General features: G+C 40.8%; 1 protein-coding gene across 2 annotated transcripts; it reads right to left on the bottom strand.

The window, feature by feature from the left end:
* Positions 1-24,377: 24,377 nt before the first annotated feature.
* nova2 (NOVA alternative splicing regulator 2) lies at positions 24,378-103,922 on the bottom strand. 2 transcript variants are annotated; one of them, XM_026193129.1, is made up of 5 exons: positions 102,428-103,921; positions 99,722-99,790; positions 81,579-81,722; positions 45,413-45,579; positions 24,378-27,623 (listed from the first exon to the last, which is right to left on the bottom strand). In XM_026193129.1, the coding sequence occupies exons 1-5, from the start codon at positions 102,582-102,584 to the stop codon at positions 26,601-26,603; spliced, it is 1,560 nt and encodes a 519-aa protein (XP_026048914.1). In that variant the 5' UTR covers positions 102,585-103,921; the 3' UTR covers positions 24,378-26,600. The 2 variants fall into 2 exon arrangements, with proteins under 2 accessions (XP_026048914.1, XP_026048915.1); XM_026193130.1 differs by lacking the exon at positions 99,722-99,790 and having other exon boundaries at positions 102,428-103,922.
* Between the last annotated feature and the right edge of the window lie 22,648 nt (positions 103,923-126,570).

The following is a 126,570-nucleotide window of genomic DNA, read 5'->3' on the forward strand; positions in this document are numbered from 1 at the left end:
CTGATCAGACTCTTCAAGACTGGGAGTTTGGTAAAGTAGGACTGCCCGTTTGAAACTGTTACGACAGCAAAAGTGGATTAACGTGTCATTCTCCTCATGTAGTCTTACTGTACCAATGAATTTCAGACAATTGAAAGTTAAGTCAGCCGTTTAGCTCTGGAGTGTTGAGGGGTCCACTTTGTTCTGTCTGTGTTTTCTTGTTGAATTGTTGTTTGTTTTTAGTTGATGTGCAGCAGTTTTGGTAAAGACTCGGTGATATTGTGCACTTTAAGATCTAAAACAATATTTCTTGTGATTTTCTTATTGTGGAAACCAAATATTATTCTGCCGGGGAGAGGAATTGCTCTCCTTTAAGTTGCTGATCTGCTTTATTCTCCATTAGTTAGCATCCTCCTTTATGTTATGATTAAATATTCATGATTGAGTACTTTAATCATTGAATTGGCCATTACTTAATCCACTGTACACACTTGTTTACTTTTGTTCAGGCTGCAACAATCAATATTTTAAAGTTAACAATGGCTCAAATAACTATGTGTCATGTGAAAGGTGTTGTTTGTTGGCTCAAATACAAGCAATTATTGCCTGAGTGCCCTTAGATGTGGGTAAGCTAAGAGCGCATCAGTCTGACTGATGAGCTCCACTATGATGTGATGTCTGCAGTCCAACCCTGCAAGGTTTTGTGGTTCAGGTTACGTTAGATAGCTTAAAAGCGATGCTTTGCCTTGTAAAACAAAGCGTTTTTGTGGGCTGGATATGACAGATGAAATGCAAACCCTCATTTTCCTGCAAATCTGCAGTGTGACAATCAAACACTAAAACCTCACTGCTCAGCGCACACTGTTAAATGTACTGCAGCATTTTATTTTTACAATATGTCAGTATAACACTGTAACATACAGCATGTTAAAACATAGCTTTTTTTTTATTGTACTCCAAAAGGTCTAGTCAGTTTTGCGATGTAAAATACAGCAAGAGCTGGATAATAAGTTACTCGCAATTTGACAATAAACATTTTGCAGTGTAACATCAAGCATAGGAAAAAACCATGACATTTAAAATTTTGCTCTAAAATTTCACAACTTCTTCATAAAAAGCCAGATTGTGGCGTTAGTAGCAAAGAAATGTTTTATCAGTCTGGTGGTCAGGATCCCCATAATGACCCCAGACATAAAGATAAAAAAATGAAATATACAAACGCATCTTAATCATCTATTAAAACTAAAAGCACTCAAGATTCAATAGTGAATATGAGTTTTTCCTGAAAAATAAACCCTTTCACTATAATTTATCTCACTAATGATAAATCTATATTCCCAACATCCTGAGTACAATAGAAAGATACATGCATCAAGGGAAAAAGTGCAATAAATTCCTCTAATGTGAGAAAAAAGGAGACTCAGTGAGACTTGCAGAACCATGACACTGTACAGTTACCAGCTCGCTTTTACTACATTACAAAATGAGCAATGTGAAATGAAAGTCTGAGGTATACCAACTTCACACACTTATAATATAAAAATCCTGCTGTTCACAGTCCTCCAAAAGGGGACTGTGCTCTATATGTTATATAACTCACAGAAATAGGTCAGTGCAATAGTAATGGAGTTGCTTCCATAGTGTTGTTCCCCCTCTCCCGTTGTGTCGAGTTTCAACATGACATAATGTGATATAATTTTAAAATATGTTTCCGTTAAAATTTAATATGGTTGACTTTAATAACAGATTCTGTTGTCAGACACGTGGCAGTGAATTATTGTACTGACAGTTTACTCCGACTGAACCTTTCCTGTTTTCAGACAGTCTGTTGCTCCATAAGCTGACTTATGTAAAGGAGATTTAGCTGGCACTGAGTGTGTTGCATAAATAGTCCCTTTGTATTCCAAATGTCCATCCAGAAAACTGCCTCCACTTTCACAGAGCAAAGTACATCCACTTCACCCCTAACCTCAGCAACAAGTGACTCAGTCTGAATTTACATGATTTCATTTTCCTTGAGCCCAATGTCCATGTTCCAGGACTCTGCAAGGGGTATTTTTTACCAGACAGAAGCTCAAAACGAGACAAAGGAGGCACTGGAAGTCTTAAGATTAAGATTAAAGAAGTGGGCTGTAATAAACATCGGACACAGAGGTAAAGACAGCATTGATTGCATGCACAAGCTGCCAAAAAGCAGTTTGTGTGTTTCATTTGGGGGCTCAAATGCAAAGGCTGTGGTAAAATAATAAAGGAGAGTTTGGAAAAAATAGAAAATAGTAAACTTGCTCATCTATTTCTGCTCTCCATTGTGATTGCTGCAGCAACAGGCTGTGCTGGCTGGTTAAAGGTAGAAATGCACATTCAAGACAGTTTTTAATTGTGGTTAAGAATGAGGTGACTGAAACCATGACAACTGTACAAGAAACTCACTTAAAGCTATAACAATACAAGCATTATTTGTTGTCTTATAAATATTGACCCTTACTGATATGTTTCTCCAGTTGCACTGACTTCTTACATCTTGGCATCCTATATAAGGTCACCTGCCTCCGTTTAGGATGTAACTAGGTGTGATCATAGAGTGTATATAAAGAATAAACCTACCCAACATGACATTTGTCCAACACTGTGTGGATTATTCTGGAGCCACCTGCAGCATATTTGGACAAGAAGATGGAGAGTGAATACTGGGTAGCTCGGTTAGGAATCTGCACCCAGACTATAAGCTTAGCTGCCACACAGAGATAGATACCCCCTCAGGCAGGAGGCTCCGGTCCATTCGCACCAGAACCTCTCGCCATAAGAACAGTTTCTTCCCCTCTGCTGTCGGACACATGAACAATAACCGTATGACTGTTCCCACCACTAACACATGACCCTACGCTGTGTTCACTGCATCATTCCATGTTTGGCACTGATCACCACCTGCACTCATGTATATATCATGTATATATCTATCCACTTAGCACTTTTAATTCTTATTCTTATTTTTATATTTTTATGACAGTATGTTTGCACTGAAGCACCGCAGCAATTTCCTAATGTTGTAAACCTGCTCAACATTTGGCAATAAAACCCTTTCTGATTCTGATTCTGATTCTAATTAGTGCTAAGTACAAATAGCACTGTTGGTTAGCACTGTTGCCTCACAGCAAGAAGGTCCTGAGTTCAGTTCTTTCTGTGTGGAGCATGTTCTCCCTGTGTTTGCATGGGTTCTCTCTGGGTACTCCAGCTTCCTCCCACAGTCCAAAGACATGCAGTTAGTGGGGATAGTTTAATTGAAAACTCTAAATGGCCAGTAGGTGTGAATGTGGGAGTGAATTTGAGGACAAATGGCTGTCTGTGTCTATGTGTTAGCCCTGTGACAGACTGGCGGCCTGTCCAGGGTGAACCTGTCTCTCACCCTAAGACAGCTGGGATAGGCTTCAGCAGAAGTGAATGGATGAAGGGGCAAATAAAAGGGAATTTCCCTCACCAAAACTGCAGCACAACCTTCTTGGATGGTCTGCTAGTACAATGAACCATGCAATGATTTCAGGCGTGCACTACCTACACCAAAACTAACTAACCCAAATTTTTTTGGGTGGCATTTTCTCTAAGCCTTGGGGAACATAGCACCTAAGTTGGCGTAGCATTGGACTTTGACCTTTCTTGTTTTTTTCAAGGTCAAGATCTTATTGTGTGATATGTCACATAAAAAGGCACAGATGTCCCATGATGACGCAAAGATGCCATAACAGGCTGACGTTCTCTGAGGGCTCGTGTTTAGCCACTGCGTTCTACAGTTTTTTCCTTAAGGTGGAAAGTTTAACACTGCTGAATAACTTTGATTTTTTTGCTGTTTAAATATATCCTATAGATAGATTTTTATTTCTTGTTCTAACATCAATGATTTTTCCAATGAAATCTGCTTCATTGCATTTTGGATTGAAACCTTGGGATCTCATCCGTCTGACTGGAGGAATAAAGAAAGCTTCATTTCATCCTCTTTATTTCCGAGCACTTAGCCTGATCAGATTATCATTCAGTTATTAAATGACCCGCAACAGTAATAACTTAAAAGCAGAGCAGAGGAATGCAAAGACTGAAGGTTAGTTCAAGTTCACCAATCCGCTAAGTCTGTCTTGAATCTCACTTAGTCCTGACATTTATTTTTTTCCGACTGCTGTCTTCCAATGTCTCTTGTTCAAATGAGGAAAGAGGAAGGGATGGAGAAAAGCAGGGATGGAAAGCCCGAGGCAAAGAAGACTGAAGGGAGGAAACAAGTAAAAGGGGTTAAGGAGTGAGGCTACACTGAAACAGATAGAAAAGGCAAGGAAAGGCTGGAGTAGGAGTGTTTATGTATTTTTAAAGGTGGAGAAAAGCAAAAGCCTTTTATGGAGAGTAGTAGGCAGAACCCTGAAGTCGTGTCAGCATTTGCCTCAGCTGCCTCAATCATCTTTAGTTATCACTGACTCATTCATCAGCTTCTTGATTACCAGCTGACTAATAATAATCAAACAATGTCTCAAAGTAGAAATAATACATGTCTCAGATATTAATTCATATTTAAAACTGCCTTTCACCACAGCCCTGATCATATCGAGGTATTTGGCATCCCAATTTTAACGTCAAACTTCTCACTGTTGCTTTTCTGATACACTCTCAAGCCGTGTTATCAGTCTCCTCCCTGTGCGCTGTGCTCTCTGGCACACATACAGACTTTTCCCTAAGATAATGTTCATGTATTGTCATATAGAGGCTCAGATTCTTAGAAAGAATGTCCAAACAGCAAATATTTTGCTGCTATATATAAACCTTATAAGTCATTGAGGACTTATGTTTGTCATTCCCTATTTTAATGCATTTTATTGGGACCGATGTGATGGGTTTTGACAGAATATTCACCAACGATTTACATTTTTACAAGATTACAAGAACATACAGCTCTCTTTGTTAAAATTTGATTTGGCGTGTGACTCAGTTATGCAGTAGTGACCACTGGGTCGGTAAAGAGATGTTACCTGTAACGGACAGACAGGTAAATGATCATGCGTGATACCTGCAGATCATAAAATAAAGCAAAAACAACCACGAGAGAACGAAGGAGCTTACATTGTGTGTTTTTGTTGCTCCGCTGTGACTGTAATGTGTAGCAGCCTCAGGCAGTCAGAGCAGCCTGATGTGGTTTCAGCACTCTCTGGCTCACTTCCATACATCACGGAAAGTCTAATGTCTCCCGACAGGGTTCGCGTGATGGTTTGGGGGTCTCAAAGACAGGTGGATAGTCGAACCCGCTGGGCAGAGCCAAACGTGTCGAGAGGCTGCTACACTGTGATTAAAAATGACTCTGTAAGATACCTGCAGGCGGCTCTTCTGGTTTCCAGAGGAATACTTTGGCCAAAAAAACAGGAGTGTCTTTGTTTTTCACAGATTTGATCACAGTCTTGTAATTAATGAATGTCACATGTGGGTACACTAATGAAGTATGGCTGTATTGCTTATATTTTCATACATGATATTGGTAAGTCTAACCCTCCTAAAGTCTTTTCCTGCACCATCTAAGAGAAGGAATTTCCTGTTTGGCTTCCTTACAGATATTCCCACCCCCTGCGTGGCATGTATTTTAATACAAAGGTGGCGTATTAGTGACGTAATAGTGGGAATTAGGAGCCACCAACGTTAAACTGTTATGGTCTTGGTCACGACCAAAGCACCATTTTGGACCTTTGAAGAACTGTCTTGTTTTCAGAGTGCAGTCTGAGTGCAGAGGGCTGCTGGCTTCTCATAAACTGTGGAAAGACTAATGTGTCCTTGTGGGTTTGTGTGATTTGCAGGGCCGGGAGGCGAGGGAACGTTATTACAGTAAAAATAGAACAACAACGGCAGTAATAAGCTCTGTTTCTATGCATGTCTTCAAACTTGTGCCAAAAATAGAGTCAAATTTGGACTATGGCTGTATTATGTTGCAACACTGGATGTGTTACATTTTTCTGATTGGAACAACCAAATGTGTAACACGTGTATTATGTCTGTGTTAAAACAACAGCACAATCCTGTAAATGTAGCCAACACTTGACAACACTCTGTATATCCAGTCAGGTCTTTTGCACGGTAGACACACAACAGATAAAAAAAACTTATTTTAATCCTGCTCCTTTAAAAAATAATGCAAATAAAATAATGCAATAGCCTTTATCAGTTAATTATACAATACGCTGCATTACATATACTTAATGTAATACACGCATGTTAAGCCATGCTTTTCTGTCTGTGCTGTAAGAGCTTTGTTGGCATGACTGCATGTTTCACACATCCTATTAGAGGAGAGCTTACACTGTCTAACCCTGCTCAAGATTTCACTATTTTTACTTCCAAGCATTGCTGCCGAATCTATTCTTGATCCCTCATAATGCAAAAAGATAAATTGTATAATTCTACCCAAAAAATTGCTAAAATCCAGTAAAAAAAAATCACCTTTTGGCAATTAATTTCTCTAATCATGCCATTTTAATGGGGTAATGCAATAAAAATGAGCATAACTGTTAGCCGGGCGGTGGCTCTTTGACTACTCTTGTACTTAGCTGCACTTGCAGGCTCACAAATTTAGCCTTAATTACATATTTCTTTCATTGCATGTCTTGGTCTTTCTCTGAAATGAGCTAAATATAAATCTGAAAACATGCATTGCCTGAATAGCATTTAATGTTTAATAATTAGTTTGAGGTGAAAACCTTTAAGGTGACTATTTCCCAGCAACATATAATTTCTTATTCATTTCCTAATAAAGTAATGAAGACATGTCGCCTTTTATAATCTATCCATTTGTTTATTCATTTTTATTTATTTCTTTGGTTTATTGTCATTTATAAAGTGTAAATCTGTATTATGGAACATAAACTGCGTAAAGGCCCACCACTCTAAAAATGCCGCCTCTCTCTCACACGCATCGACACCGTCTCTCGCTGCTGCCTCCTAAAGATGCTCACACAAATTTAGACTCCATTGCTGATTCCTCTTTGTCATCTTCCTCATGCATACTTGCGAACACACTGTTCACACTTTTTGTTATGTTTAGAAGATTACCCAAAGATTCTGCCTATATCCTCATTATGCTAATCTGTCCTCGTCAGCCCACGCAGCAGCTCTGGATGCTTCTGTGCTTCAGCCGCAGCTCAACACAATTTCTTAGTCTTATTCAAATCAGAGTTCACCCTGCACAGCTGCTCCGGAGGATTTGGTGAATTCAGGTCAAAGTAAAACAAAAATCTGCATGCTGGAAAGAGTGGGCTGAAAACATGCCCTGACACTTGCAGAGCTAATGGAATAAAGCATTAGCTCACTGTGTTGGAACATAATAACAAATATATATCATGCTGCACTTTCCTAAACGTTCCTCGTAATAGTCTCTTTAATTATACTGCAGGCCTATATAGTAGCAAAACGACTTTGGCACCATGGATAGCTTGAAATGCTGGGATATGATTCCTGCTGGCTGAGTTGTGGAGCTTTTTGATGAAAACAGCTGCCTGCTACAGCTGGAAATGAGCACTAAGACGTTCTGCAGAGCTGACGGGAAGTGCAGCATCAGGTGATAATTCTCTGCAAACCTTTTAGATGCCACATGCAATCCTTTATTATACTGCAAACGGAGATTAGAGCAATGTAGAGCATTAACAGCCGTCCAGATGTGTCTTACCTTCAACGCAACAAGTTCCATTTGCTTGCCTGAAAATGTTCCAAGGAGAAATAAATCCAAGAAGAAAAGAAGTAGAGCAGTAAAATAGTGCTTTATGTACTAAAAGAAGAGGCAGAGAGCATTTGGGCAAATTGCATTTTTATGTTGTTCACAAATGAAAAAAATAAACACCAGGGAGAGAAGGGAGCAGGACTTCTTTGCGTTCTGGTTCTGCCGCCACCCACAGCAACATCGGCTAGACACATCAAGCACTGCGTAGGTTTCCCTTTTGTGCCGTAGAAAAATGTATTTATTAAAGCATCGACTCCAGAACAAAAACAAAAGAAAACGAACAACAGCTGCAGGATTGCAGAACATATTAGGTACCATAAAATTGATAAAGCAATCACTGTACATACTACAGTGTTCTTTTTTTTAAGTCACAGCTTTTGTAATGCAGTTATGGTTGATGTAAATATTTTTTACACATATTATACATTCAATAAAACTGAAATATGTTTGAGAAAGAAATGTACATCTGAATTATAGCACTTATGATGGTGCTGTAGGAAAATAATATGGATTAAAGACGGTGACGAGCAATTTAAATTGATAAGCACTCTTTTTAACACAAAACTATAAATATATATTAATATCATTAGTGCAACAAGTTGAGTTACTTATGTTAGACATATGTTAGGTGTGTGTGTGTGAGGTCACTTGAAACACTTGATGAAGGCAGGAGAATGTGTTGTTCGGCTTACAGCTGCTGTAAGATTAGTTGCTTTTAGATGAAAGAGCAGACGGACTATCAGCTCATTTTCACTCCTAAATATTCTCCTTATGGTTCAGTGACTTTATGTGAGACAAATCTGCTGTATGTGGTTAAGATACTTTCATAATGCGAGATTTGAAGCTTTCCGTGTAAGTACAAAGCATTTTAGGTTCCAAAATTATTCAAGTTAATTTAAAATGAAGTCAGATTAGAAATCATATCTTTAATTATTAAACTTTTTATTACACTCTAAATTTCATATAAAATAGGTTGTATCAAAAACCTGCAAAGGGACTGCGCTGTTGTCTTCTTTATATCACTTAAAGGGTTTCCTTTCAAAAAGGTAAATGCTGATTTTTTAAATCTGTTATCTGTGAATCTGCTGGTGGTTGATATATTTTCATTTCTTATCAAAAGAAGAAAAAATTCTATAGTGAAACACTTTAAATAATTCAGCAGTCCACATCCCAAGGAAGGAAAAGTGAGAAGATAAAATTTGAGAGCACTGACAGATGAATCATTTCATGTTTCTGCTCCATCTTCAGCATTTCATTCGGGGGCGAAGCACATACACTGCCTCAAAGCCGCAATTTAGATTTAAGGTGATATTATTAAAGATCCAATAATGCCCGCAATTTTACCTACTGAATTACATTTTTCAGATCTGTTTTTTAATTTGCTTCATCCCCTCGAATTAAATATAGCCCTATGGAATGAAACCCTTTGAGCCAACCTCCCTCCTCACTGTGGATCCAGTTAAACGGTGTTGCTCAGAATGTGAATTGCAAAGGATTAAGTGATTGTGTATCTTTTAGATTCAAAACATCTGCTGCTTAGTTTGGCAAAGGCTCACATGCCCTCAGACTGGGATGGAAAGCAGGCAGCTGGAGGGAGTGGTGATTATTATTTGGTTGTTTGCTGTAATTTATTTTTAAGACAGTCATTGCTTCTCTGTAGGAACAGTGGTGCGGTCATCTCCATCTTCACCATGAAAAAGTAGAAGATTATAGGTTTAGTCCAAAAACCTTCTTTTCCCTAACCTGTGCTAATAAAAACAAAAATGCTGTATATTCACCCCCTTTAGGAACCATGGAAACTCTTTGGGATCGATTGCCTTACTTATTTATAACAGCTACTAAAAGTTAACAGTTTCAGTGGGGTGTGGATATGTCACAGCTTAATGCCTATGGTTGTATGTAAACATGGTTAGGTCAGAGAGAAAGAGCACAGAGAGGCATCCAGTACCGAATCCAACACTATAAATAATTTGCTGTAATACTCTAAATATTTGCATGTCCCTTTATGCCTTCCTGAATTGTGAAACTAAAGGATGCATCTGTGGGTTGTTTTTTTTATTAATGCTGTGAAGATGCACTGCCAGCACCGGGGCAGTGTAGTGTGATTCTGCTTGTTGCTTACTTTGGTTTAGTTCAGATATCTACATCTGCAGATGGACAACTTAGACATTTGGCACAGACCTACTTACAAAATGTGATCATATGAACCTCCATCTAATCCTCAGAGATAAGGCAAAAACAAAAAACAAGAGCTGCAACCCAAGGCTCGTAAAAGCTGAGCATTGTTGCAGAAATATACACTCCATGAGGAAAGAAATGTTGCAGTAAGCGAGCACATGCGATTTATCTTCATCCCTACTTCCACCAAACCTCACTGGAACAAGTTGGACATTCCTGTGAAAACTCCTTTGGGGTTCAGTGGGATCTATTCTTAGAGTTCAGATGAATGAGGGAGCGTGTAAAGCAGTGAAAGGAACACATGAAGAAGGAGGAAAATCAATATGCAGCTTCTAAGAGGAAAGGTGAGCTAATAGCAATCGTAGGTGCTTTGTTAAAACTGACAAAGATGGATGGCAAGCTAGCACTGGCTACAATTAGATAAAGAGTTACAATTAAGAATCAGAGGAATTTCCTGGGAAAGATGCTTCATTTCATAGTTTATTAAATTACTTTTAAGGTCTGTGGTGGTATTTAAACTCTGGATTTTCAACTTATTTATAATTGCTTGATTGGTTGACAGAAAATCGCAGCTGCATGAACAACACCTGAGCAGCCTCATTTCAATGAAGTCGGTGATCTATGTGTTAGCACCAGGCTTAGTTTATTAACCTAGCTTCATCGCAAGGTCCTCTATAGAAAAGCAGGGCAGTGGTGACTGAAACACTGAAAAATGACATGCCATATAAAAGCAACTACACTTCCAGTTTGGATTAGTTTAAAAATGTCTTTCATAATAATGTTGTTTATGTATTATGTGGCTAAAATAATCGTCAGAAGACATTTCTCAAGCTTTCAAATGAAATGCTTAACTGACAGCATGAAGTTTCAACAGAAACGAGTTTTTAACTGTATATTTTAATGCAGGTTGTAGCAGTGATGTGAGGGGATTTATTGCTTTCTTTGTCTTTATTCTTCTACAGAGCTGTGACTTTGAAAATGTACTGTCTCTGCAGAGGAAGAACCAAGCTTTAATCACTCCCTGCACAATGCACAGGACCTTGGAAAAATGAAACTACTATATATATTTATAAACCATGTGTTCCTAGCTATACACAGGTAGAGAGTTTGCATTCATCTTCTTACACAAAATTATCCTTTAACCTCTCTCAAGCCACTAATCCACTTACCTTCTGTCTCCTCAAAGCACTCTGTGGTTCTGACACAACCTACAGCACCTTTGGGAGCTGATCTAAGGCACAGTGTAATTCATCTTAAAACTGGAGTACATCCCAGTGGTCAATTTTCAAGCCATTGTACAGATGAGGAGAAAGGACGAGAACACATTCAAAGTAACTGTCAGAAAGATGTTGTTTTGTTTCTAAAAGCATCTGAGTGAATATGTTTTGTCACAAAAATGTTTATTGGAGGAAGAAGTGCCCTGGAGCCAGAAATAATCCTTTCTGTTAAGTAAGAGAAGCCAAACAGTGGAGGCTATTTCGTGTTAACTATGAAGCCAAATGCCACCTTTTATTGATATATTGTGAATATATTATAAATGACAACAGCATGGAAAGATATTGGGGGTGGTAACTATTTGAATCAACATTTAGCTCATTGAGCCATAATCAAACAAGTTTTGCTTTGAAGTAAAAGCAAAAACCTTACCTGATTAAAATTTGGCCTCTTCCACTAGTATGAGATTATTATCCTGAGAGCTGGCACCATTTGCATTGCTGCATTCAAAAGTCCCAACAGCAAGGCAAAGCATCCCTGTATATACTGTCTTGGGTTCATATGTTGGATTTTCATGCTGCTGTTCAGCACAAAAAAATAGACTTGTGTGAGTATTTGTTCTTAATGGCTCAACAAGGTTTCACTGCAAAATGCCAAAGGGTTGTTCAGTGACAGTGGTAATTCAATTCAAACCCCAATCACAGAGGCCTAGAGACCAGTTAACATGGGGAAAATGTATATCTGCTAATGGGTTGGCAAAGCGATGAAGGGCCCAAGACTGACAGGCACACTACAAATCAGTGAAACCTGGTATTCTCCCCCAAGATCCTTGAAGTCTGCAGACCAAATGCGCTTGGTTGTCCCAAGGTCCAGATTAATACACAGAAGAGACCGGGCCATGACTGCTCCTAAATTATGGAACACATTGCCCCTGCATATGAGGATCTTCCCAACACTGGATACTTTTAAAACCCGTCTAAAGACCCACTTTTATTCTCTGGCCTTTAAATCAAAATGTGTCTGTTACTATTGTTCTTTCTGTGATTCTATTTTCTCTTAATTTACATTCTATGTTATTTGATAAGTCTTCTGATTTGACTATTTTATTGCAGAGTACTTTGGTCAACAGTTGTTGTTTTTAAAAGTGCTATATAAATAAATAAACTTGAAATAAACTTAAACTTGAAACAGTTAATTAGTCTTTTTTTTAAATGAAAATAATGAACCTATCACCATAAAATAATGTTTACTTAACAGGTACTTTTAGCTCCTAGTTGACACTGAGCGGTACAGATGTAAGACGATGGGGTGGTTAAAATCAAAGTCTGGGTCTCAAACCAGAAAAGAGGGACAGCTGGAAATTAAACTCATAGTGAATTCAGAATTAAAGATGCTGCTTGCCTCTCCAAGTGTAACCAAGTGTTGGTTAGCGCACTTCATTTCTAAGAGACAATAATGTGTTTGTGGTTTTTGGTTTAGCCAACATGAAATCTCTGCAGGCAGACCATCTGTACATATACCGACCTGCTGACAGACCAAACACACCTGGATCAGGCCAACCCCACCTCCCCATACCCACACTCCTAACACTGAACCTACCACCCTGATATCTGAAGAAGCAGGTCGGTTCTCGCATGTCTGATTACAGGATGCCTGCTGGGAAATGTATTTTTTCCTACATACTATTTATCTTGTAATAATAATACATTATCATTATAACCCAAATAAAACCCAAATGAAAAGAGCATTTTGAAGAAGTGCGTATTGCTCTGGACAGAGAGCTATGTTAGTTGGCTATACTTTGAAAATTAATATGCAAGAGAGTATTTAAGTTATATTTGTCAATACTTTATATTATAAATCAAATGTTTAAGCACATTTACATACAAAAAGCATTTGCATGTGGTGTATCAATGTAAAATAAATAAAGAACACTATCATTAAAACTATTAATTTTTGAAACAATGGCTTCCACTTTGGGGGCACAAAGTGATATATTATTTTCCTGGGCCCTAAATCCCTGGATCCACCCCTGCTGGTAATCACTGTAAAATAAATTGCTCATGCCCCGTTCATTTAGGCTTTAAATCTGATCATTGACACCCCGTCACCTGCTGGTTGCTAGGGAAATTCATGTATTCCAAGACTGACTTGTAAGTGGTTCGTAATGTGAAAGATGGTAGTTGGAAACAGGTTGCAAATACGGATACGATACTGCACCAGAACCTCCTAGCAGTTGCTTTGGTTGCTGGCAGGTTGCTGCGGTCACCAGAGGTTCGCATGGAAGTTGTCTGCAAACAACAGCAAACTACTCATCAAGTGGTAGTGAAACATTGTAATGTGTGATGAAAACCAGAAATAGAGATTTTTCAAAGTAAAGGTTTCAGCCTTTGAAAACGGTTCGTTCCAGCAATAAGGCTTTTACTTTGAAAGCAAACCATCACCATTTCTGGTGTGTGACTCAATTTTTCAAGTTTCACTGCAGGCATACTGCAGGTATTTGCAGGCAAGTCAGCGTCTTTCATACAAACTACAAGCAAACGTGGCACTCAGTCTGCCCGCAACCAAAAGAATCACATTACGGTTTTTCCTGCACGCTGTTTGTGACCAGTTATACCTGGTGACAGGGAGGTGGTGTCTAGGTCTCTGTGACTGATGCTTTTGTCAGTAAGTTCAGTTTGAACTGATTTGTCGGAGAGCCTGGCACGCATATTTGTGGTATTTGGTCATAATAGTCAGAAATAATGTTATAATATAGTGATCAATTTGGTTGAGTTGCATCATTTAGAATTAATTAAGTCAAATGTATTTTTTATATGTCACATCCTGCGCAGGAAATGCCGTTAAGAAGATGCTGTTAGCTGTACAGACAGTTAAGTCATGTACTTCTAAAGGAGTTTTGACTTGTTTGTATCTACAGCTTCATTTTAGAGCCACATCAGGTCAGGTCGAGTTCTATAGTAGTGCAACAGTGTGATTGGACCCTAAAGTTAATAGTTTAAACCCTGAATATCGGTTGTAATTTTTTATATGACCGGTAAATCACTGTACTTGAGGTATAGTTTCTGAAATGTGCCCTATTATTTTGAGCCTGTGACTGAACTTTTTTGCCAACCCCACTGTTTTTCAGCGTTTCCACGTTTGAGGTTAAAGTCTACCAATAAAGTAGTCGCTGCTCCAACAGCACTTCTAGCTTCATAAACAACAAAAAAAGTAAAGTTTCACATAGCATTTATAGTGCAAAGTGTAGCGATGAACATCTCAGTGGTTAGATCTTAATACTGAATGTATTATGTAAGAATTGACTGTAAAAAGTCACTTTTACCCATTTTTTCCATATTGTATTTTTAGCTGCCCGGAAAGCCCGTATATGTTCTTGTTTGTGGCGACCTAACCCATCAGGAACAAAATGGCATGACCTTCTCGCTGGAAGCCGGAGGAACTTCTTTAGTGGCGTATGGAGAAAGGTGTGTGGGAGGAGAGTGACAAGAGGTTGGTCAGACCATGCTGTGAATTGTTTGTGACTCCATTTCCCAGGAGGCTTTGCAACAACAGCTCAAAAAGCCACTAGCCACTTAGCCGATGGCATGGAGAGGGCTGAGACGATTTGGCCAGAGGTCACAGGAGCTGACATGGTGGATGCGGGGGTGCAGGTGTTTGTTGATCGGATGACTCTGGTGCACAGGAGGATTGTGGGTAGATGGATATGTCAGAGAGTTGAAGCTCACCCCTTCTTGATTGTGATGCCTGTCGTAGGGAGGATGGTGATGTGTGGAAGTGGATCGAACCCTGATTTTCTTTCGTTCTTGACCCTCTCTAACACTTTGACACAACTACATCGAGCCCTCCGAGTGTTTGAATGGAAGCACATCACCAGCTTTAACTGTTGAAACTTACCTCGACTGCATTATCCAAAGTACCTTTCTCGGCACTGACTTTACAAATAAACGTGTGAGGGCTTACTCCTTAAGACTAAAGATGTTAATTTGCTTCAATGGTTTATTTTACCCATAACCATGTACAAATAAACAAAACCTTTACAGCTTTGTATGGTCACACATTTAGCATTCATTGGTCCATAAGCACTCCTCACGGCGACATGAAAACACTTAGTAGACACCGGCTGACTTCTAGCGTCGGTGTCTGAACGTTGCACTGACGTCACAAATGTACCATCCATTCTAACAGTTTCATTGCAAATAAAAATAGTCACATGCAATGACTGAAAAAAATTACATTACCTCATGTCACATAGAAAGTAAGCGAAAAGTTCCATCATTTAGAAATAAGTACTCTTCAGAGATTTGTCTCTCTTTTTTTCTTTTTTTTCCCTTTTTTTTTAAGTCCTAGACATTCTTTCAACAGCGTTGTTGGTCTCATTTGGGTTGTAAACATTAGTTACAGTGCTGAGCTCCTTTCAGCTCAAGCTCTCAAGAGAATTGGTCAATCAATACTATCAATCAACTGATGGAGAGGAATTAGTCAGTAGTCAATCAAACAAGGACTTTATCAGAGGAGGACATGATCGTCTTTGGGCTCAGTTAGGGGCAACAGGACACCAGTGAGAGACTGGAGAACAGACTAAACAGTAGATCTATATAAGACACCCTGAGAATCACAACTACATCTCTTTCATCTGTCATCCCTTCTTCCTATCCTCTCTCTTCCTCTATCTCTTCTTCTACGGAGCGATCATAGTCAGGTGGGCGTGGCCTCATCAGTTGAGAAAGATGGCTGGTTGGTAGGTTGTTTTGTTGTGGCGGAAGCCGGTTGCCATGCAACTGGCTCCTCTGTGGTTGGCATGGAGACAGGTTAAGGTGGATTCTGACCTGGTAAGGTAGTATGCAGCACGTACAGTAGTATGAACAGTAGAAATGTAATATGCAGTTCTGGGGAAAACAAACTAAATTTCATTAAATGACGCTGAAGAAATTAAACAGAACAAGTCCACCTCAGGCTGATTAACGGGTCAGTTCATCCAAGCTATCCAAGAAATAGTTTCTTACTTAGAGGTACAGTTCTTCTCAAAATCAAATTGACATTTTGGGCCATAGAGTTATTTATCCATCTCGATTTATTTGGTGTAAGCTGCCCAATTTTGGAGATACCAGCTTTTCGGTGTAATAAAACTATGCGGGACCCGGGCTGTGGTGATCAAGGAACCAAAAAACATGATTGGATGACACCACAGCAGTAACTACTGAAGCCTGTTTAAGTTGCTGATTTATTTATTTTTGTAAGGCTGGGTTATCATCTCAACATTTCAAGTTATGTACCTCAAAATTTCAATGTTATAAATCCAAATTTGTACTTGTCGAGTGCTATTTTCTTAGAGTTTGAAAAGATTACTAAAAAACAAACAAAAAATTATCTTTATTATCTTTGATGTAATTTTTATTTCGCTTCTATGGAACTATATCTGCCACTTAAAGGAAACATGTAGCTAACCATCATCACAGCTCAGCTGTCTTGTCACAGGTAGATGCACGTTTCCTTCCACAGTTAGCAGGTGTAGTTTGGCAGAGAGAAAATACTTTCTACATAAAATTATTCACAAGGAGTTTCTTATATAACAGAGAAGGGCATTGCTGTTATTTGGTAAATGTAGCCTATCTCCTTCATTATTATTTAAGAGAAATCTGACTTCTGTACAGCTAAAATCTCCCAAACTGTTCAAGTCACATTCAAATTTTTTTAGATGGTTAGACAGCACCTGTCTTTTTGACTCACGTGGTGTTTTGACTTATCAGTCCCAGAAACTACAGCAAAGCTGTTTGCAGCGAGGGCTGTGGTTTCCTCAGAAATATATGCACACAAATGTGAATTAAATTTACATATGCATTTTTAATGCTGTGAGCACCACCACGGACTTAACTCCATTCACCTCCAGCGTTTTGGAGCATAAATTATTGACAGATATTGCACTTGTTGGGAAAACATTAAATATGGGTGAACTGATCCTTTAAAAGTCAAACAACCTGAGGGACACTTGCCTTGATTTAAGGAGCGCTTAGTAATAATCTCAAAGGTGAAAACACCTCGAATGAACGAAAGCAAGCGTATTTATCCCCAGATCTGTCAGCATGTAACAGTAGATTGTGACAGTAGTATGTTATCAATGGAGAACATCACATGGGGCTGACGTGGTGTGCAGCAAAGGATGGCGCAGGGGGAAGGCGGTAGTGGTGGACAGTGATTGGTTGATTTGGTTGGTCAGGTGACTGAAGGGGTTATGGACAGTCGAGTTGAGTCAGATCACATGATGAGGGTTTGCAGCTATAACGTCAGGAGGTTCCATCAGGAAGTATGGAAGCCTGACAAGTTTTAGCTTTTGGTGGACACTGGACACAACACCCACCCCGAACCCCCCCTCACAGACCCAACAATCGCACACACACACACATCCACGCAGACGCACGCAGATTCGCACGTGTGAGCAGACAGACACGCAAGATACAAGCACATGTGCACCATATTTTGCATAGACACACAAATAAACACAGGTTCGTTAACTAACGCACATTCACGACACACGCTGCTCACACACACCCTCGCGCGCGCACCTCGATTCGCCCAAACACACATTCGGTCCCCACCCTCAGACTTGCGATGTGTTACTGTGATGATGCAGAGTGTGGTGGAAGGTGAAGAATAAGACAACGGAAGACAGGTGATGCTAAAATGAACATTTATAATGACTGCTGTTGCTGTCGCAAAATAAGAATCCTTAAAAAAAGACCTCATATATATTAGCACTAGATTGCCCACTTCACTGGTAATCCACAAGTCAAGAAACACAACTCACTAGGTTTTTTTCTCTTTACAAACACAATGCTACAATTACATTAAATATTCAGTAATCTTTAAGTCAGTTAATGAATGTTGTTAAAAGCAACCACTAAATACTAAAAATAAAAACAAAACAATTATAATATTAATTCACCTTTTTCCAGTCGTTCCCTTTTTCTCGTTGTGTTGTTATTTATTAATAGTATAATAATAGTCTGAGAAATAAATAGCTCATGTGGTGTTCTCAAGGCAATGGGGCAGGCAGCATAAATCAAGAGTGGAGCTCAGAGCAATGCAATGAAATGGTGGAGTCTAATCTCACACAGTCACTTTAATAGTTTCAACATGTCTTTGATGTGGAGGCGAAATATGGAGATATGATACAAGTTTGGTTCTGCAGGCAGCGGAGTGGTTGAGCGGCACCTGCAGAGGTTAATCATCTCTAAACTATCCTTCTATGTTATGTAAACTAGGACTGTATTGCACAAAAGTTAGCAGCTCATCTTCCTCATTTTGTAGCCCGGGAGAAGCTTAATTTCTTCTTCTTTTGTTTTTCAATTTTCCGCCTCCGCCTCCCTGTTTTTGTTTTTCTTTCTCCGACTTGGAGGAGCTGAGTCGAGCCGTCTTCCACGATGATATGTCTCTAACATGACCAAGCGTTTTCAATCACTATGGCTTGATGATTAAAAAGATACTAGTGCCACTACAACTCACTGTTAAGAAACATCAACAAATGTACAAAAGCAAGCCTACGTTGAGAATGGCTCGGACTATTTCTCAAGATTAGTATTATTATTTGATGAGCACACTTATCTAAAAAGTTGGCTAGCCGACATGAACGCTAAACAGCGAATACAGTAGGTAAATCAACACTAATAACAACAGCACAGGTTAACACAGTAGAACTAGCATAGCCGATTATACAGGCAGACCTAAGTATCGGATACAGAGGATGAAAAGTGTTACGATCGTCTACCGCGTCCACTAGTTTCTCTTTATGCTGCCCGCCCCTTTCTGCTCAACACTTCTCTCTTTACACCTCGGCAAAAAATCTGACAAAAATATTTACAATGAGAGAGAAAAAAAATGAAATTGTGGAGAAACAATTGTTTAGTGTTTTATCCTTTTTTTGTTTGTCTGCATTTTTTAAAATATTTTTTTCTTCCTTTCATATGTTTTTTTTTGTTCTTTTTTGACTTATAGCTCCGAGAACTGTCCCCAATGGTGAGCAACAAACAAACAAACAAAAAAATCCAATCATATCAGCTAGCATTGCACAGTCTCAGAGAGGTTTTGGGGATGGAATGGAGAGTTATCGTCCAAACAGTTGGATGAACACAGAAGGGGGGTAGGAGGAGGAGGAAGAAGGTCAATAAAGTTCATGAGGGGGTGAAAGTTCAAAAAGTTCAAGAAGACAGAGGATGGCTGCGCAGCTGACGGTGCGTAAACACTCCCCACACCACTGCACTGGGGGCGGTGCATGTGTCGGCGTGCGTGGTTTGGATGTTAAACAACAACAAAAAAAATCATCATTAGAAAATGGAGGTTTTTTTTTAATCTTTCCCATCGAGAAAAATCAAATGGAGCGAGAGCGAGAGGGGTTATAGAGAGAGAGAGAGAGAGAAAGGTGGGGTGGGGGTATAGAAAGAAGGGGGAGGTGAGGAGAGTGAAAGGTGCCCCCAACACTATGGCACACAATCAATGAAGTCCCACAGGCTGAAGAAATGACAGAATTAGGAAAGCAGCTGGCATGAGCGGTAGGGCTTTTTTTTTAAGGTAGGTTGAGAGGCAGGACAGTAGGTAGGTAGCCAACCTGCAGAAGGGTTAATCCTTGTCGGGTTTAGCTCTGTGGGGGTGGTGAGGAGGAGGAGGAGGAGGAGGAGGAGGTGGTGGTGGTGGGGGGCAAGGTGCTGTTCAGTTGAGGCGTCATGAGCGACATCATGTTATGAGGGCGGAGCATGCTGGCTTCATGGGTGCTTCCAGGATGGATGTCCGACACACAAGAACAACTCAAAGAAACGCTTGGAATGGTAGTAGTAGTTGTTGTTGTTGTCTTTTTTTTTGTTTTGTTTTGCTTTTTTTCCCTCTCTGTTCTATTTTGGCACTCGAGAGAAGAGACTCGTGGGAGGCGGAGGAGGAAAGTGTGTGTATGTTTGGGCGAGGAGGAGGAGTGGGCAGTGAAAGTGCAAAAAAAGAGGGCATGGAGGATATTGTGTTTGTGTGTGTGTGTGTGTGTGTGTAGGGGGGGGGGGGGGTGGAGTAGGGTAAACAGGCTACATACAGAAAATGGCATTTTGTTAAAACTGGTTTGGGTTAGAGCATACAGTACAAATCAAAACCAGGAAAAAAATAAACAGAGAAACGAGAGAAGGAACAGAAAAACAGTGATATGACAAATGCAGTCTACCGTTGCTGGTGCTTCGATGGGGCCCGAGTTGGGGGAGGAAGAAGGGTGGAAAAGGGGGTGGGGAGCGGGGTCCCAAAAGATGTCTTAGATGTTGTTTTGAAAAGGTGGTGGGTGTGGGTGAGAGTGGGTTTGTGGAGGTAGGCGTGGCGGTGGAGGGTAGGCGGGGGGCAGAGAACAAGAGCTGGGGACTATGTCGGAGAGCCACACACCCACTGAGAAGCAATGAGGTCACCTGGCGAGCAGGTTAGAATTGAGTTTGCATTCCTCTACACGTTACAGTAAAAACAAAAGCCAACAAAAATAAGACATGAATAAAACATGGCTAGCCAGCTACGCCGCAACACAGACACCACGGAGCGGGCCTAAAGCAGACAAACTCAGAGGGCGGGAGAGAGAGAGGAGCATGCACATCTAAATACAATGCTGAATGAACACCTACAGTAAGGCTACCATCTACAGTAGTCTCGCACACTGACCCCCACCTCAGCTCGGCGTGCCGTGCACTGTAACAGCAGAAGGTTTAGTGCAAACGTGTCACTGAGGAGCAATAATGGAAATCCCGATCGTTTCCCCATCTCAGTTAGTTTTGTGAACAGCGGGCCACTTCCCATGACAACATCTGTCAGTATACGAAGCATGACCGCACTGCAAATCCGGAGAGAGACTTTGGCAAAAAAACAAAAAAATTTGACACCGAAGCCAATAGCATCTAATTAAACTGAACTGGGAAACTTAGGACAGAGAGAGACAGAGAGAGAGGGGAGGAGGGGGATCAGGATTCAAAACCCACACTGGCAATGTTCAGTGCTGTTTTTTCTCTCTCTCCCCGAGATCAGAGCCTTGGATTGCATGTTAAGGGAGTGAAAACACAATCTGTCCCAAATTCTGCAGCGAGTCACCCAAGGGAGGCAGGCGGTGCAGCACACAGCATAGTGTGTCTGTGCGTTATTTTGGATTTAAAAGTAAGGGAGGGGATCTTTCACCTCTTTCTCACACACTGTCTCTCTTTACGAGTCACTTGTGACCACGAGGGGCGGGACCAGAGATGCTCCATGTCATATTTGAGGTCAATAAGGTGCAATTCAATGACAAGACAAGCCAGAGCTCAGAGCGTGGGGGCTCAAAGGACAGACAACATATTAATACTGAGAGCCTGACAGAGTGCGTCGAGGGGTTAGTAAGGTTAGATTACAGAGACACACTAAAACACATGTAAGCCTCTACTGCACGCCAGTGGTCAGAAGAGTGATATGCAAACTTATGGAGAGGTGAGTACATTCATGGACAATCTCAGTCTATTATTTGAAAATAAATCCAGATTTTTTTTTTCTTCAAAAAATTGTTCGAAAGTTAAGTAGGAACTGAGAAGCGTTTAGTCCAAGCTCGCTCAACAAGTAGCAAAATAGTCTTAGGTTTGTTCGAGAGTTTTGTTCGTATCCCTCTGAGGAAGGTTAGACAGCTTAGCGACAAAATACTCACTCGGTCGTGACATCGAAATCAAACATCGTCTTCACCTGCAGCAGGTGGACCGGGACTTGACACGACTGCATCGAAAAACAACGAACATCTGAACGCGTGTAAAACAATACCAAAATGCTCTACCCTTATCGGCATGCAAAGATTTGTCTCCGAAAAATGAACAACACACACTTCCTAAATGGTTTTTCTTTTTTTGTTTCTTTGATTTTTTTTTTTTGTCCACGCTTCACTTTGATATCATGCAATATAGACGTGCAAAAAAGATAACATCTATTTCCACAAAATACATCTTCATCGTAACTATAAAAGGCTGTGTTTAAGAATGCTATCTAGTCACATTTTTTTTTTAGCATTATTATGCTAACCTATCACTATATTGATACTCTAGCCCCAGAGTCATAGTGCTGTTGCATCCTGGGAAGAGTAGTTCCCAGAGGACAGGCTAACACTTGGCTAACATGGCGGTCCCTCGTCTTGTGGCAGGAGTGAAGAGGGATTGAACAAACTGCTATACTGAAGCGCTTTGTCTGTTAGTGTACCTAGTTCTCAAAAACTGACCCCCTATGTATTGATTTATAAATATGGTTCATTTGGCACTTTTCACATTTTCTTAATATAAAAGTATGTCTCCTCTTACCTAATGTGATTTAAATCAACACATTTACAGTTCTGTTTTGGCACAGGTTTTACTTGTTCAGGTTAAAATTATGCTCTTATTAACTTATTGTCAGCTTATAACAGAGCGTGTATTACACTGCTTGCAACTAGCCTCTCCAGCTAAAGGACAGATTTCGATATGTTTTTACCTTGTATTTTTTTCTTGTTATTATTATTAAATAGCAGCATCTTCCACAAATTGAAAAAAAAATTACTCGTGTAAACCTATCCAACATCTACGGGTAAATCCAAAAGCTCCTACGGCACACAGAGGATAAGGGACGGGACGACACAACATGTATTGCTTCTAGTACTTGTCACATTTTATCTCAATCCCCTAACGTTATGATAACTAAAGAGATTAGCTGCTGTGTAAAAGACAGTCATCCTAAGGTTTAATTAATAAGATAAAAAAGAATTAAAGTATTAAATCAAATGGCACCTATATAAGAAATTTCAGTGCAGTTTTGCCACTGTAAACATACTGTGCTGCATGCACGCTTTCCAAAGCAGGGGGAGGAAACACGGCCACATGACTTTCAATTAATTAGCATTCAAAATCTTTAAATTACCTGAGTAATTATTGTTTCCGCTAAACAACTACATGTGACAAATTGCTTGTTTTGTCTGACCAACAAACCTAAAATTATTTTCCAAAATTGCTCAATAGATATTAAGTCCATAAATGAGTCTACCTGCAGAAAAAAGGCAAATCTTACTCTAAATGAAATGGAAATCAGCCTACTGAATGCATTCAGCACAGTATATTTCCATAGCAGAGCAAAAGCACACTGGCTTCCTGTGATCTTTTATGAGGTTTTGCAATAAAATCCAGTCAAACCCTATCAAAGAGAAATTATTCCCTCGAAATATGTGTGTGTTTGTGCAATGTTTTCCAAGCTAGTAATGTATCTCGTCACTGTTATGAAGTACAAACTACAAATAAGAGTGTTTATGCACTGTGCCCTGCCAGCTATGACTTCCTCTTCGGGCGTGGTTATTTTCTGATAGTGTCGCATTTGGTGGCCCGAGCCTCAGCTGCCCGAGGAGGCAAAGAGAGAAGAGGCTCAATCTGTGGCATTTGTCGGGGCAAGCAGCAGACATGCATTGATCGTAACACCAGACATAGTCACCCATGGAGCGATGTGGTAGGAGGAGAGGGGGTGTCAGGATGGGAGTGCACTGGAAAACTGAGGACGGGTGGGAGGGTGAGGAGAGTGTGGATGGTGTTAGATGGGAGTAAAGAAGCCTCCTTACCAAGCTGTGGAGATAAACCCTCACTGGCGCTCCAACAGAGAGTGACACATTCAAAAGCACAGTGGAGGATTTTGGGTCGGATTGGTTTCAAAAGAATCAAAAGGTCTGTTTGTTTAGTCTTAGAGGTGTTCCCTCCCCTCACCAGGCTTTTAGGTCAATAAATCAAATGCACCCCCTCCTCATTTTTGGCCTTTTACATTCCGTCATACTTCAGCTACTGTTAGAATTAAATCTCTGTCCAGGGACTTGCCTGTTGGATGTGCAGTACGTGAGAAAGACACAGCTGCGATAGGATATTGAATTTAGAATTTGTTCCAGTCTCTTTGATCTACTACTGGACACCTAACACTCCCCAACATCCTGCCCCCTAATTACGAAACACTTTTCCAAGATAACAGGTAAGTAGGATCTAATTGACCTCAATTGATTGATCCTCTTCATCGACCTAGTCTCTTTCACCTCCGTCAATATTCAGATATGATGTGCATTTCCGGTGAAGTTCTTCATATGCATTCTACATATATTTCATATATGTGTGTTTTTTTCCCTGCCATACAAAAAACCATCCAGTCAACGATGCCATCTATAGCACACATCCCTGACCTCATAGGTCGAGAGAAACTCTCCCTCGCTTCACAGTGCATTAAGACAAAAAAAATTCAGTGTACTCCGATTGTTAAAAAAAACAGACAAAAATAACACGACACAAACAAAAAAAACTCAACAACAGAAGAAACAACAGCATCTTCAGCAGCCTCCTGGGTCTACAGTGGGCAGTAAATCCGTTTCCGAGGGAGACCTACAGCTTGCCAGAGGCAGAAATGAGCTCAGCTCCCAGGACATATGTTAAAAATCTCTCATCTGCCCTTCATCTCATTGGCAGTTGGACGGATGCGTGATAAGAGCAAAGGTCAGTGAGCCTATTTATCTCCATTACTGATATGCACGCTGCCGTAAAAAAGCAAATCTACTAGCGAGGCTTGCAGATTCAGCAGTGGACCCCAGATAAACGACGTTCCTTTGTCACGTTTCAGTGTTACCTCCGACTAAATGTTTGCATTTCTCAGTAGTATCTTGTTAGTCTTAATTGCTCTCACTCTATCTAGTCTGTGGTTTGGGTTAATCCGAAGGGTTCGGGTGTCCACAGGCCGAGCAGCAGTTTATCCGAGAATTAGTTTCAGTTCAACTGGATTATTCATTTTAGTTACAACTTTACAATGCAGGCAAACTGCAACAGGGCATATAAACAGCAGTGATCTTTTGCAGCATGAGCTAGGAGCTAAGCATGATAACCAGGTAGGTTAATTCAGCTGCACTGCAGCCTGTGGTACGAGAGGTTTAGAGCTTTTCTTGCTAATCTAGAAGTCTTACTGCAGTCTGCATCATAGATATGGTGATTTCCCTTTTCTAGCACCAAATATGGCATCATAATGTTCTGTTTCAGTGTGAAAACGTGTGCGTGTCTGTGTGTGTTCCCTGTTCTTTTCTTTGACTGGATATATAAGGTGATCCTTCACTGTAATGATCCTAATGCCTGGGGTGGCTTTCTTACTGGACTTAAATAAGACATATATTACACTATGTGACATTACTATTCATCTTCAATCCACTTAAATTAAAACAAAAGAATCAAATCAAAAATAGTCTCATTTACATTCATGTCAACCTGAATTCACAGATTAAAAAAAAAAACACAACTGAGCCTTATATGGGTGAACTCATTAATAAATAATGACGAAGGTAATGATTCCTATATCGACAATATAGTTAATAGAATTATCACAGCAGACTGCAAAAAATGCCATAGATCCTGTGTGTTTGCCGCAGCCTGCGCTGTATCGCTCTTGTCGTTTATGGGTTTTTCACTATGTGAGGTCATCGGCGTGCGCTTCGCCTTTCTATCTGAGACGTTAGAGCCACACGTGGGGGTGGGCGTCACATGCTGTAACACCCCTGCAGCGCTGCACTGCTTGTGGGATACATCACAGGTATGGGAAGGTGTGCAAAAGAAAAAAAAGTGCCCGGTTGATTCTCTTTCCCCGCACCTCTGCCCAATTTCACCTCACCCTTCATCTCCCAGACGAGGGGACGAGGAGGGAGGTACGATCATATGCGGGTGAAGTAATAGAAGGTGTCGGCGGTGGGGGAGGAGTCAAGGGCATTTCTTCTCTCGCACACCAGGCTGAGGTTTGCAGTCTTGTTTGTTATAAAACCCTTGTAAAAGGGAGAGGGGCGGGTCAGGGGAGCAAAAAGTGAGAGGGGCATTCAAGGGAGGTGGGGCGAGGGGTTTGGGGTAAATCTCCTAGAAGAAAAAACAAAAACCCTACTGGAGGGTGATGGGTGTGGCCTGCAGGGGGAAGGAGGGCTAAGGGTTGTTTCCGTATTGGGTTCGGGGGCGGTGGAGGGCTGAACCCTGCAAAACCCCAACCCTCCGCCTTGCCGCACCCATGCCCTTCCCTCCATCCCCCCACTTCCTGTAGCCTCTCAGGCAGTCGGCCTGTCTACATGGCATTCAGCTCTGTCCACACAATACACAAACAAACAGACAGCTTAATTTACTAAACGAAACAAAACAATAAAACAATAAACAAAACAATAAAAAATCCCAAAAGGTCAAGACGTTAAGTAATAAAACCTTATTTACATTTTGCACATTTTTTTCTTGGTTTTTCAGCGTAATAACTCGCTCCTCTCCCTCCTCGTCTTCTCAGCACATTTTTGCTTTGCGTCAAAAAAATTTTTTTTAATAGAGAATACTGAAAACACGCAGAAGAAAACGGTGCGAACGATTCCTTCCGACATTCTTGCTCTCCTCTCCTTTTTCCATTCTCACTTTTTTTATACTCCTCCCCCAAGCCCCCACTCTTTTTTTTTCCTCTTTTCCTCCTCGTTTCTCATCGGCTGTCAGGTTTAGCCCACCTTCTGTGGGTTGGTGGCGCGTACCCCCTGCTCGTAGGTGATTCGCTGGCTGATCAGGTACTGTGCAGCCTGTGTGGCGGCCTGGGAACCTGTGATGGTCACCTTCCTGTTCCGAGTTCCAGGAATGAACTCGCCCTTCTTGGAGATCTGGATCCTGGCGCCGGTCAGCTCCTGGTACTCCACTAGCGTCTTCCCTCCTTTCCCCAGAATGGCTCCCACTAGGTTTTCTGGCACAGCGATCTCAACCACTTCCTTTGCTCCTTCTGCTAGCTTCTCTGTGGCCAGTAGAGATGATGCCACAAGTGGTGAAGCAGCGCTTAAGTAACCATTGGTGGCCCCTGTAGCAGCAGCTAGGGATCCCAGAGAGAAGCCTCCAAGACTGGCTGCAGGGTGAGCAGCGCTGGTGGATGCATCGCTGGCATAGGATGCTAACAAATTAGCTGCAGCAGCTGCTGCTGGATTTGCATTAGCCGCTACTGCGGCTAGAACCCCTGAAGCAGCAGCAGGGTTGAGCCCCAGGCCCAGAGAGTTGGTGTTGTAACCATAGCTGGCCAGAGTGTTGAGGGCAGAAGTGATGGCGAGCAAGTCGTTGCCTGATAGGCTGGACATAGTGGTTGGGAAGGCTCCAACCCCAGCCAGGCCTGCCTGGCCGAGCAGAGAAGAAGCCGTAGCCGCGGCAGCGGCTGCGGCAGCTGGCATGACCTCGGTTGAGTTGGCGTACGGTGAGCCGGTGGGGTTGGAGTTGGCGACTGGCCCTGTGATGTTGGAGTAGGAGATGTTGAGGCACGAGGAGCTCTGTGGGTCCTCCTGGATCTTCTGGACAATGATCTCCACTGCTTTCCGGTTCTGTTCGGGCTCGCCGCTGATGGTGACCACACGCTCCTGCAGGTTGATACCTTCTGGCTTCTGGGATAGCTGGACCCACGCCCCAGACTGTTCCATCACTGCCTTGACTGTAGCTCCGCCTTTACCAATGATCAATCCTGCTGTACTGTTGGGGACGATCAGCTTGGCCTGGTGGGAGGTTGGGCAAAAAAAGAGATAGGTTATTACTTAGTTATCGACGTTTTAAAGTACATTTACCCAGCAGAAATATAAGTGATAGATTTGTTTCTTTATTGATCAGGCAATTAATTCCACTACAATCCCAAAGAGAAGTATAAAGTCAGTCTTTCTACACAAATGTGTTTATCAGTGTTACAGAGAGATGTTCCTGATGTTTTACACTGTTCATGTTCAGCAGAGAGGGAAACGAGGCGATGTCTCACCTGTGAAGTTACGATTACACATGCATGATAACATCTCATCTTGAATTCAGTGGAATTATAAAATGAAGACGACATTATACAACGGACGATGAAGGCTCCTGTTTGCGAGATGCAAAACAGTGGGAGCTGTCTTTAGAGGTGTCCTTATAAAGGACGGGAGACAAAGAGATCCAAAGAAGAGATGAACTGAGACTGAACGATGTCTGAATACAGAGAGGAAGAAGGAGAGTTTCTGATGCGCTGTGTTTGTGCGTGAATGTGTGTCAACAGTGTAAAGATGTCCTGAAAGGAGAAAGAGCTGACACAGCCACTGAATAAAATGGACTGTGCAGGAGCAGATAATGAGTAAAGAGTGTTTTTTTCTTTATTACTTTGGTACACAATAGCAAAAGAAGAGAGAGACGCAATGCGAGTTGGTGAGAGAACAGGAGATGAAGAGTGGGAGGGAAGGATGGATGAGAGAGAGGGAGAGAGAGAGAGGGATTGCAAAGAGGCTACTTGTGTGGAAAAAAAATAACATTGACTCCCAGGGGTCAGCGTTGCCATGGAAACACAGCTCCAGCATTCAAAGGGTAGTGAAAGGGAGTGAGACACACATATGTACACACTCTCCTCACACCCAAACACGGCGCAGCATATTTAACTTATATGCATACAGAAATGAACAGAACAGTAATGCTTGCCAGTCGATGAATGAACTTAACGCACTTCATTTAGCCTTTCACAGTTAAAAGAGAATTGATTCACAGTGCATTTCTTAACAGCTGGAGACCATTTCAGCCAGGACCACTATAGCCAAAAGATGATTGATTATTTTCATCTGCAGTACTTCATATCTGGCATTACGGCTTTGCTCTGGGACCTCCCTGTGTGTCCACAATCATAAAAAGAGAGCCAGAGGAGGAAAAAGCAGCAGCAAACCCCTTACTCACAGGCTGGAGCAGGAGTTAGTGATGACAGACACCACACTGAAGTGGGTTTCAAAGCAGCATGCAGGGTGCAATAACTGTAGGCTAACTAAAGTAATTTAATAGCCGCCTTGCATGTGAGAGTTGCAAACTGGAAGCAAAATATCAGCTGAAGCCACCAGCTGATATGGGCCATCATTGAGATCTGTTGATCTGCTGGAATTGCATCTTCCCTCTTCTTCATGTTTTGCTGAATGAACAGATTAAAATAGTCGTAAGTGTTAATGTGAAATTTACGGGAGGCGCAGTCGTGGCAATTGCTCCACCCCTTCCACAAAAAACATTTAACTATGTGGCTGAAAGTTAGAACTGGTGGCAATTCTAACACCTATTCTTTATCTTCGTAAACATGTAGCTAATTGTATCTGATTTGGAATGGAACTTGTTCAAGTGCTCTGCTGGGAGGAGCCAGAGACGCTGAACATGTGGACAGTGCAGACTGAGCCACTAATGAAGCCGTTAATGCCTTATAGAGTTGAACAGCTGTAATAGGAGTCTAGCTTGCTGGGAGAAATCTGTTTTTAAATGTTATTTTGAGACAAAAGCAACACATTCTTTTTTTTAAGTTTCTATCTGCTGATTCGCTGCATAGTTTTTTTTTCTAGCTTTTTTATGCCGCTCTCTTGATATTACAGGTATGACCTTTTAAGTTGGACATAGAGATTTAGTCTTGTAAACCTAAAATAACTCTCTTATGGTGTTACAGAGAAGCTTGCCAAGTAGTCAGACTAAAAGTGAACACATTTCACTGAATTTGCCCTCTGTGATTTCTCTGGGTTTGCTCTAAGGTTAAATTCTGTTTATGGCAAGGACATTATGCAGTTAGCTATAAAGTTTGCCGTTTCCACTTTTCAGGGACAGGTGATTGAAGTGATTCATGTTCATTTTGTAAAACAAGCTTACTTGTTCTGCTTTATATACACTGTTGGTTGTTCATATCGGTGGTAAGTGCAAAATGACATTAACCCTCAAAAAGATAAAATTATCAATTTGTTTTTGCCCTCAGTTTACTGGTGGATAATCTACAATAACCCTTTTGTATGAAAAGGTTTACACGAGGGCTGTCTGCCACAAACAGATCTGATGTCTGCAGGGAGCTAAAGTCTGAATGAACTGCGTATATGAAGGGTTCACTGCTGCTCCACTGACGCAGGCAGTGAGTGACGCATCCCACTCTGCCGCAGCGCTGACCTCCGTGCACAATAAAAGCGTCACTTTGCTGACTGAGAACAGACCAGAGGAAAGTGTGAGACTCGTGCCAGCATTCAACAGCAATAATGGAAAAAGCCCTCTGCTGCAACTTGTTGCAATATGTGATCCTTTTCTCTTTTTGTGCACACAAGACAACAGAAATAGAAACAAACAACCTGCAGCAGATGTTGTGGACTTCTGCTGCACATCAGCCACCTAGCAAATAAATGAATGCCCTGCCTGGACTGCTATCTGTGGTCTGTCTGAGTGAGAAAAATGCTTATTAAGTGCAGAAAGAGAGACGTTAGGTCGGAGAAATGGGAGGACAGCGAGCGGAAAACATCACTGAGTTGGCATTGATGAAGACAGGGGAGTAAAATAGGAGAAAGAGATGGTGGAAGGGGATTATTGATTCAACAATCTGAGATAAAACATGAGCAGAGCCACAATTTTTTTGTTTTCTGGCTTTCCATGTAGAGCACGATGGGAAAAAAAGAGCAGGAAGACAAGGTAAAGAAGAATGTAAAGGCCATTTCATTATTTTCCCTGTCTGACACTTCTCCTTTAACCCCCAGCCCCCATTTGCTGCAGTTTTAAGCCGTGCAACATTGTGTGGAGGCAGCCTCGATTACAGAGGCTTGCTGCCACGCCGAATCCCGTGTGCTCTGCACTGCAGCTTTCTGTCAGGCGGGAGATGAATTTACATAGAAATAGAAAATTAGTGAGAAGCATGAAGGAGGGAGCGGATAACAAGAGCAAATTCAAACCTGCAGACGGCGTCACATTTTTGCTTCTCACTGCTTCAACTTGAATATTAGCAAATTATCTTTTGCCTGACCGTGTTTGTTTGTGAGACGTTTCTTTGGGATTAACAGGTTTTTTTTTTTCTTTTGTCGGTTCGTCATTCCTCTCAGACAGAATGGAAATTTGTAGCTAGTTTCTATTGATTAGCAAGCTGTTACGGCGAGGCACAACACAGCGATGCTCCTTCAACATGTCTCTTAGCGTCCTGCTGCTAACGGAGGCTTCGCTACAATCTGCCGTCCTGTGTAGATTCAGGAGAAGAGCAAAATGCTAACAAAGTGTGAACACTGCTGAGGCAGAGCGATTTTAAGGATTCCTTCCTAACACAATATAGTTTTAATACTATAAAGCACTGAAAGAGAATGGGGGTGAAATCATTCATGAAATATTTTCCTTTATTGATTTGAATAATATTACAGTGAAGTCACAATAAATGTGCTGTGCTAACATAGCGTTTTATGTGCTTTATGTTGTTGTTGCATCATCCACCCACTCACACCCACATCACTGGTGACTGAGCTGCAATATAAGGTGCTGGCCTGCCATTTGGAGCGTCAGCGTCTTCCCTGTGGACACTTCAACATGTGGCGCGTCTGGGGACAGAACTGCCACATTTAGTAGAAAACCTGCTCTACCACCTGAGCCACAGCAGCCCGTGATATAAAATAATCAACCTGATCTGTAGTACAGCGCACCCAACTGTTCTACATTTAATAACTCACGCACCTCATTCATTTGGAGAGAAGTTAAGTGCTTTGGTTATGTCACAACAGATAATCTACAAACTCTCAGAGGTCACACAAATGTGTGCAATTTTCAGTATTTGTTATTTTTTAATGACTGAAAGTGTTTTGAAATTATAATGTGTCATAATTCAGTCCAGATGTGTGTGTGATGGGAAATGATGAAAGTTTGAAAATCATTAGAAAGACTAAACATGCAGGGATACTGTGCACAACTCATGAAGACCTCACAAATCTTGAACATGAATTTGAATCTTTTTTTGTTTTGTTTTTGTTTACCAATAACTGATTGTAATTGACTATCAAGGCCTTTCTAAATGTCTCTTAAATGAGCCCTTGGGCAATCTTTTCACATGCGTTTAGACATTATGTTTAACAGTATTTACTTGGCTGCCGTTTGGTCAAACTGTTTATGGTAACCTTGATTTAAAATGTTCCTTTAGTCTAATCCAGGGATGTCAAACTCATTTTAGTTCATTAACCACATCCGGCCCAATTTGATATAAAAGGGAGCTCGACAAAATGCAAACCATAACATAATAAGCTATTGCAAGTACATTCTGAGCATGAAAGAAGAAAGTTTAAGGAATCACCCATTTACGAAACTGATGATTCACAGCCTGCAAAATCTTGAGAAAAACAAGCACAATTTTAACAATATGCCTAAGTTTTTCCACACTGACTCAGTTCACTGTCATTACACAGAAATGCTACTGTTGTAAATCAAAGAAGCACCCTGGCGCTGCGCCTTGGCTACGCCATCCTCCTTCGGTGTGGTGTGGCAGGCCGTGGGTAATGTCTTTTTCAGTAAGACGGCTGTTAGAGATGATTCTGCAGCCTCTGGTTAGGATGAGATTAGCAAACGCACTCGTGATCTGATCCTTTCTTAACACGATGCAGGAAAAATCTTCATGGTGTAAAATACTGTCAAAACTCTGCAAACACTCATTCTAATCTGAACAGATGATTATGCTAATATCTACTGCTAATAAGTTAAGTAACAGTCAAATTTTGGATGTAAACATTTGTACAGATATCCTCTAAGCTGCCAGATTTGTGAAAAATTTGAAAAAATAAAATAAGATACCACTATTTGGCACTGCCTTAGATTTCATACAGCGGTCTAACCGTACATCCAAAATTCTGTTCAGGGGCAACGTTCTCCGGATGGTTGCTTTGCAGTGAGCAGATGAACCGGGTGGGGGTGAAAGTAAAGATGAGGGATAAAATAATGAAGCGACAACCAGCAGGAGAACTGCAGAGAGGAAGGAGCTGAAAAGATTTTACTCATGAGCCCTTTCATCCTCTGCACTCTGCACTGTAACATTCACACACACATCCACAGAGTGTCGGTGTAGAAGTGGGAGGATAAACAGTGGTGTACAGTGATGTCTGCATCCCTCCTGGTGCTACCGATCACATCTACCATCTTTATAGCCGACTGATTCTCTGCTAATGAGGTTCTAGATTTGTCTCCACTCCTCCTCCGCTTGCTTCACTTTCTTTTCTCGCATTTATTTCTTTCCATATTGTTGATGCTTTTTCCTTTTTAAGGTTTCATAAACGTTAAAACATCTGTCAGTCCCTTAAAGCTGTGTAGCTGTGTACTCTTTGCGTCTTTCCTTATGCTGTGCTGTACTGTTGTAATTTTCCACTGTTCATTTCTTTCAATTTTCTGTGTTCAGTAAAGCAAAGCTCTTCTTGCAAGGTCAAACACAACTCACTCCCACTCCCACACACACACAAACACACACAGTTTTAATATGAAATCATCAACTTCATCCTGCTTTTATTTAGCTGACGCTGTTGCTTTGACTCGCTCCAATGACCGACTCAGCCAGGCAGCTCCTACCTACCCACAATCCCATGCTCCCAGCACCTTTCTGCAGAGCTGCCACAAAGAAGATTATGTGACAGTTGGCAGCATGCAGGCAATCTCTCCTACAGTGACAACTCTTTCATTATTTCCCCCCGTTAGCTGCTCAGGTTTAAAGCTTTTTGTTAAGGTTTCAGTTTTTTCTACGTTTTCTGATCTCAGGTGTCTCCTGTTTTCATTTGATTTTTTTTCCCCTTCTCTTTGAAGAGTTTTATATCTGCTGGGAGAAACTTTCTTCCACAGAGCAGAGGAAGGTCTGGCTTCTATCCAGCTGCTGACAAGAACGCCCTACGGCTGCAGCTGCTGGGCTGAGGTCAAAGGTCAAAACCAATCTCCTGCTCGTGAATACACTCATGCAAATAGTTTGAAGGAGCAGGGATGTGAAGTGTTGACTTCAGCAGGGATGCCAGCTTAACAGATAAGTCCAAATCGATATTGGGATGATTGGATTCAGGAACAACTTGGAGCGTGTTCAGGGTCTGACTGTTGGGACTCTCAAATAAAAAGTTCAATTACCACAGTTCAAAACAACAACACGAGAGATGTTTGGGTATTTTTCTGGAACTGATTAGTTTGTCACACTGGGTCAAATCCTAACTCGACAAGTCATAGACATTAATTGCTCTCATTAATCTCCTTCCACCAGTTCATGCTTTTAAGCAATAAACTCCAATAAACCTTATACATTACTCACTGGATGTTCAATGGATATCTGTTACAGGAAATAAGTCTCCAACCTAATGTACAAATAACCAAATAACTGTACAATTAAAAATAAATTATAAAGTAGAAGACATAGAAGAAAACACTAAACTGAATCCTTCAGTATTTTGTATCTGCTGATGGTGCTGCAGAAAACATCAGCGGTGAATGACACTGAATGAAGAGCTCGCAAACATTTGCCATTTAATATATGGACAAATAATTACTAAGATCTGTCATAAAACATATTATATTACTGTGATCCAGAAGGAACCTTTGTAGCTACTAGGTGCTTTAATAAATTTGTTAAAATGTAGAAGATTAATGAAACGTTGACAGACTATAATTAAACGCCCTAAAAAGATGTTCTTGCTTGCTGCGATATGGTCCACTTGTCTCCACGTCCTTGTGTTTAAGCAGGCAGGCTGAAGGAGACAAACGCTTTGCTCTGCTTCATCAATCAAAACGTGTCACTTCACTTTGTGTATCAACAAATGTGTGTACGTATTTGTTTTTTGTCTCGCATAGACAAGTCAAAGTGATAAGCTAACAGGGGTGCCGGGATCACCGAAGCGTAACGATCCAAGAGAGCGATGCTTCATTTCACGAGCAACCTTAACGACTAGCGCAGACACATGTACGCTCACAGACACTGCACGTTGCAGTAGCTTGTTAGGGCTTGACCTTGATGTGCAGACATATTAACACGCAGCTTTTACGGCCAGCTGCCTTTCTCGAGTCATTCCCTCCTGTGTGTGTTCAAATTTCATGAAACACCAAATCTGCAAAATGGTTTCTCTGGAATCTCCTGAGGTGTAAGAGGCTCCTGTTCCCATTCTGATTAGCCGAAAACAAAGTCTGTGCAAGTTTATTTAGAAAAATCAGGGTTGTATTGTTTATTTGAGACTTTTACTTGAGCACCAACACAACTCGGGGAACAAAAAAATCAACTGAGGATTAAGAAACATCTAATAGCACGCCTGCTTTTCACATGTACATTTATCCAAATCCCTGCAAGAATTCACTTGCATTTATCCTTTCTGTTTACTTCTGACTGAAAATATCCAAATGGCATTTATGAATGCAACACAACCTCTACCTGATTTTAGCACGCTGTTCCTTATTAAAATTTAGGATTGTCATGATGTAATGATGACATTGTGTTACAAACGTTGTGTTGCAATCCATCCAGGTCACAAGGCCATTTGTCAGTGTCATCAGTGGATGCTAACATGAACACACACACACACACGGCTGCTCACACACATCATCATGCACCGATTCACAGTTTCATCCATATCCATGTGAGAAAAACAAGGACAGGCAAGCACACACAAACAAAACAAAACACGCATGTTCTCGGCGATCTCCCATGAGCGCACGCGCACAAACATGCAATGTGAGCGGACGGCGAACAACTGTTGAGGCTGCTGCAGTTTGAACTTTGAAGTCTTAAGCAGGGGACTTTAGTTTAATCTGCCTCCTACTGATCCACAGGCTTAGTCACCTCTCTCTCCCTGTGTCATCCCTCTTTTTCCACCGCTCTCACCGGCTTTCTTCTTTCATTCTCTGGCTCGCCCAAAAGCACAGAAACCCCCTTAGAGGTTAAAAATACCAGAATGACAGAAGAGCTGGGCTACAATGACCAACAGCAAGAGAACATGATGTTAACTTGGACGCATATACAGAACAGACTCCTATACATACCCACGCACATGAATTTATAGCTCGTATACCACATCATCTAACTTTCAAAGACCTCAGGTCTTGTTCTTGGTCCATGATGAGGGTTTCTCTCCCGAGAAACTGCCGTCACAAGTGCAAGCGCAGAGGGAATATGTGCGCAACGTAAAATTACATTACATTTCCTTGCTTTTAGAAAAATAAAGCTGCTTCAAGGACATTAAGCGTTTTTGGGGGTTAGTTTTAAGCATCATTTTTTCTTTATTCGCCTAAACCCCCTGCATGTTAGGTCACCAAATTGAAAATATTTCCATTTGCTTACATTTAAATGCAACGCGTTAAAAAACGTAGATACAAAATGTACAGATGTGGTCTTTTTAATTTGTTTTTAAGCTTTTCGGGTGGGTGTCATGACAAGGGAGCTTTTGACTTATTTCAGGGGATTTAAAGGGAGTGTCTGAGCAGCAGGAGGATTATTCCTGGCTGTCATCCTGTCCTTCAAAACAGGTATAATGCAGAATTACTGATGTGCAGTTTTTCATATATTTCAAAATGTTTTATTTAATTCTAGCACATGAGTTTGCAATATGCTCTCCACCTGTGTTATTTTTTCCAAGAGTATGATATTTCTAAAGTTCATGTTGGAGAATTAAAGCCTCTTGTTTACATTTTGCATGCGTCTTGATCACAGATGAACAATAAAAACACCAACCTGATCATAATAAAGATTTGGCAGCAGTCATCTATCGCTGAACAGAAAGTGAGCTAAACCTAACTGAACAGAATCTGAATAAGATGGTGTTATGCATTCAGGAATCATTAGACATGAGGAATGGTAAGTTTGCAAATATTCATTAAATCCCCCTCAGAAGCATTACAAGACCATACCCAGAGATAGGTTTTTTCTTCCTCCACACCAGCTTCAGTCTGCTGTTATATGAACCGCTTCTTGGCTGGGGGAATATTAACTCAGAAGCATATACACTCAGAGACGCCGTTAGCTTGCTACACTGGAGATGAAGACGAAGGATTAACTGCAACTACTTACAGATAATGTAGAAAATTAAAAACATTGTTTTAAATGGGGAGAAACCATAAGTCTGTTTGTGTGCGGACCAATCAGATGGCAAAACATGAGACGGGGAGATCAAACTCATTACGAAGCCTCCTTCTCTTCTTTTCTCCATGTGTGAGATATTTCCTTTGCAAGCACATCACACCTATTAAAAAGCTTCATCTTTCTTTTTTTAATCAATTCACACACATATGTCTGAGGAATGAATGAGATCACACCCTAACTTGATAATTCTCTGCGTGTGTGCGTGGTCTACACCCTGAAGTACAATGTGAATTTCGGGCTGAGATAATAAAACGCAGACAATCATCTGTCTTTGGAGCAGATAAGCGAGACAGAAAAATAGAGAGTGCGCCTGTAATCGCACTGACTCGGCAACGAGGCAGACGTTGCAGATTACAGGACTGACGGGAGAAAAAAAATGGATAAAATGTTATGTAAGAAAGCAAATCGCAGAGTGTAAAATCCTGCGTAAAACATCTGCACCTTGAATTTTGACTGAATTTAGCCCTAAACTAAAGCAATGACAGATATTTTTTATATATTAACAGCTTACATGAATACATCGACTGCCTCTTATCTGGAACACCTACATCGATCCCGATCTTACTGCAGTGGAGGGTTTTGGGAGCCTGGATTTAAACATCTCTGAAATGAAACCTAGGAACCAACTCACCTCGCCAAGTGGTTTGTTCCTGACATCTGAAGTAACCGATGAAAAAGTCTGTTTAACACGAGCAACTTTTAACCATAAATCTTGAATTTGCTTCTCTTTGTTTTCTCTTTTTGTCTTTGTTTAAGCACAAAGTCATAGTTTGGTTAAAAATAGAACCTTTTACAATGTTAAACACATCTAAATGTAATGGAAGCAGCACATATTTATATGCACTTATTCACACAGCCACTACAGGCTGCTTAACTTTGAAATGCACCTATAAACAGTAACAGCAGCTTGCACAAATTATTTTCAGGGGTGGGGCAGTTACTGATAACCATGAGGAAAAGGCTGATGACGTAAATCACGTCCTCCAAGGTACAAAATACTGGGTTGGGTTCCACCAACTGGTCGAGTTGAGCTAAACAATTCCTGTAGAAGTACACAAAAAGGAAACCATTTGGTTTGTTACCAGAGGAATTAACAATAGATTCAGGCAAAACCTTAAGGGCTAAAAATGAATCTTATAAAAAGTTAATTGATAAAATAAGAATGTGATCTTGTGGAGCAGGAGTCTGTTTACACCACTTTATGATCACAATGCTTTTGTCATTCATGGTAGCCAACAGAGGTCAGCTTTTTGTGATGAAATGATCAGCCGATCCTATAATGCCAAAATCCCGGGTGCATTCATTCACTGATCAGCAGCAACAACACAGAACTTTTCCTAACTGTTGGTGTGTTTGACTCATCGTTTGGCTGAAGCTGACTTATTCCTTTCTTGCCAACTAAGCTGCGAGTCTTACACTCCACCTCTATCATCTGACTCAAAGTGAGCCAGGGGCCTTCCATGTTTTCCTCGCATTCACGGCACACTTCCTGTGCAGGCCTGCAATAACAGGAAGTAGGAAACAGGTGTTTGCAAAGGAGGTGAGAGATCACAGGAAATGACCAAACAAAGTGGCTGCTTGGAAATACTGGAGCTGATACGAGTAGAGGCATGTGCGTGTGTGTCTGTTCACTCTTTAGCGCTGCTGTTATTACAGCATAACAATGTTAAAAGGCTACTGCTGTTTTCAGTCTGAATAAAGGCCAGCTTGGTCTGAAAATAGCCCCAGAAAAATACCACAACAAAACCACAGACCATTTGCAGATGATCTCACAGGGGACACAGCTCCGAAACGGCTGCTTATATCTAAACAGCATAATGCAACAGTAACAGGGGAGAGGGCATGCTTTACTGGCCATATGAAGTAGGTGGTGCTTTACTACATCGCCCACAAACGCAGTCTGGGGAGTCTCCAGGGTGCTTTGCCTTTAAACAATCACTGATGTTTACATTCGTCTGCATAGGAAGGCTTTTGTGTGAAGAGTGAATCAATAATGCACATAAAAAGAGGAGGTAACTGCTGGTAATCTAAAACGTCATCTCCCACAAGTTATAATTTTAGCAAAACGACAGAATGTGAGAGACTGTTAGAACCACATAGTGAGAGGAGCAAATAGCACAAAAACACCCGAGCTGTGTTGCCACCTTCACAAATCTACCTGCCTAAAAGTGACCAACATGTGTAAATGGGGATGGCAATAGTGATTCTTTTAAATGGGTCATAAATAAAGTATTTATCATGGCTTGCTTCAACTCTTAACTGGATATGTGATTAAGAAAATGGATGGATGGGTGGGTGGATGGGTAAAGTCTAATCCCTTGCAGACTCCACAGACCTGTAGTTGTTATGATATTACTTTCTACTCTGCTTGGAGGGCACATTACATAAATGCTCAGTGGATCTCAGCGTTTATATAATGCTTGGATCGTATTTTCCTTCTGGGCAATATCCCTCCACAGATTATCACACACTGTCCTTATGATCTTTCACAGATGAACTGTCCTTGTAGCAGCGAGAGGACACATGCATATGGCCTTTCATTTAGATCACTGTGATCTAAGCCCATCCATCTTACAGCTGTAAGTCTAACACTAAAGTTACAGTTGCATAAAACAGAAGATTATGCATTTCGATACAAAAGAATGATTAAATTAATCAAGTGGATAAATTAAGCTACCTAACCAGTACTGTGTCTCAGTTCAGATACTTCAATTAATACTCTTCCATGTGGTAGACTATATACAATATACCTACTTGGTAGTGTGGTGGGTGAATTTTGACAGAGTAATGATGTTTTAAATCTAAGACAGTAAACTGTGTTTACTAGTAATGACCACTGCAGCATTCGACTGTAGCTGTGATGCTAGCTAGCTACTTTAGTTTCACAACATGACAACTTGTCGAGCGTCTGAGCAATTCATCTTCATTCAAAATATAAACATGAACACCAAACAGTCCTTCAACACTCTTACAGTAGATTTAATCCCTGATGTAATTCTGCCATCGTCACCAACGCGTGTCTAGCAGTGACAGAATGCTAGCTAAAAGCGTGGCTTCCTCCTACTAGCTTAAAAACTGATTGATGCTAACCCCCTTTGCACAGAAACCACACAGGGTGAGAAGTGTATAATTCACAAACACTTAACTGTTTGGGAATTATGTGCACACACATCTGGATGCACTTCATGTAGCTATACTTTTCACAGTTAGTGCACTTTATGCAATGAAAATAGCAAGTGGAAGTGTGGAAGTGTGATTGGAGATACAGCACATTAAGGCAGAGGAGCTAATCTCCTAACTGTGTTGTACTGGGAGGAAATAGTTGCTTATAACTTAAACTTTTGCTTTTAAAATAGGAGAAACTTCCTTTATTTTACTTAATGGATCAACGTAATCTATGTAATCTATGAAACTCCAACTTTATCTAATGAGATACATTTTCTAATGTAGGTTAAAGTTAAAGAAAAAAAAACTTGTTTAATATTTGTGCATCAACATATATGAGTGAATTTTGAGAGCACTCACAATCTATGACTATTTAAAGATGGATCAACACTGTCCATCGTAACATTAGCACGTGCCACAGTGTGAAGAGGGGCATGGTGGTGTTTTACAAGAGTGCAGTTGGAGGTGTAAACAAAGGCAAGCAATGAATAATAAAGGTAATGAAATCCTTCAATAAATTCTCTTCATCTGTACATCACTTCAGACCTCATTAAAAGAATTCACCCAGCTCATAAATCACTTCCTCCCCGGTCTGTCGTCCCGTTATGCGGCCTTGAAGTGCGGCGTGCTGTCTGTCGGTGTTCTTGTTGCTGTTTTTCTTTCTATCAGCAGCTGCTTATTCCACTGAAGCTCTCTGCCACTCTGCAGCTGTCGGCTAACAAGAGTTCAGATCTGCTTCCAGCTTTCAGTCACCCACTCGGCCAGTCAGGCTAGCACTTTTGGCTCTGTTTGTCTTCTCCCTTTCTCGATCTATCTTTATGTCATCTCCTTTCACACTTTTTTGTTTTCCCTCTTTGACCCAGTCTTTTGTTCCGACATTTTTCCTCCTTTCCTCCCACAGACACCCTTCGGATATCTCAAATTCTCACGCTGCTCCCCTCTTTTTTCTGTGCCAGCTAGTCCTATGGGGTCAAACACTAAATGCCAACAGCAAATGCTACAACAGCCGCGGCCTCGACAAGAAGAAGGAGGAGAGGACATTTTATCCAAAACCAGAATAGTCGACACAATCGGCAGCCGCACTACACGGGGCGCCAAGTCATCCTTCGGAGGCACATGTGTATGAGTGTGTTTGTAAATGAGATCCATTCAGCAGGTCAAAGTGAGTTTGTCTACAATGGGTCGGACAAGCGTTTGCACAATGACAGCCACGCTTTTAAAATGCTGTGAGGATCTACCAAGAGTTCTCATCTTACTAAGGACAACATTGCATTTGTGTGTATTTATGTATGGCTGTGTATTGTAGTGTGTTTGGTTACTCATCGCTGACAAACTATCTTCCATGTTACATTTATGAGTATTTTTCTTTGATTTTTTCAGTTTTAAAGACAGAAACTAAGATACACTGTTCAACTTTTGTTTGATGATTTTTACACCACATGTAATCCTCCCAATTATCTGGACTTAAGTGATACTACACTAGCTTGTGATCGTACCTGGAAGTCACGAAGTAGAACAAGAAAACTTTTGCTTGTTAGACAAATGTTTTTACGCTTACATTATAGAAACACATAATGTTTTAGATGACCTTGTGTGTCCTCTTCATTTTTATTATAGTGTTATAGGATAGCAACAAAAACATACCAGATATCCCTGAGGGGTTAATGTGAAAAATGTGCAAAATTACAATAGCGTAGGAGTTAGCGTGTTTGCCTAACACACAAAAGATCTCCAGTTTGCAGACAGGAGGAAACACAAACCCCAACATTGTGCCGTGGGGATCACAAGCTAGTGTAATCCCACTGCTGCTGCCAATCCTGGGTAAATGGGAGATTTGTGTCAGGAAGAGAGTCTGGTGAAAAAGGACTGTGCCAAAACAAAAGTTTTATTAACCTCACAGAAATATTGTAATTAGTTGAACAAGAAAATTGTAATTACCAGAACTAAATCGTAGTGCAAACAAAAGCAAAAGTTGAGAAAACTGAAACAGCCAATCAACCAAGTTGCTTACAAGTTATGAGTTTTCTCAACTTTTTCTTTATTTACAGTGAGTATCCGGCATGGCCGAAGAGGCTATTTTAGTGAGGGTGTTCTCCTTCTATGTGTGAGAACATGTCTTTTATCTGTGCATTGTCAAATGCTGCCCAAGTCCATTTGACTGCCTCTCTAACATGGTATAAATAGCCTAAAGAGCAACAGGGGATTCATCATCTATTATAAGTATCTAAATATCAACAGCTATTAGCCTGCCTGTCTCCCTTTGGCTGCTCGTATCATCCAAAATAGCATTATCCAGCTGTCGGTCAGCCTCCGGCTCAGGCTCATGATGCACAAGCGGCAAATTGGACATATACACTAACTGTATACGGAGGGAAAGAAGGACACTTGAGTTAAATAAATAATTCAGATTGGAAACTGGAAACAGCTAACCTTGGTCAGTCCAATAGTAACAAAACCGCCTACAATCTGTGCAAAAACTGAAGTGGAGAAATTATAATTTGCCATTTCTCACCCAATAACTTCCCTGGAGCCTGCAATGGTTGCCTGGCCACGGAAACCTGAGTTTGGTGTGGAAAAACTTAACAGGCCGTAAGACCATCTGTCAGTTTCCTGAACTGCTGCACCGACTACAAGCCAAGTCTTATCGGCCAGCTTCAGTGGCTCACTCACTTATGCTCTCTTAACTGAATGGGATGGAAGGAGATAGGTACCATGACCCATGGGTGTCGCATACTTTTCGACATATAATATGCCTTTCCAGTACTACATATATTAAAATGATGAAATTAACTTTTCAGACACAGGGAAACAAAACACCAGATGTGCTAATGCGCTTCAGCATCGTTATCTGCATGCAGCAGCTTTTAAAACGCAGCAGCCTTTTTGAACAATTTGCCCGTTTGAGTTCAACTCTGCTGGGTATGTGTGGGCTCGAGAATTCTCTGTATGAGTGTGTGTGTACCCAGAATTGATTAATTATGCATAAAACTCTCTTTATAACGGCACCTCAGAATTGTGCACTCTGCGAAAACACCGTCTCTGAGGGCTTTGTTGTGTGTCTGTGTGTATAAAAGTCTGATAACTGTAATTATTCAAAACTATAAAGGCGTAGCGCTCCTTCCCCTCCCCAGCCCCCAAATTCTGCTCATGACAGAGGATGAGAAATCGCAAACAACGAGGGAAAATGTACGCAACTCTAATGCAACACCCGGACTGAGAGCAGAAGAAGAAAAATAGAAAATTCTGGCATAAAAATAGTTTTTCACTCTGCAGCACACATAATACATTTAGATTATTTTTTTAAATGTGTGGTTGCTTTAACAGCCTTTTAAGTATAGTTTACACTTTTTAGTGTCTAGTGCATTGTGTGTGTGTGTGTGTGTGTGTGTGTGAGTGCCAACAGGCATGGCTGAATGCACTGACTGGCAAGCCTGAAGAGTCAATAGATGGAAACAATGCCAGACTTGACTAATCAATGAGACCAATCATGAAGAGAGAATGATGATAATCACTTAAACAGATTGGGATCATAATCAATGTGGCCACCCTAATTGTCCTCCATTACACAGCTGGTATTGGCACTCACATTTAGTTGTGCGATCAGCAGTGGACTGAGTCTGTGCGAAGCACTGAACTCAGAGTTTCTGGGCAAACAACAACTTAGTGAAATGGTGACACTTGTGCTGCTTCTGACTTTTGAGTGCTGCTCCAGACAATATAGTGTGGGGCGATAACAGCGGTGTATGTGCTAAAACCACAGTCCTGCTTTTAATGCACTAACCTAATAATCAGCCGCAATGTGTTTGATGAACACTGATGCACTGTGATCAAAAGTTATATTAGAAATGTCTTCTCATATCTGGATCTCGGTGGATGGACAGTTTCTTCCTAATGTCACAAATTAAGTTAAAGCCTTTGATGCATTCCTGTACCACCGAATGCAATATTTCTACCACTACCAAAGTCCAGGGGTTTAAAATCTGTATGGACAGAAACAGTGAGCTACCTACGCATTACACCTAGAGAAGCTGCTTGGTCATGGAAACCCACGAAGCTCCTGGCGCACAGTTTTTGTGCTGATGTTAATGCCAGAGGAGATTTGGAGCTCTGAGGTTGCAGATTCAGCAGAGCGCTGGTGACGTTTCTGCACTTGGTCAATCCACTCTGTAACCTTAAGTGGTTTACCGAGTTGCTGTGGCTCATATATGCTTCCACTTTGCAGTAACACCACATACAATAATCACAGAATATTTAGGTGGGAAGGAATTTCACACTGATTTCACACTGATTGCTTCAAGGTGGCTTCCTTTTAAATTGCCTGTTGTAAATTCAGTGAGCTCATTAGAATGACCCATTCTTTCACACATGTTCCTAAATGTAGAATGCATAGCTAGGTGCTTGGTTGTATATACCTGTGTCAAACTGGGAACATCTAGATTTAAAGATTGCACCCACTACTTTTTTTTCTTTTGCCAATTAATATTATGAAAATATAACAACACACACAGTTAGAGATAAGAACCCGAAATAACTCAGTAAGATTAGCTATAAGTCATGCCCACACTGTGTGTGTGTGTGTGTGTGTGTGTGTGTGTGTGTGTGTGTGTGTGTGTGTGCGTGTGAGTGAGAGAGAGAGAGAGAGAGAGAGAGAGAGAGAGAGAGAGAGAGAGAGAGAGAGAGAGAGAGAGAGAGAGAGTGATCTGGACACTTGCTCACACTTCCTCCCTTAGTGGGAAGTCATTTCCTGTTGGGATGATTATTTAGGGATTTGGCACAGTCAGCATGTGTGTGTGTGTGTGTGTGTGTGTGTGTGTGCGTGGTGGGCAGGCCTGCAGTTGATGTCACGTGTTCGTGTTCATGTCCCATAAACTGCAGCCTGTTTTATGTTCACATATTACAACGAATCTCATCTAATTCACTCTCTTTTTGATCTTTCCACCTTTTTATAAATATTTCCTTCTAATATTACTTTCTCTACTCCCTCGCTCTCTCTCGTCCTCCCTTGTGTGTGTACATATCTGTTTTGCCATCATTGTTTTCCCTCATGTTGTGCCTCATTCAACTTTACTCAGGCAGAAAATCATAGCCCATACACAGAAACAAGCACACACACAGTTCGCCATTCCAGAGAAAACCAAGGAAACCAGTTCGTCTCCTCCCTACCTTACACACCCAGCCGCCTCTCACACAAACACAGCTAATAAACAGTTATTTAAAAGAAAACAAGAATTCATGAACATTAGTATTTTATTGGCTTTCCTTGCATCCTATAATGAGACTGACCTGTTTGACTCGGTCCGGGTTGACGGTGGTCTGCGGCTGCAGGATGCTCACCGGCTCTGTCTTCTGGGTGCTCTGAGGCATCTCCCTCACCTTCTCAGCGATGAAGTCATGGACACCATTCAGTGCCTCCACAGTCCCCTGGATCAGACACACACGCTCTGTTGTGCCTACACAAACACACACAAACACACACACGGATGGGTCAGTGTGTGAGCTTAAACTGGTGGCTAGTGGTATCGTGATCATCATTTCAAGCAAAGATAAATAATAATCATCACTTGTCACGATATGAAACCATTCAGATGAGTACTTTTAATCTCTTGAGTACTTTTATGAATCAGCGTGCTGTGCAAGCCTGTAAAGCAGGGTGGCAGCAGCACACCACAGCTGAGCGCTACTGCAAGAAACATGCAGAAGAAGACGGCAATCCTTATAATTTAGTCAGCAGTTATTTCTATCAATGTGATTCCTATATTTACAAGATCTTTTTGAAATTATGACTGACTGTATCCCAGCTTTTTTCTCAGCATTTCAGAGAGGTTTCTGCAGCTTGGTGGGAAAGCACAGAGAGCAGGGAGAGGTTTGATGTAACGCAGCTCTCTCAGTTTAACTTGAACGTTCAGAATTTTCTGTTTTCATCTTCTTTATGCTGCTGAATAGAAATAAAACCAGCCATGGCACATGCTTCTATTCAAAAAATAACAACTGTGAGATAAGTAAAGATCGCAGGAAACTGTAATGATCCCCACTGGGAAATAACACTGCAGCAGCGGGAAATAGCAACAAAGAGAGAGAGGGGGTGAAAACACCAACTATCAAGAAATAGAACAAAAGATCGAAGTGGAGAAAAATGAACTTTGTATAGGTGCTGTTAAAAAACACAACAGAAAACCTAATTACAAACTTGTAATTACACAAATAACAAATGAAAGTATTGATTTAATACATCGTGCGTTTGTATATTTTCCAGGGAGAGAGAAAGCTGTTCGGAGTCAAAGCTAATTAGCCGCAGTGTCCACGAAAGCTAGTAAAACATGATATTCTTCACCTCACAGAAAGCATCAGGGTTCATATTTCCTCTCTCCTTCTTCTGAACATATCGGCATCGCTCAGTTTATGTCTGTTTCCAGGATTTCGTCCAATCAGGAAATTAATCCCCAGGGCACAAGAAAAAAAATCAAACATGCTGTAATAATTTCCAAGCTTCTGCTTCAGTGTGTACACCACATGTGTGTGTGTGCATTAAAACTGAGCATCGGCTCCAAATAAGCTGGACAAAGTACATCACGCAGAGCTGTGGATGCACGGGGGATTCGCCCTCCACTACTTCAGCAGGAGAAGAAAATCAAAATGCAGCTTTTAGCTTCAGTTTAATGACGTTTGCATCTGCTAAAGATTAGCTGCAGAAATTGTAATAATATACAAAAAAACCCACTTATATGGCTTTTGACAGAATCGCAAAGCACATCAGTTCAGGATTAATGTCATGGACATTATTACCGTAATGCAATTTTAAAGTGTAAATTAAATTGAAAAGCCTGTACTGAATTACCTCTTCACTGTATTGTTTCTTGATGTAATAAAAGAGGAGTCAATGCGTAAGATTATGATGATTAATAAGACCGGACAAAAAACACAAATTCTATATGACTTTTTCTTCTTTTTTGTAATGAAATCTGATAAAATAATGCAAGCAAAAACTTTTATTAAACTGGAACTCAAGCTCCACGGGGCACAAGATGACCTCATAGCAATGTGCTGGAGGAGCAGAACAATGAAAATCAGATAGGTTTCTGCCTAATGAAAATGCATACAATTGCTATAATACACGCTGTATGCAGAGAGAAGGGCAGACAGACACAGAGGAGAATCTAGGCCAATGCAAAGCCTCTCAGACCGGCTGCACTTTAACAACGCACTGAAACTAAATCTCTTTCTTTCTATCATTTACTATCACTCTCTCCTCTTTTTTCTACTTTTTTTGTCCTCACACACACTTTCTTCCTCACTCTCTTCCTCCATCCCTCACTATATCTCCCTTTCTCTATCCCTATTTCTTCACCCTCTCTCATCTCTCTCTTTCCCCCTCCCCCTTGAGTCCAGTACTTAGTAGGATCTGCTCTTATCTCGGCCCAGCAGCGTGTCATTTAGCTCTTCCTGTCCCTTGCCTCTCCCTGCATTGTTGGACCGTCTCGGTTTGGCCCAGCTTGGCCCTGTGTGGCAGCACTGGAGAGGAGGGATTGTGGGTTTTAAACTGCTATATTTGTGCAAGGGTGTTGGGAACTGATGACATATTGCAGAAGCCGAACAAGAGCTTCTTTAGCCAAGAGAGACTGTTTCAGTGCTTTTAGGATTTTGTTTGTAAAATTCTGCACAAGGAAACATTTCTAAAGGGTGAATATGTTAATTAGTGGACAGCCCTCAGATGAAGAGCTGCACATGCAGAATGAAGAGGTTGTGACAACTGACACTAAAAATAAAACACACAGCACATTACGCATTTGCAGAATTTGGCTACCTGGCCTTGCCGAACCTTTGCAATGCCTGTTAGCTTTACAGCGGTATTACTTCCCATTCCTATTTTTACAGTTTGGTGACAGCAGTGACAAACAGCCTCTGATGACAGCAGCTGAACGCTTCAGTTTGAGCGTGACGACAGGCCAACAAATCAAGCTAAACATTGGCAGTTCTCAGTTGTAGCCTCGCGCTACCGTTGTGTTGGTGAACATTTCTTTCTGCTTTTTAGTGAGTATCAGTGAGCGGAGCGGCATGACCATCGGAGTGTGTGTCTGTGTGTGTACGTGTGTGACGATACTGAGGAAACTGGGCCTCGTCTCTCCCTGACAGCTGGTGCCCTCTGGGTAATCTGGACCCGTCCAATCAGAAGCAAGGATTAGCAGGCCATTGTCTTGGCATGAGTGTGCGAGTGTGGGTTTGTCTTTATGTGTAGATTGTAAATATGGGTACATGCATGTGTGTGTGTGCGAGACTGTAGCAGAAAAGGCCATTCTGTCACTGGAGATCATATTGAAGCTGCCGTACAGCTGTGCTGCACCAACAAAGACCTGCTTAGTCCCATTACAAAAATATTCACACAGAGATCAGTGAATATGCATTTAATAAAAAACACATTGTGCTTTTCATTGCAGGCCAAGCGGATCCCAAAGCACTGCTATAATTTCTTGCACACCTTTTTTTCCCAGACTGGAATCAAGAAATAGTCCCTGAGTCATTTTTGTGTTAGCAAAATAAACTTTTTGGTTTTTGTGAGTAATTTCACATAATCAAGTGTGGCACTCTAATGTGTAACAGCACTCTAATCACCATCTTTGCCTAAACATTTTCTGGAAATGAAACTCACATTGATTTTCTTTCCTCACTTTCTAGCATATTGGATTTTAAGAAAAGGATATACGGATTTTTGACTTTTGAAGCAGTGAATCGAGCTGTGAAGCAAACAGGAAGTAGGCTCATATCTCAGCAACTGTTTCACGCATTGACATTAAACTTGGTGCATAATTTGAAGTAATGGGGTTCATTATCACTGTGACACATTACCACTCATGTAAAGTTATTAAATGTATGCATCCAACAGATATGGAAAAATTAGAGCATCCATTTGGAGTTGTGTTATTTGAACAGTTTTTAGTTTTCTTTCTCTTTGGTCTTCAGCTCCTGAGATAAATTTATGTCTTTGTCTTCTGGTTGTTCCACGTTCTTCTCCCAGCCAGTTAATAAATTAGACTGTCAGCAGGTAGTTTGTCTGATGAAAGACTGAGGAGAAACCAAAAGCCGTTCCCACACACTGCTACAGCCCTGAACCACTCTAGACATCACCAAGCAGACGCACATGAAGAAAGCGTACGTCCGACTCGATCAGATCAGAAATGAACCTGCCAGCTCCCTGCTACAAAGTCTGTATGCTATCCGATTAAGCGTGTGTGAGAATCAGCAGGTAATTGTCTGGTGAATTCACAGTGAGGGAACAGGCATCCAGCTCCCTCGCCTAAACCAAATTGAGTATCTCCAATAGTGACAGTGTGTGAGAAGTGAACTGGCTCTCGCCTGCTGTGTGCTACATATGAACAAAGAACAAACATAAGAACAGAAAAGATGATAGAAAGATGATATCCTGACCTTATTTCTCCCAACATTAACCAAAGTTCATGTGCAGACTTTGTGTAATCTAAACTTATGGAGCTTTAAACTTTAAACTGTACACACAGATTTTACCATCTTATCTGGAAGTTGTTATCTCACAAAGCAGGAAGACTGAAAAAAATATATATATATTTAAAAAAATTTAATTTAGCTGCTAAATGAAGAGACACACGAAAAGGCTGCTGATTATGTTCATGTTTTAAGGGGCCGTTTGTGTTTTAATTATCATGCTCATTCTCGTGTCTCAATGTCTTATTTCCCTGCAGGAAAAGCGTAGACAGTGAGCAACATACAAATGCCAAAACAGCACCAACATAATAGAATTTATGCATCCCTCAGAGAGCGAGCTCTGTTGGCAGTCAGTTCTACGCCGGTGCAAAAACATCACTATGTGTTTGTGTGTGTGTCTTTGTATATGACTTGAGCATTTCCCCTTGTAAAACGAACTTCATCATTTGACATTTTAACGGCTGGAAGCTTTTTCCAGACTTGACATGCTGCAGCTGCTGAAGTAATATCTGTTCAATGTTGTTAAACCTTCTGTGTTTACATAATGTTTTAAGGGCATTTCTTAGACACAGAACACAGGGCAGGAAGAAAGACAATAAAGTCCTTATTTATAGCATTGCTATTCACGAGTGTGGACATAGTGAAGTTGTGCTTTCTTACTATGGTTTAAAAACTGCAGGTGCTTTCATGCGGTGTTGTCAGGCCTTGCTGGTAACGTTTTTCACATTGCTGCACGGATAATTGAAACAAGAGCAGTAAAAAGAAACACCAGTTACACTTACAGCAACAACAGCTAGGCAGCACCACTGAAATGCATTTCATAATGAGATAATGTCCCCAAGTTTTGGAAAACGTGAGTGCAAAGATGACAAAAATCAAACATTTATGATTTATGAACAGAGCACAAATAAATAGACTGGAGCAAACCACAAAGGAGCAAGCATTACAGCCTACGAAACACATCAGAGACACAAAGAACTAAGCTCCAAAGTTTCAGGTCAGGAGGTTGGTCAGTTCCTATCATGAAACACATGCAACAGTGCCAGCAACAGCTGAATGATGCCACCGAGTTCGAAATAGCAATGAAATCTATCCACTCGTGCTGCTGTGGGGCATTTCTATTAACTAACTGGCAATTGTTTTTCTGGATGCAATTTACTGCACAGGTTGCAGCTACTAGTCTGGTGTCGCACAGCACAAACCGGCAGCCATAAAACACAAAACCCCGACAAGGGTCATCCCCCGGAGCATTAACTTCTGGAAGAGGGTGACGGTGATTGGAAATGAAAAGTAAGAGGCTGTGAAATTCATAACAGACGTGAACTTCAGCTCGCAATTTCCACAGTGACCAAGTGACCCAACAGCATTTCGTTCAACACCAGAACACTCATCATCATCATCATCATCATCATCATGATCCAGGCTGTGGACTCTGGCAGTTGTTTTTATTAAAGTCTAACTAACATGACTCACTCCTTCCTCCACTGCTCTCTTCCTCCTCCTCCACCTCCTCCTCCTCCTCTCCCTGATGACCAGAGCGGCACCGTAGGAAGCAGACTGAAAGCACAGAGAGCTGCTTCTCCTCTGATTTCTGACTCACAGCAACATATGTATGCTCAGTATGGTGATGCATACTAAACTGTAAGATGACTGACACAAGAATGTCCCTCTGTGCTAAAAAAAAGAGAACAATAACAGCCACATTAACACGACAGAGATCAAAGAAACTATCCTGCAGTGGGAGGGGACACGCATGTCCTCTGCTACTGGAATACTGAAAACGGAAGAAGGAAGACGCTTAACGTTTGCTTTGTTTACAGTGAGAATACTTTGAACGAGGGTAATGAATATGAGATGAGGATAACCGTGCAGTAAGTATTGTGGGCTTGCACTGAGTACACTGATGTATTTGCAGTGCGTCCACTTAACAAAGATGTCTCTCTGTCTGTTAATTGAAACAGAGCGGTCAACCTACAACCGGCAGCCATGATTCATTCTGTCCAGTCTTGTCCAGCTGGGGGTGGAGACACGGCCACTTTGGGGCTGCTGTAGCTGAAAGCACTTTGCACGGTGACTGAAATGTCACACTTGCTCCTGTGGCTTTAAAAGTCAAAGATGTTGAAAATGTGCTACCTCGGTAACATTAAAGCGAGAAAAATGACATTATCCTCTCTCCGATCCTATTAACTTGCATTCTCAGAAATGAGCTAATTTGATCTTAACGATGTAGTAAAGGCTGGGGTAGTTTTGCTATTTTTATTGTTTTGTAAAATGCCTCCTGCAAACTTCCAAATGTACAAAAACAGTAAAAATCTGGAGGCCAAGCAATTCATTTGCTCATTTTGGTGAATTTTCATATACAAATGTGTGGCTTTGTCTGCAACATTTTAATGTGGAGATGGTTTTATATAAACCAAAGTGCTAAAGTCAGGCACCCACTGGCAATTTAAACTATAATGGAACATAATGCAAGTCTTTCAAGCAATCTGCATTACGTTTGAATATTTGTTCCTCTAGTAGATCGATTTTTGTCATTTAACATTCCTCCTGCGTTGGCATGAAAACCGACATCCTTTCCTCTTTGTTTGGTAAAGTAAGCTCTTTAAATGTGCAGCTGTTCACTTCATCAATAAATATGTTCAGTTTCTAACAGTGGCCTTCAATTTATTTTTCAGTTAATTTATAACTCTTGACTGTATCAGTTCATTTCATTTTCAACAAATAACAAAAGTAGGCATTAAGTTAGCCAACTTGTAAACAAGAACAAGTCTTATGAGCAGGACCTATGCCCTGCATTTCCCTCAAAATCTAGGCCTATACAATTTAACTATAATTCTGTTCTGAATCTCTAATGAATAAAACAACAAATTAATAAATGATAAATGATAAGCAAAGCCTTAGTAAATCCGTATGAACTCAGTCAGTCCTCAGTGGATAAAATGTCCTGATCTAGTGAAGCAAATGTTAAATTAAGGCAGAGATTGGAGGAAGGTTTGACAAGATGAAGCTGCAAACTGTGTCTCTCAGGAATACTTTCTGTTAATAAATGTACAGATCATAATGTGAAAATTCTCCTTAAAAAGTGAGACAGCTGCCATGACCTGAAAAAACGTATTTCTTCTTGGTTTATTAATGTTGTTTTCCAGCTCTAGCAACCACTAAAGGCGTAAACAGTCTGGTTTCCACCACAGCTCGGCTGAAAACCGGCAGCAAGTGCGGTGAACGTGCGAAACAACTTGTCAAATATATTCTGGTAATTTCCTGCAAAGTGACTCATTTGAAAAAAATAATCCCCCGAGAGCTCTCTAGATCCCCGAAGTTCCCTGTTTGGAGAAAGTTTTCAAACTTAAAAAAAAAAATAAAAAAAAAATATTTGGGAAACATCAGAAAGGAATAACAGAGACGAGATGTGACAGAAACGCCAGAGGTCCTGTGTTCACAGGTACACGATGTTCATCGCCTGCTGTGCCAAGATGTACAGCTTCTTTACTTCCAGCACCCCTCTGATGGAAAAAACATCAGTGGCAGAGAGAACGACAAATGATAGAAAGAGATACAGAGGTTCACACGACTTCTGTCACATCTAAAAAACATCAAGCGAAGAGGAGGGAGACGCAAAGGCAGAGAAATGGACAGAAACGCAGAGAGGGGGAGGCAGATCAGCACAGAGTCACGATGCCGATGTCAAAATGGAGTGACAACAGAGAAAGAGGGGGACAAACAGAGACGAGGAGGGAGAGAGACAGCCTGGGATGCAGAGAGGGAAACCTTTGTGAGACCTGTCATAACAAAGTAATGTCAGAAAAACAGAGACAAGGAGAGACCAAAGAAGCAGAGATTCTGCAAGATGTGCAGAGAAATGTTGGCTTTTGCTTTGAGCGTGACCTACATACGATTTATAATTTACCTGAACATCACTCGTTAAGTTTGTATTATCAGTTGATTAATAAAAAAACAAATATCTCTTGTGGTTACTTATTTGCCTTTTCTCTCCTTTTGTCTTTTCTTATTTTGTTGCTGATTTCTTTCATTCCTCTACAAAGACAAATTCACGCCACAAGCTAAAACTGAGAGGGAGACAGTTAGAGAGACACAGACAGGTGCAAAATGACCGAAAGCAGGTATAAAGAGACAAAAACTGAGGCGAGAAGACGGCCACAGTCTGAGCGGGAGAGAGAAAGTGAGTCTCCATCTCTTAATATAAATAACCTCTAAGGCTTCATTGGAGCCGATTGGAAGCACAGTGAGACGTGGCGCTGGTTTAATGTAAGCTCATTAAACGGATCTCCTTAGGCTGCGGATAAGCTCAGGTTAACTGGCTACCTTTGATCAGATCTGCTGGATTAGCCGTCTGTTAGGGGTGCAGTTTAACACCTTGTTGTTTTAGGGGTTTAAAGAGTATATAAAGTAGCTTAGGAAACTACAGTAGCCAATATAGAACAGCAGACAGGGAGAAGTTTGATGGGAAAAAGAATAAAGTTAAAGACATGAAGGTCACAAATTTTAAATTGAAGTTTGGTGCAGGAGGTGGTATCTGACCTCTAACTGGCCTCCTGGATTCAATCTTTCATCGAAGCTACTCTGACATTACAAGTGAATATCTGACCAAGTCTCATTCAAATGCGGTTATTACATTTCTTTAGCACACCTTATTATGTGTCTGCTATTATTAAATCAATATCAGTCCATTATTAAAATCCAAAGATTCAAAGCAGCAGGAGTTTGGTGAGATACGTTTCAACTCTGTGAGCTTTGTTAACGTTTCAGCGCTCAGTGCTCATGTTTAGTCGTGCATATTGTCACATGTGTCTTAAAAGTATTGCTTTAAACTTTTAAACTTTGCAAACATACAGCTGAAGAGGCAGGCACTGGATTTTTCAGTAATTTACAACATTTTTCAGTTTTGATTAGTACAAATTCGGCATTTCTTCTAGCAATACAATTAAACTCCTTATCTTTATGATTTATTCAACATTTTACCCATTGATCTGTTTTTTAATAGTCAATCTTTCCAGTGTTATAAAGCAATAGAGTAACAGAGTAGCCTTCTTAATGTTGCCCAACAAGCCTGTTAACTGACTCTAATAGTTTTTCTTAAAATTAATGAACTGATAATTTATGTATGTATGTCTAATTTCCTCCTGTCCCACAGTAAGACCAGCACTTTGAAGGGATAAAAGGGCTGAAGCTGACCAGTAGGCCTCTGTCACAAGAGATGGATGGATTCATTGACTGAAACCTTAATAAGCCAATAGAAACGACTGCACTGACTTCCATATTGAGTTACAAAAGGTGTATGGGCCAAACAGCTGTTCCAGCTGTGGGGGCAAAAGCAGAGGCGTGGGACCATGCAGAGGAATAGAGGGATGGAGCGAGATAGAAGACTAGAAACTGTTGCAAAGTGTTGCATAACTCCTCGAAGTTTTGTTCGAGTTGGTCTTCACTGTTTGACTGATCCTGCTCTGTTACCTAGGCAACTAACAGTATCACCCCTCTGACCGTGCACACACAGAAACGCACACTGTTGTGCACATACACCAAACACACACTCTTTTATGCAGCTGGGCAGCTGCTGGTGATGTCATGAGTTGTTTTTCCAAAAAGAGTGTGTGTGTGTGTGTGTGTGTGTGTGTGTGTGTGTGTGTGTGTGTGTGTGTGTGTGAGTGAGAGAGAGAGAGACAGAGAGAGAGAGAGCATGACTGCATGTGCTGATGTAATCAGGGGCAGTAAGGAAACTTGGACCTGTTCTCTGCTGCAGCCAACCAAGTCTTCATTAAAATGAAGAGAGGACAGAAAGACAAGAAGAAGAGAGAGAAGAAAATGGAAGGAAGGAAGGAAGGAATTATGTAAAGAAGGAAAAAAGGAAAGAAGAGCTGACATATGGAATAAGAAAAGACAAGGAGAAGAAACCAAAGAGAAGGAAAAAGGTTCAAGGGGGAGTCGCAGAAAGAAAGCAAAAGAAATCAAAGATGAAAGGAAACCAGAAAAACAAAAAGTTCTAGAGAAACATTAAAGAAAAGACAAAAATGAAAAGTGCGTCCCAGCACTGTAGCTTACGTGGATGAAAATGTGATGGTTGCTTTGTAACAAGCTGGCACAGAATCATCTGGTCTCCCCGAGTGCCCACGGGCCTGTAACACACACTCTCCCAACAGCCCCCGCATTATTTACACCAGACAAAATCATGGTCAATTAGGAAAAACATATTAAATCCCGGAGTTACCGTGGACAACTAGCCTGGGGGCAAAGCTTCACTGGTCTTTATTGAGTTTTACTGGCTTTAAAACAGCAAAACAGGAAAAACTAAAGTTTTCATCAGGCTGAGGTGTGAATAGTCTCGACATAAAATGTTCTCTTTCCAGATTACGGCGTCCACTCGACCTGAATGCTAGTTTTTAATAATAAAATCCTTTTGTTCTCAGGCGTGCTCGCTGTGAATACTACCAATCAGCACTAACAAGCACCCAGCAGAACAAAGCACGACTAGAGGTACCACCTTAAGTACAGTTTCTCATGTTTCTCAGGTCTTTGTCTGAATTTCTACGAACATTATTGCTAAGGATTGTCTTATTGCATTGGAGTCACACTGGGTTAAATATGTACACTTGGGTTTTAAGGGGTATTTATTATTTTCTTCTTTTTTTTGGGTTGTATGGAAGCCCCAAACGCAATTTCATTGTTCTTGACAATGACAATAAATAAATAAATACTAAAAATACTAAATACAATATCCAAAAACACACACAATAAGAGCAATCCAACAAGAATCTGAAGAGGTATTGTACAAAATCATTTAGAACCGAGAAAGACAGGATCATAAAAAACTATAAAAGCATCAGATGCTGCAGAGGAGAGAATGCAAGCAAATGAATCCATAAAAGGCCAACTTACACAATGATCTCAGTTTTATAAGTAGTTACTCAAATTATTGCACCTAATAATTATTCAGCATTACTATTTTTTTCATAATAAACTCTGGCTTGTGCAGCTCTCTTCTTTGTTGGAGGACCTACTCAGAGAGTTGTGCCGATCCTTTCATCCACGTTCTTTGTTTTTAAAGCAGCCCAAGGTACTGTAAAAACATGGTTTCCTGTCATCCTCTCTCCCCTTCTCTCCCTCACTGTTTCTGCTCACTCATTCTCCCCCATCTCCTTCCTCCCCCATCACCTCCGCCCTCCCCCCATCTTTTATCTGTCTAGAGGTCCGGCAGTGACAGAGCACTCGGCGAGAAGACTAAGGCAACTCTTTCTAAAGAGTAACAAAAGAAGCTGGAAGAAAAGGCAGGAATTCCTCTGCTCTGATGTAAGGCTTTTCACTTGGAGAGACCTGCTGCTCTCCGTCCAATCTCCACCTCCGTGTCCTTCACGCCTCCAGTCCACAAAGTCCCTTTCCGGTTATCTGCTGACTTCACGAACACTTCTTCCATCCATATTTTCAAGCAGCACAGCTCAGAGCTCTTTGAAAACATGGCTTTTAAAGTATTTCTAAAAATCTGTGATAAATGGGCAGCGGTACATTACTAACAGTAAGATAAATGAGGTTGCCACTGCTTGTTAAAAAATCCTTTAATAATAGAAAACCTTCAAAAGTTGTGATAACAGGAGCAGCCAGATGTTCGCTGCAGCAGGAATTTGAACTTTTGTGACCTTTATTTTTGCAGGAAACACTGTCACATTGCTCCAGCCTTTCTGTGCATATGCAGGCACCATTTACAACATAACTATAAGTTTAACTTAATTACAGGTAAAAACATGTTTTGTAGATTTTCAAATGGTTAATACTTACATTAACTAAATAAGTCTGTACATTTCTCAAGTTTCTTTTACTTATATTCACTTCTCTTTCATTTCTTTACTGTATTCTTATCACTCTCTTTTAAACCACAAAGTTTACACTGTTCTTGAATGAACCTTCATTAGCTCAAATCAAGACTTTTATTTTGAAGGCATCCTCCTCTCAGAACTGTCTGATATACTTCTGGTCTGTGAACCTTCCTCTTTATTTATTCTCAAGTTGATCAAATTCTAGCTCCTAAATTCTAAAACATCTGAATCATTGATGCTGTGCAGGATTCTTTTTTCCCCCAACTCATTAAATCAAAGCGGGAACGTTCAGTTTGTTCTCACAAAAACAGAAACAGCTTTTGCTCACAGTTTGTTTTCAGCATCCACCCTTTCTACCTCTCCTCCCATTTCCAGTCATCCTACCCTCCTTTCCTCTCTCCCTCTCTTCTCTTGTCTTCCTTTCTTTGGCAGCGGTATCGGTGTTGCCCAAGTGACCCAGGCCAGGCCAAGCAAACAGCTGAAAACATGCCATGACTGCCTCCCTTCCCAAATTTTTCTCTCTTTTCTTTTTCCTCCTTTCGACCCGCTTTGCTTTTCTTTAGCCTTCGGCTATTCGCCCTTTTCTTTTTCCTCTACTCCTTTTCATTGCTGCCTCTTTCTATCCCCACTTTTGCTCCTCTCTCTCTGTCTCTCCATCACTTTGTTGTACCTGCTGTCACATTCATCTAAGAGCTGCCAGCGTGCTCTGAGCAACAAGTAGAAAACAGAGAGGAAAACACTGTTCGAATTAAACTGTGGTCTTCCAGGGAGGAGAGGTATCTCTTCATGTACCAGTGTATGGGTTGGGCATAGCAAACATACAAAGTACAAACAGCAAATGTGTCCTTTTATTAAAATTTCTTTCACCTGTCTGACAGAGAAGAGAAGAGACAGTGTCTCTTTTAGTTGTCACCAAATATTACAAGGAAAAATAAATAAGATCTCCTTGAGATTTACGCCCGTTTCTTGTTTTGTTGCAAAAAGTGTTTTGCAACTACTTTCACTGGACAAAAATCAATCTCTGTGTCACACATCCTTCAGCCTATTACAAAAACATGTACTGTATCTGAAATAACGGGGAAACCTGCTTCACTACATGATAACACAGAAAAGCAGGGTTTCATTAATGACAGAAATTAGAAGACAGAGAGTATGAACTCAATTGGATCAGCAGGAGGTGCAATCGTGCAGTTAACACTACATGGACCAGTTGATGAAAATGTGATTACACCCAGGTGAACAGGTCTGAAAAGTGAAGCCTGTGTGCAAGTGCATTGGCACAGAAATGTAATGGCCAGCAGAGGGTGACTCCTCTGGCTGCAGAAAGAGCTGCAGCTGACTCTTGGTTTCCATGATGTCTTACCTTGGGACTTCATTTTTCAGGTTAAGGTCACCATTAGAGTCGAAAAGTAGCACACGAGCACTGTTTCTCGGCCAGATCAGCTCCTTGCTTGTCACATCTGGATACATTAATCTAAGATTTTGATGGTCAAAACTTCCAGGCAAGACTTCACTAACTAACGTGTGATTTCATGAAATGAACACCACCATTATTACACCTTTGTCACTTAATAATTTAACGTGACATTTTCGCAGCAGGGACGTGTCAGCATGAAAGTCCAGCGGCTGTTCACTGACATAAAGACGATCCTGAAGAAAGATTAAAAAAGCGAATGCATTACATGATAAACTTTACGGAGGATACAGGGATACTTGATCTGAGGACACAAAAATAATGTGGACTGATGTTGTAAAGTAGGGAGAAAAGGTAGTCAGGCACGCCCACTAAGGTTCATGTGACTCAGGAAAATTCCTTTGCTGTTTGGTGGAGATGTAAGAAAATAAAACTGCATCACGTAGCTGTTTTCTGGCTGTATGGTCAGCGATTTGCCTCCAACGGGTGAATGTAGAAATTCTATTAATGTCTTTCGATGAGCAGGTGAAACTAAATATCAAACAGGATACAGATCACACAGGAAGTGATGGCACTGGCATCGACGCAAGCAGCGGGACAGCTGTAGAAATGTGTTCCACTGGGTCTTCCCCATAGACCAAACAGACTCACGTATTCTTGTCCCTTGTCATTAAATAGTGACATTGCAGGAACCCTTCCGCACACTTACACACTTGTGGAAAGAACGCAGATACACACACACACTATATACAGTTAGCTCAGCTATCCAGCTCTCTAGAAAGTCACACCTCTCACTATGTAACCACAGACAACTATATATACACACCTAATCACTCGCATACTCATCTGTCTTTCACACACACACAGCTCGTTTGTGTCCTCGGAGGGCCTGCGCGGTAACTGGACCTCGTGTGAATTCTTGGTCCACCCAAACGAGTTCAACACTGTTCTGATTTTACTCACACCTCACACACACATGCACACACACACAGATGCAGACGCATAAGCAGAAATGCAGACATCTTTCTCAAACACACACACTAAGTGACCGTTGTTATAATGAAGTGTCATAACGAGAGAGCGAGAGGAGATTTTCCTTTCTCTCATTCTGAGCCTTTCGCTCTGAGTCAGTACGTTTTCTTTCTCTTGTCCTCTTCTTCTTTCATTCTTTGAGTCTGCTTTCTTCCTCTGTGTTGACCACATCAGGAGCTTAAACCTTTTGGGGTTTTTTTTACCACATTTGCACCACAGATCCATTTTTGACATGTGAAAACACGTCACTCGCTGTGTTGATATCTTATCTGATCTGCTGTAACTAAATGACTTACCAAATCAAGTTGCTGAGAATGGAACAGTAGACATAAATGCAAAGTTCACGAGTTCCTAAAGATTTTTGATTTTTGATGACAATTCTCAGTAAAAAGAATATATGAATTTTTAAAAATCAACCTGCAATCAAGCTGATGCCTTGCTCATCAGCATGGATTTGTGTCGGCGTGAGTGGAGACGAAATCATTGCTCACCAGTTAACACACTGACCCTATGCACAGCTTGATGTTCATGTTTGCCCCTTTTTCTGGCATCATATTCATGATCTCTCTCTGCCTCTCTTTCCTCTCAAGCACACAGAGAGTTACACAGATGCACACTTCGCCTCTCTTTCTCCAACTTGTTGAGTGTTATCTCCACTGTTGGTATCTGGTGTCGCACAACTGCCTTGATAGAGCCACACCTGTCTCCCTTCCCAAAACACACACCCACACCCTCCTTCCACTCTTTTACCCATGCTGCCTTGTGTCCCAAGACCTCAAAGTTAACTAAACAGTCGACTGTAGCCTCTGTTCAAGTGTGCACGTGCTGGTGTGGCTGTTTGTTGTGTGTATGTGCACAGTGCATGTGTGTTTTCTTAATGTTTGGAGCCAGGCAGCATGCTCATTTTTTACTGTCATTATTTTGAGTGTGTGTGTGTGCATCTATCTGTGATGTGGACAGTGTCAGCTGGCCTAAGCCTCCTTGTCCCCACCCTTTTATAGCCTCAAATCCCCCCAAATCCATCTCTACTCCCCATGTGACTACAACTGCCCCGTTACTTTGTCAGCTGCCCCAACTCTGCTGTCAACCTCTTTTTCTCCCTCTCTTTCTCACACACACACCCACACACACACACACACACACACACACACACACACACTAAAAACACTATCTCTCTCTCTGAGACCTCTCGCACACTAGAAGGATGATTTACAGATTCAACTATAGATCCTAAAAGCATTCCTCAGAGGCAAAATGAAACATGCTGGCAACGTTCTTAGTGCATACTGTACTAATTTCAAAAGTACTTTGAGCATTACCTTTGAAAAAAACCTGGAAGATCTTAAAGTCACAGCTTAAAAACAGAAGTAGACTGGTGATCCCATATCACCCCTTATCTCCTCTTCACTGCACTATATTTACTGTCCCTTTTACTTGAGTGTCCCAATCCTTGGAGGGTAAACTTAAACATAATGTGGTCAGAAAAGCTCTTATTGGAAGAAAAAAAAACAGAAGTCTATGACGTGTAATAATCTCACGATGCACTAACATAATATTTTATGAAATATCTAAAAACATTTTTCTCATCATGCCTTCATTCAGTCATTTGTTATCTTTAAAGACACAGCAGTAACTCAAAGTGAAACACAACCACTTTTTGATGTATATTTTTTACAGCTCTTGCTATATGAATCCAGCATATATACACTGTATTCCTCTCTCCTTTTCCCCTACATTCCTAATACTTCCTCTCATTTCCTTCCACTCTCTCTCAGTTGAACACACCCTTTGTCTTCTGACTCATGCTCCTTGGAAACACACACACATATGCACAGATAAAGTAGATGTCACTCAGAGTATCTTTGGAGCCAAGCTGAGACAAGCATTATGAGAATACTTGTCTCACTTTATCAGCATTTTCACAACTTTGCAGAGAATCAGGTGTTTGAATTCGAGCCTTCATACAATCCGCTCTCTCTTTAGCACCAAAGACCGATGTCTTGACATCACATTTGCCACGCAGTCAGCTAATGTAGCTCTGTAATGTTAGTGCCCTGCTCTGCTTATTAAGTTTTACCAAACGTTATAGTAATACTGAAAGAAAACCTTTTACTCTGGTGGCTAGACCTAAGAAACAAAATGATGAGTGGCACAATTTCCATACTTTATAAACACTATAATGCAGTTTTAGTCTTTAAGATATACCAAAAAGGTTTTAAGTATCTAAAAGGATCAATAAGTGAAAGACAGTGGATTTAACAAAAGCACATTGTTTTGTAGCAACAGCGCAAATTTGTAACAGTCTGATATGTTTCACCTTACATGACATGATGGCCACAAAAACATATTCGTCAAAAGATGGAATTTGGTTTGTGGACTCACATTTTTAGACTCACACAGATCCCTGATAATTAGTGCCATATAACTTAATATAGAATTTCAATGACCAAAACAGAACCGGAGCCTTTTTGACCTCTGTTTAGTACAATTAACCTCATAGCAAACCATTATTCTTCAGGTAACAGCATTAAAAATTCTTTAAAAAAAACACAAACATGGTTGAGAAGTTCATATAAGTGACTCAAGTTAGCTGAGATTGTGGTAGTACAGTCCTAGAGCTACTCCCTGCCCGATTTCTCTTAATGCAAACTTTGGAATTTAAAAAAACTCAGTTGCCTTATAAACAAAATGAATCTTTGTACAGTTACTGTGAAGGAGTACAAACAAAATTAACAAGACCAAAGCTGTTTTTTAACAAGGTTGTAAAAATTTTTATTTTTTGTGTAAAGGCCTATGAGTTTTACTAAAGGTTGCCTCAAGTGGCCATTTGAGGAACTGCAGTTTTGGCACTCAGGTATTGGCTTCATTTCTCAGCCCTGGAGGCTGCTGCTCGAGCCCATCATGAAAAGAGCAGAGGAAAGTTTTTTTGTTCAGAAGTGAAAAACACAAATCAAACGAGCTTCATTACGTAATCATCTTTGTGAAACATAAACAAGCATTAGCAAACACGAAATGAACAAATAGGTACAGTGAAGTAAACCTATTCTGTCAACCCACACATGCATGTTTCTGATTGACTGCAGCACCACATGATGAATCCTACAGGGAAACGACGAGAGCCGTTTAATAGCTCATGGCACGTGGACCAGGGTTTGACCCCCCCCCCCCCCCCCCCCACACACACACACACACACTGAACATTTACTCAACAAAGCTCGTCAACCATGGAGACCAGCATGCCTGGTCTTTTACATCATCATCGTCATACACAATCTGGTCCCCATTTGTTACAGCTGGGACTTCAGGGTGTGAGAGCATGCGTGCATGCTTCTAAGTATGTCTTTGTGCGTCTGACATCATGTATGCCCGTGCATGAGTGTTTGTGAATGTGCGAGCTGGGACTTGGCTCTACACTGTGGACACGTAGCCTGAGAAAGTGAAAACTGTGCAAAAGTCTCACACACTAAAACATCCTCAACTATGCTTGAACTCTCTGCTCCAGCTCGTCCCTGCATGCACTGCTACTCAAACTGACGAGATTTTGCACTCAAATGCACGCTCCCCTTCCAACATGACATAAATCCACATTGGAAAAACAAATAAAACTCTCTGGCTCGGGAGGAGGGCTCGTACTGTAACTCTAACCCAGCTTTTACGCTTTGAGAAATTTGATCAACGTCTGAGCAGAAGTCAGGTTGCTTCCTTTGAGTGAGCAGAAGAAACGGAGCCAAAGTGTGGACCATCAGTGAGAGCGCTGGCCAAGAAAAATTGTTTCTTGACTTCTATCCCATGTCATCTCATATCACCAAGAATAGTGTTGATTGGCAAAAACACAATGGACTCCAGCCACTGAAAGCTCCTGCTAATTTAAGCTCCTTTCAATTTCAGTTTCTTCTGGTTTAATGAGGACAAAATAGAGAATAATAAGCGCTGTCACCTTTTCACAATGTCTGTCCAAAACAGTTATTGAGAACAGTTGGGAATAAGATTTTATTATGTCAGTAAGAGGAATTTTGCCTCATGTAGGGCAAACCATAAGGTTTTAGGCTGATGCAGATATGTAACACACGTAATATGTGATTATATGAACACTGGTTCAAATCTCCACTGGTCTGTACTGGTGCTTATTCATGTAGATGGCTTAAGAGAGATCTTCTGTAAAAATGTCACCCTTCTCTCAATTAAACTACACATTACCCATGATCCATAAGCAAAATCTATAATGTGAATACATACCAAACTTAGCACCACATGCTGTAAAGACAGATGTGTCATCAGTGGTTAGTATGACAAATGACATCTGGAGTCCTGACGCGTGTCAAGCTAATGTATTATTAGCATCTTAGTTGATTGTTGGAAGAAAAAGATGGAATAAGACTGGAACTGGTATCGGCAGACACACAGTATCAGTATCAGACATGGAAAAAGTGCTACAGAGCCATCCCTGTTGGACAGAGTTACAGTTAACCATAAACTTTTATGGGAATTAATGAGGTGAATAATTCTGAAACCTTGTTTCAGCTAAAAGTTTCAACTTAAAAGAAGAGGAGAGAAACGAGGGCGTACTCGATGAAGATAGGATGGACACGAGCAATTAGAAGTAAATGAACAAGTTTCTGATAGTAGCAGAAGTAAAAAAAAAACATCCCTCTGCTTCCTCTCTCTTCTTCTCCTTCACCGCGTTGTTCGTAAGTAGGCGGAAGAAAGTGGCAATTAGCAATCAGCTAAAACACTAATTAACTCCCTCTCTCCAGCTTTATAGGCCACCCTCTCTGCAGAGTATCGATGTGGCTGCGAGTGGCTGCGCACCCGTGAGCGTGCGCGCGAGTGTAACGAAATGTTGTTTGAGCTTCAGTGTGCGTGTGAGCGTGGAGGGTGAGGTCTGACTGGAAGTGTGACCTCATCTTTATTAATGACAACCATATGGAACACGGTTGTATGATTTACAACAACAGACGGCTAGAGGCTGGAGGCAGATGAAAGTAGGAGTTTTATAGAACGCAGCTCAAGTTTATTGATGAGAGGACACACGTGAAAGATTTGATAATTGCTGGGAAACACCGAGGCTGCGAATAAATACCATGATTGAAGGTAACAATTGTGCAGAAAAGAGGTCAAATTATTCTCTTTTGTTGCGCTCTTGTCATCAGTTGTGTTAAAATAATAAGCAACTGCTTGCCAAAGTACAGTTTGTTGTGCAATTGTTTTATCTTTTTTTCATTAACTGTCGAAAGAAACAAAGGTTGCATTCGAAGCAGCTTATTAGTTGACATTCATGTCAAAAAAGATGGCGAATTAAAAGGCAGAAACAAAAAAACAAAACAGAAAATATGTAAGAGACCATCAGATGGTGGACGGGGTAAACATCAACCTGTCGTCACTGCTGGGTCAAAGTTCATCAACCCCATCAACCAGTCACGTGCACACCACTGAACCCTGGTTGGTACGCGCTGGTTACTGGAGAGGCCTCATGTACCCGCACCATAATCAGGCTCAGGGGTTCGTAATTAAAGTGAGAGTCCAGCCAGTGTGTCAGAGAGACGATATGACAGCTGACGACTTTGTGAGACCTCAGAATGGGAGAGAGGGGTGGGGGGCTGTCGTGCGGGGCGAAGAGGGTGACGGTGGTGATGGGGGGTGTATGTGTGTCGTGTGAAAGCGAGGGGGTGGGGCTCGGGCGTTGGGAAAGGGGAAGAAATTGGGGGAGCTTTCACTGGGGGATTAAAAATAATGGAAGTGGGGAGGGATGGGGGACTCGAGGCAGCTGTGGAGCCAGCTCTTTTGTGAAGGAGAGGTGTGTGTGTGTGTGTGTGTGTGTGTGTGAGGGGTTAAGGGGTCCCAGAGGGCTACCTTTGTCCCTCTGCCAGAGATTGTAGGTCTGTAAAGAAAAAAAAAGCGATTTCACAACTGGTTCACTCTCTTACTCTCTCTGTCATCAATGAGGCTCTTTGTTTGCCACGCTCACCTTCCTCCTCCTTAAAGAAAATGCCACTCCTACACAAAACAACACTATAGTGAAGGAACCTGCTCCTTTAAGTGCACACACACACACACACACACATCTATGCACAGACACACACACATCTGTGTTGGTGAGAGTGCATGCGAGAGGTACTCAGAGACATTAGCAGATTTAGACCTTTTAGATCTGACCCCTTTGTGCAACTAGAGGGATGTTGCTATGGCTACCACCAACGCTAAGTGTCATTGTTGTGAAGAGCCAATCAGGAGAGAGAGAATTTGTCGCTGCGTGTTTTGTGAATATGTTTGATCTGCACGGCCTTTGAAATATTTCACTTACCGAATCAAAATGACATTTTTGGCGACTTTTTTTGTTTTCACCGTACGATCTCCGGATTGTCTCGTAGTTCTCTTAAATAAAAACATCTCACGAGGCCCCGTGAGCAGGTCGTCCAGAAAAGCTTTAGTCAATGTTCCGCCGCATACACAATTTATGATGTTATTAAAAGCTGACACACAAATTACACCCTGAACTTCCTACCGGCGAGCGCTGCTTATTTCAGCGACTCTCAAGGACAGAAGGCGAGAGGATCTGGAAGGCGACCAAGACGGGAAGAAAGACATCTCTCTGTCTCTCTCACTCTTACACCTGCTGGAGGAGCAGAGAGGGAGCGCGTGAAGGAGGGGTGCAGGAGGAGGAGGGGGTACTCCTCCTCTAGGAGAGCTGTCACTTTGATTCTCATCACCAAGGCAACGGGTGTGCAGACCCACAATCCTCTGCTTTGTCCAATGGGGGGGGGGGTGGGAGTGTGCGTGTGTGTGTGTGTGTGTGTGTGGTAGCTGGTGTGCTGCACCTCTGCAAACCTGCATCAAACAGACACACACCGAGGCCTGGTGCTATGCGTACAAACAGCGAAACACCATGGTGACACAGAGACAAATCTAGCTATGTCTGCTATTTATGGGGATAGAGAGAGTGAAAGAGGAGGCAATATTCTGCAGCCAAACGAGCTGAAATTGCAACGTGTTTGTGTGCATGCTGTCTCCCCACATGATAAAGATGTTTTATGAAGAGGCCCAAGTCATGTTGCTGAGCCAAGCTCCTCACACAGAAGGGTTTTTTCATAAGAACTGACAGACATGAGAAGCTGGGTGACAGGAAAGAGAAACACAGAGACATCCATCAGTTGAAGTCTGCTGACTTAAACTCAGCCGGAGGCTTTGTTTTTCAAAGTCTGGGTCACAAACCCACCAGAGGGTCATGGAATATTCTGAAGGGTTGTTATGGGTCACGTTAAAACCACTTAAACAACATCTGCCTGTCTTCCTTTCGGTTAAAAGAAAACAATTTCCCTCATGTAGCTTGAAAAGATAAGCGCAGCTGCTATTTTATTACAAGTCGTCATGGTATAATGCAGTAAAATAGTAATGACACTGTACTGTTAATCACAGTTAAAAACATATTTATGGAGTTATGCTGCAAATATGATGAGAAAAAGTCACAGTTTCTTACTGGAAAAATATACAACTAGTTTCCATCGTACTGTCATTTTAGTGTTCCTACAGTAATGTCCGTAAACAGTTTACTACTGTTAATTATAACAGCATGGGCTCACCCTGAATACAAGTTCCTCTTTTTTATTTTTTAACTATGACAAGACATCAACTTCTTTCATATTTTCCCTGCTCATTGCACCACAGAGTTCTGGGAATGCTGCTGTATTCATCATTTTACCCTGAAGACGAATGCTCTGCACTGGTTACACAAGCTCCAGAAACCACATCACAGATTCACAAGAATCAACGTCTAAATTTGAACTGTTTATCCAGTGTGGGGTCGCACAAAGGCTGGAGTATATCTCAACTGAGCATGTGCAAGCAGCTTTCATTAAATAAATAACTTAAAATTCAATATTTACATTCCTATGTTTATATGTCCATGCTAAAAAGAAAACGAAAAAAATACTGCATTAATCTGTAAAAACGTATAGCACAACAAAACTCAAGCTGACACTTCGTCTGTAACGTAGATGCATTCGCTTTCTGAAACACTGAAATGCAGAGAAGTGCCCAAAGACATGAAGAGAAATATGTAAATGCGCTACTCAAGCATACGCAGTTTTGTCCACACAGCGCAGAGTACAGATGTACACACTCTCTCCTCTGAGACAGATGGGGACACCCTCCCTCCTCCTCCTCACACTGTCGTCCACCCCCCCTGCGAGCTTGACCGGGGTCAAAGAGCCTATTGTCATACAGAGCGCCTTGCCTCCAACTATTGTCTGCGACAGTTGGAAACCCTCAGAGCTCATACAAACCTCTGCACACTGAACTGTTCCTCCTCCTTCTGCCCTCTCCTTTCTCTTTTTTAATTTCACTCTCTCTTTTGCCTCCACACCCCCTCTCACAGCCCCTTTCTCTTTGTGCGCTGACTGGGCTCTACAGTGTGTTGCACACACTGACACAGCTGGACCAGTGCAGACACACACGGGAAGGAAAGGAAAAATAAAAAAAACTACATAAGAAGTAGTGCTTCACATTCTTTCCCAAACAGATGCACATTTCTTACTGACGCCGCGTTCATTTAGTCTGATCATTAGATCGGATCACATCAATCATTGTTGTGAAATAAGAATTAGCCATTAAAGATAAGCTAGAAAAAGCTGCTCATGTTAAACCAAGTATGAAGATATTTATAAACAGGCTGAACTTAAATTTTTCACAAATATTTATTGTTTTCATTTAAACTATAGTCTGTCTATAATCAAATAAAATAGCAGTGATAATCTACAACAACAAGGAAATCCCTGTAAGAAACCTTTTATGACCTAAATATTTAGCTGTAATCAGATTATAGTTATTCTGATTATTAAACAACTGTAAGTAATTGCAATTTTACTGGTAAAAGTCCCTGCTAAACCAGATTAAGATTGACCTGCTGAAACAATATGTATGGAAAAATCTCTTTGAACTAGCTGTCAGGAGCCACTTTCTCCACATCTTAAACATACCTGGATGCGGATCAAGTGCATCACTGTAAAATGAATTTAACAGCTTCGACCAGAAGTCCTGCTGTCTACGGCCTCAGTGGAGCCTCAGAGCGGCGGTGGCTCCCTCACCCGGAGAGATGCACCTCAGCTGGGCACGACAGAAGCAGGAAGAGCCTTGAACAATGACGCTGCAGTTTGAGCGGCTGCAGGGCGCCATGATGCCGTGAGTAGCAGGTGGAATCGCTTTAACTCGTGCACATGCGCACAATGCTCAAGTCTCACTTCAGCCCTGCACAGGATATCTTCACATCCCCTCCCATTCCTCATCCTCCTCCTCCTCTCCATTTCATAAGCAAAAAAAAGTCATTTTACACTCCAAATTGCTGCACATCAGATCGTCGTCATATCACTTCAAGGTGTCTCCAGAACACAATCCCTGATGTTTCAGGCATTAGCATTCATGCCAAGCATTCCGAACAACACAAATCTAACAAACATTGTAATAATAATATCAGAAAAACTGATATTGTTTTGCTTGCAAAACTGGTGATTTGGGAATTCTTCATTTATTGTAAGTGAGGCCGTGAACAGCTGCCAAATACGAAAACAAACAAACAAACCCTTTAGTCCAGTGAAGTGTGAGCTTTTTTTGTCACATGAGGACAAAATAAAATTAGTTCCCCATTTTATTTAGGATTGTCTTGAAGAAAATAAATAATTGTTACTGTTTGGTTGCGAGCATGTGCCCTGAAGGTAGCCCAGAGCCCATCTCTGTGTATCTAATATTAAAGTATGAGGCTTATAAATGTGAATCCAAGTGAATCCCATTCATCACAATGGCTCTCAAACAGAGGAGGGTGGGGGTGGACTATGATTTATGGAGCGAGATGAAGAAATAGAGCCAATAAATTTGCTGGGTTTAATACAGCTAGAAGGAAAATACAATAAAAACATTTTAGAGTATAATTTGTAAGAAAAATTAACTATTTAGTAGCAGGACAAGTGCAACTGTTTTTCTAATAGTGCTCTGTTTGCCTGAAGAAGCTTTTGTAGCACGTGCCAGCACGGCAAATATCTTTAGCTTTTCAGATGCTTAAATCTGATTTCCTGCAGGTGGAAACTTGTCAATAACCATCTCAGCCCAACCTCCGCTTCTCATGAATTTCATCTCTTTATTCCAAATAAAATGGAGCTACAAAACTGTTACATCTAACTATGGATTAAACGTTTAAAAGTTATCATGACTGAGAAGGTAACTTTGCAAACCCTTTAAGTAGGGCTGTTCGATATAACAATATATATCGGATGACGATATAAAAACGTCTATGTTTCATTTTCGTGGTGTCGCAAAATAAACTGTTTACGGCAATATTTTTTCATCGTTCTGATGGTCACTGTAGTGGCTATATTAATTTCTTAAAGTTCTCTCTTTCTCTTATATTTAGTATAACCACACTACAGACAGACAAGCACCTGTTTTATGCATTGTGGTTAGCAACAACGACGGTAACAGCATCGCGTGTCCGCTTGTTTATGTTCCACATAAACCTTTCACAATAAAGCTCAAGATCCTGTTGAGACTTTTCAAAATAAACTGAATCACGTGAAAGAGCAGATTATTTACGGATGAGAATTAAAAAAAGAGCCGCCAGGTGCTAAAAAAAATAAACCTTAGACTCAAATGTTAGAACAGGCTTTTCCCCACAGCACGCCGTGTAATAAACACTCACAAAGAAAACAGCGGCTGTTACAACTTATGTCTAAAAATGTATAGTTTCATGCATCGGTTAAAACACTCGACTCCAGCTACATGACGCGCAGCTGGAAACACTTCACGCAAGTCGAGCTGCCCGAGATTCACAGAATTTACAGAAAATGTTGCATTTTTGTGATTTATATCGTTATCGGGACGATAAAATTCTTATATCGGGATATGAGATTTTGTTCATATCGCACAGCCCTACCTTTAAGAGAATTTTGGTTAGCTGATACTCAAGGCATGTCTCTGCACTGACCGTGTAAAGATAAATGAAATGAGATTCAGGCAAGTAAACACACACACACACACACACACACACACAGATCTGCAGTGGTGATCAATGGTGATTATCCCAAAGGCGGGTGTGTGCTTGTGAGTGTGTGTTCACTGTGCAGTGAAGTGAGGCATTGAAAGTGTTTGAGGGGGTTTACGACAGTCATATTTCACTGACAGAATGCATTATCCCATCGCTTCCCAAGGACGCACGCTCTCTCACTCCTCGTCACGCACGCACCGGTTGAAGAGCAGTCCCCACACTTACAGACAGTGTTGAGAGCTGAGAATCGTGCAGATACACATGCAAACACATGCACTCCCACTGCAGCATTGATCTGCGGGTAAAGCCGGCCATATTCCTGCTGTTCTATTTACAGTTGGCCTCGCTGGGACCCTCAACACTCCCTTATTAAAAGTCTAAACACAAAGACAGCAAATGGAGAGACGGAGAAAGCGCCGAGGTGAGGAAAAACCAATATCGATCAGCAGCTTCTTCATTTCTAATGATCAGTCACACTGATTTGAATCCTGCGAGCTATCACAGGCGGAGACAGAAATACAGAAAAGATAGGAAAGGAAAGGGAAAACAAATCTGAGAACAAAACAGGTCCACTGCAGGTGAGTTTACTCCGACACCCTGCCTCAGCCCTGTATGTGGCTGATGTGGTGCGCAGATTGATTAGCCATGCCTGTCTGCAGGCAGCAGTGTACTGACTGATGTGACTGCAGAGCTGCAGAGGTGCAGAGTCATTGGGTGAAGGAGGAGGGCTGTCAGTATGATTCAGGGTAACCGTACTCCATGTGACAATCACTCTACATGCTACAGTACGCCTGTCCTGTCTCATCTGTGTGTTACTGGGTCACATGTAAACATTTCAGGTCTCCTATCCATGACATTAGATTTACTCCCCGAAAGTCAAAGTCACGGGAAACGGGAAGAGAAACCTTCACCTTGAAAAATTATTATTAATGCTTCCTTCCTTTCTGGTTAATCACCAAGCCGCGTTGGACATAACATACGAAACAAGCGACATATGGAGGCGAAAACGCGGCCGCTGGCTTGATGTGGCTGACAGAGTGAGGTATTAGCGCCGCTCAGGTTTGACAGGTCGCATTCTGCATGACTTCATGTTCATTCTGCCAGAGTTCAGGGTTCAGCTCCCAGCAGAGCCTCCGAACACAGAAACACACTCAGAAAGGCACTTTGGAGGAGAGCAACAAGCTCCCACCACTTTTAATTTGACCCTTTCAACTGCGCAGCGTCTCAACTCCAAAGTATAGTAGAGAAATGGAATTCATCGAAATTCATTCATATTTCTAAAATGTAGCAGATAATCAAAAAATATACATAAATAGTTACTTAAAGGTTTTAGTGACATGCAGCAAGGTCAAAATTGACTCTACAAATCATTTCTCATTCATAAAAGTAAAAAATTAAATTAAGTTGCATGACGTGCAAAAAAGGAACAGACTGTAACTGTAAAAGATCATAAGACTAACATTATAGTAAGCTGATGGTTCAGTCACTGCATTTAAAGCAGATTATTATCTTGTTTTTTTACCTTCAAACATGCCTAAATAAGAAGTTAGTACCTACACTAAACTTAAATATCTCTGCCACTTATGGAAGTCAAACTTTCTGCGAGTTCTCCAATATGATCACGTGTCCGTCTGCCTGCACGGCACTGACTGGTACAGAAGCGTTACTCAGCCTGTGTGCCAGCTGACTGACGTCACGCACAAACAAACATGAAAAAAAAAAAAAGAAACGGTGCCGTCAGCTTTTTTACTTCATTCAATTCTTTATCACTATCCTCAGCTACAACTGAGCAGGATTCTTAATTATTTTTATTGCTTTGTCATGTTCTGCACCAACAAATTACTGTAAATATGTATTTATTCATATCTATTTATTGACATTTACAGATTAATACAATATGCAATACAATTCTGCAGGACTCATATTTTTTGAGTACTTGCTACTTTTCTACTTTGCACTTTTTTGAAAAGAAGTGGAAACTTTCAGCACGTGGCATCAGGGAGCTCTTCAAACTAAACCATAATTAAATTAAACAGAATACTGAACCAATACAAGCAGCCTGTAGCAATAACTCATTTAGCTAATGGTGAGATTATCTCCAATAACTGGTGTGATTATGATGTAAAAGTGCCAGTTCTTTTCTCCCAAATGGGTAGTTTTTGTCTGCAGTCGCTAGGTCTAGGATGTAAGTCCAGAAAGTAAAAAGCTGCTGTTATTTCTGAATGAAGACAGAACACAGACAGGTTTAAATTTAGGGCTGATTGGCTGCGAAGCTCGAGCTCAGACAGCCTGCAGACGCTTTAACTGGCGTCAATTTTCCTCAGTAATTTGACAAATTCTGATGGAACCAAAGTAGGAATCTAATTTGGTGGAAATCATCTCGTTATAACTGATAAGCAGAAGACATTTCTAATGAATAAGTCGCTTAATTAAGAAGGGAAATAGCCGACAAACAGGAAAATCAGTCATGTGCGTGTGTGTTTGTGTGTGTGATTTGTAATATTGCAGTTTTCCATCTCTCAGTCTGAGAGCTTAGAGCTGCATAAGAGGCTTTGAGTGCTGAAATCAGTAATGTTGATAAAGGCTGGATGCACCGTGTGTGTCAGTGTGTGTCTGTGTTAGGTGTTGTGTTAGCTCGTGTGGCCTTTTGCGACAGATGTGCGCCGGTTTTGTGTGAGTGTGCATGTTTGAGAGGGATATTAAATGCTGAAAATCACAATCTTACTGTGGGATTAAAGACGGCACTCTAAAATGGTGGCACGCTGAGGCAGAGGACAGACAGAGGAGACAGACAGTGGCAGAGACAGACTGCAGGGGCCAAAGGACCGAGAGAAAATGAGCAAGAAGGGCCACCGAGTTCGATGGATTGACAGTGACTGAAGACAAGTTTGAGATAAATCCAGATTTAGACATAAATCCAATTATTTGTTATGCTTTCCATTCTCACTCTGACAGAATATTCTGGAGTGTCAACATACTTGTGGCCGTAGCGTATAATCAGCTGGGGATCAGGGTCTATTCATTTTTACATGTGACATAATGTCGCTGCAGTGTTGTCTCAGCGCCTAATGAGAAACTAATCGGCTCGGTCGTCTCCTCTGCAGTTGTGGGAACGTGAGTCAAATCTAAACATGTGGTCCCCGTCCTTCGGGGCGTCTCATTAACAATCAGATTCGGTTTAGATCAGGCTCATTGAAGTGGGTTATACGTGGTAATGAAGTCACCACAGCAGGAATGTGTTCTGCTGTGGGAGGGGTACCACGCAAACAGATACGCAGTCAACAAACACACACAAACAGAAAAAAGGTCCACTTCCCTCTCGAAGTGGAAGTGTGTTTACACTCTCGAAGTTGCATTTCTCTGGTATAAATCAAAACTTTTGAAGCGTTTCTGTATCTGTTCTGATTAAATAGGTTCATGTTTCTAGTAAGACGTGAAATCTGAAAAGACAAATGAGCTCAGAACGGACACGTTTACTGGATGCTTTGGTGGTTTGTCATACACTGAGGTCAGCGACTTTGGCAGTCGAATCGTAAAACAAATGTGGTTCCAGTTCCCTTTAGCTCGGAAAGAACTGCATTAATAAGGCTCAGTCCTCTGTAGAAAAATCAAATCAAATTTGTTTAAAGTTAGTTTCATGTGCATGCAAAAAATATATTATCAATATTACTGAATCTTTTAAAACAAGCCTTGACGAACGGTTTGGCTCGCTTGAAAAAGGTTATTTATTGGTTAACTGTTCCAGATCATGTTCTCATTTTTTACCCTTCCAGCTCAGGCCAGTTCTGCAAGACACACAAACGTTGCAGAATATGATGCTCCAACAATCATTAAAAAAACCTCTGGTTAATGTTCACATCGTGACTTCATCCTGTTGTAACACTGCGAGATGCTCAGACTGAAGGCTGTAAAACTGAACTACAGCACTAACACCGCAAAAGGACACAGGGATGCTTTGGATGCATCAATACTAACTCATTTCAACCTTTAAGTTTGTCTTCATAGCTTTGTCTCTGCGTCTGACCAGTCAATAGCTCAGTGCAGAGCAGAGAAGAAGGAACGAAGCGGGTCGATTCTAATTATAAAACAGGTGTTGTGAATGAATATTTTATGTAAAGCGGCCGCAGCTTTGTTTGTTCTCTGGACAAACCGATCCACCAACCAGCGGATGCTGCTGATGAACAAGTTTTATCTAAGGACCGACAGCACTTAGCAGTAGCAATGAAAGTTCCTCGTGCATCCACAACGCTGATATGTAACTAAACGATTATTAATGGGCTCGGTAACCCATCGTACAGTCTGCCAACATAACCACTGGTGTAGAAGACAGGGACCAAGATTCCCATTCCTATCTGCCAGTAACTGTTAACTAACACAGGAAAAAGTTCCTGCTCTACAACTGCTCCAGCTCTGGTATCAAAAGTCTTGTCTCTTTCCTACAGAATCTACAGCATATGAATCCACTTTTTTCTAAATGTTGAAAGCTGCTGCATATCATCTCTGTGAAATAAATTTCATCCTAGTTTCATGAAAGTCATTTTGAGTCCTCGTATAGATTTAAAGGTCTAGTAGAAGCACAAAGTCTTACTAAAACATATGTAAATGGAAAGAGCTGTTTTAAATCGCTCTCTTGCCGATTGCACTTGTGCAGATGCACAGTTAAATATTAAACAGTGTTGTGTCCTTCCGTTTTCAGTTAACTCAGGAAATAGAAAGAGAGAGAGGGTAACAAATAAAAAGAGCGAGCAAGACTGAGAGGAGCTATATTTGGAAGCGGCACTGCCTTGTACTGTATGGGTATGTAATAAATCTGTTGTGCCATCATAGTGAATGGTGTGTCGCATAGAGCTGTGTGTGTGTGTGTGTGTGCGGGCGTGTGTGCGAGGATGAATGGTGGCCTGTCTCGTCCTCCGGTACTGCTACTCCTCGCTAATTGGTCGTCGGCTTAAGTGCTGCTGCTGCATTATTCTCCAGATGGGATGAAGGGAGGGACGGAGGGAAGGAAGGGAAGAGGAAGGAGGGAGAGGAAGCAAAGAAAGCGAGATAGAGGGGAAGGGAGAAATGACTGATGGGTGAGATAAAGCTGGATCGAAGGATGCATGAATCAAAAGGGGGAATGGAGGGAGAGAAGGAGCTGGAGGACAGAAGGTGTAGGAATGTAGGCTGAGGAAAGGAGAGCAGAGTAAGATAAGGTCATGTGTTTGAGAACAGTTTTCTAATCTGAATGTTCTTAAGAAAATATACTTGAAGGAAGCTACATGTGCTTCAGTGCTTCCCCTAATTTGACCCACCTTTAATATAATTAAATAATATTGGAGTCACTCAGTTTTCTGCTTGCTTCATAAAAAGGCACACTATGGAGTGAAGAGACAATCTGTGCAAAGTCTAACAACTACTTGTTTACTTCCTGTTAGGTTGATTTTTATTGTCACTGCTCATCGTGAGGTTTTCTATTTTTAGCCCAGTGCTGTTTTTTTCTTTTGAGTCTCAGTGCTGCATCTTCTCTTGTCACATTAGCTTTGGTGCCACAAATTCTGAATTTACCCCAAGGGGCAAATACGGCGTTTATTTAAAAAAAATGTACCCATTTACTGTGAAAATCTAATTTAGTTTTAAAGTTTTTATCTTAACTGCATCTTTCAGCAGTTCTAATCTGCACGGCCCTGCTTGAGATGTCTCCCAGTGCTCTCTGTAGTGCACAGGCTGCCAAACACTGTTATGGCTTTGCGATAAAAAAAAAAAAGAGCCTGAGGTAATTTATTTTAGTTCAAATTGATGATTTCATTTGGGAAAGAAACTCACATTTGTTTGTGTCTGCAGTTTTCTCGTTTCTGGATCAAATCTTGTTCTGCAGCTTTTATTCCTATAGAGACCCGGGCAGAATTCTTAACATTACTTTAACTGTGCTGTTATTATTTTCTTTTACTGTCAGTGCACATGGATACACCCAGGAATAGCTTTTATTTTGAAAATATTACAAATGTTAAAATTTGGGTGGCACAAGAAAGTTTAAACTTGTCTGTGTGGCTCTTTCATTGTTTTTCCAGGACAATGAGATGAAGTTCCCCAGTGACCCCTAACAGGTTTTCCATGCGGGACGTACTATATGAGTGTGCATATGTGGGGGGGAGGAGAGCTGCTAATGTCTTCTGAAGAGTGAGAAGAGAGGAATGAGATGCTTTGGCCAAGACACAGCAGTAACTCTCAACTCTGTTCATTAGACAGGCTGCGTTATTCCCAACACACACACACACACACACACACACACACACACACACACACACACACACACACACACACACACACACACAGACGGGCCCTTGCAGCAGGTGGGCCTTTTGATTTGTCACCCAGGAAGAACTGTGTCTCATTTGCATACAGATGCCCCCTTCAGAGCAGAGGAAGGGTGTGTGCGCGTGCACACATCCACACATGTCCTCCTCTCCTCCCCTTCTGACCAAAGCTCATACAACCCTCTCTTTCTTTCTTTTTCTGTCTTTCACTTGTCTCCCTTCCTCCCCTCTTTCTATCCCGTTCTTGTTGGCTTTCTCCCAGGAGATTAGAAGGCATGTCTGTGTGTATATCTGCGAGTGTGTGCATGGCTATAAATATTTTTCTCGATTTTTCATGCACATCCTGTGTACAAGGGTGCAAATATTCTTAGGATTTATCTACTCATTTTTTTTACAGCATGCCAAGCGCATGCATTGTGTATTAGTGCATGTGAATTCACGCGTGTGCATCTGCGTGTGTGCATAAATCTCGGAGACTCCTGCACCTTGCATCTGTTCGAGCTGGCAGAGCTTTCAGGAGTCTCGTGTGCCGATGTCAAACAACGGTGGCTTGTTTGCAGACCCCTGAAACACTGAACTGATACACACATTCAAACACTCCTAAACGCACACATCAAGACAACAAGAATGAGAGCTGAATTTCAAACCAAATAAATACTTGGAGACCACAGTGGAGCTTAAAGAGTGGGGGGAAAAAAACGAGCGTTAATGCAGCTGGGCTGGACAGAGCACAGGATGATGTGAAATTAAGCTTTACAAGGACAACTATTCACGGCGTAGATGACTGTTATTTCCATAATGCATCACACTGAAAGCCACAGTCAAAAACCTTTTCATTTATTTCAAAGTAAAAAACAAGGCTCCACAGCTTCATTTAAGCTTTTATTTGTTTTCTTCTGTTGTTAATCAGCGTTTTCAAGAATGAAAAACCAATGAAAGCTTAGAACATGAAATTTTTGTTTGGGAATTTATATTTTTATTTTAAGCTTTATTGATTTGAAAACGTTCTTTTCTCTAAATTAAAGAGAGTCCTGGTCAAAACCGCCGCGCAGAACACACACCACTAAAAAAAGTAAAGAAAGTTGTGCATCTGGTGCCTTCTTTGTACAAATGTTTACTTCATATTCTTTCTTAAATGGTTATTTTCTTTGCAGCAGACAGTTTAAATACCACTTCCCATTGAAACCAACAGGAATATTACAGTGGAGCTCTGAAAAGCACTCAAATGCAACATATTGTGCGCCCGACAAGTCTGAAGAGAAACTTCATGCTGTGATTGGCTTTCGGTTAGAGATTACATCAGAAACTCCACGGGTGCAACCACAACACTGGGAGGTTGCTGGGAGTGTTTAGTGTCACTGCTAATGCCTTGCTTGAGTGTACGGACATTTTATCATTAGTTGTAATTTTACTTCTTCCAGGATCCCAGACTGTTAATATTATTTTAGGCAGATAAATATACATTGTCGTAATAAATCTGGGTCATAAAAATATATTTCATCCGTTCTTATACCTGCGAACCTGCCACTGGGTACTCAAAACTCAAACGGACACATATGAAAGCACTTAAATTTTGACCCAGCACTGTTTTTCCACGTGCTCTGAGGTTATGCAAAGCGGAGGCAGCAAAGGAGTGAAACCACAGAAAGACACATGCATGTTATATTTCACTGAATATTCATCATCATCAGCTAAATGTATGTTGAAAATGTGCAACTTGTAAACCTCTAACTGTCACTTAATGTCATTTAATGTTTTTCACCAATGCAATCTTGCAACTAAAGCACAAGTAATGTTTTATGATAGGATTTCGGCTGCTCTGACGACTTGTTTGGGGTTATAGAACGTTTGTGGCCTTGGCTGAGTAATTTAGAGCATTAGATGGGACGCCCTGGATTTTTCTGTGTTTAACTGAGCCAACATTTTCCCCGAAAACGCAGCCAAAGTTCTAGTAGCATAACTCTTAATCATCTCGTACATTCTTCTTATTACTTCTGTGTAATACAATAATTTTGTGTCCCAGTTCAAGTATTTAGTATGGAGAACATGAATGCTGCAATCCACTTTGTGATTTCACCAGCTCAAAACAACAACAACACCTCACAGCGGGCAGACACACAAACATATAGACACGCACACATGCACACACAGATCGCAGCGTCCTCCCCCTCCTCCTCACTGCTCGGGCCACATGTCACGTCAGGGCAGCATTAAGAGTTTAGACAAATACAATTTCACCCCTGATCCTGTAATCCTGATCTCTGGTGGGTTGTGTGCGCGTTTGCGTGCGTTTGTGCATGTGCGTTGTGTGTGTTGTTGATGGGGGATGCAAAGTAAACCCAGTCAAGGCCCCACTGTCCCTGAGGACTTAAAAACACAGACAAGATCTGTTAACACATGAGGGAGAATGACATTTTTTATGAATTATCTATTTCACAACATTGAGACTGTCAGTTTCAATGGCTCAGATGTCACAAAGCAAAAAGACTCAGCTTTAAATATCGTGTATGTGTTTAAACATGATGAAAACATTAAAGATAATAAAATGGTTTCTTAATGGTTCACAACACTTTCTACTGATGCATCTAAATAGATACAAATTTCTTTTGTCACATACACAGTATAGTGAAACGCGTGTGTCTGCGCTGCAGGCGTAGCCACGCCAATCCAGGGCTTGGTTTTAGAACAGCCCTTACTGGATAACGGGAGGGAATCAAACCTGCAACTCCCCCTCCAAAGGTGTGTAGCCTTACCACTACACTATCCAGCTATTCTGTCAGACACACTTCATTTCTAAATGGATGAGTAAATAGATCCATCCATTCATCCATGTTTCATTTTCTGGTTTACATGCCTCCATTTCTGTATCATTAATCAATCGCTTCTCAAGCATAACACCACACACTTGTAATGCTTAACCAACCAGTAGAATTCAAGAAAAAATAGCTACGAAACATACTAAACATAAACATTTGAATACATTTTAACCATGATCTTTTCTTTTTCTTTTTCTTTTTATATCTATATATATGTATCTTTATCTATCTACCTTTAAAATATATATATATATATATATATATATATATATAGTAGGGTTGCAACGATACACAAAATTCACGGTTCGGTTCGGTTCAATACTTTGGTGTCAAACGTACAGTTTTTAAATTTAATGTTCCTGAAACAACAAAATAATAACAAATAAATAAATCTATCTGATCGAGGAATCACTCATTATTGGAAAAGAGAGTTTATTACAGAGAAATGACTCTTTCCAAAATAAAAGCTATACTATACGCTTCTTCTGGGCTATATTCTCAGCAGCATATTAAACATATCAGGTCCCCATAAGGAGAATCCTGTGCTAACGGCTGTCTAAATGACTCGGCTAAAGTTTGTAGCATGCGTGCTTGTTGTTTTTGTCTGCTTCCACTTGTCTTTGCACTAGGATGATGTCGGCGTAAATGTGCAGTCATATTCGTTGTGTTCCCACTAGTGCTGTCAGCGTTAATCTGAAATGACGTTAACGCCACAACACGGCAAATCTCCATTAACGAGCTACCGCGGATCGTCCCGTGCATGGGGCTGGACGGCGTCAACACGTTAACGAGCTAACTGCGCTAACGCAGTAGTTCCCACCCATGTAATTGAGCATTGCGTGGCACATCCGACATACTGTTTTACTTTTGTCCATGACGCGCTTACCTTCAGGGTCATAATTCACATGAAAACCAAAATAGTTCCAAAGGCCAGATCTGAATGAGGGTGGGGGAGGTTCAATTTGCCATGTTGCAACGAGCTTAGCTTCTGTCTTGCTAGCTTGCGCTGCGCTCAGTGGATCTGCGCTCGACAGTGCAGCCTAGGCGGAGTAGTCGAACGCAGATCCACTGAGCGCTCAACACAGACAGCATCGTCAGAAGAAAAGTTAATAAAATAAATTTAAAATTTTGTATTGTTCGATACATATGCGTACCGAACCGAAAGCACTGTATCGAACGGTTCAATATCGATACGAGAATCGTTGCACCCCTAATATATATATATATATATATATATATATATATATATATACATACATACATATTTATTCATTGACCAGCATATTAACAAAGGGTTTTTTTTCTCTGAGTTATATCTCAGTGAACTGCACTGAAAATAAATACGATACTTTAAACAGAAAAATAAAATGTAAGCTGTAAACGAATGCTTGTCTGCCGGTTTAAAAATAAACTTAAGGTAAGTCCCCTCAAAAGTTCATTTCAGACAATCCTGCAAACAGTGGTATATTTTGTGTCATTATTTCAGATGATTTACTTTGAAGTTTTCCCATCATGTAAATTCTTATTGATGACATTTTCCTTTATTTTCCTCCATCATTCATCCGTATATAGCAGAGGTCGTGGTGTCTTACCGGGGTAGAAGTCTTTGGATTTGGACAGTTTGATGGTGGCGCCAGTTTCTTTCTGGAGCTGGACGATGGTCTGACCTCCCTTCCCGATGATTGAACCCGCCGCATAGCTGGGAATCAAAACCTTCAGGAAGTACTCGCCTTCCTCTGCAGCAGGAAACAGGAAACAGGAAAGAAAAGTCAGAGACAGCTACTGCAGCTCATGTTGTTTTAATACAAAGCTGTAAAAGAAGAACATTACAAAAAGCTACAGTATGCATTTAGCCTTTTTAAACCTTTGCCCTCATGCGTGCCTTTTGATTGTATATTTTTCTTGCAGGCCAAATCGTTACTTCAGACATCGTTATGTGCCCAGGATTTCACAATCAGTGCATCACTTGTGTAAACTGTGAAGTGGAAGGAAAGTGTTTGTCAGTAATCACAGTCTGACAGAACAGATGCGAGCTGGTGCCGCATCGCTACGCCAAAGCAGAATTCTTTGTCTTTCATCTTTCCTCCTCAGCTCCTTCCTAAGCGACCATCCAAGGCTCCCAAAGCTGCATAAATCCACCCAATCACATCAAATGATGACTGTTATCCATGACAACTAATTATTTCTATAATCTGATGAGTCCGTGCCAGTGTTATCTCTCCCCATTCTCTGTTTGTCCGATTGCACGAGCCTCTAAACACTCTCCCCAGATTGGTCTGATCTAATTTCAGCGTTGGGCCCGAGGAATCTGGTCCTCGTCACCCTCTTGGCACGAGGAGAGGGGAGAGCCGTGGAATACGCTGCACGTCGGTTTTGTTATTCAAGCTAAACAGATTCAAACGATGGGCAGCCCTGTGGATGCATAGCACCACATGGCTGCCATGACAGTCACACAAATGCGCTGATTAACATGTGCAAATAAGCTCACGTAAACAAACACAAAGCGGGCCAGCGCAGATCCAGATATTTTATTATTTATAAATTTTCCCCTGCTTACACTGAGCTGCACCTGCTTCAAGGGATACAGTGTAAACCGTGGATATGAAAAGAAGATGTCGTCTCTTTCATCTTTATTTTCTTCACTGATTAATGGAAATAATCATTCATAAACTGTTAGAGTTCTACACATAGTTATTCCTAGTTTTAATATCTTTGCCTTGGCTCCTCCCCCCGTGTTTTTATATTTGACATGTAATTTATTTAAAAACATCGGCATGTTGATCTAACCTTCTGTAAGCCGAATGGCTGCCTCTAACACTTAACATCTGGCTAAATGTGCCAATAATGATGATAAATGATTGTTTCTTGAGAGGCACTGTTTCCTTTTAACAGATCAAATCTGCAGAGCAACTCTGAGAAACAGCATCCACTAATAATTTCTGGCTCTTTAATAAATATTTGATAAGCACCATCATTAGTCAAGAGTGCAACTGGATTTTAACATCTAGGTGAGCATACACGAACACGTTCGGCTCTGTGCAATTTATTGAAAGAAAGCGAGGCACGAAACCAAAATGTACTTCACCCAAAGCCTCCACAGTGGCGGTCTGTTGTCACAGAAATGTTATATTTGCATGTGAATCGAAAACAACCTCAGCTCCAGGTGTGTTGAATTGACTTAATAAGGTCTGACATTTTCAAGTTAATGTTTTGGGTTTGTGAAAAATCACAAAGTAAAGGAGAAAGGGAATAAACCAAAAGGTCAAAGCACACCTTAATCGATTTGTGTTCATTCAGAGCAGGGATACGTTCACTGACACGTTGACCTGAACCTTCAACCTTTTCCATGCAGCCTGCAGCTTCTTTGACAATGAAATGAGAGAGAAAAAGCAAGAGCAAGCCATTGCTCCTCTGCGCCTTTGCTTTTCAGTAGTATCTACATGCTGTAGGTCAACTAAAGAGTAGCACTACCTCACACGTGATTCTTTATTGCTTTGTGTAGAGACAAGAGATTTGTGTTAAATAGCAGAAAATATTAGCCCTCAAAAGAATTAAGATCCAGCAAAATTCTTAAATCACAATTTGTCTTTTTAAATATATTTTTCAACATTTTGGGCAGCAAAAACAGATTTATATATATAAAAAATAATACTGTCATATAAATTATCTTTAATAGCTACTTAATGAAGATACGTCATATTAAAGAGCTGCAGATCACAGCATATTCTCATACTTGTTTCCTTATTCTTTCCTGTTAGGACATTAATGTCATTTTTGTACAGTAACACTGAACATGCTTCCAAAAACATATATAAACAAATATAATTAAACGCATCTTTCTGAGTCATGTCTCAGAGTGTGAGAACTTGCTCAGGGACATCAGTTGGCTTAGAGGTTAGGAAACATACCACATGGGTATGAATAGCATCAGCAGGGAGTCCCTGGCTTCTTTCTTAACTGGATACAAACCAAATGTCATTCCCCAGCTTTCTTTTTGGTCTCTCCGTACTATCTGCACTGTGCCTATTTAATAAAAGCTGAATGCAACACAGTTATTCTGTGAAGAGAACCTCTTTGTTCCCTTTGGTTTTGTACATTTTTACACAGTAATGTTTCCTAGTTCTAAAATATAAAAGTGCTAATCTAAACTGTTCAGAGAGTTTTTGGAAGCTTTTAGAAAACAAATAAATTTATATTCGCATGTTTGTTATTGGAGTACCATCAATCATCTCAAAGCTCGTCCCAGCTGCCTCCAGTAGGAATAAAGGTATTTTTGGTTTCATGTGACATGTCAAACCAACTCAATAAAACAATGACTCTTAGGAATAACTGTCAGTAATTATAAACTGATTGTATCACCAAAATAAATAAAATTGCCGATGATTTAAGCCAAGAGTTCTAGATTTAGGAGCAATACACTCACCAGATTATATAATCCTATTTTTTCAGTCTTTAATATCGATTTTATGAGACTGCGAATCCATAGCAACTGTTCTATCATCTCTCTCTTTAAATTACCTCATTCAGTGTGTCTGTGCTCCCTCCCTAGCAGCATTCTTCATATTTGGTAATCCAGGACAGATATCCTCCAGAGACAGATTAAAATAGGATTACTGTTAGGGGCGCACTTTCTCACAAGGGCACGGCACCTTGTAACTGCACTTTACTTTGTCTTTCATCCACAAGTGGAGACGCCGAAGTACAAACACGGACATGCATATAAAACATTACAATGCCTGCTCTGACTATGAGGCATAAAGATGAGAGCTATCTGGACGGAAGATTTATTCCATGCAGTCACGCTGACTCAAATGAAGTGCCTTTTAATAGTTCTAATTCCTACGAAATCCCTGTAACACAAAACAGCAGTGGAAAGGAGGCGTTTGCGACACCTAACTATAAATAAATGTAATTAGTAAAGTGCCCTGCAGACCCCCACAGGTGTTTGCAGTTTATATGGCTGATCAGGTCCCTGCTCAGTTTGATTAAGTGCGGTCGTTGAGGAGAAACACACTGCAAGTTTGCTGAGGTTTCAAGAGTCTGCACAGCAAAAACAGCAAAGAAGTTTCCGTTCTCTAAACAGGTGCAATAAAAATCACATCAAGAAAGCGATAGGAATACTAATCGCACCAGATGGATTCTGGTTTTGACTCAAACTTTCCTTTAAGATTTCAGGTGAGGTTATATAATCTCAAACTAATGATTTTAACACCCATGTTTCATCCACACGTGTTTTCACTTACTTTGGACAATTACATTAGACTTCTCCTCTCAACTGTGCTGGATGCACAAGCTGGACACACTTGGGTCAAACAGCAGGGGTGGAAATATTCACAACTCTGAGCGGCTGGGCCCTGCTCAGTGACATTTAAAAAGACAGATAAATTGGTCTAATTATAACAAACGACTGACTTTTTCAGGCACTCTGTGTTAGTAAGTCTCAAGTCAGAAATAATTCAGAAAAGAATTATGATTTATATGTTGGCTTTGGCATAATGGTAATTACTATAACTCGATACTACATAAATGTGGAATAAATGCAGCTCTGATCCATTTGCAGACTACTCTGTAATTTAATTCTTCACTGTAAAGACAGCAAATTTGACTATGTGTTAACACTGATGTAGTCAAAAAACATACACTGTGAATGAGGTGAAGCTGAGATCAGGAGTGAGAAAATTCCCTGTCAAGTTAATTAATAAAAGTGTGCTTACTCTAACAACGAAGAATGGTTTCTTACTATAAGAAAATACAGTACAGCGCTGTATAGAATACAAGCTGACAGCATACTGTTATTTTAGTGTTTAGTAATCTCTGAGTGATATATTATTCTAGGATGCATCTGCATATCGTCTCCATGAACGCAGTTTCTCATGAGTTATGATGAAACATCAGCTTTGCTGCCGTCCTCCTTCCACACACACGGTTATGGAAACGCAGCATTCAACATTTTAACAGCGTTCTGTGTTGTGCTGTATCCACCACAATGTCACAATACTTTAAGATGCTTTACTGAATTTTTATGTAAATCTGTCACATCATACATTCGTTAATTTTAATTACCAGAAATTTCTAAGAGCCTGATTTACAATTAATCCTTTGCTGTTTTTGTTAAACAGTGAGAAACGATTACCGTATTTCCCGGACTACAAAGCGCACCTGAATATTAGCCGCACAAGCTAAAATCAGGGGAAAATCCTGTTTTGTACATACATTAGCCGCACCTGACTAAAAGCCGCAGGTGTTTCAATGTTGACTTATCATATGTAAGAGAATATGCACAAAGGGAATTGTCAGGAAAGAGATGGCTGTTTGGAGACACACCCCTTTTATTAATATTTTGAAAAACAAGTTATGGGTACATATTTGCACATGTAGTACATAACAGTAACCTACAGCACACCAGGAAAATAGATTCGGACTACCTTTTAGGCTCAGGTGCAGTGACACGGCTTTAACAAGAAGAAAAGTCAGTCATTCACCATCTTTCTCTTCTTCCTGCGCTCTAAAACCACTAAAGTCCTCTTCTCCAATGTCGGAAACGAACAGGCTCAGGATGGCTTCGTCATCCACTCTCCGCTTCTCTCCTTCGTTATCACTTTCAAAACCAAAGAAATCCTCGTTGTCAGAGTCGAACACCCTCAGAAGGGCCGTGGCGGTGTCCTCCTCTCCATCATGCAGCAGTCCAGCCCTTCAAAATCCGTTGGTGATCGTGGATGTTTTCGCACTTTTCCACGCTGTCAGAATCCACCGGTGGAGTTGGGCATAACTTGCTTTTCGCAAGTTTATCGCCGCTCGTCATCCACGCCTCCCGCTGAATGCGTAGCGCTACTTTGAAGTTTGTTTTTCGCGCTACTTCGTACGGCACTACGTTGCCTGGCGGACGGACATGTGACTAACATACCACTCTTGAACCCCGATCCTTCAGCCAGGCAACGTAGTGCCGTACAACAGCGGAACAAACAAAACAAATCGTCTTACGATATCACAAAAATCATGGAAAATCCATAGAAAAGCCGCACCTGACTAAAAGCCGCAGGGTTCAAAGCTTGTGCAAAAAGTAGCGGCTTATAGCCCGACAATTACGGTACTTGACACCCTAAAGTTCCCCTAAAGTTTTGCAGCTACTATTTTTTCCAGAGTGGGTGTTCTTTCTTTGATACTAAAAATGTTATCTCTTTGTTTGGTTTTGGTTTTTTCAATCATTTGTCCTGTGCTTCAACCCATGTGAGTTTGCAAAATGATTGTAGTGTTACTGGGTGGGCTCTGTTCTCATCTCTGAGTGTTCAGCCAAGTCAAAGCATGAGCACACAGACAGGAAACCTGAAACTCCCCTGCCCTTCCTCAGCTCTGCTGGTGATGAAATACAAACTGCAGACAGCTCACACATGGATCCAGAGGAGAGCAAAACCAACCTTACCTCAGTTTACCCACTTTTGGGTTTGGTTACTAACAACCAAATAAATAAGATGAATGAGGTTTCACCTCTTCATTTGAAATCCTGTGCCATCTGAATTCCATGTTGTGCATTAGCAAGGCAACATTTTTGGTGTTTATTAAAGGATCTTCTACTCAGAACCACTGGTTACTAAAGTCCAACACGAAGACACCTGCTAGTAATGGTCTACCTATCTCTCACTAATCATCCTCACTTCTATATCAGTCTCTTTAGCTTGTACTGTCCTACTTTACATTTATCTGTATATAATCTGCTTGTACCATCTCTCCTTTACGTTCTTGCATCTCCTAAGCTCTTAAAGTTTTAGAAATATTTATTAGAAGCAGAGCTACCTCACACAAAATTACCTGATCAGTTATAAATCTAAATAGGTCAGGTTTAACACGGCAAACAAACCAAAAAAAGTGGGTCTGGCTATAGTTTAGTACTGTTTGGTTGAAAGGTCAGACCCGAACCAGCTAATGAAACAGTAATAATTAATCTCCGTAACACTAACTTCTTCTGCAACCTTCTGATTTCTGCACATTAACTGAACAGAGTCATACTGTAGTTGTACATTTAAGGAGTTTTAGAAAAACATGCTTGCGGTAATTTATGTTCAGCATCTTCTGCCAGTGAAAGTGGCTTTATTACTGCAGCACTCATTGCACTGTCTGCAGCACATGTGGAACAGAAGCATTTTCGCTGATCAGAGTCAAATGTTGCATTCATGGTGGCATATGTAGATTATATGTTCATATATCCATAAAAAATATTTATTTTTAAATATCAGCCCAAATGTTTCCTTTTAAACTTACATTCCCTATTTTTAATCAGACTACGTGCTTCACCACAGGATTCTTACAACAGAAAGATGTTTCATAACACAAATTTCAAACATGAGCTTGTTGCATAACTTTGTCTTGTCTGTCTTAATATTTTCCTTTTAGTAACAACCGTATCTTGAGAATCTCATGCAAGCTGCGTATCAGTAATTAGCTGCAAATAGCAACAACAATGATGTAACATTTATTCTCGCCATCTTCAGCTCGAGAAAATGTCACATGGTCGTGTCCTAAAACTGTCTTTCGGTTCCTCCTCTTCGCTTTTTTGTTTATCCCTCCTCCCCTCCAGTGATCTTTTCTTTTCCTTCTTCCCCTCATCATTTCCTTCCTCCTGTATCTTCTCAGCTTGCCTCTTTCACAATCCCAGTCCTCCCCTCTCCTCTCCGTGCTGCAGTGACCCACTTTGAGTACGAAGCCTTGAACTGACCTGCTTTAGATAGAGCCTGGCTAATTATAACCAGCTCGTATTAATAAGGCAGGGGAATTGGTAAATACACACACACACACACACGCACACACAACGCCTTACACACACAAACAACAAAGGATCACAAAGCAGACAGAAGCACACACTCAGAATCACCTCCTCCGCAAACAGATCGTTTCCGACGTCCCATAAACAAGCCTACACACCTTGGCAACGTGACTCATCACGTATAAGAGGACGTAATAAGAGTGACTCACGTTCATCATTTGTATCTGTTGCAGGTAACACTTGTACCTGTTACCATGGCAAGAGTTAGAAAAAAATTATTTATATATGCATAGAACAAGATCGCCAACAAAAATATAAAAATTAGACTGTCATCATCATTTATTATCACACAGATATGTTTTATATCTACTAAATGGCAGCTTTCCACACTAGCAATCTGTTTTTAAAAAATATAAACCCAATGCACATGTTTACAAAACCTGCCCACTAAGTTGATGACATATTGTTGAACTCAGCTTTATCATTAAAAGAACTGCAGAGCTGGTGTTGATTGGTAAACAGGGTTATATAACACGGATTGGATCGCACTTCTGGAAAAATCTTTTATCAGGTTTGACAACTGCTGTTACTCAATTTTCAAAAATATGAACTTCTAGACATGAAAAATGAAGCTTGAAATCTGTGCAGAGCTACCTGCCTCCTCCTCCCACGCTGCACCACAGTTTACAGGAAAAGTTTTAGGAACATTCCTCAAGTTTTACCTGCTTTTTTAAAGCACATAAACATCGACAAAAACTTGAGAAGCTGTGCATCTTTCGCTGTCTTTCTTTCAGCCTTTCAAAGCCGTAGCTCTTAATGCACGGCATAAAGAGAACCTTCCACATCCGAGACACATTAGTCTCTAAACTCTGCTCTGTACTTAAGGATGTGATGTTTTGACTCAGTACGCACTTACGAAGCTCTTTCATACGAGACTTCACAAAATCGTTTTGACAGTTTAAATATAATTCCCTGGTAAAAACTAAAAGCAAACCACAAATGCACGATAACCCTGATTCAAAACAAATCACACTATTTATTTAGTTATCTCATGGTACTGGTGTTTTCCCCACCATTGCGTGACCCTGCCCACAGAGATCAGTTTGGTTATAGTCTTAGTACAGTACAAGAGTACAACACTGGCTTCAGTGTCACTCTGCATCCCAAAGATACAGGTGAAAATCCTGTGTACTCATCTACTCAACCATAACAAGCAGCTGGAGGCTCTCCTGGCCATATCTGACCTACCGGTGTCGACCTCATACTCCAGCAGAGGTCACGCAATGCTCACCCACGCGTTACAACCTCTCAAAGCTCAGTGAATTAAAAAGCGGTGGTAAAACACTACTAGTGGGTGTTTTGTTTATTCGCCGGAAAAAAAGGTAACAGAAATGCTAAAAGAAAAATGTTTGGTTTTCTAGAAATCACTAAAAGCTCACTGGGTTTGCTGATGATGCTAAAGGAGCGTTACATGGCAGAGTCAGGCCAAAAAACACGCCAATCAAACCAGAGTCACCTGCTGAGGTTAATGGCGACTCACGGCAGCGTCGGGATGCTTTAAAAACCCGATGTCTCGGCATGATGTCAGACTCATTGTTCTCTGCTACTATTTTGTGCAATTTTTGAAATAAAGAATCATCAGAGATACAGAGTCCCGGCCCCCTTCATGTGCAGCGCCTCTTTCATGCTGACAACATAATGAGCATGTAAACTTTCAGTCCAAATAAGAACAAGATAAACACCGTAATTACAGCAGTGGTGATTGTTACTGATTAGTTCTTACTGTTTTATCTATCAGAAAGTACGGCGGGGGGTGTTCTGTGGCGTTCCTAAAAGGCTGCACTTCAGGATACCGTAACGACCTTAATGTCATCGAGGGAGAGCTGCAAGCGATTAAACAAGACGTTTATAAGTTTAAACTTTATTTGAACACAGCTTGAGTTTGGCAGTCAAACAGCAGTGTTATGCGGCAGCTGCCCAGGTGTGCAGAGGTCTGAATTTGGGGAAGGTGAACATTTCACTCAGTGCTCCTGTTTCTCATTTGTCAACAACAATCATGAGCAAGACAGCGAATAGGAGCGCGAGTCAAGAACTTGTTCTGGTTGAGAATCAGCTCCAGGTTGCAAAACTCCATCAAAACCGTATGTCTCAGTACTCGTCAATTCAATTCATCAACTTACTCTGTTACACATTGCGCAACAATGACTTCAAAGTCATGGCAGTGACGCTTTGGCACCAGAACCACATGCAAGTATTTTTATTACACTTTTTCTTTACCTGCAGTTCAGTTAATAATACAGCTTTAAATCTGAAAATAAATTCTATCAATCTTTCTTTTTTTTTCATAACAAAAATGTTCAGTGGTCACAAAGGGAATTAGTAACAAATTGGGACTTTGAGCAGAATCCTTTTCGGTATAGGTATCAATAAAATCCCTCGTAATGTATGCCTTAATTTCCATTTCTACAATTTAGTGAGTCATTATTTAATGCTTACTCTTACAGGATATCTTGTATGCTTTTCTTATGATAAAAGTATGTTGGTGGTTCACATAAAACATGACCAAATGCTCAGTTTCACACAGTTCTTTTCACTCTTGGATTTTCATGACGTAAATAAGACACAATCCCTGATATTTCAATTGAATTTAATTCAATTTTATTTATATTGCACCAAATCACAACATCAGTCACCTCAAGGAGCTTCATAGTGTAAGATCAAGACCATAAAATAATGCACAGAGAATCCCAACATTAGACGCCGCTCTGTGAGCAAGCACTTGGCGACAGTGGGAAGGAAAAACTTCCTTTTGACAAGAAGAAATCTCCAGGTGAACCAGGGAGGGGCAATCATCTGCCATGATGGGGGGTTGTGGGTAAGAAATAGTCATCTCAGGCGATTAAACAAGACACTAATCCAGATAAATTTAAAATTAGCATTTTCGTCTAAAAACGCTCCATGTCCACACTATCTTTTTCAATCATTTTCTTCCCCATTGAAAACGCTACGTTCCTGTGCTGTGCATGCGTGAAACGTAAGATGATTTGACTTGCATCATTTCCGTCTGCCGTTTATTTACTTTCCGGCTCCTTGAAATGTCGCGGCAAAATGTCTTCTATCTGGAGCTATCTGGAGCATTTACAAACTAATATTAATCTTTAATAAGGCTGTCAAAATTGAGAGCAAAGAAAACAACTGCTGTACAATGCCGTCGGCCATCTTAGTTGAATTGGTCACATGACTGCATCATATGACTAAAATGCGTCATTGTTTTCAAAGCCTCCGTTTTCGCATTCCACACTGCGACGTTAAAAGATCCATCTTCCTTGACCAAAAACTAGCGACACAGGTATGTTAGCATAACTTTAGCACAGTGAAGCTGGAGGATGAACGTCAACTTTTTTTCCACTCGATAAAAGTGAACGTGAGGGATTCTGGTGGTCAGGGACAAATGCAATCGCATAGCAGGATGCTATACACGGGCCAAACTTCAGTCAGGAGAACAACTGAGATTATTCATCCACAATACGAGGTTAGTTATTAATATACTGCAACAACATGGGAATAGAGCAGCTGCGAGAGAATTCAACATTAATGAATCAATGTTACGGAAGCGCAGTTTTTGGCTTTCCCCAAAAGTGCTTCATCTCTTTGCTATGACTGTCGGCATAATTTGCAGATGATGATCGGTTGTAGCTGCTGCGATGCTTTCAACCAAAACAGGCGCAGCTTGATGACATCATCAACATGCGCTATCGCCATAGAGCGGTATAGTCAAAATCTCTATCGTTGGCCAAATTTATATCGTTCCTATCGTATATCGTTTATATCGCCCACCCCTAGTCTCCACCATTTTTATGGTGTTCTAAGTGGACTGTCATTAAGTCACATGACATTTTAGTTAGAGTTGACTTATTAACTGATACAAGTAGCCACAGTTTGACTGAACAGAGCAGTTTGTATAAATGAGCACATGCTCAGTTGGTGCTCAGTTGCTGCTCAGTTTGCTTACTTACAATCCAGCATTTCTATAATGGGCTGATATGGCAAATACTGGCCGCGGAAGATTAAATATCTACCAGTCATGCTTCCTTTACAGAGATATACAATCAAAACAGGAGAGCGTCATTTCAGCTTTAGACAGAGTAAGCCATTTAAAACAATTTCTTTTCCCCCCCACAGATACCTCTAACCCCACAGCCGCAGAGATCCACTTAGTTTATGTAAGGCTACGAAGACCTTAAAGTTATTTTTACAAAAGTGTAAACTCTCATGTGCGTATTTTTCCTCCGATGCCCTGATTCACACTGATAACTCATTCCCGTTCAGCTGTTGTGTTATGCAAACTGTACATAACACAACAGCTGAATAGGAAGGAGTTAAAACACGCCTTAAAATGGCAGCTAATAATCCGTTTAATCTTTTGTATTATTAGTTTAGTATTTCTGCTTTATTGTGTACTTAGTTTTTTTCCCCCCAGATGATGTAAACTTGCAAGCTTCCAGTGCTCATGAACCCACATGATTCCCTCAACACAAACCACAAACCACAAACACACACAGTTTTAAAAAGGAAATTAAATCATTTGGGCTAGAAAATGGAGGGATTAAAACTTTAAACCACTGGCTACTAAAGAACAAAGTAGGTAATGGTGAGTGTGTGTCTGTGTGTGTGTGTTTGTGTAGATGTGCAGCTGAGTAACTACAGGGTTCCCTACTGGTTGCTGTGATGAGGGTCTTTGTTTTCACTCTGCAGTTTAGTTACAACACACACAGGAAGTACACACACTTTCTTTTACGAGCCAAAAGGATTTTTTGATGAAAGACTTGCATCTTTTTTCTGTGTGACTGTGTGATATAATAAAAATGTGGATAACCCACGACACCCCTAAAGTTTGTCATCATTAAAGGAACCAGCAGGCCTGACACTAAGGTTACATGTGGCCGAACTACACGGCTGTACTCCAGTGTCCATTTCTATAATAGTACCATGTTTTTTGTTTTTTAAAAAGATATGTTTAGGCACGAGCGGCCACAGAAAAACTAGGGCTGATTAAATTGTGCAAAATCTCTGCATATGCTCTGCAGGTCAAGAAAGGCCAATCTCAACATGTATAAATAATAAATCCTTCATCACCATGGCATATCTGGATGAGTAAACAGTCCAATCTGTTGCTAAGGCCCCTGCAGACCCGCCAGGCCCAGAATAGGCTCTCCATGCTGGGGGATTGGGGGCTCAAATCCCAGGATCTGGTGTCCACAGGCCTGCACAGGCAGGGTAGGAAGGTTGAAGATCACAAAGCCTTTCTCGTATTCTGTTACTTTTCCTCAAACGCTTCACTCAAACAAGCACACTTAAAGTCACCACTTAACTGAAGTTTTAGTTTGTAAATTACATGTCCAGTCATTTCATTATTTTGTAAGTGTTTGGTAGCTCTTTTCTTCTGGCACTTGTGCTCTACTCCCCTGATACTTGGTCATATTCTGCTATGAATATTATGCAAAAACCTGATTTTTTGGAAGTATGTAGAGAGCTCCTGACCAAAGGCTTTGGAAATTCAGAAAATGCACACTAGTGCCTGTTATGATTCAGAATTAAGAGGTTTGTTGTTACAGAAATGACATGATTGGAGTATACTCTATCTGAAGAATCACAGTTATGAATGTTACACTGCTGAATGACATTTGTCAGTAAAATGTCTCTTAAGCGAGGTTTTCTGATATAACCAACACGAAAACAATAGAAAGATTTCAAGTATATAGATATATCTGTTATAGTCTTCAACTGTAGGATCAATGTTCATTTATTTAAAAGAAAAATATTTTCTCTCAATCTTTTTCAACACGTTTTGATGTTTTTGCTTTGCTGTAATTCAGTTTCAGAAACCTGAATTTCTATTTATCAGTATTAGTAGATTTTAAAAAGTAAATTGAAAATGTTCATTCCTTAACCAATTCTTGGATTTAAACATTAAAAAGATCAAATGTAAATTAGATTATTTAAGTGTGTCATATTTCATACATTAGTTTTTGTGAGTTTTTGACATTTCTGCGTCATCAGTTTGATTTTTTCCTCCCTAAAAAAAATAAATAAATCACACAACATTTGTAATGGAATAAACTGAATGTTGCAAATTTGATACAAATTAAAAGTCACATTTATTTTGTTTTTAATTTCATCTGGAGGTTCACTAAACACTCACTTAAAAAAAAAGCATTTTCTGGCACTTATTTCAATGGTTAAAATATGTCTATAATTTAGGAGCCACAACTTTTTGATATACCTTTATGTGAAGGGTTTAATCAGAATTAAGTCAAGCATAAAAATAGGGGTTAATCTGGATTCCAGCAACTAATTTTCCAGTACAACAATGGCCTCAATCCCCCTTTAGATATTTTTTCCACTCTGACGAGATTAAATATCTAGGGGAACTTCTGAAAATCCAACGATAATGACAGATATCAGTACCAAATACCCCAATCTGTCTTTAGAAAATAATATGGGTCAAATGTAAATATGAAACCCACATGAGGGGGAAACATCTTAAGTGTAGCAGTGTGAACACAGCCTTGGATGAGGGAAAGGGGGGCTCTGGTATGGAGGTTCACAGCTCTGGGGACTTGGAAAATATTCATCTCCTCTAAGCAGGGACAGTTAAGGGGGGCAGGCTTTGTCTAACACAACCCCTCCAGTCCTCTTCTCTTTTGTTGGAAAGAAGCATTCACACACACACACACACACAGACACACACACACACACAGAGACGTAAAGCACTCCAGCAGTGAGGCTCTGACCAGCTGTCTTCATTCTGAGAGATAGCCATCGTCGCTCATAAACACAGAGAACTCACAGAGGAAGGCGAGCAGGAGGAAATGTCTCTGCTTCACCTTTTCTTTAATTTCACTCCAGCATCTGCGTCCTTCATTTTAGCTGACACCTCCACAGCACAGAAGGAGCGTTCATTTTTTTAATTGCTTGCTTTAGAACATATTAATGTCTCATAAAGTTTTTACATCTAAAGTTTGAAGTCAATCTCCAAAAAATCGCACACGAACATCCCTAAAGGCATCGAGACGATTCAAACGCCAGCAGCATGCAGATACTCTCATTTGTTTTTGTGCCAGCAACCGCGTAGAAGTTTGCAGAGAAGCAACATCTCAATTTAAAAATGATGCCGGAGGGGCTCGGGTTACATGCAAACAATTTCGCAACAAAAATGAGAATAAATTACAAAATTATAAAACTTAAAAGACGCCTGCGTTAGAGCAACACCTGCAGGAGGCAAATAATTATAGAAAGAGAATGGGTTCCTCCACCGATTTATCACGTGCCTGAAAGAGCTTATCTGAGATAAGACAAACATCGTGCGGCAGAATTTCAGTTTGAATAGCGATTTGGGGAGAACCAATCAAATGCCTGCATACTGCCTCCATATGTGCTGTGATCAGGGCGTCTGCGTAGAAATCGAAGCAGACACGGCGGCGACGCTAACAAAGATAGCCGAAGCCGCCTGCTTTCTCTCTCTTCAGAGTGTGTGTGAAAAGTGGTGTGTATTGTTCATAGACCGAGGCTATTTCAGAGCAGGGGGGCCCTTCCAGTTGTCCTCCTTACATCGGCCCTTTCATCGCTCCCTCATCCATATTTATCGCCGCTCAGCTCTCCTCACCTATCAGCGACCAGCTAGCTGTGACCGATGTCTCGCTAAACCAATCACATGCTTCCCTTTGTGGGAACATTAGCACCTCTCAGTGCCTTCACCCCACCCTGTACAATGGCTTCTTTGCTTTTTTTTTTTTTTGACGCAGTGGCTTAAAAAAAAGAAGAAGAAGAAGAAGAAGAGGAGAGAATAGAGGAGAAGGAGAACTGCAGCTACCGGTGGCAGATTCAAGTCGATGGCGGCTCCAAATCGATTGACAGCCTTGGAAACAGTTGCCGAGTGAGCGTCGTCAATAGCAGCCAGCAATTGATGAGCGGGTGGGGGATGAAATGATGGGAGGACGAGGGTGAAGGAGGACAGGAGGAGGAGGAGAGTGGAGTCATGATGGTCTGAATAGAGCATGATTAGTATGGATGAAGAGGAGAGGAAGATGGAACGAATGAACCTAGGAGAGAGGAAAGGGAGCGGGCGAGGAACGCTTACGAGTGAACAAAACAGGCGTGTCGCAGAGGAGAACGCTGTGTTCTGATTCTCGCGCTAAAGGACGAGCGGGAGCGCTATCAGTCGTTATATTTACCAAAAATATCAGCTTGAGTTTAACGGCAGGAAAAAATACAACCGTGCATATTTTGTAAGATAGCATCAACAGTTGTAACGTGTTGATATTTAATTTAAGATATGAGCTTATTTTCTTCAATCTGGCTCAGACTGAAGCAGTTTTAGCTGAATTTAAGAGTGAAACTCGGTCCGGGTGGTGTCGGGGTTTCTTCCTCCTCGACCAGACGGACGATCAATGTGAGGAAGACTGTCCTCCTTTGTATGGATGGCCCAAAAAAGGATGCACAGCTCAGCTCCAGGAGCAACAGAAAACACTCAGATCAATACCATCAAAGGCCTTGTCTCACATAGTCAAGGCTCGAGTCACAGTCTGACTCTGGGTCTGCTACTGTAAGTGTGTGCATGCAGCGCCACATATCATTTACACACCACCTCATCTTTTTCGTTAAACTTCATCTTTGCTTTTTGTACCCGAAGTCGAACATATAACACACACACACACGGAAAGCTTTGAGTGTACTGCTAGTCTAGTCCCCTAATGTCACTTGGCAAGGGCATTTCAAGCCCCTCCTTCTTCTTCCCAGCACTTGCTTGCCAGTCCATCCATTTACTAAATGAATGTATTATATCTTAAAGGCAGCAGAGAAGACAAGGAGGGAAAAAAGAGGGGAAAGAAGAAAAAAAACATTAAAGGCTTATAATTAAAGAACTGAGAATCTCTGTACACCAAGGTCAGCAAACTTATCCAAGCTGATAAACCTGCACACCTCCCACACAGTCACATGTTGGTTTCCTGATCACCTACATGAAAATCAAAAAAACAAAACAAAAAAACCCACTCCAGTTTATTTGGTTGGTGCTTACGTAAGGCTTCTTAATGGCTTATACAAGCAGGTTTTTCCCCTGAAAGCTGCATTTGTTTTCAGTGGACTGAATCACAGTAATTTCTTTTAGACTGAAAGGCTGTTTCTGGGTATTTGTATGTACTGGTTCTTTGCATTTGCCCAAACAAATCAATCCGGTGCTTTAACCTATGGTGCTGGATGCTACATCTTACTTGGATTAAAGTGAATGAAAAACATGGAACTTCCAGGACGCTTTGATAAAATATTATAATGCAAAAAACATTCTCTACATGAAGCACTGGAAAATATTTCATGTTATAAAAAGCTTTTTAGTGAGTTATGGATCTATTTTCAAGTGGCTACAGTTCACTGCACATAACACAAATACTTCAAATTAATAACAGTATACTTCTTTTAAAGCTAAGCTGAAAAAATTAAATGTAAAGCTGTACATCACACATAGCTATGTATATATATATATATATATATGTATATATATATATATATATATATATATATATATATATATATATATATGTATATATATATATATATATATATATATATATATATATATATATATATATATATATATATATATATATACAATTAAATGATAGGAAAAGACCAAAGCACATAACACATTAAAATATTGAACCCTGAGTGGCACCAAATGTATAAATCATGAAACTACTGGAGGATATTTATCCTTTGAATTCATCATGATCAAGCCCGTCTTTGTAAATAATCTATTTAAACATAGGAAACCGGATTAAGCATGAATGATCTCATTAAACGTCTCTGATCATATATGTACACGATAAAAGGGAACTCTGAGATTCTTTAATATCTAGAAGAACCCTGCTGGACGCAGTGAGGGGAGCGGGAGGCGCAGAGATAAGAATGGGCTCGGGCTGGTGGATTAAAGCCGTGGTGGGGGTGGGAGCTTGTGAACAGCAGCGACTGCAGGTCCTCATTGATCTTTCCGTCTTTAAGACCTTCAGCTTTTTTATAAGGCATAGCTGTGATTTATGACCTGCAGGGCTATAGCTGTCCCATGTTGTCCTATCTACAGTCTGACAGCAGACCAGCTCCTTCTTCCTGTCGCTTGCCTTTTTCTTCACTCCCTCTCACACACAAACACGCACACACAGATATTTGGATAAACCCTGGACACTGGAAAAATCCAGGTCCATCTTTTCTCATCATTTTTGACCCGAACGCATTCTCTCGCTTCTAATGAACGCAGCAGATCTGATTGATACGAATGGAAATGCCCTGGCATTAAAATCTGCATCTGGACATATTTATAAGTTGCAGCTGTTGGAGGAAAAAAAAGACTTCAAAATATTTTAAAACTCTGATAAAGATAAATTTCTTTGATTTAAAAAGTTTTTTTCCTTCTTTTTTAGGTCTACTCAATAAAGCTTCAGTCTTCCTGTTATGCATCTCTTACCCAGCAGCAGCTGCACGGTGCACGCTGCAGCACAATTTAACCACAGTGAACAGTGAATGAACATTTCAACAATACATCAGCGGTCGTAAACCCAAATGCTTTGATGGCATGGCTAGCATGAGGTCAAAGGTCATCATCTGAGCAGCAATGTTGAGTATCATGACAAAAGAAACACTGGATTTGTATAAAAAGCATGACAATGAATGTTATGGAACTGGTAACATACAATATAAAAAACATCAGCATGCATTATCCTGAATCATGAGCAGGATATGAGGGTGTTAAATGTTGCTTTAAATCCTATTTAAATATCAGGCCCTGCAGCAGTCAGATCACCTCATTAAAGGCCCTATATCTTTTCTTTACTCCAGGATTTTGCACATTAAGTCTGTGTTGTGAATCAGAATTTCACAGTAAAGATTATAAAACAGGTAGAAGATCAAAATCAAAGTCTCTCTTACCATGAGTCTCAGTTTCTTGGTGAGGGAATACAATGCCTTCAGTTTCAAATAGGGGCTGCAGGAAGGCCACTACAGAGAGAGGAAGCACAGGGGTGGGGAGTGTGTGGTGTAAACTAATCATACATAAAAACAACCATTATTATGATCTCTTAGCACCACTTTGATTTCTAAATTTACAACTGCAGCGTGGGTGCAGCTTAAAAATATCAAATACAAAAGCATGTTCTCTGTGAAAAAATATAGCTTCTGCTTGGCTAAAATCAGCCGTTACATGGTGAATGTTTTCTCTCCATCAAGAGTCAGGCATACAAACACTTTGCGTATCTCAATCCAAGTAAAAATCTAGGTTAGGCTCAACGCTGTTATCCAGAGAATTCTAGCTTTAAATCACCAAGACCAAATACTCTGATTAAAATTCAAACAAAAATGCATTTTCAGAACAGAGTAGAGTTTACTGTCAGTGCAAAATTTGTCACAATAGACCCACAACCAAGCTCTGATTCCTCTTTGTTGCTGTAGTTTTGCATGTGTGTGTGTGTGTGTGTGTGTGTGTGTGTGTGTGTGTAGGAGCTACTTGTTCATTTTCAACCAAATGCTATCGGATCATCGGCCTGATGTTGCTGGCTGACCTGGCAGCACTGCAGCCGTCCCCTCTGCCTGAGTCTGTTTAGCTGTCTCATCATCATCATCATCATCATCGTTCCAACCTTTTCATTTGTCTAAATAGACAAGCGGCCTGAGTGTTACGCAGGCAGGAAGAAAGTCCCCAGAGGGGCCGCCTGGGCTTTTTACATACAGTGAGGAGGAGCCTTTAGTGCTCTGAGTGCTGCATCGATCTGGAGTTAAACACTGCTGGCGAACCTGCAGCTCACACCTCCTCAGTCGGACTCTCCTCGCTCGCTGTCTAATTATTACTCCTGAGGATGGCTGTCATGTTTCCTGGTGGGACCTGAAGAATCTGTTATAAATGGCCGTCCTGATTTTTTTTTCACCGGGGCCAAGTCATGCAAAAATCTACCAGAACATGAATTTCAGTAATCCAGAGGAGTCTGTCGCTTAGCTCGCACTAAACACAAGTTTGTTTTCAAATTTCACATTATGCCACCTGTCATTGTCATCCAAAAGGAACAGGGCACTTAAGCCCTATGGATCTGCGAGAGTTTATGTTTAGATCGTATTACAGCAGCCATAACAGTTGCACTAACTGAGCGAAGCCAAATCTTCTGACCATTTCAAATCAAGACTGAGAAATTAGGCCAACAATCACAGCTCAGTCATGCTCACCCTCTCTAATACGATGGAGGTTCCTCTTTAATATACGGGCAGAATTACCTGCAATGAAAATTACATTCCCTGGGGCGTTTTTTTGTTTTGTTCTGTTTGTTCAGGGAATTCAGTTTAACACTGAAGACATTTCAGAGTTTAAAGCTAAAATTTTAAATGCTGTTTTGCAATCTTTAAGGCCCTGGTGAGAATTACAGTTGGGACTAAACTCTAACAAACTCCACATTAGAGAACACGTTAGGTATCTTAACCTTAAGCATATAACTATAGTCTTCAAATCAGTTTAACTGGCATTACAAATATTCAGTCTTCACAATCATAGTCAGATTGAACTCTCTGCACTAAAAGATCAGGTCCCATTAAAACCTATAGAATCTAACTATTTAAGCACACTCCCAGAATCTCCAGCAGCATTTTAAAAAGTCTCCTAAACCTTTATGATCTTTTTGCTGAGTATAAATAGCACATTTAAAGGTGTATTGTATGTCCAAATGTCCATGATAGGGTGCATGGCCAGGATAGGCTACTGATGGTTGTAATGATGGGAATGCTTGGCGCATGACAGCATGTAAACAAAAAACCAAATATGGTGATTACCATGGTGACATATCCATATTTCATCAAACCAGAGAATAATGAAGAACTCATTCATCGAAGAAATTAGTGGAAAAGAAATCAGCTTTCCCTTCCAGCCGCAGAATATTAAAATCAGGACAACAATGAATGATAAAAATATCCTCTCCCTGACACACTGCATTAACACAGACTGTCGCATTCTAAACTGCTCTGGATTCCCCCTGTTTTCCCTAGCTCGCCACAGGGCTGCTGTTAATATGAGTCCGCTTGTTTATCCGCTTGTGTAATTGTACACAAAGCGGCGATGGTGGCTGATGTGTGAGATTATCACAAGGTCATCCGTCGACGGGATGAGACCCTGCGATCACGCACTAGTCTGATCTGGCTTTCACTTGTTTACATCCTCATTTTGGCTCCAGCATGGCCGCTGTGGCTGCGCGTAAATCTTAAGACGCAATAAAAACACCCAATTCGGCTGATGTAAAGAGGCTAAATCATCCAGGATGTGCAAGAGGGGAAGCGACGGCTTCCCTCCAAATAACACCCCCCACCCCCAAGTCCCTCTCATTGTTTCCTTTCCATCAAATGCGGCGACCCGTGATTATTTTAATACTGATGGAAAATGACTGTCGCTTATGACGAAGCGAATAATAAAAAAAAAGACGGTCTCCCTAAAATTTGCCCTGTATCATTTTATTTTATTTCCCTAAATGTGTGAATTTGCCCTTCCACCACGCCACGGTGCACATCAAGAATCAGATCAACCTGCTCTCCTTTCTCTCTGCCTGCCTCAAGACGAAGCAACATTCACCGAAACCCGAACAGCTCCCGCATCCCCGCTCTTACCTCCCGTGTTTGTACGTTTGGTGCTGCTGGCTTCCGTTGGGGTCTCCAGGGGTCTTTTACGTGAGTCCGGGGGATCGGACTCCATGTGTGGTTGTTGATTGTGATGGTGAGGATTTGAGAAAATGCCGTTTTGTTGTACTGCTCCGCCGGCCATCATTTTCGAGCTTGCTCTTGGATGCTTAGGCTGCGTTTGCGTTTAAATCCCCCCTTTCCGTTTTTTTACGCAGCGTAGCCGTGCAGATGAGTCCTTGGAGAGGGTAAAAGCGATTTAGGAATTGCAAAATACGCCTGTTTCCTACGAACGGGGTAGGTTAGCTGCGCGTTTCTCCGTGGTGCGCCGTGCGTACAGAGAGATGCTGCGCAGGGGCAGAAAGAAAGAAACGCTGGAGCGGCTCAGAGAGGGAGAAAACGGGAGACCTCTGCAGATGGAGCGACTTCTAGGCTACTAAAAACGTGCCAGTGGAGCGTCACAGTTCCATCAACCTTCAGATAAGCGGGCTAGGATATGTGTATCATTCCGCTGCAACCAGTACTCATGTCAGGCGGTACAGGATGGTGGCGCTCCTCTGCAATAACCAGCGAAACGGAACAATAACCAAAACAAAACAAAAACACAACGCAAAGCGCAAAGAGGCGAAATCAGCCGAAGAGAGAAGAAAGGAAAGGGTGATCGGTGAAGCAATTATAACAATAATAGAAAAAAAAATCCGATTCTTAGGCTATTAGAATCTCGTTCTTCTTATCCTTTCCTGGCTCCAGTCGCGAAGACACCCAGGGGTGACGGGTGGGTGAGAAGGGTCCGGAGATTCGGAGCTGGAGGAAGACAGAGAAAGAGACGTTTTTTCCTGCTCGTTCTCTCGGTGAAGATGCTGCAGTCTTGCGTTCAGAGCATCCCTTCGCTGACTGGCTGCTGGAGGAAGCGCAGGGGAGCGGCTGACGTCACAGGGCCTCGTGATACCTTTCTCGTTTTCTGCACCCTCGGATTTCCGACGTTTTACCAAAAATAATTGTTGCTTTTTACTTTGTTCAGTTCCCCATTTCACTGGACAAATGTCTCACTTTGCAAAATCTGCACGTTATTTAAAAAAAACAAACCTTTTTATATTAATTATGAATAATCAGCCGCGCTGTGTTACAACACTTTTCACCATCTCGTGATCCAAGACTCAAATTTAGTTGCACCGAATGAGGTTAAATGAAATACAGCAAGCAAACGCTTTAGCCGAAGCTAAACAGGCCAAAGAGAAACGATGCGTAATGCGCTCAAGCAAACCGACAAAATTGAGTGCGCGCGAAGCTCAGAATCACTGATTTTCGACAGAAACTGAAAGCATCACGAAAGAAAGCGAAAAACTGAGAGAGGGAGTGAGAGAGGGGGAGAGAGAGACGCCTCCGCCGAGACGCGATTGGCCGAAGCTGGAGGCTGCGTTAGTCCAGAAAAACGGAAAGGACTCGGATATGTTCTGCCGGCGGAGTCACGTGACGGAGAGCGAAGGATGCGGCGGCGGCGGGTTTTTACTCCGTTACAGCGGCAAATGCAATTATGGCTGAACGGGAGCTTGAAGGTCCCGCTGCGGCTGTTTGAAGGTCTGTAAAGGCCGAGGCAGGCCGCCTCGGACACACGTGGAAACCTGCAGCTGATTTCTGCCTTAAATTTCAATCAGCGAGTGGAATTCAACTGGCAAGAGCATGAAGGGTGTTTTTTTTCTACTTAAGAAGGAATGACATGAATAAGAAGGGTTTTTATAAAAACTGTTTTGTTCATATTTGTTATTGTTTGCCAGATTTTTGTGTCCAGAGAGCTTGGACCAATCCAGATGACCCTGGCCAGACTGTAGGCCTGTTCAGCCTACTTGTATTAAAAAAAAAAAAAGAAGAAGAAGTCTCCTCCCCCCTTATTTTCACATTTTTGTCAGTCTTGCAACAATTTTATGCAATAATAATAATTAAAAACATGGCTGACAGCATAGGAATTACATAACCTGAGCTAGGCCCACCTGTCCCCTCAGCTGCTCTGTATGACCCACCTGTGTGTGCTGCGCCTGACATCTCTGCGTCGCTGTGCCTGGGTCTGAAGAGGGATCCTCCAGCACTGTGAGCTGTGTGAGAGAGCTATACCCGCCTCACTGTTTCTCCCTCTCTCACGCACACACACACTCACACGTTTGGCAAATTCTCACACACACACTCAGAGAGACACGTAAATATCTTCAACCCCCGCTCTCCTTCTCCGTCCAGAGCTCTACAGATGCCGATCGTCCTCGGTGCCTCCTGTAGATTGTAGTCAAGGTGACATTGTCCTGCTTGTTCACACGCACGAGCATACGCGCACAGAGCAGCCACTCACACTATTTCACATCAACGTGAGAAGCACACCGGTGAGCCAGACTCCTGCTCTGGAAATACGTGGCAAATCCAAGGCAGATGGATCCCAAGCTGCAGTCTGAAACAGATTCCGCACCACAAATAGCAGGAACTGCTCAGAGGTACAAAAGGCCTGGATGCTGCAGGCACCTAATTGTATGAGCTACAGCAAGCATCTGAACTGTAGCACAGTTTCAGCTCGACACGGACATTTATATATTTGGAGCAGAGGCAACATTCGCTGGAAGCAGAATTTTGAGGGTCCTGCACAGCCAGATCGCCCATGCTGCTGCTGCTGCATATGGAAAAAGTGAAGTAACCCCATAAGCAATAAAGCACACAGACTAACAGCATTCTTGAGTTTTTATTAGGTTAGGTCTATGAGCAGATGTTAAGGAAACGGTTTTTAGAGATTTGGTTCTGCAAACTCCTCTACAGCTTTGGGTACTGACCAAACACTTCAAGCAGTTGCCACAAACTTTCCCGAGCAACACATGCAATGTGGAAGGACAAGATTCCTGCAATATCCCAGATTTCCCTCTGCGTCCTAATCTAAATGCAAAAGCTTCATTTTAGCCAACAACAAATCTTATTTGGACTCCCACATGCAGTTTTCTTATGGAAAAAGTTACCACTAAGATTTTTTTCTTCATTTTGGAACCAAAGCCTGGAATTCCCTGTTGTCCAAGATGTTATGTAGTCACTTAAGGACAAGAGGCAAGAACAGCTCAGACACAAGTCAGCTGAATAGTCCACTAAGAATGTTTAAAAGGTCTTAAATTTGATATAAATATTTAATCCTGTAATTCTATAATCAGTCTCCTAATTTAAAAAGCCTGTTTTTCCTCTGTCACTTGAAATAGACACAGTTTTCTTTTCTTTTTTTTTTAAAGAGTAAATCATTCAAAGCAGGTGTTGCTGGCGCACACCTGCTTTCCATGCAGGGTCTGGTAGTGTACATACAGTAGGCTGTTCTGGCTCTTACTCTAACACTGGTTAAAAGGTTGACTGCAGCTAAATGGATCATCAGGCTGTAAAAAGCCGCTCTGGTGCCTCAAGTGGCGGAACATTGGTGCCACCTTATGGTAGCATGACGAAGAGCAGGAGTGTTGCCGCTCCTCGGTAAACATGTTCTCGTGGATTTCATAGATTCCACAGACTATTTCTTATGCGTGCGTTTTTGGCCCTGTTAGTCGTACATGGGTTAATAAAACACTGAGTGGCAAAGTGTCCTAACTAGTGGTTTATTTTTGCATGTACATAATGATAATAAGCATAATTTAACATGTGCTTGCTATGGCTCATAAACACAGTAAACTATGTATTTGTACAATGGATTTTTGCACTTTTTTTTGAAAGTTTAAAATATAGTGTACATTCAAAAATTCATAATAATGAATTTTAAAGAGCATAGTTCATTTAATGTTGACAGTTTCTTTCTTTCTTTCTTTCTTTCTTTCTTTCTTTCTTTCTTTCTTTCTTTCTTCGATTAAGGAAAGATAAGTTTAACATCACTTGGGATGAAATGGCCTGTATGAAGAGGAAAGCCAGCCAATTAACTCTTGACACTATGTATATATGTCATTTTATATTTAGTTTTATGGTGAACTAAAAGTATAACGTGAATCATAACTGTTAAGAACAAATCTAATATTTAATCATCTTAAATCTCATTGTCAGGCTTCAGCTTCAAAAATTAAAGCTGGAATTTAACCATCACCATCCGATTGAAGTGTTAACTTCTAAAACCTTTAAAAAGACCTCCTAGAAGAAGTCGTCCTATGCAGAGTTCTGCAAACCCAGTAGCACTAAGAGTGTATGTGTAAGACTTCTTCCGAAAGCTCAGTCAGTCTCCTCCCACTCCCACTTATGCATAATTGTCCTCCCACCCGGTATTCATTCAATTTCATCGCAAAAATCAATAGGACAGTCGATGCAGAGCAGGAGGCTCAACCACTCTGTGAGATTGAAAGGAGACAGATGTGATGTGTTCCTCTTTATTTTTCTAGTGGCTGCCCTGACTCATGCCATCATACTGAAGATTTATGAGTGAAACTAACACGACCTGAGTGCATCAGAGGAAAGTGAATTGTAGTGATATGTTTAAAGACTTAATTACTCTTTCAAATCAGTGCCTGTTTATTTTTAGAAGCTGCAGCATGGAAGCACAGTGCCAGCGTTACTCATTTTTTTACTTCAGATATTTTCAAATGAGGGTGGAAACTCATGATTGTTCATGATTCAACTTCTCAATAGGAGAAATTGCTCATTTTATAATGGCCAGTTTATCTAAAATACAATGCAATAAAAATGAGTAAAGTGGTTAATAAAAAATCTCTTTTTTTTACTGATCCCTGGACTGAACTGCATACAAAAAAAGAAATAAAAAGAAAAACATCCAAACAGGGAGCCTGGAAGGAGAGATTGCAGTTTAAATCTGAAGGTGCGTGCTTTCTGGTAATTCCTGACAGATGGTGGGGGGTCGGCTGGGTGCACACCCATCATTTGACCACGTCTGGAGGAGGTTTATGAGCTTCTACATAAATCTACATTATTCTCTGCACGCTGTGCTTAAACTGCTGCTATGTGTGTGGTGTGTGTGTGTGTGTGTGTGTGTGTGTGTGTGTGTGTGTGTGTGTGTGTGTGTGTGTGTGTGTGTGTGTGTGTGTGTGTGTGTGGCTGCACATATTTGAGAGGGGCGTTCTCCACTTTGTGTTTTTCTGCCACGATCATTCTTGAGATTCCAGATTTGTACATTATCCTCTGACCTTCAAACTGCTAATGTGTTCATAATCACTCATGTGATGCTCACTGCTGCTGTTTTGTTGCACATGCATTGCATTTCCACGTGCTGCCACTTTGGATAATTTTCTGCTAGTTCACTGAAACAATGTTGCACCGCTTAAGTTTGTGCTAGAAAATAAGAGAGAGCAAAGCGAGTCAGTAAAAGAGGGAGAACGAGAATAAATCATCGTCGATTTGAACCTCCGAAAATGAATTACCTTCTCATTGTGTCCAGTTATTACAAATGAAAATATAGAGAGCAGTGAACTGTGACAAGTATTTGGGCTGTTTCACATGATTAATTATTATAGGAAGTCAAGAGGCAAGCGAAACAGCCATTATTTCACAATGAGACTGGAAAAATAGAACACATTTCCATATTGAAAAAATATGTCTTTTCACCTTCTCGGTGATGGAAAAGGGAGAATTCAATGGCAAGCCGCCATTACGGTTATTGTTCTGCTGCAGACTGATGAGCGCACACACATCTGGTCAACTGGGAATTTTTTTCCCCTCTTTCTAATATTATTTTCCTTTGTGTGGTGAAACTAACATCAGGTCTGCTCCATTAGACATCAATATCAGGGCTGATTTCAGCAATTTTGATAGAAGCCTCTTTATAGTTACATCACAAATCTCTCAGATCATACAGCTGTCTATTATCTTGGAAAATCCATTTGGGGATTGGCTATGGACAATTCAGAGTCAATCCCATATATATGTGGCTGAAATGGCAAAAAGATGTTTGATTGAGATGGAAAATGACAGATTTACAGTATGGAGCTTTTGTTTTTGTTTTTTTTGCATTAGCAGCAGTAACTACTGCCAAGAATATACAGCATGTCCTGCATGTGCTTCATACTGATAATAGGTGTGAAAGTACTATAATACAAAAACTGTAATCTTTCATTGTTATTAGCTAATCCCATCTACTGTACTGTGTTATAAAATATTTCTAATTAAGATTTAACTAGAAACCTCGAATGGGGTTTAAAGAGGCAACACTTTAAATCAGTACAGATTCATACCGACATACAGTGTATAGTAATATCTCTAGATTTGTATGTTATTAATTTTTTTATTTAAATTTAGCTGGTCAGCTTCAAGGGGAACCGCAGCATTTTGAAGCACTATACCCTTTAAAATCTAAAGTGCACATGATTACAGAATTTTAATTATTGTTACATAAACCATTACTACTGTCACTACTGCCACTGTGGTACCATCGCAAAACAACTGCTGATACTTCTGCCACAACCACAGTCTCAAATACATCTGGAGTGACTGTTCTGTGGAAGTTTTAATCAAAGTCAAGTGGTCATTTTGCTTTGCACACACTAGATGGCGTATTTGTATTGGTATAAAAATACTAAACAGACCAGAGTTCAGCATGCATGAATTAAAATTGAGGGATTATTGATTTAGCAGGCAATCATTAAGCTCCTAATAAACGTCCTTTTGGTGTAATGTAAACTTAGCAAATGTAAAAGCATGATGATGATGATGATGATGATGATGATTATTATTGAATAGAAAGTCTTCCTTCGGCCAGATCCACTGTATTACAAGCATATTTTCCATATTCTCTGTCAATAGAGTTTATATTTCATTCCGACAGTGCTATATTTATAGATACTTTGATGGGGATACTGTTATGTTAAGCAGTATAGAAAACAAAAACTGTTAAAGAAAATAAATAAATGGAAAATTATCCACAAAATACAATAAGCATAATCAATATAATCGGTCAATTTGTCGGTATTTAAAATAATGCACACACTTGTTTATTTGTTTTGGCAATTTTGGGGTTCATTTTTAAACAGTTTAAAATTAAATAAATATAATTGTATTAAACCTGCAGGCCTTGAATAAAGTCTTGCTAATTGTCAGGTGACTCGTCTCACGTCTGAGGATAAAGGGTGCAACTTGCCCATTGCTCGGGGCGAGATCCCTGAGGTAGTTTAACAAGTCCTTGATGGCAGGGGCGCTGGGGTGGATGACAATCCCTGGAGCTCCTGAATGGCTCTGGGGCTGTTTTGGTTGACACACCCCTGAAACATTGCTTGGATGCCTGTGAATTGGCAGATTAGGGTGATGGGGACAGGAGTAGTGTGTTTCAGGTTGAGAGGAGGGTCCATCTGCTGGTTAAACATCCGATTCAGGAGGAACTAAGCGTGTGCAGGAGTCTCCCCGACAGGTCAATATGTGTTTTGTGGACTGGTATGCCTTAAGATGTCGTGTTGGGGGTGCTTTGAGAGGGTATTGGGCCCATTGTTACAAGCTATTTGGTTTCCATTCATGTTTCATATGACACATAAATTAATAACAATGATGATTAATTTCAATCTTAACTTAATGGCCACAAAACAGTCAGGAAATGCAATGATCTGAGGATTTCCTGGACATCCTGCATGTTCATATCCTTACATTGTAAACAACAAAAATAACTATAGCTTCTTAATTTGCATCAACTTAAAAAAAGCTATACTGCAATGCCATTTTCATCTTATAAATAACAGTAAATAATTTTAGAAAGGGAAAAAGGCTGAATCACTAATGCCCATTCTCACTCAGGCTAACAGGAAGTGTGGGACTGAGCTTCTCAGAATAAGAGAACGAGGAAGACAAATGTACCCCTGTAAATATCCCATTGCCAGAAACAGCCTTCCCATTCAGAAACATCAGACTTTAAAGCATCAGAAGCCAAATAAATATAATTATCTCACTTGCTGAAAAAACGGCTGGTTATTGATTTAGCGATTAGATCATTCTGCACTGAAAACAAACCAAAGCTAATTCAACGGTCTGCAAATAGCTGGAGCCAGGCTGAACAGAAATAGGAGGAGAAAAGGGAAATTTTGTTTGTAAATAGTGAACTGGAGAAGCTTTTTGCCCAGCTCACTTACAGATGATATAAGCTGTTTGTTTTCTGAAGCTGAGGCTGTTTACTTTGGACGTTCTCCTCTGTGCCTACTGCTTTACATTGTTTCAGTCTGAGGATATCCCTGATGAACCCTGTGCTCCCAGGCAAAGATTGGAGTTCTGCAGAGGTAATAAAATTAAGACTCTTAAGCCCTGAAAATAGAAAGTGCTGCACAGATCAAGGTATAATTCTCCAAAGATTTGCTTTCCCCCCCCAACACTCGCTCTTTAAGCTTATCACTTTAAATGCCCATTGTCTCCTGATTGGCTGGCTCTAGCCTTGTTTGAGAACCAGAGACACATTCAATCACAGAACAGCATGCATTGTTTTTTTGTATTGAACAGCGTGTTTCCTGGTTGCTCTGCAGGGCTCTGCAGCACCTCTCATTTGCTGGGTGTGTCAGAAGTGTTACCCATTCAACAGCAACAAGTACATAAACATCAGTGCATTAAAAAAGTAGAGCACACAATGACAGAGTGACCTTAGGGCCAATACCTAACATACCAGGGAGTTCAATGCACCACTGTTTCAATTTAAAGAAAAAAGCTTTTTAAAAAGGGAGAATTTTAAAGCAATTCTTAAACACTGTCATCTTGTAGTACAGGCTTAGCCGGAAACCTAGCTTCAGCTGCATTCTGTTAACAGTTCCTCTGGCATGAACCAATACTTGGCTTTAAAGTCCGTTGTTTCGAAAGAATAAAAAGCATCTAATGCTGTCTCGTGTTGCCTTTCCTGGAAAATCTAAACATAACCCTTGTTCCATTTGTATAGACACAATTTTTATGATTAACCTCTGAAAATTTCAAGAGAACTGCTAAGTAGAAGTTGGAAACCCTTTCTGAGAGGGTTGGGGAGGGTGGGATGGTGTGCTCAGTGTCCATGTAAGGCCATGTAAGAAATCCCTGCACAGTGATTTTAACCAGGCCAAAAGCACAACAAATATTTGAAATTCAGAGATATTCAGAGTTGGTTGAAGCTTAAGCCTGTACCTCATGTATGTTGTTTCAATAAGCACTAGCTGTATCGCTGTGACAGATTTTATATGATAACATAAAATATGAAAACACATTATATTGTAACTTTAAATAAATAAATTAATCTTCTTATAGAAAAATACCAAAAACAGTCTGAGTGGTCTGAAACTCTGGCAAGGTAACTGCATTTAACCCCCCCATTTAAATCTTCTGTTCTGAATGAATCACATCCAGAATCCAGCTCCACAATTAATGCAAAGAAGTGATTTACAGGACAAGTTTGTTTTTCCAACTCTGACACAGAACAGTGCACAAGTTGGCTGTCCTGTTTGAGTGGCGCTAGCCAAATAAGGTGGAACCACTTGGTGCTAGTGGACAGTATATCCTTGGTTTTAACATGAAACTCTGTCTTGCAGCCAGGAGCAGCACAAACATGATCCTCTTAAACCGATTTTTAGTTTTAGTGCCATTACGTTCTATGTCGCTAGTTAGCTAACCAACTAATGTAAGTCTTTAATGTAAGTCTTTAATGTAAGTCTTTAAGTCATTAGCAGTTTCTGGGTCCAAACACGTCTTCTGGTCCCAAGGTCAATCGAACACTGCGGCATCACTGAGAGTTACAAACTGTCTAAATTCTTTAATGTTTAATAAAATAATCGGTGTTGCTGCTCTGGTGTAACAATTAAGTTTAACATCCAGGTATCCACCAAAACAGTATTTATGAAGTTTAACGGAGTTCAAAGTTAGCAGGGAGTTAGCTCGCTAGTTTCCATCTAAAGATGACAGACGATGTTCTGACGGAGGGATTCCTGAAATATTAAAACACTAACACACAAATTAGTTTTCTGTCTTCATTTCCGACACAAATGAAGACAGAAAACTGAACAGTATACATTTGTAGGGTTACTGAAGTTAGCATGTATATAATGATGTGCTACGTGGTGGCTAGCTACACAGCTATGGTTAGCATGATATAAAGACATTAGCACAGTGAAGCTGGATGATGAACGTTAAACTTTTTTCCACTCGAAAGTTAATGCGAGGGTTCCCGACAAATGCAATTGCATGGCAGGATGCTGTAAACGGACCAAACTTCAGTCAGGAGAACAACTGAGATAATCCATCCACAAGGTGAGGTTAATCATTAACATACAGCTGCATGGGCTGGGCTGAAGTTACATTGTAAGGTTTTAAAAACTGAGCTTTGAAATGTGCTGCTGAGGAATAGGCCTACCAGTAATAAAAGCTCCACTTTTTTGGATTAAATAGAACAAGATACAAAACATTAAAACATGTAACAGCCTTAATAAACACAGTTTGGACCCGGAAGCAGGTTTTATACGTCATCACTTAACAATTGGATTAGCCGCCGCAACCAACCAACCAACCAACCACAAGACGCCATGCTCCGTACTGACAGAAGACGGCACTAAACATGTTTTTAAAACTTTAAGCAATTCTTTCTTAAATCCAGCTTCACAGACAGTTATATCAATGTCAGATTTTGAGAGCAGGGCCCAATGCTGTCAATTAGCCTTTATATTTGTAGTGTTTCATGTCCCCTTCAATTAGTTATCATACATTTTAAAAAGCAGTACTTGATTTTTCAATTTTAGCATTCGGCTTTGGACAGATGACCAGACTGCTCTGCCATGTTCGGAGGGAATTCCAACGTCTGAGTTTAGGAGCCTGCAACAAAGCTAATCCTTAATTTCCAGGATTTTAAAACTGTCTTAAAAAAATCAGGAAAGCTGTCATAAACAGCTGCCAGAATTGTAAAAGCCATCAGTCACTTTTTGCCTGTCGTTGAGTCTCTGCTGTAGCTGCTGCACCAACAGCCATGGCCTCTCACCCAAGAATGAACTCTAAGCTCTCAGAGTAGGATGTAATACCTGATATTGATGTCAAAAATCAGATGTGTTGAAACAATGATAAGAGTCTAATGTTATCACTGGCAAAGTGTACCTTTGAATAGTGACACATTCATTTATTGTTTGTGTTTATTAATCTCACACTAGACTTCTGTTCCCTCTTTGCTCGTTTCTGATCCTGTGCTGAAATCTTCAGTCCCAAATCTACATCCAATCTTAGTTCACTTGCCTCAGAGCGGGTCCCCAGTGTATAGTCCTTCATGTCCCAGTCTTTAATCTTATCCTTGCTTTCCCAAAATTCACAGACCCTACGGTAACACAGCTGGACTGAAACTCTGTCATCACCTTGGGGACTCTCTGTCAACAGGAAGTACATAGACTTTATACTTCAGGTCTCATTTTCGTATTTCCTCCTCAGAGCAGGATTCACATACAGAAGCAGACTGCCAGCTCATCAGACCTTCAGGAAACATCTGCAAGGGTTAGTAAGGATGTGGGACACATTTTAAAACCCAGATAAGTGAAGCTGCTGGGTCAACATCATGACCACACCCAGTGATACCAGCGAACCTTTAAAAATTGCATACTACACTGAACTGTATAACATAATTAAAGCTTTTGATAAAATGTCAATATAACCAAATATATATATATATTACTGCTTTATATAACATAGGGCATTGATAATTATTTATTGCAATTGTGGCAGATCACACAGTGTATAAAAAAAGGATGTGGATTTTGGTAGGTGTGGGAAACAAACGTAGCTATCAAAATATAAATATATAAATATAAGCATAATCTAGGTCACCAAAAAAAAGCTTTATTGTACATTAATCAACTCAGAGTTGGTTGAGTTGTACAGAAGCTTGGCAGAATGCATCCTTGCAATTTCAAACAAAAGGATATAGATGGACAGCCCAAGTTTTATTTGCTAATCCACCCCTCCACAAAGTTCAGCCTGGTAATGTGAGAGGCAAGGTACACCCTCAGCAGGTCAGGGCTAACACAGCCATAAAACCAAACACCTACAGCCAGTTTAGAAACATCAAGTAACCTAACAAGCACATCTTTGGACTGCGGGAAGAAACCGGATTACCCAGAGGAAATTCACAGGCACTGAGGGAACATGCAACGGCCACACAGAAAGACACACCCAGTCAGTCAATGAGGCACTGTCCCTTCATCCTACACTAAGAGGAGTTGGTGAAGCGAAGTAAGAATAAAAACACGCTGCTTAAAGTTCTTTATCTTTGCTCTGTTGTTTCTTTTAATTAAGACTGATCCATTGCAGCATAATAAGCCCTTGTGTTAAACTAACATCGTCTAAGTCAGTTATCCTCCTTCTCATATGAAACAAAGAGAAGGTGGTGTGTAAAATCATGTGATGTTAAAATATGCTGTGTAGGTCACAAGATAATCACACTGGTTTGATTTCCATGAGAATGAAAACAAATATTTCCAGCATGAAGCAGCATGATGTGAAAACCTTACATAAAGTGCTTCCAAGCGCCTTTATTTGGTTTATTTGCACGCAATTAGTAGATATTGGATTTAAAACATGATTTAAATAGTTTTAGGTAAAAAATATATATACTTGGGTATATACTGTATACCTAAATATGTATATGTATGTGTATAAAGTATATACAGCCACCATTGAAGAGGTTACACTGTAGTTTCAACCCCCCTGTCTGAGGTTTGAGTAATCATCTGTCAGTATTAATTTTAAGTACAAAATGGCCTGTATTTGTGTAGCGCTTTACACATCCAGTCATCCACACATTCACACACTGGTGATGGCAAGCTACATTGTAGCCACAGCTGCCCTGGGGCGCACTGACAGAGGCGAGTATAGCGGTAAAAAGAAAAGAGAACAATCATGTAAAAAAACAAAACAAAGTAGAATATATATATATATATATATATATATATATATATATATATATATATATATATATATATATATATATATTATTTTTTTTTTTTAGTGCTGTCAGCGTTACTGTATTTGGTGTCAACACCATAACCGTATTAACGCGGCAAATCTCCGTTAGCGAGTCAACACGGATCACACCGTACGTGGGGCTGGATGGCGCTAACGCATTAAAGAGCTAACCGCGCTAATGCGTTGATGCCGTGCAACCCCATGCACCGGGCGATACGTGTTAACTCGCTAACGAAGATTTTCTGTGTTAATGCAGTTATGGCGTTAACGTCATTTTAACAAGATTAACGATGACAGCGCAATTTTTTTTGTTATATAGCAAAATAAATCATGCCTGTACCAGATGTACCGGTATAAAGTACAGTAGCTTTGCATTATTAAACAGAGCAATGGCTGTCTTGTCTGTCACACCCTCCTCAACTTTTTTGTGACAGTTTCATCAGATATAGTTTCCACTTTTAGAGTTAAATGAGAAACAGAAAAAACTTTCCATCTGATGATTCAAACACAGTTCAGCGTATGTGCTGTGCATCATGTTTCTGGCCCAGATTGTGTAACTGTGCACTGAAGTTGGGGTGAGGCGGTGGACTAGATGATGATTGAGCTTCAATGCCGCATGTGAGTCAGAGTTATGAGCATTATGACTCCATGAAGCTGAAGCACAAGCAGCCATTGTTTCATTTCCCATTCCCTCTTTCCTTATCAAATGACACATCGCACACAATAAACTGCCCAGACACGTAAGCATGTACAAGGGTGTATGCAATCTGTGTAGTGGCAGGATCTCAAACAGACACAGATGCGTTTGAAGTCCTGGGCCCTCAGTCCAGTCAGAAAATGGTATTTTTAAACCCTAACCTTAACTTTACGATTACAATTTGCCATGGGCGTAACTTTGTGCTGAACATTGGGGGGGTCAAGATCTCTGTCTAAATAAAGAAATAAATCTGGGTAATTCCCAGATGATTAAACATGCAACTATTTTGCTGGTAATATCTGAAATGAGTAAAGAAAATCAACAGCCTATTTATGCAAGATAATTTTATTGGTTGGGTCATTTTCAGTCCTTGTAAAAACAATAGCACCCAGAGAACTGATGCCACCGCGTACGATTCTTTAGAATTGGGCTCAATACTCAGAGGGCAAACTATAAATCACTGAATCTATCAAGGCTTTAGACTAAAGCTGCTAAAGTGTCTCATTAAATATAGCGCTGCCTTTTCTGCAGATACAGGACTGTTCTGATGCTTGCATTGTCTGATGCTGCAGATATTTGCTCTTTGGTCCTTGCTTGTTTGCGATGTTGCTCTAATGGACCGCATTAAATGCAAAACTAATGCATCCTAAAAATAACAGCTGTTGTTAACACACGAATACTGGCTTAATAAATTATTTTGTCCCGACGTATGGATACAAATCTGGCAGTCTGGCAGCCAAACAATTGTGTTTGTTTTTCTAACTCAAATCTAAAATCTTGCCCACATTGATTAAAAAGGCGGCCAGTAGCTAATCTACATCTACTGAGGGGTCTTGCTTTTTGTGGTACGTGGTCAGTGAGCCGTGGAGGGCGCCAGCTGTTTCCTGGGTTTTGTTTTGGTTCAATTGCTTTAGTCTTTCCTTAAAAACAACTGTGTTTTACAGCTGAGACTTACGAAATCATTAAAATACAGTAAAACAGGCTGACTGAGAAAAAGGTTGCTCACATTAAAGACTTAAGAGGGTAACTGTAACAGGATGGAGAATCTATAAGCTGCTAAACTTTAACCAAGAGGGAGCAGGATTTTAGCTAAAAGTTGTAGTTGTAGCTTGTGATCCCTGTGTTATGAAAAAGCATCTAACATGTTATGAGTTCAACATCACACTCAGCATCATCACTCATTTCTAGAGACCAGTTTTTAGCGTATTCCCCAACCGATTGTGAGCGGTTACTGGAGGTTGCTGACGGTCACTGTGAAACCATTTGCTAAAGCCCCGGTCACGCAGATTTGCACGTGACACCATGTGCACATTTCTTAAGACCATATTGGACGTAGCCAATATGTCCAATCACTCATACATGCTTTACATAGAAATTCACTAGCTAGGCCCACGTCCTCATTTGAGGTTTGACAGCATTTAGTAGATAAAGGTGAATGGCTCGGACATGAATTGAGCTGCGGGTTGGGGAAGGCCTCGAAGGGGACTGGCAGTGGCTCCCCGGCCTGGCAGATCCCCACGTACTAAATAGAAGTAAAGAAGGTAAAGAATTGAAAAGGAGAGGAAGGGTGGGGCATGTAAATGAGAACGAACAGCTTGTAGAACTGGCAGAACATATACAGATGAGAACCGGAAAGAGTGTGTTTGGAGGCGTGGTCCCGCTCCTGAAATTCAGATACTTTATCTTCAATCATCATTACTTTTTTGCCCTCACAATGACAATATTCATCATCAAGGACAGGTTTTTACATCACTTTTCTGTTGTTTCAGATAGAAGAGTACAAAAAACAAACAAAAACAATTAGCGATACAGGAATCAGATAAATAGTATATCAGTATAACAATTATAAGTTACTTGACTTTTTAAAATCATCAGTATCTGTTTCAAACAATATTTAACAATTTAACATTTTTACATTTATATTTTCATCTTCATCTCTATTTCTCATCTCCTTCATCTGCCTCCCGCAGCACTACTCTTGCCTTCTCATCTCCATCTCATCCTCTTCCTCCCTAATTAGTTATTGTTAGCAGATCAAACATGCAACCCTCTCGTGTCTGGACATCTGACCAAAGATGGCTAAGCAACAACATAACATTACAAGCTAACTGTTTTGATGCATGCTCAATCATCCAGGTTAGGAAGTTCCAAAACATTTCGTCACTCATCCAAGTGACTTCTTCAGTCTCAGCTGACTGCAGCTTTCCCCAACCTTATAAACAGTACCGTCACACAACCACTCTCTAGGACTGTGACTGAGGCTTTTCCCCTGTGTTTTTTAAATTTCTCTTCTTTGCAAATGAGCATGTTTTTACTTGTTTTGGAAGTTAATGCTGCTCATGAACATAGTGGCTTTCCAGGAGCTTCAGCCACTGTTAGCTGTCCCACTAGAAATCCTTTTATTTCACATTGGCATTGGTGCTTCCTCATCCTCTCCATTGGTATGATATCCTCTGCTGCTTGACTCTGAGCAGACAAGACACTACACTGATTCATCGTGGAATAAAGTATTATTACACAAAACTTTAGTTGGCATGTCTTCAACACAATATAGAGCCACAGCTGTTACTACAAAAAGAATTTATAATAAAACCTTTAAATTCTACTGGAAAAGGGTCGTAGCTCAGCTAGCTAATTTCTAAATAAACACACAAACACAAATGTTAATGTAGCCTATTTAGGGCACTTGCCTGTAGATTCCCACATTCATGGAAATGTCTTGACCTTAAAAGTTGAGACGAACAACCAGGTCTGGGAGCACATGAATTATGGATGGTCATTTGCAATTCTCTCTTTGACCTCTTTCAACTTACCATGAATCCAAATCCCAAAGCTAAAGGCTGTGCGTGATTCACTCTCCATGAATTTGTGTTTCGAATGAGAAATAGTTCTGGATATGAATAATAAGGCTTTGGATTATTTGAATAAATAGAGTCTCAGTTATTGAGGGGCTGGGGGATAACTTTTAAGAGTCTAGATGGCCTCACCTTATTCAAATTAGATAAACCAATATGTGTGCTAATATACACTGTTATGAGCTATGGATAAAATTGGAAATGCCATTCACACTGCAACAATAACCTTAACAATGACAAGCCTTTACCTGCTCACAAATTTCAGATTTTTTTAAATGAGTGCATTTGGCATAGATCCCTTTTTTATATCCATTTTAACAATATCAATTTTACATGCTAAAAAATGAAAGTAAACTAAAGCATCATGTAAAATGTTACGGTATATTATATTTTTAAATGCAAAGCAGTTCGATCGTCTTTGCTTCAGCAAAGCAGCAAAAATATGAAAATTACAAACATCATTGGCTACAGTGTAGACAGAACACAAACATAAGTAAACACATAAATACCTACAACAATAAGAAGAGGGTGATCATGTGATCACAAGCACGGGCGTCTTTATTTAAACATGTAAGCATAAGTACTGAAGGTTAACATGGTCTTTTATAGATAAAAGGATTTTCATAAGCCCACGAGACCCTGAATGCATCACCAAACATGCAATAACCTTTGAAAAATGCATTTTTTGTCAGTCTGAAATTGGGGTCATTGTATTAGGCTCATAATACATGGTCAGCATCTATGTGCAGTGGGAGTTTTAGCTGTTTTTTGTTTTTTTTTAACTGTTCTGTATATTTGTCCAGGCTCTTTGTCCTCTGCCAGGATGGAAGTACGGAGCCCCTCTGATGACATGGTCCAAAAATAAATAAATTGTGGCCACAAAATATTACTTCGTGGACACGAAATAGGTATAACGTGCGCACGAAATGCTAATTTGTGGGCACGAAACACTTCACCAATAACCGTGATCCTTCCCAGGCCCTTGCAGTTGGCTGACAATAAAATATATCCCAGCGTCCGGGTCGTACTTACGTCTGCAAAGCAACTGGGCTCTCAATATCCTGTTTAAAATTTTCTCCGTAATAATGGTTCCTTTCAGTGCCAGGCTTTTCAAAATGCATTTGTAGCTCATTCCCAGCCTAAAATTGTCAGGGATCTGAGTCTGAGTGACCTAGGGTCCCTGAACAGTTGTGGACTTATTATATTATGTGTGTGTGTTCTTCCATGTTTGTGTATTGGCAAGTGTGTGTGTGTGGGTGCGGTCGTGACAGGCACCTTCAGGCCTGGTGGGTGTGGCCCTGCCAGCTGACCGGTCACACCCAAGGATCCTCACACACACCTGGCGCCGATCAAGCCTCGTCGGAGCAGCTGCAAAGCAGTGTGGCTGAGAGCTCCTCGACGCTGGATTGTTGAGTGACCCGTCAGTGTTCCCAGCAAAATTAGTGAGTGCGAGTCTGTCGCTTTGTAGTTGTGTGTTAACGGCTTCCTCTGTGGATTTTCCAGCAGGAGTGCAGGAACGGGAGAGCAGCGAGCACAACTTTCACGGGAGCGGAGACACGAGCACGGGCACGAGCACTGAGGAGGAGACACGAGTTGGAAACGCACGGGGATTTATTATTGTGTATTGTTTATTTCACTGTAAATAAACGCACTGCATTAATTGCACAGGGTTCCGCATTTTGAGTCCTCCTTCCCCACACACCCACGGTCTGCCACGCAGACCATGACAAAAAATAAAACTCAATCATACTGTCTCTGGCCATGGTGTATAGGTTTAGCCTACTCTTATGCTCATGTCTCTACGCAACTGTCCAGGAATTGTATCAATATGATGTGCGCACGTTATCTATTTCGTTGCCACAAATGCGTAATTCGTTGCCACGTTATACCCAATTCGTGCCCACAAATTAGCATTTCGTGCGCACGTTATACCTATTTCGTGCCCTCAAAATAGTATTTCATGGCCACAAATAAGTATTTTGAGGGCACGAAGTAGTATTTTGTGGCCACAATTTATTTATTTTTTGGACCATATGTCATCAGAGGGGCTCCATAGGATACAACTGAATGGGTTAATGAGATTATAACAAGGATCTTAAAAGGATGCTGGGTCACATTAGATACAGTTGTAAGAGGATTATATGTGTGCAGCACAATTTTATTATTGCTTAAGGGCAAGGTACCTAAATGCATACTTTTTTGTGAGTGTTGTGATTTTACCTTTTATTATAGACAGGATCTATTGCACTGACCCTCTGCTGCACTGACCTTTATTATTGTTTTACCATGTAAAGTTTGAATATGTTACATTCACTCCCATTTGTTTTGAGGGATTTTTTTAAGTGTTGTTAGATGCTAAAGAACAGAAGACTACAAGTTTGCTGTCTTTTGGGTATCTGTGGATATATCTGTATAATCCTGTGAACTACTGAAGCTGGAAAAACTTTTTTCAATAATATAAAACAATAAATAAATAATTTAAAAACTCAATATCTATAGTAAGCTTCAAGAGGTAATATACACCTGCCAGGCAGTTTTAGTTACAGCTTGCTAGTTTGGGGTTGGAGCCCTTTTGCTTTCAGCACTACCTTAGTCCTTAGATTTGATTAGATGCTGGATACATTTTGGTCTGTATTGACATGATATCATCACACAGGTGCTGCAGATGTGTTGGCTGCACATCCATGACGCAAATCATTTCAACATATCCTAAAGGTGCGCTGCTGGACTGAGATCTAGTGAATGTGGAGGCTGTTTGAGCACAATGAACTTATTGCTACGACTTCACTGAGATGTTGAAGAAACCAGTTTGACATGATTTGAGCTTTGTGACGTGGTGTGTGAGAAGATGGCTGGATGGTCATGGTCAGCAACAATACCTGGGTAGTCTCTGGAGTTTAAACAATGTTCAAATGGTACTAAGAGGGCAAAAAGTGTGCCAAGATTGTATCCCCCACATCATGACATCACCCCCACCAGCCTGAACTGTCACTACAAGGTAGAATGGATTCATGCTTTCATGTTATCCATGCCAAATTCCAACCCTTCCATCTGAATGCCACACCAGAAATCGAGACTCTTGAGATCAGGTAATGTTTTTACAGTTGAACTGGAGCCTCACTTTCCTGTTCTGAGCTGGCAGGAGTGGCACCTGGCAAGATGTTCTGCTGCTGTAGCCCATCTGCTGCAAAGTTGTTACTCAGAATTGCTCTATATTAGTATATATATCAATATCTATATCAGCTTAAAAGAGAATATCTTAATGTTGTGTTATACTGCTCATCCTGCCCTTGTGTGCCTAAAACTTCCACAGAATTGTTTGTTTAACAAAAGGTTTCATCTCTCCAGCTGTTTTGAAGCTCTTTTACATATTATCTGCCTATAGAAATAGATATTGAATGCAAAAAGCCTGCACAACTGTTCTTTATGTCCCAGCGGAGTTTCTTATCGGATAATAAATCACTCTCATCATCAGGTGAGCTGCTGGTAATGACAGCGTGACCTCTGGTGAGCTTCTATATATAAATCTTTAGTAGGGGAACTTAGTGACGCATAGAGGACAAGAGACAATGTTCCCTCAGAGAGAGAGTCTGTCCTTTCTCTCCTCTTAAGAACATAAAGGAATGTGCGACCGCTCGGTTTCCTTTTGCTTAATGCTGTAAAACACCAATGAAAAGTAAACACACACACACACACACACACACACACACACGGAAGCATGCAGATAGACAGATAGATATATGTATGTGCATTTTGTATGTCACACAAATACATCTGCCTTTTTTCCCCACTTCTCATACTTCCTTGTTTAGACTGGCCTGTTTTGTATAGGACATTATGAATGTGTCCATCCTTATGAGGACAGGCTGTAAGTATAGGGTTGCATCTAAAGCATCACAGTAGGAAGGACGCATCTCACGGTGTCAGAAATTTAAAAAAAAAAGCAAGCACACGCAGGACACTCATTGAAATGCATGCAGACACACACACACACACACACACACACACACACACACACACACACCTACACACACACACACACACACACAGAGGTTGTACAGCATGACCTTGATGTTGTTCATTAGCTTTACAGGAAGGTTGGAACAAGACAATGTGAAGAGTGAAGAAGGTGACTTTGTGTTGGCAGGATCCCAGACTTGCTCTGTCTGCTGCTCTGTGATCTGTTACCTGCATTTGCAGGGTTCTGTGTACTGCAGACGTTTTGTTTATCTCGGCAAATAATTTTGACCTGGATTTTTTAAAGGTCTGCTGGGTAGAGCTGTCTCCTTTAACGCTGCCAAGTTATGGTCGAAATCTCATTAAAAAAAAATCCCTAAAACACACAGGAATGACTTGCCAGAACTTCGCATTTATTTTGAGGGTTCAGTAGGACTGTATAACAATTTCACACTATTAAGCATTAGTAGGGTTTGGAATTATTTATTTATATATCATTACTCCTCCTTTTTATGCCATTTATAAATGCAGATATGTTTATCCCACTGTTACTGTTACACATGTACAGCTATCACCCTGAGTCATGTAGAGTGACTCTCACAGACCCTCAGGTATCCTCGAAGAGTTAAAGAGTTGTGTGTTCGCTGGACAAAAACACATTGTTCCTCCTGAAACTGAGGTTTGACTCTCTTCTCCAGTACCTTAGCAATTCACAGAGCACAGCAGAAGCAGTTGTGTGAAGTCTTTCTAAATTACAGTTTTTTACAGACGCTAGGACACATGTCTCAATACTTAGGTCACTTTTGCAAAACTCTTCACACAATTCTCCTAACTGACCTTCAGCTTGGCAAAGCAGTTCATTTCACATTCAAAATGCACTACAACTACCAAAACACTTTATTCAGGTCTCAAATAAACTTATTCTTCCAGAACACTAGCAAAGGTTGACAGCCAACAAACACACTTTGTCACCCACAAAACAATGACCCAAAAAACACTAACAACATGTAGCATGACACAGTGTTTTCTTGTGTAAAACAAGGACGCATCTCTGTTTATAATTTCAATATACGTTACTGGAATGAATCAGACATCATGCAGAATTCGTTAATATTTGTTTATGTATTTTTATTTTTTTGCACTAAGTAATCCCAAAATACAAGAATTTGTATACACACCATCCACTGATACACATACAATAGTAATGCTAATCTACTTGGTCTTCTCCATTTGGCCACAGGTTCCCATCCACATCAAATCTTATGTCATCTAGGGCAATACACCTAGGAAAGAATTGTCTGGCATGCCAGAATTGAAGGAGTTGAAAAATTGAAGGAGTAACAGCTGTGTAGATGTTCATCTACAATGAGAATCAGCTGTGGCTGGTTAAACTGCATTTTTAGATTTACAGTTTTTTCTGAATGCTTAAACCCTAACTGTGATTCCTGTAGCACAATCTCTAAAACTATTCAGACTTATGGCAAAACCACTCACTGAGTTTGCAAAACTAAAAGCACAAAAACTGCTTTGCACTCAGTTTGCCATTTTGTAACACACACTTTGCAAAACTGTAGGCACAATTCACTGCACAACACTCAATTACCAAATTTCCAACACACTCCTAGCAAAAGTATACACATGTATGGCTATCATTAACACTAATTTGCCAACTGTCTGGCACACTTTCACATGTGAAAACTTTTTTAGATAATCAGTTCACTTTGCAATCAGCCTAAGCACTATAATACAGGTAAGCTGTGTGTGCGGAGTACAATGGAGGGAGCAGAAAGAGTGAGAAGTAGAGGAGGCCGAGGAAGAGGACGTGGAGGTGAAGAAGTAGGATGAAGAGGACGACAAGGACAAGGAGGAGCAAGAGGAAGACGAGGAAGGGGGAGAGGAAGATGAGGAGGGGGGAGAGGAAGGGTAGGAAGAGTAAGAAATAGAATTGCTGATGACATCAGAGCTACAATAGTGGACCATGTAATCAACCGTGGAATGACCCTGAGGGTAGCTGGCCAACGGGTCCAGCCTAACTCGAGCCGCTACACTGTAGCAAGTACCATAGGGACATCTTGAAATGAGAATCGGTTAGTACAGTCACTTCGCACAAAGATTTGTAGCACTGCCATATGCCAATGAGAAACACACCAATACCATTGATGTAAAAATACTGAAATTGTTACTTTACAGAACTGCTAGATGACCAGATGCTGGGGGCAGAGGAAGCATGTTCACTGCAGACCAAGTAACCCATATAGTCATTATGGTGATTGCAAATAATCCTATACTTGGAAATAAACACTTGTGTTTGTTTTGATGTGTTTGAATAAACAGCAGTACTTGAAGTTTGGATCCCTCTATGCTTATGGATCTATGACAGAAGTATGAGCTCAAACTGACATAGCCTACCTTGTGCACAGAGAAAGCAAAGGCCAGATGTGTTTTGTATTCATACCATCAGTGTGCAGTTGGCGCATTGTGTGCTTAGTAGATGATGGCTTGTGTGTACTGTTTGATACGGAAACACCATTTTTACGAAGGTGTGAAGAGTTAATCTAGCTGTGTTTGCTTTTGCAAGAGAACTACAATGTTTTGATGATTGGGTGACAGGTTTTCTTATTTGTGTGAAGAGTTTTGCAAAATTAGCCAATAGTTACAAAAAATGTGCTTAAGCAATCAGAAAAAACTGTAAAATATGTTTCAATAAAATATTGCTGTTGCATTTTGCTGTCTTTTTAAGTTTTGCATTGTGTTATTGTTTTGGCCATAAGTTTAACAGTTTTGAAAACAGTATGTAAGCACATGCAAAATGTCCTGTACGTACAAAGATTTTTGGCAGTTGTTGTGTCTGAGTGAGAAGATAATTCATGAAATTTGAGAGATGTAATCATTGAATGTATTTTGTGCCAAAACAATGATAACTGGTCCTCAGTTTAGCCCACATAGACTGTTGTGCTCACTGTGTGAGGAGTTTTGCAAAAGTGACCTAAGTATTGAGAAATGTGTCCTAGCGTCTGTAAAAAACTGTAAATACAATAGTCAGACTATACACTTTATTTGTATCTCATGACATCAATCCTTCTGTGTAGGTTTGTCTACAGTAAATAATGTTAAAAGAAAAGTGAAGTGAGAGGTTGTAGTGTCTCAACTGGGTATTTACTTTTGAGTAGTAATTTTACCTTTTAGCCACTTCCTTTGGGCCTCAATGCTTGACCTTTCTTTACCAACTGTATCACAATGTCAACAGTTTAATTCTTGTGATAAAACAGGAGGAAAAAAAGACATTAAAAGAGAAGAAAGAAAAGATTAGAATATGCTGATAAGCATAGACTTGTTTCCCTTAAATAATTTCCATTTCAAAAGCCACCAGCACGAGAAAGCTGCTTCAGCTTTAGCTTGCAAGTGCAAAACAAATGCACGCTGGAAGATGCAGTTTTTTATATGCATAATTTATTTCTCACTGACACTGTTATTGAACAAATACACATTTTGAAGCCTGGCACCTCCTGCTTTGGACTGACACATAGATACATTAAAACCAGTGGCACATAGGACAACACTTAGGGCAACATTAACAAGCTGAACTTGTCCAGATACTTTACATTATTCCACTGAATTTAGCAATGATTTCATGCCAGCACAACATAAACATGTTTTCCGAAATATGTCCCATACTGCATGTGGAACAGCAACATGATACCTGAATCCACAAAATAATTTGATTGCACTGGAATAATCTGAGCCGCAATACCGCACGTCAGAAAATTCAC

The sequence above is a fragment of the Astatotilapia calliptera genome, chromosome 14, assembly GCF_900246225.1.
Source record: "Astatotilapia calliptera chromosome 14, fAstCal1.2, whole genome shotgun sequence".
Taxonomy (NCBI): domain Eukaryota; kingdom Metazoa; phylum Chordata; class Actinopteri; order Cichliformes; family Cichlidae; genus Astatotilapia; species Astatotilapia calliptera.

Bases quoted from the DNA above. Each gene is read 5' to 3' on its own strand.
- nova2 (XM_026193129.1), bottom strand. From the start codon at position 102,584: ATGATGGCCGGCGGAGCAGTACAACAAAACGGCATTTTCTCAAATCCT. The intron at 99,791-102,427 runs GTAAGAGCGGGG...CTCTCTCTGTAG, and splicing joins CAAACGTACAAACACGGGAG to TGGCCTTCCTGCAGCCCCTA. The intron at 45,580-81,578 runs GTAAGACACCAC...GTGTTTGTGTAG, and splicing joins ATCCAAAGACTTCTACCCCG to GCACAACAGAGCGTGTGTGT.